General features: G+C 40.5%; 2 protein-coding genes across 4 annotated transcripts; both read left to right on the top strand.

Moving 5' to 3' along the window:
- The first annotated feature begins 10,063 nt into the window (after positions 1 to 10,063).
- On the top strand, positions 10,064 to 10,609 carry LOC124775047. The gene has a single exon (XM_047249832.1). It carries the CDS (start codon positions 10,064 to 10,066, stop codon positions 10,607 to 10,609), a length of 546 nt encoding a protein of 181 aa, XP_047105788.1.
- A 24,567-nt stretch (positions 10,610 to 35,176) lies between these two features.
- Positions 35,177 to 137,823, top strand: LOC124788910 (WD repeat-containing protein 74). Of its 3 annotated transcripts, none has more exons than XM_047256209.1 (8): positions 35,177 to 35,209; positions 35,551 to 35,631; positions 60,426 to 60,672; positions 60,908 to 61,115; positions 96,619 to 96,723; positions 96,819 to 96,958; positions 111,399 to 111,600; positions 137,412 to 137,823. In XM_047256209.1, the coding sequence occupies exons 2-8, from the start codon at positions 35,574 to 35,576 to the stop codon at positions 137,589 to 137,591; spliced, it is 1,140 nt and encodes a 379-aa protein (XP_047112165.1). In that variant the 5' UTR covers positions 35,177 to 35,209; positions 35,551 to 35,573; the 3' UTR covers positions 137,592 to 137,823. The 3 variants fall into 3 exon arrangements, with proteins under 3 accessions (XP_047112165.1, XP_047112158.1, XP_047112152.1); XM_047256202.1 differs by lacking the exon at positions 35,177 to 35,209 and adding an exon at positions 35,432 to 35,461; XM_047256196.1 differs by lacking the exons at positions 35,177 to 35,209; positions 35,551 to 35,631 and adding an exon at positions 57,022 to 57,186 and having other exon boundaries at positions 60,434 to 60,672.
- Positions 137,824 to 144,179: the final 6,356 nt, after the last annotated feature.

Here is a 144,179-nt window from a genome sequence, read left to right as displayed (position 1 = left end):
CCACAAAAACTCACAGGCTCAACACCTTTAGGTCCTTCGCAAAAATTTCATTTGAACTTATCTCCAGCTTTAGCCAGCTTTCAGTGTGCATAACACTTTTATCATCAGTGCCTTCTATTAGTGCTTGGATCTCTGGTACTTTCCCAACACAGCTATGACAGTTTAAAAATTTTATACCAATGGTTCCTAGATCCATGTTTTTCCTGTGTTCGGTCTGCACCCTTTAAGACTGAAGTCCTTTTTGTGTTTCCAAAGACACTCTAACCTAAAAAACCACCCATTCCATGCCACACAGCCTCTGCTACCTGTGTAATGATCTCATGCATGTAATGGATCTCTTATCTATTTAGCAGTACCTGAAACCCCAACACCCTGTTTCGCAAGTTGAGGAATTTACTGGCTACACGGTTGGTTCCACAATCGGTCCTGTCAATTATGCTGCAAATGGTGAACTGTGCTTTCATCTCAGGTGCATGACGGGCAACCTTTTCCACTTTAGATAGCCATCTCTTCTGATCCAAAGCGACACAGATCATTGATACCTGTGTGAGCCCCAAATGCAGTTGGCTGCACACTTTACTCATCAGGGCATCCGGGAGGACCCATTCCACATCTGGAATGACTACATCCAGTGTGGACACAGAGGGCACACTGGCTTTCTTCCTCTCCTTGGCTACTATGTTACTAAAAGGCCCCATAATGTGCACTGGAGCTCCGTATTACCGGTAAACCCCACCCTCTGTGACTGCCCAAATCCTGCAGGCTGAGCGGTTTCCTCTGAAGCAGGACAAGCAACTGCATCTGGCTGAGAGATACAGGCAGCCGTAAATAGCACCTGGAACCTGTTTGTTAGACTAAATGGGGAGGCCTCCCAGGAAGTCTTTCACCGCCTGCCACTCGACCATGGGTGAAGGGTCAACCTAAGTGCGAGCAGTAGCTCGGCTAGTCACTGACACAGACCAATTGGCAGGCTTTTGGGTCGTGCTGGATGTCTGTTGGAACTCCACGACCGGTCCACAACAATGATGCCCATCCACTGCAGCCTCAAGCTATGTAACCGAAGCCAGCACTGCCTGGAGCTGACAGCAAAATGTTACAAACTCTGAACGCATCTGCACACAGCAAACACAGTCCCAATCAATACTTAAGGCAGTGCAAAACTAAACTACACAACAAATAGCTATCAACATGCACTGCAAAACTTTTCTGTAGATGCTAACGAAAACACAAGAACTGCCAAAGAACAGAGGTGAGACTAAAAATTTGGCTTCTCATTAGGAACTTGTAAAATGTCAGAAAATTGATTACTTTATGACACAAAAGACAACACAAGAACTGTCTAGTAAATAGTAAATTAACATGCAGAAATTCAAAAACTAAACTACCAAAGCACATAGATGAAACTATAATTCGCTCCTGGTTAGAAATATGTAAAATGTCACATTATCAGTTACTTCCATGTTGCTTGGCCGGTGACAGCTGAAAGTTTGAAATGTTATATTTTCAGTATTTATTGAAATATGCATTTGTAATTTATATAGTTCATTGAATGACTGCTCTGTAGTGTTTCTTACAAAGTGTTAAAAAATTGGACTTATGTGTCTGTCTGAATGTCTCCTTTTAGGTTTCTTAGCATAACCCTCAAGTCATATTTTGAAGGTCAGAATGTAATGTGATACTGAGATCATATTTCGCTATATAACCTTGGAGCGGTTTCTTGTTGGTTAAGAGTTTTATGTAGCTGCTAGCTCGTTCCTTGCAGTTGAAGCTGTCAAAACACTTCATAAGTTCTGTCACCTGACATAATGTTTAATTATTTAGTTTTTAATCTGTTCTCCTTAGTTAATTCTCTTGAAGTAGAGGTCCTGCTAATCAGTGCTTCTGAAATCAAATGTGTAACCAAGGAAAGGCTTGACTTCTTCACGTTCTGCAGCTGTTATTGGAAGATAACTTCTACTGATATCACGAAAAAGCACATTCACTACTTTCCTTTTACAAACATATATTTCCTTGATTGGGTGTACAGACTTTTAAAGTGACTTGTGAATTAGAGTAGAGCACAACTTTTCATACGACATATGCCTTGGAGGCTCAACATGACAATCAAGGTTACAATACATTTTATTTGTCAGAAAAGCATCTTATTTTTTTGTTGCCATTCTTGGAGAGTATGGCAGCTCCTTGATGGTCAAGCCACTGCCAAGCTGCGACGCCAAAATGTAAAAGGTCTTGTCCACATCAGGTGAAGCCTTTTACTTGTCATCTCACCTTGCCATTTTCTGTTTAATGTCTACACATGCGAAAACAAACACTCACGCATGGTGCATGTTCTGTGACTCACTCCCTACTTAATATTACTCTGTCATGACCATATTTCCTTGTACTACACAAATATAGTGAAATGTTTGCCTAAATAGTATGTGACACTTCATATACCCCCACTCAAAGCAAAGGTGTCAGGACCTCTCACAATCTCAAAAAAAAGATTTCTCATTAACATACAACTATAAACAACCTAATTACTTAAAACACACGATATGTTTTCCTTATTTAAAAAGAAATAAAACTTCATTTTTAATAACAAGTCTTATTAGTTTTATTGTTTCATTTCAGGTAAATTGTGCTAAACAGTGTTAGCCTACTTTGTGCATCTTCACCTTATTTAATCCACATTCTGTGTGATGCAAGAAATTGTCCTGTAATGACCAGTCTTTCTATGTAGCAAGATCTTACTTTAATGTATATTTGTATCGTGATCCAACTTAAATAAACTTCTTCGACTTGCTTCAGGTTTATTTATTTAACAAGCCAGTATACTCGACAGTTCCTTGTTTACTTCTTGTATATGTACATAGTTAGCTTACCTCACTTGTTATTCCCTGAGGAGTGCTTGTCGGGTATATGCCTACTATTCAGTCTCTTAGAGCCAAATCCCAGTATAGGCTCTAGTCAACAAATGTGGAATATTCCTGCTCCACCATTTTCATCTCTACTATCAGGTAAGTCTATTCAGTTGTAGAACCATTTTGGAGAAAACTTTTACATGTGACTGCCAGTCACTATAAAACAACATACTTCTGTATTCACTGCACTTACACTCCTTCTAAGAACGGTCTACACCATTATAGATGTGGGTGTACCCTTATGTCCCTAAAGAAAATGGTACAGGTCATTCCCTCAATGGGTTCACCTGACCAGGGTATAAGACAATCCCTTCTATGAGTCCATCTCACCTTACCTCTCTCTCTTACCTGCACCAAATGGTAAAGGTTATTCTTCCCACAGATTCACCTGACCAAGATATGGGCCATTTCTACTATGGATCCGCCTACCCTTTACTTGTCCTACACCTCATCTGCTATTTACATACTCGACAATACCTATGTATTTTTTCAGGAGGGCAACGAACTACAGCTGGAATGCAGCAGCAAGCCACAGAGTATCTTCTAGATTTATCAGACCTGCAGTCTTTCTCCTGTTATACACACATATCAGAGCTTCCTCAAGTCGGCAAGTCTCAGTTATGTTGCGGAAGTGTACTGCTTTTCACCAACACATATAATGTGACTTAGTCTATTAAACGCGTCACTGTAGGTCGAGAACCTGACAGTGACTTTGGGATGGCTGTAGAAGTAGAAAAATTTGATGTATTTTTGGCATCAGAGGACTGTGTGTGTAGCATGAGGGAGTACACAAAGAAGTAGATGACAACTCAGTGTGGTGCATTTCAATCACGAACTGACATTAAAATGTGCCATCTTAACTTCATCAATAAATTTAATTAATAGCCCCCTTTCACTATCTTTTCTCACTCTAAATGATAAGTTTCTCTCAAACTGCTTTCTGCTGACATTACCTGATTGCTCTTTATCTAAACATCTTAACTCCTCCTCTCTTCTTTTTTTTACTTTTGTTTATAACACATATAGCATTGCTACATACACATACATCTCATACTTATGTATCTTGCTTCTACTTACTGATATGTATAGCTTATTCTTTATTTTCTTATAATTACTAGATTTAGACAATGCAAAAAATTTTATTCCAAGTATTACACTAGGATAACATTAGCATTTTGTCTCCTACTATTAATCTTTATTCCTCATAGGCCTACTCCTTGTTGAATACTGGCTATCAAACCTTCTCATTCTCTTCTTACCTGTTAAGATCTTGCTGCTTATTCAGCTATGTGTATGAGTGCGCCATTAGTTCCTCTTGCCTTCCATTGCCAACCTGAACTCTTCTCCCCTACAACGTGTAGCGTGACTAACACATGTCACTTACTTAAAGCTAAAAAAAAATCTCCTTTTACTCTACTGTCCTCATCATACGTGAAATAGCCACCAGTGCAATCCTACTATTCTACTATATAGTCTGTAAAAAGAAGAGATCCTGGGATAGAAACTTTGAAGATGGACAGAGGGAAGATAGATTTGGTGCTCCTAGTGGAGAAGCAAGAAAAGAAATAGACAGACAGATGTATTAGGATCAAAGAAGGAAAGAAGGCAGTACACCAAGATTGATTCCTTTAATACCCCCTCGCCCAGGGACCCCATCAGCTAAGGTACTTCACTGTGGCACTGGAGGTGGATGTTGCTGAGAATTTCCTACAGAATGGACTTGCCACAGCTTCACCGTTGGAAACATCCCAAAAATTGATCCTAACTAACCCCTATGAAATGCAATAGAATATGAAAGTATATTCATTTAATTTGTGGGGACATAGAGCCAATGGCCCTACATCCACCCCCCCCCCCCCCCCCCCCCAAAAAAAATATCGGTGCCCTACCGCAGCAAGAACCACTGTATCTTTGCCAGATGAGTTCTCTGTAGTATGCATTCTATGCTGCATGCATTGTGTATATGCTGTGAGAATAAAATTATTCATAGTAATTGACGGGTGAGCGTGTGATTATTTATCGTCATGATTACCATACCTGCTCCTCACTACCTACAATGGTGACCATGTTATTTTCTTTTTAACCGTGCTGCAAAATACCGAGTTACGCTCGTTCCAGCACGCTACTCATCACCATATGATACAATCTTCATGCCCTGAAGAATAAACCCCGTGATGGTGCTCCATAGCCTGGCATCACTACAGACGATGTATTTGTGCATCTACTTGGTGCCCTTGCCAATTCCCAGGCGATATAACCAGTGCAACTGTGGTTTTCGAACAGTTGACAATGTTTCCATTGTTTTATTAACCGCCAAACCAGGGCATCATTACCTCTCACCAAATGGACAAACACACAAAATCGCAAATCAAGTATGATGTTATCAGGAAAGAGGTGAGATGAAAGTTGCCACTCCCTTAATTAATTAACAGTGCTACGTCACAAGTGACCATACATCATGAACAATAGCTGCCTGCTGCCGTTCCCACCTCCCACCTAACCAGTGCTACTAATATACCGATCATTGAAAGTGTTAATGAAGTACACCAGACTCATTTTCAGTCTAATCACTCAGCAGGTATTGACATTCCGTGTGCAACATACCAAATTATGGACACCCTCCAGAGTACCACAGTTGCCGGCAAACAATCACCACCATACAAGACCGCCTTCCACTGCAGATAACCGACATTTACGGGTTATTGTAGAGAAATCCATCCTATAAGTGACCTTCCTGTGCCAGACCATGTTTTTCCATGGCCTATGCCTGAACTTTACATTCCGCATGATACCGTACATTACCCAGGTGACACACACTTCATACACCGATGATGTGACCTGTCTCACGTGATTACAACAATGCCACACCGACAACACCTGCACCACACTCTTGGCCACGCCTGCCATGTGACGTCACTCAAAAAAGCAGGCACACCATGTCTACCTGCAACTGTGCAGTGTTTTCACACTTTGCGACCACAACATACCAATACCATGAGCCTGACCGCAACTACGACCCACGCCCCGTAGGAACACGAGGAGTACCTACAATAGTCGCCACATTGCATGAGCTACACCGATGCGTCATCCACCACAATTGCCACCAACCAGGACCCATCCACTGTGCTGAGTTCCTTGGTACTCCCCTACGTCATCCTCCACGGCACCAATGCATCAGCCTAGACACCCGTGCCATGTCCAGTGATAATTAGTCACAGCACACTCATTAACGACACACCACAGCTGCCACCTGTATCAGCCCCACCAGATGGTTTTCACAGACCCGCACCATCTACTCCACACGACTGCAGCAAGCTCATACTGGTTCTGGCCCTATGCCACCATGAAGATTACCAATGGCCACATAGAAAGTTACATCTACTACCAATAAAAGTTGATTCTCTGCAAGTATGGCCCTGTGCCAGACCATGTTTTTCCACAGCAATGAGCTGGGACCACAGATGACGATGACAAATTTTTGGTGCTTTTGAACCACCTCCACACCAACACCAATCTTATCAGCGACTTCCTATTGCATGCACCAACCACTGGAAGATATGAGACAGTGAAGACTCATACTACAGCACCTGTCACGTTCACCTGAACAACAACTGCACCTACCCATCCTGAGAAGTTGCTGGACCAAGAAACTCCGTCAACACTCTGGCGCAGGTTATTGCCTCCAAATCGACACAAACCACTTACCAGATCGTGCTGTCTGGTGACTGGGGCTTCTCAAGCTGCCTGAAAACATACAGACAGCCATGCTAATGCACGAGAACAAACTGCTTTAAACCCAGTTATGTCTTGCTGACCAGATGCTTTCCCTCACGCAACATCACGTCTTGATAAACAGTCGCATCACCTCCAGCACTGACGTCAACATTGGTTGCATCTACAGCCAGCCTACACACCAGCTGTGCCCACAGGGACCACTGCAGAGTGCCCACTGTGCAGCGATGGCCAGCCGACAGTTGCCAAGCTGCCCCAACCTCAAGAGCCCTTCCATGCCATGCCTGCAGCAGCCTTGCAAGACTCCACTGCAGTGAGGCACCAACAATCAGATACCACGATGGACCCAGGCGCCACATTTGTAGTGGAATGTAAACCACCATCTGCCGCATTCACATCCAGCCATCGACCCACACCTAACCATAACTACTCACCCAGCCAGGACGCTGCAGCTACACGGCCGCACCACCCCTGCTGGTTCCAGGCATGCTTCTGTGCTGACACATGCCACTGTCATCCGCCCTGCAGCTATCCGAACTAGTACAGCAGCCTGCACAGGCACATCAGGTCACTCCCCTGCTTCAAGCCACCTTGCTGTGAAGCATGACAACATTCATCATATCCCACATCTATATTCTAATGGCTCTTTGTCTGTGACAACCATCTTAGAGCATACTTCCTAGTCGACACAGGTATCGACGTTAGTGCGCTGACACCTGGAAAACATACGCCATCCGCTATACAACTACATGTCATGAACGATTCAGTGACTCTCATGATAGGCATGGCCTCTATCACAGTTGAACTGGACAACCACACCCCTCGCCCATGGACGTTTTACGTGGCTGACACTGAAGAGCTTGTGTTGGGTGCAGATTTTTTTGAGTCATTATAATCTTGTTCGAGGAGCTTAAAACTGCAACTACTGCATACACCAACATCCGCCACACCAATGCAAGTTCATGAGCAGCTAATGAATACCTACACAACTGCTGCTCTGAGCTCACAGCAAAACTGCACACCATACAGCAACAGCTGTCATCACACCAGCAACAAGGAGAGCCGCTCGCCCGAGGTCCCACCAGGCCTTCAGAACCACAGGACAGCCCAGTGCCTCTTACTTTTTGTGATGACGCTCCCACGAGTGGGCCACACAGAAACGGTGACATTGCTCTAGTGAGTGGGTTGAGTGTAAACAGTGATATTGCTTCCTCGAGCAGATTGTGTGCCTCGTGCTACTCCACATCAGCCCCATAAAAAGATTAACATCGTACATGACAGTACTGTACACAGAATTTATACTACCCTAGTCCATCAGTCCTACTCTGGTCCCACAATCTTGCCCCTTATGAACTAAAGGCGGTCGTGGCTGTGATTGAGGAACTTTTACGCGAGGGCACCATCAGGTCATCAGACAGTGCGTGGGCCTCACTAATTACTATGAGAATGGAAAAAAGATAAAACGTGGCGCCTGTGTAGAGACTATAGACATTTGAATGCGTGCACCCCATTGTTAGCTACCCCATGCCCAATATTCAGGACTTCTCCCAGGAACTAGCGAGTGTAACCAGCTATAGCGTGGTCAACTGCAAAAGAGCTTATTTGCAGATCACAATGGCCACAGAGGACATCCCAAACACGACAATAATTACACTGTTTGGCCTATTTGAATTCCTCTTTATATCCTTCGGACTAAAGAATGGAGCTCAGACTTGGCGATGGTTCATTAACAGCTTGTTTTTTAACCATGCCCTTTTGCTATTGCTACTTGGATGCTGTAATTATCTTCTCACAAGCTGGTCAAGATCTTGAGAAACACCTCCAAGTGGCATTCAACAAACTAGCACAGCATGGTGGTGTTGTCAAAGAGAACAAATGCCAAGTCCAGCAAAAATGTGTTACATTTGTAGGCCACCTCGTTGACGCTTTGAGCATCTGTCCCACCCCAGAAAAGATAGACCAAATCCATAACCTACCACCCCACAACAGAGTATCAGTAAATGCACCGTTTTTAGAGGTAATTAATTTTTACTGACACCTCCCCCACACCGCAGGAACACTTCTGCCACTCAGTCACTCCATGGCAATAACACGTCAGGCAAATGTAAGCTCACTTGGACTCCTGATATGCAAGCAGCTTTTGAGAACATCAAAACCGAGCTTGCTCAAACCACCACCCTGGCACTCCCATCGCCAGATACCCATATGGTTGTAATGGCCAACACCAGCAACTGGACGATTGGGGTGGTGTTGCAATAGGGAATACCCAGAGCAACCCAACCCCTATGCTTTTTCTTGCAGGAACTTACTGACCCCAAGAAAGTGTGGTCAGCCTTCGACTGTGAGCTCTTGGTGATCTACGAGGCAGTTCTGTACTTCTGAGATGACATTGAGGGCTAGCCCCCTACTAACTACACAGACCACTGCCCTCTGGCTGATGCTATTAAAAATCCAGCAGCCAATAACTACCTCCAAGGATTCCGCTACCTGGACTTGATTTCACGATATACTACGGACATCTGCTATGTATGGGGAGCAGAAAACACGCTGGCTGACTATCTCTCATGACTCACCCCATCGGCACTCCTTGACTTTGACCAACTAGTGGAGGCACAAGCAACTAACACTGACCTTCAACACCCGCTATCTGGATACATAATGGGCCTCCAGCTCAAGCAGTGCACCTTTGCAGCACAATCAAACTAGTTTGGTGTGACATATCCCATGGTAGGCAACGACCAGTCATCCCATAGAACTTCAGGAAGACAGTTTTCGACCTCCTCCACAACTTGTCTCGCCCCAGAGTATGCCCGACACTGAAAATCACAACAAAACTTTTCGTGTGGCTAACATTAATCGGGAAGATGCTGCATGGACAAGAGCCTGCATCCAGTGCCAACGAGCCAAGACAGCATGTCATGCCCAACTGCCCTTTGGGAAACTCCCCATACTCAAGGGCCATTTCCAACATGACCACTCCCAGATGGATACATCTTGTCAGCCATAGACAGGACGCCTCGATGGTTGGAACCCACATCTCTAACTTATGTCTCATCCAATACCGTCGCCCGAGCTTTCATCACACTATAGATTTCGTGCTTCGGTTGCCTAGAGTCCCTAACAACTGACCAGGGCTGACAGTTCGACCAAGCCCTGTTCTCTGCTGCCTCTGTGGGTGCCACTGGTTCCACACAAGAGCTACCATCCTCAATCCAATGGACTTGTGGAACGGTGGCGCCGCACCCTCAAGACAGCATTCATATGCCACAACCACTCCCCTGAGTGCTGCTGGTCATACGAGCAGCCTACAAAGAAGATCTGGACACCTTGCTGGCAGAGGTGCTCTATGGGGAACTGATCACTCTCCTAGCAGAGTTCATATCACAAACCACCAACTAGTTGGATGCCAACCTGCTGGACCTATTAAAATGTGGCAGGCACCACATCTGCCACATCCGCACCCCACTGCCATCCCACCACGCCAAACCGACCATCTTTGTGCAAAAGACCTCCAGTCATGTATGCATGTCATGTTCACGACTGATGCTGTCAAACCCGCCCTCTACCCTATGTACAGTTGTCTGTACAAGGTGTTGAAAAGAGGACCAAACACCTTTGATATCTTGCAAGCTGGAAAAACAACAACAGTGTCACTGAACTGCCTAATACCGGCGTGGACTTTAGCAGACACATCCAGTGTTTACCCTCCATCAGCCCCAGCTCCAGGCCCATCAAGCCAATTTACAGTCAGCCTAGACCTGCGAGACCACCTCCCAGAAGACATTTCCATAACACTGCAGGACTCACTACCTGTGGTTATGGCCAAATTCGACAATAGGCAGTTTGGCTACAGCACAGTTTCGAGGTCATTAGAGCACTACACACCCCTTCCACCTACAATTGACACAGCAGGTCTGAAATCAACTCTTTCTTTGGATGGTTACCTGCTTGTTCAGCTCCAGAGCACTTTATAATGCTGACTGACGCCCCAAACACCACTGCCGGCAGACCAACAGCCTCACCAACACCAGACAATGCACCACCGCCCCATTGGCAGCACTGCTGACTTCACGGTCTGGCCGCCCTTTACGGCCTCCCAGGCACCTGTGGACTACAATATGTTGGCCCTTACCATCACCAATGGAATAACGCATCATGATGTACACCAGTCACCATGCTCTGCACTTGTGGCGGGGTCTCTGTGGGGATGTAGAACCACTGGCACTACCATGGAGGTAAGAATAAGGGGAGATGGCGCTGTGTATCCCAGTCGTACTACGTTTTGAAGCCATGGGGGTGTGGCTCGCTGCCATGACACACTGACCAAAACATTGCCAGTGTGCTATAGCGCTGTGTGTATTAAAGTCACTAATTGCACCATATACACATGTAACGTCATCAAATTGGTTGTTTCAAAGTTTTTGTTTAAAATAAAATCTCGTAAAGGCGAAATTCCGCATTTCTTCTGATTAAAAATATTTTTAATGTAATATTACAAATAGCTAGTCTTCAATGTAAACGATACAATTTTGTTAATTCAGTAATAAACGTGTATCACAAACTAGGGTTCTTTCTTTACTTATTCTTATGATCATCTGATACAACCATCTGATTGGACGAAGCAATGCCAGATTTACGAAAAGTGACGACGTCTTTTCCGATTTTCGTGACATACAAACCAAAACTTTTCAGTTGTTTGAGTTCAGAATGATGTATTGTAGCAGCTATTTACTAATGTGTAACAGACTGATTGCGGTTCTGACCACCACATATATCTGAAGAGGTAACCAAATGATCTGTCTTTGCTGTTAATTATTTAAACAATGAAGCAGCAGATAAATGTCTGATAAAATAACTCAATGTGAGTTACTGTTTAGCCAACAACCAGTCACATTGTGCACAACTTCATTCTGTTGTCAAGTGGAACAGAACTGCGGAGAATCCCAAGAAATATAAATTACACAAAACTCTTTGCCATACAGTTCATACACACTTCAATACATACCCACATTTCTTCTCTTAAGTGGCATGCAGCAGCTCTAGTATGAGACTAGGGCACTTTTTTTAGTGACTAACAAATCAACTGCGGCAGCAGCACTTAAATGACATGTCTGTTAGCCAAGGCAGTATAACAGTGTTCCAATTTTCATCTGTTATGGGAGTCATTTTAATATTAGCAAGGAGTTCTTCTTATTGCTTACTTTTGTTTATGTCATTCCCTATTTTATAATTTTCATTCTTTTAAATGCAAGCCTTTCTTGTCAAGCTGACAGGTATTTACAGTGGTACAAAATGAAATGATGAAGGGATTGAGACAGATCATGGAGCAAAACTTTACATCATAGTTTGAGAAGTGTGGAATGTGTCAATCAATAAGCAGAAGCTTCATTGCTTGCCAATGACAAAGTTTTACTAACATTGAAACTAGGATTTGCTTTTGAAATCATTGTCCTAATAAAAATATAGGCTATATATTCCTTATTCATTCATAAAAAGTATGGGAACTGGGAATGAAATAAAGCATAAATATTAGGTACTATATTCAGAATTTTATTCCAGCAAAAAAGCTTTTCTTGATCTGTTGTTATCCACTTTGTTGAACTGCTTGTTACAGGTATACAGAAAAATTATTACAATGTGGCTGTTTTCAGTTAACTGCCTTTTTCACAAGATCGTGGATTTAAAAATAACACAGTTCTATGTAGTAAAAAAAAATGTTATATTAAATTGTAACAAAGTCGACATCATTGCTTGTTGAGAATGAAAGAAATGTCTCAGTCTCCTAACTGATACAAATGTAATACTATTTACCATTCCACAAACATATGATTTATCACAGTGGTCTTGCATAAACCAGGAAAGTAGTCAAGCAAACAAACATAAGAAAATATGCAATCATTTATAAAATATGTCTTACTACAGATATAAATGTTGTGAGCTGTAGTTTCTGTACAACACATGGGTTACATTTCAATGGATTAGGGGAGAGACTACTAGAAAATTTAGTGCCCAATGAAGTAGTGAAAAACCAATAACGCTCACCTGCGAACACTACTATCTCTCATTTTTTGAGGGTAAAGCACTGTGGGACTAGATAAAAAAAAATATATAATTTGTAATGACACACAAGCAAAAACCACAACATACCACACAATGATGGGAATGTATTTCAATGTGCCAAAAATGAGGCAATTCTATTTCTCATTAACATGTTGTCACTCGTGAAAACTTAATTAACAACACTGGCTAGAACATACTACAGCATACTCTGCCAAACAATGGCTAAATATTTCAAAAAGAAATGTATGTCCCATTTGGAAGCACACAAATCACAAGCTATTGCAGAACTAGTACTGCATACTGGTATAGTGGAGTATCAATCACTTGGAAACACTCTACATATAATGTAGTTCCAAATTTTGGTTTGAGGAAGATATATTTGAAAGGTATTACACACACACATAAAATTATAATTGTCTGACTCCATCACACACCAGGAACAAATTTTCATAGATACAGTGAATATGCTAGTACTATTAGTTTTAAGATACAGACATCACAAACATTTTTTAGCTGGTTATAACAACATAGACATAACGGAAAAGGAAGAATGTGCATCATTTATTAATTACAATAAGGTTACATTCCCAGTTTGCCTCAATATAATGAGTGCTTTATACAAGATGCCTCACACACTAGACCCCTGTGTACAAATATCAGTTACTGACCTTTAGAGAGAACCAGATTCGTATAGGTTGTCCTGATTTTATTTTCATGCAATGCATCACTTATTCTCTTGGCTGCATGTTTTTGCCGTGTCAGGAGGTATCATGTGGCAATTGCTTTAATCAGAAGTATCATATGATTGTCCAAGGGATGCTGATTTTTCATGTGGTCTGCTAACTCCTTAAACACTGGCTTGAATATGAATTCACTAAGCACCTCAGACACACATTTGGAAAACTGATTTTTCAAAGGAACTTTTGAATTACCTGTACTATAGCACCTGAACACTTTTTCTGCACACACACAGATGTCAACAACATCATTCAATGATAAAACCAACCATCCCCTACTCTTTCTATGAATGACAGAGTAAGCAACATGGCTACCATCGCCTCTCAACACGGATAATGGTTCACATTTTAAGGTTTTCTCTAAGTGACGCACCACAAATCCAGCTATATATACTACAATATGGACTGCCACTTCAGAGAGATAAATTCCAGTAGCAAAGTAATCGTGGTCGTTGTCAGTTGTCGCTGCACTATTTTCCGTGCTTAGTAACTGCCACCGTTCCGAAGTGTTATTTATGTGATCAACATTGGAACTGCTAAAAGTAAGAATGGGAATATCTTCCAAAGTTATACAATTCCCTCTTTCTGATCCACAGATCTCACTATGAATTAGTAGCCTCTTGTATGCTGCAACAAACTGACGAGCAGTGGGGCTGTTATTCCAACCACCACGACTTCGGATGGCACTAAAAAACATTTCCAAGTGGTCCTGAAAACATTTGTAAACAGGCAGAAACTCCAATAGAGGAGCATGAGTTTGTGTCCCCACTACTCTGCTATACATGTGTAAAACACTGGACATACACACCAGGAATCCAATAAACCCTGTCTTTCTATTTGAGTCAACAACTCTCATTGCTTGAGGATTTGGACCAACAGTGAGTGCCTTGATGTACCTCTGTGCCTTTAAAAGGATTCCCTCTACAGCACTAAAATTTGCTGTATTTAATGCCTGCTTGAACCCACTTTGTAAAAGTGTTCTGGAATTGCAGACATCAAAGACACAGTTGAAAATGCGTATAAATTTTACTGTTGCAGATGCCTGTTCAAAACCTGGGAGTTTCATATCACAACAGTACTGTATGGCACCTGCCACGGAATTGCTAAGCAGCTGAGTAGCCAGTTTTACCTTCATTTTATTTAAAAAAAAAATTAAGGTGACTGGCAGTGATCTTGTTGCCTATGTGGAGCCCTTCCTTGGCCTGCAATTTATGTAACAGTTCCAAAAAGTGCCAAGAAATGACACCACCTTGCTCATCCCAAAGAAATTTTTTATCTCCTAAAGCGTTGCGCACTAGTTTCAACATATGTGGAGGGTCTAGGAAAAATGACATTTCATGATCATTCCCTTCAACTGAAAAAGTACTTTTCAAAGTGTCACAATTGAGATTGCAGCCTAAACATCTAGCCATTGACAAATTGCTAGCTAAACCATCACATGTGAGCGAAACAACTTTCACACCACTTGAATTGGCAAGATCAATGCACTGTTTAACTATCTCGGCTTTTTGCTCACCAGTTATACCAGCAGTCAGGAAATACCCAACTGCGAGCTTCCAAGAAGCATTAATAGCCACAAGCATGAGCACAAAGGCTTCTTTGGCAATGGGAAAATTGTGTCTACAGATGACCCCATGTCAACATAACCGTAATAGCATGTACCATCAAATTCTACATGTTGCCTGATGGCAATTTCATCAACTACCAAGCTACATAGAGTTGGAAACTTTGTTTCACGGTGACAAGCTTCTGCCGTAATTACCTTAAACGCCTCAGATGTGAAACCAGGTGCTCCACCCACACACTGGTACCACTTTGTTAATGTTCTAGGGTGTGGCAAACATGTATTAAAACAGCGCCTAACATAATTATACACCCTGTGGGAATAAAAATGCAGTGTTAAGGCAAAGGTGCACAGTTCTGGGCTGTATGACCTAGGTACAGCCTGTGCCCCAGCTTTCGCAGTTTGTCGCTGCAGCAAGTCTCTCTGCATTCCAGATATGCTTTCTAGTATATTTAGTGAACTTTCATCCACAAGATGCTTGTCTTTCAGTACCTTAATGATAGCACTCAAAGAAGCCACTTTCCTCTTAAGTCATCGCTTAGACTGCTGAAGAGTTTTATTTTATTTTTTTTACTGATCAGTTTTTCTTATGAGGTGTTCACACTTCGTCTTCAGTTCATCACTTTCAGAGGATGTCTGACTACGTTCTGGTGGTCCTGCAGTGTACTCAGGAACAAGAGCAGGAACTTCTTCATCCTGCACTCTGCTGACGGCAGCCAAAACTGAAGATGGAAAGGAAGAGCTCTCCTTCCGCAATGGTGGCTTTCTCTTCTTGTCTCCCTAAATGAATTAAACAGATGGAAAACATAAGAACAGCATCTTACAGCCCACTAATTACTCCTATTCTTAGTCCTTTCTAGAAATATAAATTCTATTTTTCCAGCAACTATTTATCTTGTTCAAAAAATACTCATTACTCTAACAAAAACCGTTGTTGTGTTCAGCAGACAACTTGAAAAGCCTCCCATGTGCGAAGCTACAATTAATACAAACTTATTGAAAAAATATAAACTTTGAACATGTAAAATATTTCTGCTGGGGTGTCTTGTTTAACTGTCACACTGTATCGCTATGGGTGCTGTCAGTTAACATGTTCTCAATACAACTGGTCCAACAGTTAATGATATAAAATTGTGTGTCATATCTAATTTTGCATTAGTGGTTGGTGCATATTCAATGTTCCACAGTAGTGAATAATGTTAACAAGAAGGTACTGCCAAAGCTTTTTAATCAATAATGATATCTTTCAATGGAGAATGTCAATGAATAGTGCATCAAACAAAAGAAATGTTCATTTGCTGTGCTTAACCCAAATACAGAGTTATGTTTAACACAGCCCAAGTGTTAATTTCTGTGACTTCACTACATAATTATACCAGACAAACTTGTTAGCTTCAGTAGTCTCATAATCTAAGCAGCGAAACTGAATTTTCTTCTCAAACATTCTCGTGTGTGCAGAGGCTGATGCTCATCAAAAAAAAGAGTTTCATAAATTTGTTTCTACATGACAATGTGGAGAACCAGATTATCTCTTTATAACATACTGTGTAGCTGCAGAAACACTTCAGTGTTCCAGCACCCCCCCCCCCCCCCCCTCTTAAATTCTGTTGGAATTGTGTGAACAATATATTTCGTGTGTGACGGCGCAAAGTGCACTGTGTAAAATAGACCTCTTTGGCATTGTCTAACACTCTTTGTGTGCGCTAATTATTCTGTTGTGTTCGCTGTAAATTTTTTTTTGTTCTTGAATGTGCAAATATAGTTATTAGTAAAATGTCCTTTTTTCTCCTTAATACTTATTCAGCTGCGCAAATTCCAATAGGTTATGGGCCCAGGCTACATTTGGAATAAGTATATCAATAAAATAGTAGGGAGAAAGTAATGGAAAAGTTCCAATTTACGTGAAGTGCGAGTTATCCTTACAAGACGATCGCAATTTTTTTTTCCGCATTATTTTTCGGTGTTCTTTACGGCAGTAAAAAGCAAGTTACCGTTAAGAATGAGTGCGGCACAAATTCCACAGATTGAAAGACTTATAGGTCGCGAAAACTATGCAACCTGGAAGTTCGCAGTAGAAGCGTATTTACGTTTAGACGGCCTATGGGACATGGTAGATGGGACAATGAAATCCACAGATCAGAATTATTCAAGGAAGGATAGGAAAGCAAAATCAAAATTAATATTACTGATTGATTCAGTGAATTATGGTCACGTTGAAAAAGATGCTACAGCGAAAGAAGTCTGGGACAATTTACGAAGTGCATTCGAGAATGGTGGCCTTACGAGAAAAGTAGGATTATTAAGTGAGTTATTACCACTCGTCTGGACAAATGTAAGAGTGTAGACGAATACGTTAACAAAATAATAACCACGTCGAACCGACTGAGAAACATCAGATTCGAGATCGCTGACGAATGGATAGGAACACTGCTGTTGGCAGGACTGCCCGAAAGGTATGCACCTATGATTATGGGACTTGAAAGCTCGGGTATACCAATCACAGGCGACAGTGTTAAGGTGAAAATCCTGCAGGACGTAAAGAGTGCTCCAAGCTGTTGTACATTGGAGAAGGAAGGTGTGTCTGCTCTCTACTCAAAAAACAAAAAGAAGAAATTGGTGAAGTGCTATAAATGTCAGAAGATGGGACATATTGCGTCTCAGTGCAAAGAAAAAGTAAGCCCAAGATCAGACACTCAGCAAAAGAGGTATGTTACTGATAGCCCAGAGAGAAGGACCAATAACAAAGGTAAGGCACTCTCATGTTTTTATTCTTTTGGTGGGATGAGTAATCGTGATATGGAATGGATTTTAGACTCAGGTGCATCTGTGCATATTGTTAAAGATAAATCACTTCTTTATGACATCAAAGATAAGACTCATATGGGAATATCTACTGTTGATGGCAACAAGCTCCACTGTCACCTGGCTGGGAAACTAGATCTGCATGTAAGTGTAAATGGTGAATCAGATATGGTTACAGCACACAATGTTCATTATGTGAAAAATGTGGCAACTAACCTGCTGTATGTAGGGGAAATTGTCAAGAAAGGAAATACAGTCACTTTTGACATGCAGGGTGCAAGAGTAACCAGTGAAAGTGGTGAAGTTATAGCTACAGCAAGTAACGAAAGGGGCATTTTTAAGTTGGATACCATTGACAGTAAACATAAAAATGTTAGTGATTCAGTATATTCAGCAGAAGGTTTTTTATGGCACCGGAGGCTTGGACATCTAAATAGAAAGAGTATGTCTATAATAAAGGATATGGTAAAGGGAATACAGAATTTTAGTGTGTCCAAGGATCCTTGTGAGACATGTATAAAGGGAAAACAAGCAAGGTTACCTTTCAAGACTAGTAAGAGTAAATCCACAGAAGTCTTACAGTTAATCCACACAGATGTATGTGGCCCGATGGAGTGTCAATCCATAGGTGGGAGTAATTATTTTCTTACGTTTATTGATGATTACTCACGGTATACTCATGTTTATTTTCTTAGTTCTAAAGACCAAGTGAGAGATATCTTTGAGGAATATTGCAATATGGTTGAAAGGTGGACGGGAAAGAAGATCATCAGGTCTGGTAATGGGAGAGAATATATTAACCAGAAATTGAAGAAACTTCTGGCAGAAAAGGGAATCAGGCATCAAACTACCATAAGGTACAGCCCATCTCAAAATGGGGTTGCTGAGAGGGCTAATAGGACCATTGTTGAGAAAGCAAGGAGCATGATGACTGACACTGAATCATCCAAAGATTTTTGGGCAGAGGCAGTGTCAACAGCTGTATTTTTTGAACAATAGAACACCTACAAAAGCATTAAAGAATAGAACCCCTTATGAGATATGGATAGGAAAGAAACCTGATCTAAGCAATATAAGGGTTTTTGGGTGTGATGCAATGTCACATATTCCAAAACAGCTAAGAGGAAAATGGGATCCGAAAGCTAAAAAGTATATTTTTGTAGGCTATTGTGAAAATTCGAAGGGCTACCGATTAATGGATCCATTGACTAAAAAGATTGTCACAAGTAGAGATGTAATATTCTTTGAAAATAGAAAGGACTCAAAAGAGAGCAAAACCACTAAGTCAACTGCATCTAGTTCAGAAGGTGAAACCTTGTGTGAGGAAATAGAAAGTGAAGAAGAGGAAGATGACAGCCAAGGACAAATGGATACAATTTATGATGACAATGAGTTAGAGGATGAAAAAAATGAAGAAAACAATGTAAGGCGTTCTTCTCGTGTACCAAAACTGAAGGAATATCCGGATTTTGAGATGTATACAGCACAGTCTTTTAATGATGAGCCAAGAACAGCAGAAGAAGCAATGAGTGGCCCAAACTCTCAAGAATGGAAAGAAGCAATGAAGAGAGAATTAGAATCTTTATATCAGAACGAAACCTTTGAATGGGTAGATATGCCAGGCAATAAGAAACCACTGCAGGCAAGATGGGTATTCAATTTGAAGAACCCTGAAAGCTCATCACCAAAATACAAAGCAAGACTTGTGGTAAAAGGATATCCACAAAAACAAGGGGTAGATTACGAAGAAACTTTTTCACCTGTAGTCAAGTATGCATCATTGAGATATCTTTTAGCCTTGGCAGTAAAACGAAATTTAATAATTCATCATATGGATGTTAAAACGGCATATTTAAATGGGAAATTGGAGGAGGAGATATATGTCATTCCACCAAGGGAAGCCATAAAAACCAGATCAGAAAGTAAAAATGGCTCAAATGGCTCTGAGCACTATGGGACTTAACATCTATGGTCATCAGTCCAGAAAGCAAAAAGATTTGGCGTTTGAGAAAAAGTATTTATGGACTTAAACAAAGTGGACGTTGCTGGAATCGATGTCTACATGAAACTCTAATAAATATGAATATGAAGCAATCCAAGGCAGATCCCAGCATTTACTATAAAGGGAGAAAAGAAGAAATAATAATAATGGCGATATGGGTGGACGATTTCTTTGTCCTGACTGAAAGTGAAGGCCAAATGAGAATTTTCAAGAAACAGCTGCAAACCAAGTTTAAGGTGCATGATTTGGGAGAAGTCAAACATTATTTAGGTATGCAAATTACTAAGGATGAAGAAAGACAAGAATTGAGCATAAGTCAATCATCATACACGGAAAAAAATATTAAAGAAATTTGGCATGAGCAATTGCAAACCCATAAGTACTCCAATGGAAGTAGGGGTGAAGTTAAGTGTAAATGAGACTGATGTGGAATATGACAAGAATGTTCCTTATTTAGAAGCAGCAGGGAGTCTGTTATATTTGTCTCAAACGTCACATCCCGACATTGCTTTTGCCACCAATGCAGTGAGCAGATATTGCAGAGACCCAAAGGAAAAGCACTGGAAAGCTGTAAAGAGGATATTCCAATACCTAAGAGGAACCTCAAACTATGAGTTAAAATACCATAGACATGGTAACGCAAAACTAGAGGGATATAGCGATGCGGACTGGGGGAGTGAATTGGGAGACAGATACCCCACCACTGGCTGCTGTTTTAAATTAATGGGGGGGCCTCACATCATTGTCCTGTCAAAAGCAAAAAGCTGTTGCATTGAGCACCGTAGAGGCCGGGTATATGGCACTATCTTACACCACACAGCGCCGACATGGAAGTTCTGGCTGTAGAGAAGCACTATCACACGCGCTTGTTTAGAGAAGCTGTAGAAATCCAAAAACACGGGGACAGTTTCAACAAGAAAGAGGAAAACCTTAAGGTAAACGGATCCTGGCTTCCCGTACTGCAGCAAACGACCGTCGCAGGTAGCAAGAGGAGAACCGCACCGGAAATGACCGCTGAGAAGCCCTCGGATGTTGGCGCGCCAGGTACATATAGTCTGCGGCCGCGAGCTCGCCTCCAGTTCACCACCGGCAATGGAGGGTGAAGCTTTGACAATGCCAACCTCTCGTGCTGGCGAAACGTCAGAAAAATCATTAGATGAACGTTGGCCGAAGAACCTGAGACAGAAGCCAATAGGCATTTTGTCAACAAGTGGCCATGAAAGCCTTAACAATTTTGTACTTCGATTATCAAGGATATGTATGTATTATACTGAAACGTAAACTTGAAAACTAAGAATTTAATTCTCTGAATTAACATACCTTTTGCAAATGTTTTGGGTGTGTAGGGAAAACTGATGGTACAGTATTTTCTCGGAGCCTTACTGTTGAAAGGGAAGTTCGGTCTATGTCCTCTTCTCGGAAATGCTGAGAACATATAGTGCTCCATTTAGACACACGCCACTTCTTCCTCCTCACGGCATTCTCCCACAGAGCTTTCCGACTTTCATTTTTAGGAAATCTAAAATCATACAGGAGAAAAACACGCTATAGTACAAGTACAGATGTAGCACCCGTTCGTTCACAATGAAGTTGTAAAATCACACTTAACGAGACAACTTACACATGAAATGTTATTCCCTTCGATTTCGCATCACAATCAGAACGATTCGTACATCCGAACACCACACAAGTCACCATAATAGCGCAAAATCCCTCGGCTTCACATAGCTTCGCAGCTGTGACGTCACAGCGTCTCCCTCTATTCTTACCTCCATGGGAGAAGCGTCTCGCGGGCCCCGAGGAATCATGACATCATATCATGGCATGACGTCGTCTCTCATGCAAGCCAATATCGCTGGTAGTTTTCGAAACGCGGATATTCTTTGAACATGGCATGCTGATGCCTTGTGGATTTGTGTGCGTTAAAGCTTTTCAATCACGGAAAAAAATTGATAATACTTGCTGCAAAAGCACATGTTTGCAGAGGAGAAAGGATAGTTTATATTCCAAACAATGGACGGTAAGTAACTTCCATTAGTAATCTTATCATGCGCAAGAAAAGTAAAATGTATGGTAAATCTACAGAAATTTCATTCTTTGTGCCTATAGTATTTTGATGCATTATGTTACTCAGTAAAGTTTCTTTCAATGCATCTATGTGGATTACTTGTGGTAACGGCGTATTCTCATAACAAATGGCTTCGGTATTTAAGTTGCAATCATCGTAACTTTTTCCTGATCAAAAATTGTGTAGTAACTGTATTCTAACAGTAACCTGCATATTTGAAAACTTTTGAATGTTCACAATTAATCATTGATCATAATCAGTATTTTTGACAGTAAAATAGATATGAATTGCAGTGACTGAATCCAGATTTGTGAGTGGTGTAATGTGTTTTTGTAATGGATGTTTCAGAGTTTCTGAAGTGAAAGTCCAAGGAAGAGAAGAAAACAAGAAGTAGCTTTTTTGTCTGTTTCATGGTTTATAGGCCTACTGGGGAAACTCGCCATGTAAAAAAACGAGTAACCGCAATGGTGATGTGGAAATCTGAGCATTGTTAATAAAGAAATTAATTCTGTGTGTGTCTTTCTTTTGATTCCTTTATCATGTTGCTTATAGTAGACCAAATTTAATTAAAATACCCAGGTGATAATTTCAACATAAATTGGACTATGTGCATAGCTGCTTCTCACAGGCAAAGTACAAATATTCACCATACTCTGGCATGCGTGTTCACTAGTCAGTTATGGCAAAAGAAATCACTGACTCAAAGCATAATTTGCTTGGTAGACATAATTGGAAATGGCCTTTTTAGCTATAAGTTTACATTATTAGATTATAGTACTCCCTGAGAGATTATCTACTCCCTGAGAGATTATCTTCTGCATTTCTTGGCCCTGGCATGATTAGGTCTGGAATACAGCATTAAGTGTGCTGCTCTGCTGTTAGCAGCATGGTAGTCAATGTGTTAAGCAGTTGTTTAGGAACTAGTGTGAAGTATATGCATCTGTACAACCTTGGCTAAAAAGATACAGCTAGAATGCTAATTACTGTTTCAGGAATTATGCTTTACACAGTTAAATATATTATGTTAAATATGTATCTAAAACTGAACTCATAAATAACTTTGTAGTCGTTTAAATAAAAATACCGCAAACCGAAAAATCGTCTTGAAATGGTAAGGGATATCAAATATAAGTAAATATTTTTTCTCGGTAAGATGAAAGCGTAAAATTGCTGATACCTGGTTGTTACCATGAGATCAGTGCTGGCCCCAGCAGAGCAATCTGCTGTGACCACCGGCACCTTCATGCCAGCCAATGGGTTAATACACAAAACAGGGCAGTGCAAGACTTGGTCCATAATTGTCATTGGTTGAAGCAACTAAAATTAAATTTCTGAGGTATGCTGGAACTGTGTCATTGGTATATTCCCCAGCATGATTTAAAATCTTTGCATTGAAATGGCACTGACAGTGTGTAATATATTTTGCAACCAAGAATAGATACTTAAAAATTTATGTGGGAATATATTTCAAGAAACCCTTTCAAACCAAACCTGATAATTATATTGACACACCAGTAAACCCACCTGAATGGCACACTGGGTTACACAAGCATTAGCTGTAGGTGTAGAATAGGTAATTTACACAGAAAACTTTTCATACAAATTTTATTGTAAAGCACACCGAAGTTAAGGGAAAGATGCAATGCCTAGATGAGATAAACATGGACACACAATAACTCGTTTTGCTCAGATATATGGAAAATTAACTGTAGTATTATATGATGTATAACATATATATGACATAACACATCTGAGGTGCAAATTTGTGCAGAGGAGAGATTGTATTGAACCTGTTGTGTGTGCTGCATATTTTGTTGCAGTGCTGGGATGTCATCCAGATTTCAAAATTAGGGGTCTTGTAATGAAACTCTCATCAGTTTTAATATTTAAAAATAAACACGCCTGAAAAAGGAAGCTGAATAGGACTTTAAATTAAATTGCAAAAATTTTCTTGTTTTGCACATTCACTGCAGCTGACACTTAAAAGCTCGTGGCTAGTAGCTCTTATTGACCTTTGTGTCAGCCACAGTGAACATGTTGAAGATTTTAAAGTAACAAAGTAGTTGTTGACATTCTGGTATTAATGGATGGCGGCAGGAAACACAGCAATGAAATAATGTGAATGACTTAAACCAGGAATTAAACAAGTCTACATAGCTCTGAACACAGTCATTTCACACTTCTTAGTCACTGCATATTTGTGTGCTATAACTAATACAGCAACCTTTCATTTTCTCATCTTTGATCTGGGACACATGACACATCTTACTTATTTTCCTAGAGCAACTCTAGGTTTACTAGATCCACACTTCGGAATTCTGGTAATTGTAGTCCTACTTCATGCTGAAAGTGTGGGTTGATAGCTGTCCCTTCAGATATGATCTCATCAACTGCCATTTCAGAAACTTGAAGCAAAAATGTGATTATTAAATTTTCTGTCAGTGATGAATATATCACTAATGTATATACCACACAAGTATTCATGATGCTATAGAATAGTGCAGGGCCATCTTCTGGACCACCTGCTGGGTAGACTAAACAGTGCACTTCCCATCCAGTGCATCAATTTCTTCATAGGTAGGTATCATAGTACACTACTATCTCAGGCTTAATTGTTGCGATGCTCAATGAAACAGCATTATGCCTTGAAGACACTAAACTAACAGCCTTCTTAAGTTTTTCGGATGAAGGATATAAGTAAGTAATATATTCAAAAACAATTAAGTTTTACATTTTGCTGTAAGAAACTCGTTTGGAATCTTTCCTTTTATTATTATTTTGTACATGTGTGACCTTTTTGTGTCCTCATCCCAGTTTGACAAGTACATCTGATTTACTTAATGAGGATATTTATGGTTACAAGCAAAAAAAGAAAAAAACATGTGGTGACAATGCAACCTGCGAACAAAGATCATCCTCCAAAACTTTACGAACCTAGGAAGTAAGCACAATGATTTGGACATAATAGCATGTTTTAATAAACCAGATGTTTCAGTTATTACTGAGCACTGGTATACCAAAAAAGAACCTTATTATGCACCAATTAACAAGAAATTTCTGCTTGTCTTTCAGTAGTGATATCAAACCTTATGGTGATGTTGCAAAAAGTGCCAATAGTTGGTGCTCAATTCCTTATGTGTTGAAGGAGTTACTGAACTTCCTGCGATAAGCTATAGATGGGAAAGATAATCTCTATCAATTGCTTGTACAGAGAGATAGTAAATACTCTGGGAAAACGGCTGGGTAATAGTGCTGATAATTGTTCACAGTTTAATAAAACCTTATCTAACACAAATCAGTTTTCACTCTTAAGAATGGCGAGTGGTACACACTGATCTAACATTACTGATATGTAATACAGGGTACCCAGGACTTAGTACTGGGACACTTTCTTTTGTCGATTTATGTAAATGACAAAATACTGCTCCCCAAATTCAAGGATAGTTCTGTATGCTGATGCTACATCCATTGCATGCAAGTGTAAAGGTCATGAGCAACTACAAAAACTATGAAACTGTATTACAAATGAAATAATTCAGTATTTCTATGAAAGTCATCTCATTGTCAGCACAAGATAGCAGCAGTAATGGATTTTCATCCCACAAGACAGATTTTGAAATTCAGTTGTGCACTGGAACTGATATTGTCATCAAAGAAAACTACTGCTTGGTTACAGATAAACTTTCTATATTTAACATGTTATAACATGGAAACTAATTACTGTACAAGAGCATAACTCGGTAGCATTAATGTCAAGGGCATGGGGAAGAGAAATAATGCAGAATCAATTCAATTGAAATACTTTTAATGTTTCCAGAATGAGAAACATCCCCCAGGCTGTGGCTAAGCCATGTCTCCGCTATATGCTTTCTTTCAGGAGTGCTAGTTCTGCTAGGTTCGCAGGAGAGCTTTTGTTAAGTTTGGAAGGTAGGAGACGAGATACTGGCAGAAGTAAAGCTGTGAGTACCGAGCGTGAGTCATGCTTCGGTAGTTCAGATGGTAGAGCACTTGCTCGCGAAAGGCAAAGGTCCAGAGTTCGCTATTACTGGTGACGGTGATGGAGGCTGCTATGAAAAGCTTGCGATTTTATTCAAATCTGATGTGGCAAGTTAACAAAACTTTTTATCCATGTGAGTAAAATTATTGTGTAAAATTGATAGCGCAGTGAGTCTTTTCAGAGCCCTTCGGAGTCTTTCACTTACATGTCAACATATTTACTCCCTAATAGTATTTGTTGTTCATAATAGGGGTAATTTTACTCTGTTGAGTGAAATGAACTTGCAAAATACTGGAAGTAAAAACAATGTCCATGTAGACTATACATCCCTGCCTACGATTCAGAAAGGAATATCACATTCTGATCGAAAGTCTTTAACAGGTTGCTGCTAGACATCAGGCAGAAAACTGAAAATCCTAAGGTATTAAAAAAATAAAAAGTAAAAAAAAAATTTCATTAGCTTCTCCTTCCATAAATATAATTAAACATAATGTTTCGACTCACGAATGCAATTGCTAGTTAATGTTAACACTAAGGTTCAAATTAACAGGATTTTAATGTTACCATTATATGTACAGCTGACAGTACTCATTGTAAATTTATGAAATGACTTGTACAAAGTATGAGAGAAAAACAGCACTTGAATTAAAAAAAAACACAACCTTTCTAGTTTTCAGGGTTGTTACTTCCTTCCTCTGGGAAGATGAATATCGTTTGTGACTGGAAATGAGGGGAAGATCACTTTCACCACCCGTATAGAACAATTATGTGACACATTCATGAGTACTGCTCCAACGTTTGAGATCCAGATCAGATTTAAGCAACACATTGAAGCAACTCAGAGTCTGGATGCTATATAGGTTACCAGTAGTTTAAAACTATGTGCGAGTATAATGAAGATGCTTGGCAAACACATGTGAGAATCCCTGGAGGGAAAATAATGTTCTTTTTGTACAACACTATTGAGAAAATTTAGATGGCATGAGAAATCTGGGCTTGGATGGTTGGTAGCCTTTCTTCCCTCTCTCTGTTTGCGAGTGGAACACGAAAGAAAATGATTTGTAGTGGTACAAGGTACCCTCCACCAGGTACCATTTGGTTGCTTGTGTAGTATGTATGTACATCAAAATACGGAAGAAAATTGTGACTGCCTACTACATTAAGAAGTAATAGTTGAACTAACCTAAGCTTTGTGATTTACTTCAAATGTTTTGTCCCACTGATACACTCTGACAATCAGTGACTTGCATCTATGGCAGTCTTACAATTTGGAGATGTCAGTAGGCTTACTGCTTGGATCTATTAGTATTCCCTCATTGAGCTCTTTTTATCTTAAGATCACATAAACTGGATTTTTGAGAAACTACATACAGGGAGATGTGATTGGCATATAGCTGTTTGTTTACAGAAAAACAGCGATCAAAATTTAAGCATATCGGTAACACACACTGGGCAAGAGCACATATCTGGGCTAGAGCACTATACTGGATTTCGCCCCCTTCCCTAGAAACCTTGGCTCGAGTAATAACTATTTGTAGCATAGTCTGAGGTCTACATTAGGTTGAAAAGCGATAATTTCGTCGACAGTTGTGGAACACAGCGAATGAGAAATAACGGTTGTGATAACAGACAGATGTGTGGCTTTGCCTAATATTTGTTTGCGGCGTATTTAAATGCACTTTCCACATTTAATGCATTTCTCATAATAAAAAAATAAAACTACTGGGTCATCCTCAAAAACAGATATTAGAAAATGAACAATCATCCAACGTGTTTTGATGCATATTACTTACAGATATCGTACACAAACTGGAAAAATGCAATGGGCGTTCCACTACGTATCCTTTACCATATTTGATTTGCTTTTCCACATCTGCTACTGCTGGTATGGGTTCAAAGACAAATTCGTGCTGCAAACGTCTCAGTGGTAGTTAGCCTACATTGGTAAGCTGCAGTTAATGCGTTAAAAACATTTATACACATTGTCCTCAATGCGTAATATGTGTTATGCTATAAATCACTCTGCCTTTCGACCAATAATTTGTCATCAGTTGGCTTCAATCAATCACGTAAGATTCTAATGTGTAACTTTGACTACGCTGCGTATTATTATGTCATCATAATCCAGATTATTCGCATTCAAACCTTCTTTCTACATTTAATTCTGTTAATGGAAGCTTCATTCAAACAATCTGGATTGATTTGACATTCCAAAACAATAGCTGATGGCATGTCTGTATAAACGCTGTGGCCAACGTGTGACGTCACTTACGTCAACAGAGTTGTTTACAGGTCTAGTCACCAGGCAGCGCTGTCACGCTTTCAACCTTACTGATGACGTCATCAAGCGATTCCTCGTGGCCCGCGAGACGCACGTCCCTACCACAACAAGAACAATTGTATCTTTGCCAGATCAGTACTCTGTAGTACGCACTCTACACTACACGCATTGTGTATGCGCAGCGAGAATTTGTATCGATAATAAGTGATGGGAGTGCATGTGATTATTTATCATCTTGATTATCACGCCACTTTCCACTACCTACAGAGTCATTTAATCGATTCATCGGTCAATACTCGACAGAGGTGAAATCACTCCCACGATTAACCTCTCCTAAAAAATAAATTCAAGTAGAAACCCAACTATTATTTACTTCTTTCTTTATGTTTAAAAAATGTAGAAAATCAATAACTTCTTATTCTGAATTCCAGTATATTGAGCTTACTATATTTGTAGCTTTTGCAAAGTCCTCGAAAGTAAAAGCATTTCTCTGTAAGTGTCTTACATTATGTTTATATGTTACATATGTCGTGTTTACATGTTACGGTCTGAAGCGGATTTACTAGCTCAATTAAATATGGCGCCTGGGAAACAGCTGTTACTGTTTGTGATTTAGTCAGCACAACTGCTATTTATCATCAGTTAGACGAGATGTAAACAGATATAGTATAATATTGCTACTTAACCTTCATTGTACAAAAAACCACTCCACCTATATTAGCCAAAAATTTGTAAAAACACGACGAAACCTGACAGTCAAAACATATGTCAAAAGTGGATGCGGTTACATGGGAGCGAAAAATCGATTGCGGAGTTGGACAACCAGCAACCAGAAGCGTATTTCCAGAATCAATTTTGAAGTGTTTACATGACCATCCAGAAGCGGTATTGGCAACTTCCTTCACTTTTATTACTATGATACGATAATAGAGCTAAAATCGTTTTTATTCTTGGCTTTTCGTGTGCTACATATACATCATACATCTTCTAATTTTCAGATGTCAATTTGTAGCTAAGTTTATTAACTAAGGTCATTGCTATTTCGTAAACGTACTAATGCAACGTTTATTGTATAAATACTATAGTTCTAAAATCTGGAGAACTGCTAGTGGAAGTATAGTGTTAATAATAAGCAGTCAAAGAAGACAGAAAGTGTCCCTGAGGAAACTAAGATAGAAATATGGAAACAATCTAACTTGAACAGCTGGTGGTTGTCAATCCATCGAATTTGCAAAGTGCCCAAACTCTCCTGGGTCTTCAATCTTTTAATCATATCTGTGTTGTTAATCCTTTACCTCAGGGTCTATTTCTTGTAAACAATGCATTACTGTATTGGTATTTGCTTGTTAACTCAGATAAGGCTTAAGATACTTTGACCAGCATTTGACCAACACCAATATATAATTTACTCCTGCCCTACCTGTGAGTATTTGGGCAAAGAAGTTGTAGTGATTCGAGAATTTCTGAGTAAATACTAGAACCACTCAGCCTTCTACCATCTCGAACACCGATATTGTAGATATGAATGTGGGATGGTAAAATTCTACCTACTGCACGTCACATGTTTGTGTGTGCAGGTTTAAAATCAGTCGTGGGAAGAAAGTAGGTGCGGCGGTCGAACGGCATCGACATGTACCTGTTGGGAAATCCATAGATGTGTTAGTGAGTGTGTGTGGAAGAACCATGGAATCCATATGCAGCTTTGTGTCACTGACTATTGTTATGTGAAACAAGAACAGTTGAAAAAGTACTCATATAGATTCTTGACTCAGCCTTGTTAGATGCAAGACGTTTTGTCAGTCTCCTTTCCTGAAAGTGATGCTGTCCAAGCAGACTTTCTTTCCAATATAAATCAATTTGTTTCTAACATATGATTGTACTAGAGACTTGCTGAAGATCCATATTATGTTGAAAGTGAGAATTTTAATTGTGCTTGAAAGTCAAATACATCGTTCACTGACGAAATGTAAAGTATGTCTGGCCACTTATTTCACTAGTAGGAAGAGGCTTGAAAGTTCCTGTACCTAGCGTTATTCGACAGAGAAGCGAAGATAGTTTCTAGCAACCGGCTACCCAAAAAGAAGAGTGGCTGCAAACCACAAGTAAGTCATCTTGTAAAGAAATGGAAAGTGGTATGTGGAAATAAACCAGTATAACCCAGACCCACACTCACACTTTAAGTCGTCAAAACGTTAGAACGGGGCGACCTGTGTGAAAGGACCGAAAGATCAGGAATTTTCAGTCAAAACAGGGAAAAGAAGCTGTTGTGTTTTGCCATAGCAACCAAACATAGTACTACAAGCGATTTACTCAGGGACATTGGAATATGTTCAAGTATCTAATGGAGCAAAATTTGAATGTAAAATAGTGAAGATATGAAAAATTCACAACAATAAAACAGCAAAGAAGATTTCGACGTATTTGCCTAAGAAGAAATACGCATAGAACCCTTCAACCAAGAAGATCCAGTGCGGGGAATATACAGGTCTCATATACATCGCGGGGATGCAGACGCAGAAACTGAAGTACATCTGACGCCACCGGCACCAGCTGCTGTTCACCAGTGCTGACCTGCCTCCACATCCGCTCACCTACGCAACGAGAATTCTATGCTGGGTGAGCGTGAAACAAAATGTCATTACTTTGGTACGAAGTGGCACAAGATACTGTTGAGTGAAATTTATTTGTGTAGTTATTATATTTAAAGGTAGTTTTAAGTGCTTACAAGAGCTAAAGCATACAAGACTATGCAAAATACAACAGGTTGGGGAAACTGAAGGCCCAGCTATGGCCATGAAAATTAGCAACGAAGTGCCTGACTGGGCTGAGTTGGTAAATTTAATCAAAGTTCAAAGTGCAACTCTAAGTAAAGAACTAGGCTTAGTAAAGTCTCAGTTAAATACACAGAGTGAAGATTTAAGTGCTCAGAGGGAAACTCTAAATATTCAAACGCTAAATTTAGGTTTGTTAAGTGCCAAGGTCGACTCTCAAAGTGAAGAATTTAGTAATCTGCCAAAGGCATGGGCGCTTTGAAAACTGAGTTCGACACTATAAGTACTAAAGTAGAGAATTTAAAAGTAGATCTAAAGAATGAGTTGACAAACTCTTTGATGACTCACATATATCATACATGTGTTTACCAATCTTAGTCAGAAACAGAATGATACCTTTCAGGATTTGTCAAAAAGGTCAGAACTGAACAATGAGAACAAATGTAATAGTGTAGAATCGGAACTTATTGAAAAGTTAGGATCCTTTGAAAAAGTGTATAGTATTAAGTATAATAATGTAAGGCATGGGTTTTATACTTTGCAAGAGAGTGTAGATAAGCAGAATGAGTTAATGCCAGCCATTCAATCGCAAATTAGAGGTGTCAATACACAGGTAGATGATGTAGAAAGAAATTTCAAAGAGAAAGTAGCTAACTCTGATATTATAAATGTAATTAGTTTGGAGGAACAATTTGGGGAACTTGTAGATCGAAAAGTTACCAAGAGAATAACATCCGGAAATGTATCGCATATTCCTTCTTCTGAACATAATGGTACCAGGAAGGGTATGGTCGACCTGTGGAAAGAGATTAAGCTTATCCAAGATAAAGTAGAAAAAAGGGTATCTTCACTTAACGTTGTATTAACTAGTGAAGCTGTAACTGATTTACAATGGGGAGCCAATTCAGGGTTATCCAGACAATTCCCTAGATTTAAGCTGGATGGAGATGTACATCCAACTCATTTCCTAAAAAGGTTTAACGAAGCATTACCAAAAGATTGGAAAGATTCTAAGAAGATCGAATTTGCTGTGGGGTACCTTCTAGGGGAAGTCTCAGGATGGGGTACAGTAAATATTGCGAATTTTTCCTCTTGGGAGAGAGAAATACTGGTCTGCGAGTGCTCAAGAAAAGTTGATATCAGATCTATGGGACCCAAAGTGTTACAATAATACTTGGGGTAGTAGTGGAAATATTTCGATTGGCATTTAACACGAGCAAAATATTTAGATAAGCCAATGGAAGAAGAGGGTTTGGTACATTTTTTAATTAGACGATTGCCGATCTGTGTGAGAAAAGATATCTTATGTAGTGGTTGGAAAAAGGTAGAAGAGTTGTTGTCTTATGCTGATGCACTTAATGCAATAAATAAGGACCTCAACGAAATTTTACACCAGATTGAAAGTTCGAACTATAAAAAGAATAGCGGGAATAATTTTAAAAGGCATGAGGCAAACTTAACAGAAGTATCCCAGTGTAATAAGAAAAGTTGTAATGGTAATTACCAAAATTTACATTCAAATTTAGATCCAGTAACTTCTCAGGAATTTGTACCAAGTAACCAAAACACACAAAATAGGAATGTAGTACTTCATTATGGTAACCAACCCATAATTAGCACTAATGAGGAAAACGTTCTACCTGGATCCAGGGTTGGGGCCCAGGTCGTGGAAACACATTAGGAGGCTGTATTCCATATAAGTATGTTAACTTTATGCACAAAATTCCCACAAAGGGATGGTTGTTGCTTGAAGAACCAAGCTTAGCTACTAATAACCCATAACCTATAATAGCAGGGACAGGGGAAAATTCCGAGTTTAACATATTTATAGATTCTGGAAGTGAGGCATCACTCAAATCAAACGCATTTTTTAACTCGATACAGAATAAACAGCACTTACTGTTATTACCAGTGACTGGAGTATACATAATTGGGATAACGGGAACAAAAAGTAAACTTGTAAAATATGAAACTCAGGTGAACTGCAATATTGGAAATATGTTATTTCGTCAAACGCTGTTGATAGTACACAATATTAATGGAAACATACTGTTTCGTTTAGATAGTTTGTTAGAATTTAAACTTTGAAGAACATCATCTTTGTTTTGGTAAAGGGGGCAGTAGATGCTGGACACCTTTTGTGACAAATAGTCACTTTGAAGAACAAACGCCGGCCGAAGTGGCCGAGCGGTTCTAGGCGCTACAGTCTGGAGCCGCGCGACTGCTACGGTCGCAGGTTCGAATCCTACCTCGCGCTTGGATGTGTGTGATGTCCTTAGGTTAGTTAGGTTTAAGTAGTTCTAAGTTCTAGGGAACTGATGACCTCAGCAGTTAAGTCCCATAGTGCTCAGAGCCATTTGAACCATTTTTTGAAGAACAAACAACAGAGCGCCAGTATCTGCGATTAACAGCTACAGCACAATTATCACTAATAATCGATAATGTTGATCAAGGAACCCATCGAACTGCTATACAAGACAAAATTAATGAATCCCTACTATTAACCGATCAACAAAGACGAGATTTGTATAAAATTTTAATGGAGTATGTAGTGGTATTTTCCGATTGTTCAGGCAACATCAGCGACTATATTTGTAAGTTCAGAATCAAAGATGACACTGCATTCTTTTGCAAATTGTATCCAATACCAGTGAGTTTTAAGGGAACAGTTCAGGATGAGATTAACAAAATGATTGATAGTAATATTATAGAACGTAGTTCCAGTGTAATGAATAATCCTCTGGTAGTGGTGAAGAAAGCTACAGGCAGGGTACGATTAGTCTTAAGCGCTCGTACATTGAACCGACATATAGATATAGAGATGGAAAGGGACTGGCCGATTAATATCGACGAATTGTTATCCAAATTTGAAAAGGTAAGATTCTTTAGCATGATGGATTTGACCAAGGGATATTGGCAGATAAAATTACACCTAGAATCGAAAAATTATGCAACCTTTTTGTTTGATGGAAAATCATATCATTTCAGTGTATTGCCATTTGGACTTAATATCTCTGTGTCCTTATTTATATGTGCGTTAGACGAAGCACTAGGGAGAGACTTTTTGAAGGATTTGATAATGCAAAATGAAATGATCGTATGGCATCGGTGGCCGGGAGGCCCCTATTCAGGGAAGTTTGGCCACCAAGTGCAAGTCATATTTCATTTGACGCCAGTTTGGGCGACTTTTCTAAGGAGGCAGACAGGATTTCATACTATATGCAGACGATATCCTAATAATATCAGCTACTTGGGAGGAACATTGTCTATCTTTGTGCAAGACTCTGAAAAAAATTTAAAGAGCAAGGTATTATGGTGAAGCTGTCAAAATCGTTTTCTGTGTGCTAAGAACTTTAGTTCTTAGGACATATTTTGGCGGTAGAGGGAATTAGACCAGACCCTGAACGCATAAAAGCTAACAAAGAACGTCTGCACCCCAGAAATGTAAGACAATTAAAAGGATATATAGGTATGGTCGGATACTATCGACGGTACATACGAGGGCAGGAGTTAAATGACCCGAGAATTTTACGTTTATTAAAAAAGGGAGTACCATGGACTTGGGCTCAAGGAGCAAATGATGCATTTGAAAACGTTAAAAGAGCGCTTGTTGAGGCACCCATATTACATCATCCAGTTGTGGGCGAAACGTTTAAATTGTCGACAGATGTATCTGATTACGGTATTGCTGCCGAAGTTTTCCAAGGAGAATTGGATCCGAGTAATGTAGAACACAGTACCATAGCTTTTGCTAGCCATAGCCTAAATAAGCACGAACTAAATTACACAGCTACCGAAAAAGAACTATTGGCGATTGTGTGGAGTATTCAAAGATTTCAAACACTAGTATGGCGATCAGAAATCCATATTGATACAGATCGTCAAGCTTTATCCTTTCTGATGAGTAGACGTTTACTACACAGTAGGTTGATGCACTGGATGCTATTCCTACAGGAATACGATATCAAGATACGATACGTAAAAGGTTCCAAAATATAAAGAGCTTCTGACTTAATTCTTCTTCTAGTATGGCTGCCGGAGTTACGACGATACCTTGACAACACAGACATTTATTGATGCCTTCGAGAAAGCCTAAGTATAACTCGGAAAGGAACGCAGCAACAGTACCTCTCCTGACGTATATACAAATACAGACATGTCATTCCATTTAATGACAACCACAACGTTACCTTTCGGTGCTACGTTAAATTAAGAGAAATGAGGTATTGACGTTCTGTCTGGTGTGCACGTACCTCTCTTTGACGGCGACGCTTTCCGTTCCGTTAACTCTGGTACGGAGAACGAGCTGGCTGAAAATAAAATCTAATGTCTGAGTTTGAAAAAGTAACGAAGAAACTAAATATTTTTCCCATGAAAATAACATAATGACGCTTTTCAGGCCATATACGTAAAGATGTCTCGCCTTTAGTCAAACTATGCAGCATATTGTGACGATTACAATTGTTCTGCTAACATCTATGCTCAGAAATTAGTTCAAGTAGACTAACGTCTTGTTATCTTTGCTCTTGCTTGTAAGGCAGAATGTAAATATTTTGATTTGAACACGTGCTCTAGTGCGTGTTTATTGTTTGACGGTGTGTTACAGTGCGTGTGTAACTGTGTGTTGTTGCAGATGTAGTCGAGAGGTTGTCCACCATGTCTTACAAGCGAGATTCGAATATATTTGCCGGTTGTCTTTTAGGAACTTTTAAAGGTAAGTCTACCCTTTGCTTAAAAGTTAAACGCCGGTGACTGCGGCTTAGAAATTGTTTTTCCGATAAATATGTTTTATAAAATAGTGATAACTAATTACCTTTCCAGTTCCATGTGGTTCATCTTTCATGACATTAGATGAGTGACAACAGGTTGTGAAGATTCTCCCCTCATTAACTGTATGTGGACCTCCCCCCCCCCCCCCCCCCCCCCCCCATAAGCATCAAGTATCCCCCTCCTGCTGGCGATTTCTTGCGACACGGACACACGTGTAATAGTGAGAAATAAGACCAATTAAATTCAATGACTCATAATATGGTGGCTTCGGCACCACAAATCTAATGATGTGTTTGTGTTGAATAAAAGGATGTTTCCGTTCTAGCCTAATTGTCTAAATCTATGACCTGTTACAACATCTTACTGACAAAGTTTTTTACCATTACTGAGCTATATAGGCCACGTGGTCTGCCACACTATGTTAATGATATTACAGCAAAATCTCGTATATCCGTAATCTATTTCTAGAGAGTCCTTTGTCAACCAGGCCTTATAGAGACCCCTTTGTCAACCAGTCCTTATACAGTTTACCCGAGTATAGCCCTCTAAACTTAGCAATGTAAATTTCGGTTATTACGTATGTTCATTGTTCACTACTTATGTTCATTGTTTTGCAGATGTAATCTGTATTGGCCATTTCTGCCTGTTATCTCCATTTTAACTCGATCCACGTGCCTCCTCTCCCAGAGTTACTTTGATGTTCCATGGATCATTTGTGCAATTAAATGTGATGGTGTGCAATGACTCAGTTTACATTCAGCTTACACTTTCGTATGTTATTATGGCTACAAGCTGGTTATTTACCAGTATTTTGTGTTAACACATACTTGAATTGTAACCGTATTTGTACTACAGACAAGTGTTGGATTGAGAATGAGATTTTCACTCTGCAGCGGAGTGTGCGCTTATATGAAACTTCCTGGCAGATTAAAACTGTGTGCCGGATCGAGACTCGAACTCGGGACCTTTGCCTTTTGCGGGCAAGTGCTCTACCAACTGAGCTACTGGAACGTAGGGGACGAGATACTGGCAGAAGTAAAGCCGGGAGGACGGTGCGTGAGTCGTGCTTGGGTAGCTCAGTTAGTAGAGCACTTGCCCGCAAAAGGCAAAGGTCCCGAGTTAGAGTCTCGGTCCGGCACACAGTTTTAATCTGCCAGGAAGTTTCAACTGTTGGATTCTTTGTTTTGTCCAATGAAATGATGTGGAAAATTTGAAAAATTGTTTAGGGACAAAGTAAAACTTATATTTAATTAACACATGAACTCATTTTACATACAGGCTATGCACACAGTATCATTGCCAATCAACAACCATAGAATATCATTTCACAGAGGTCTAATACACTCACCACCAAATGTCCTATGCCAGCTATACACACTGGAAAAATACTTTGTTCACATTTCTCCAACACTCTCGCTTGAACAAATGTTTCTCAGATAGGGAACACTACACATCACAGATTAGATCATAATGGTTCACCATCTTCTGAAACTTATCTTTATTGAGAGTCCTGTTCAGGAGATCTGATAACATTTCTTCTGTGCACAGATAATTGATGGTTATATTTTCCTGCTCCAGATGATCTCTGGTAAAGTGTCTGTTTATGTCAGTATGGTAGGTTCTCACACTGGTGACATTATTGTTGGCAAGCTTAACAGCTCCCACATTATCACAAAATATCAGAGTTGGTTTTATATATGTAAGAGATTTATTTCACCAATCAGTATTCTGATCCACAGAGCTTCTTGGCTAGTGGACAATAAAGCCATATATTCAGCTTCCACAATGCTCAAAGCAGCTTTTCTCTGTCTCTTGCATTACCTGAATATCAAGCCTCGCATTATTTAAAGCAGTTTCCAGTGATAGTGTCTGCTTTCCAGGTTACTTCTCCAGTCTGCATCACTGTACCCTTCTAAATTTGTGTGTCCCTTTTTTAGAATATTTCAGCTAGTAATCATTAGTTGCCCTTAAATATCTGAATATCCCATTGAGTGCCAGCCAGTGTTTTTTTCTTGTAACATTGCAAAACTTGCTTACAGCATTTGTGGCAAGTGGAATGTTTGGTCTGGAAGTGTGTGCTAAGTACAGTAGACTTCCTACAGCTTCCAGATAGAGTACACTTTCTTTACATTTCTTGCCCTCATCAGTTATTAACAGTTTAGCACCCTTTACCATTGAGGCTTACAATGTCCCACACCAAACTTTTGTAAGATTTTTCTAGTTGGTTGGTTGATATGGGGGAGAGCACCAGACTATGTCATCAGCCCAATTGCTCTAAAGAGGAAATGCCGCTTGGCCTGATGGGGTATTTTTACACAGAATAAGCAAAGGAAATTGCTCCCCTTCTTGCAGCAGTGTATCGTGTGTCTCTAGAAGAGCGTAGCATTCTAAAATATTGGAAAAGGGCACAGGTCATTTCCGTTTTCAAGAAGGGACAATGGACAGATGTGCAGAACTATAGACCTATATCTCTAACGTTGATCAGTTGTAGAATTTTGGAACAAGTATTATGTTAGAGTATAATGACTTTCTGGAGACTAGAAATCTACTCTGTAGGAATCAGCATGGGTTTCGAAAAAGATGATCGTGTGAAACCCAGCTCATGCTATTCGTCCACAAGACTCAAGACAACCATAGACGCGGGTTCCCAGGTAGATGCCATGTTTCTTGACTTCCACAAGGCATTTGATACAGTTCCCCACAGGTGTTTAATGAACAAAAGAAGAGCATATGGACTATCAGACAAATTGTGTGATTGGATTGAAGAGTTCCTAGATAACAGAAAGCAGCATGTCATTTTCAATGGAGAGAAGTCTTCTGAAGTAAGAGTGATTTCAGGTGTACCACAGGGGAGTGTCACAGGACTGTTGCTATTAACAATATATATAAACCAATTTAGTACTGGAGGGCAGTGTGGAGGGTAAAAATCGTAGAGGGAGACCAAGAGATGAATACACCAAGCAGATTCAGAAGGATGTAGGTTGCAGTAGGTACTGGGAGATGAAGCAGCTTGCACAGGATAGAGTAGCATGGAGAGAAGACCACAACAACATAAATGACTATGTGGATAACATCGGAAGTTCACTGAGACTATTTGCAAATGGTGATGTAGTATATGGAGAGGTTGTAACAATGGAAAATTGTACTGAAATGCAGGAGGATCTGCAACGAATTGATGCATGGTGCAGGGATTGGCAATTGAATCTCAATGTAGACAAGTGTAATGTGCTGCGAATACATAGAAAGAAAGATCCTTTATATCACTTAGCTACAATGTAGCAGGTCAGCAACTGGAAGCAGTTAATTCCATAAATTATCTGGGAGTAGGCATTAGGAGTGATTTAAAATGGAATGACCATATGAAATTAATCTTCGGTAAAGCAGATGCCAGGCTGAGATTCATTGGAAGAATCCTAATGAAATGCAGTCCAAAAACAAAGGAAGTAGGTTACAGTTCACTTGTTCGCCCACTGCTTGTATACTGCTCACCGGTGTGGGATTTGTACCAGATAGGGTTGATAGAAGAGATAGAGAAGATCCAACGGAGAGCAGCGCGCTTCATTACAGGTTCATGTAGTAATCGCGAAAGATGATAGATAAACTCCAGTAGAAGACTCTGCAAGAGAGACGCTCAGTAGTTTGGTACGGGCTTTTGCTAAAGTTACGAGAACATACCTTCACCGAGGAGTCCAGCAGTACATTGCTTCCTCCTATGTATATCTCACGAAGAGACTATGAGAATAAAATCAGAGAGATTAGAGCCTACACAGCGGCATACCGTCAATCATTCTTTCCACGAACAATACGAGACTGGAATAGAAGGGAGAATTGATAGAGGTATTCAAGGTACCCTCTGCCACACACCGTCAGGTGGCTTGTGGAGTATGGATGCGGATATAGATGGGGAAGGAAGTCGGCTGTGCCCTTTCAAAGGAACCATTTGCCGTAAGCAATTTAGGCAAATCATGGAAAGCTTGAATCAGGATGACTGGATGCGGGTTTGAACTGTCATCCTCGCGAATACGAGTTGATTGTGCTAACCACTGTTGTACCTAACTCGGTCAGTTTTCTTGTATACAGAGATTGATCAATCCATTATTCTTCCATGTTGATACTTCTTAGAATCTTGATGCCTAAGTATTGTCTAATTTCATCTAAGTCATGCATATTAAATTCTGACTGTAACCATTTTTTAAGGGTCCATTTTATTTTCGCTGTTGGCCACAAAAAAAAGAAAAAGAAAAAAAAAAAACATCTGCCCATATGGCCATGCTTGTAATATCTTCCTTGCATCTTTTATAATTTATACTTTGATCTGATTATGACTGTGGCAGGCCCAGTTTTACCAAAGTTTTATAGAAACATTTATTCCAGCAGTGGCCACTCTGCTTTAACCTGTACATGCCGTTTTCAAACACCAAACTTCCTTTTTCCCTTGATAAGGTCTTTTAACTTCATCAGGTGGGATCACATGTATTTCCTCTTCCAGCTTTCCATTCAGATGGGCTGTTTACACATCCATTTGATGAATTAATAGATTTTCTCTTACTGCAAGAGCTAAAACGCTTGTTAATGGTGAATATTTCACTACTGTGAGAAAGTCTCATGATAATGTATTCCTTTTCTCTGATAATATCTTGTAACTACCAATCTGGCCTCGAATTTTTGTGTTGCACTCTCAGGATTTTTGATATTCAGTTCCCATCCTGTTCTTAGTGGCTTTTTATCTTCAGGCATGTCAACCTATTCATATGTATCATTATCCAAAAATGACTGTAATTCCTTTTCCATTGCCTCTTTCCAACTTCGAGCATTGGCACTTGCCTGAAAGTTTCGGCAGCATACGTTTCATACTCTGGATGTCATTTTGGTTTTATTATGTGTGTAAAACACCTTAAACTGACTTCCACTATTGAATCTTCATCCTCAGTTTCACTCTCAGGTAGCATATCAGTTTGCTCTTCATCCTTATCTTCCTCTGTTTCAGTTTTCATCTCTTTTTAAACATTATCACACCTTATATTTGGTTGAATTTCTGTATTATTTTGACTGTTTTTCTTTATTTAATGTTCAGAATCCTCTAAAAATACTACATCTCTACTACTTATTATCTTCATATTCACAGGATTATGAAATCTGTATCCTTTGGAATTCTCACAGTATCCAACAAAAATATCTTTCTGCGATTTTGCACCCCGTTTACCTCTTAATGGTTTTGTAATTTGAGTCTTGGCTTCACATCGAAAGATTTTCAAGTGCCTTAGGTCCAATTTTTTCCAACTCCATACTGCATAAGGTGTCTGGTTTCTCACAGCTTTGGTAGATGATCTGTTAATTAAGTACTCTGCTGTTAATATGCCTCTGCCCAGAAACACATAGGTAGCTCAACATCACTTAGCATAATTCTTACCTTTTCTGCAATAATTCTATTTGCACATTCTGCAACTCCATTTTGAGAGGGACTGTAGTGAATGGTAGTCTCATGCCTGATACAAATATCATTCAGCTGTACCTTAAACTATCTGTTTATATATTCTGATCCATTGTCTGATTTAATAATTTTAATTTTTCCTTCCCATCTTTCTTTTGACCAGTTTGCAATAAACAGCAAATACATCACTCACTTGATCCTTAGTGCTTACAAAGTAAACATGAATGTATCTAGAACAATCGTCTGTGAATGTCAGGAAATAGTATTACCTCCTAAGGATTTATTCTCCGTATGTCCACAGAGATCTGTATGAATGAGTTGCAAGACTTGAGTAGATCTGATTTGACTACCCTGCTTCCCTTGCAAACATGCCTCACATTGTATGTTATTCTTTCCACAGTTTGGCATTTCAGTTGCCATATTCTCCAATAATGCCATACTTTGTCTATTCAGATGTCCAAATCTCCTATGCCACAAGAAACATTATACAGCATAAACAGGGTGATTTCCAGTTTCAGCTATATCTTGAACTGTATTTAATGTGTAAGTACAGTTTACATTAGTTACAGTAGCTACAATATCGTCACATGAGTCAATTATTTTGGCGCCTGCTATATCGAAGATAACCTTGTTACCCTTCTTTACTATTTCGCTTACTGACACCAAATTAGTTGCAATATTCTTCACATAATGTACATCATGAGCAGTAACAATTTGTTTTTCCCCATTCAGTAGTAAATTAAAGTCAACTTTTCCTGCAAGTTCACACTTTAACTTAGACCCCCTCAACTGTGGAAATTCTAATGTCAATCCTTGAATTGTACCATACAAAACTTGTGGAGTTTTAATAATATGCACAGATGCTCCTGAATTTAGAAATCATTCTACATGATTGTCGCTTGCTTCACTGAAAGAATAAAAAGCAGAAAGTGCCTTACTTGTATGGGTAGTTTTCCTCTCAGGACTATTAGAATTAAAATGCTTCTTTTCATTAATACTCAACCTTTTGTTACACTGTGAAGGAAAAGTTCCAATCTTCTGCCATCTGAAACATTGTATTGGTTTATTCTTCTTGTATTTAGAGTGTAAAGTTGACACTGTTTCTACCTTTGGATCATAAGAAACTGGCTCATTTTTCACATCTGCTGAATCTTTACCTTCACACTGTCTGCTGTAATGGGTATTCCTGAACTTTCCAAACCCATAATCATTGGTGAATATTTCTCTGGTAGTCCAGCTAACAATGAAGTGCCAAATCATTCTTTGCGGTTTCACAACCAGTGTTCCTCAGGTGATGTGAGATTGAAATTATTTTAGTCACATATTCATCCGCATTTTTGTACTTGTTTAATCTTGTAGTTATCAGCTCAGAAAGTAATCCTACTTTACTCGTTAAACTTCCATCGTCAAATGTATTTTTCAGTTTGTCCCAGTCCTCCTTTGCTGACATAGTCTTTTCTATGTGAACATAATTTACTGGCTCAATCAAAAGGATTAGTTTTGATTTCGCATTCCATTTCTTAGCAGAAAAACTTGATTTCATAGGTTTCAGTGTACCAATTACGACATTCCAAAGGTCATCCAATTGCAAATACGCCTCAACAGCAAATTTCCAAGTTGCATAATTCTCACGATCTATGAGCCACTCTATTTGCGGTGTTTGTGTTGTACTCATATTAACAGTCACTTTTATTCACTGTGCAGTCAATGGAACTTTTATATGAACTTCTGCACACTTTAGTGCAAAAACATGTCACCGTGAAATTTATTAACTCACTTTAATTCAGAGCTGGACCCATAACATGTTAGATTCTTTGTTTAGTGCAGCAAAGTGACGTGGAAAAAATGTTTAGGAACAAAATAACATTTATGTTTTATTAACACATGAACACATTTTACATATATGCTATGCATATGATCTCGTTGCCAGTCAGCAACCATATAACATCATTTCACAGAGGTCTAATGCACTGAGCACAAAGTGTCTTATGCTCAACTATACACACTGGAAAAAATAGTTTGTTCACATTTCTCCAAGAATAACTAATATTGAGTGTCGGCTGTTGATGATTGATGTCTATTGTCTATGTGTAATTGCAGTTGGTTGAAAGCTACAGTTAACATGAAGTGTCACTGCTTGTTATAACTTTTCAAACTCCAGAATGCTGTTTATTAATACATATAGTTACTTTGATGATACACTTTGTCCACAGTTTAAACAACACTCCCTCATTCTGACTTAAATGCATTGTTTAATAATAAGCAAGTGGTTTTATGTATGGTAGCATGATTCCAATAAATACATTAGGTTTATAAAACAAATCATACTTGAGTTTATTGATCAGTGATATATATGCTTAACGTTGATGTAATTTTGACAGATGATTTACAGGAATAAGGTAACATAGTGGAAACATTAAATAAGGGATTTTAGTGCCCTGCACGAGCTCCATAGGGGATGTTTGCCATCCTGTTGTCCCAAGATGTAAAGTTCATATGGCATGTGACGTCATACATGACAAACAGGAAGAGACTTTGTAATTAATGTCACACAAGTAGGAATTGTGGAATTTTGAGTTGTGGCAAATGAAAAATATGACACACCTCTTGTCGGTCTGGCTTCATTGATTACATGACATTGGGCTATTGCCTGGTTCTGGTGTTTGCAGTCTTATGACACCGGAGCTGACCACACATCTCAGTGACCAGCATCTGCTGTCTTGCTGTGACCTCAATGCAGTTATGGGCTCTGACTTCTGCTTCAAGGTCTCCTAAATTTTTTTCCCTGTTACAATCTCCTCTCTCCTGTGGAAAAAAAATTCACCCCCGAATTTTACTGGTATCACACTGTACATTATTTGACGGACTTCACTAGCAGTTATCTGCATTTTCTCACATTCACTTTTTACACTTTTTACTTTCAGTCCTGATAGCAGCAGTGTTATTTCACCGCATGGACTAGGAATAGCATCCTGTCAGCTAGTCGACCTTATATTTTCCCCACAAAGATTCACATCTCCCATATTCTCAGTTACTTTCATCATGTTACTCTAACTAAATCAAATATAATTCTCCAATACTGCACTAAGATGTTCCCCACATGTATACAAACAATATGACATGCTATCCGGCACTAACATTAAAACAAAAGGCATCCCTTGACCTCACAATTCTCTTTTCATTAATCTATATGCATACTACCCGGTTACTTTTAACACCATGATGTAGCAAATAATGAAATATATCTATAAGTTTACACTAGTATCCAAGAACTAAACAGCTTATCGTAATACATTAAAAAGGAGAATACATGTGCTGTGGGCTACATTTTACCTTAACTGAGGGGGAACAGGACTGACCTATGCAAACAGAATGGTTTGTGTACTGCCATATTGTGTAGTGATACTAGCCTGTATGAACTCTGTGGTTTGTGCACTGTTCTTTTGCTCCATATTCTTATACCTTAGTTATCCAGAATATTTTACTTGACAACAGTAAGAGATCTATGGTAACCTAGCTTTGGTCACAATTTCAAGACATCATGACTTGGGAATCTGTCTGAACTTTCTTCCGCTTTTCACCCTTTATTGATTCCTTAATTAATTCCTTTTGCTCTGAGAGATTTATCCAGTGGCTCTGCTTCAAGAACTCACTGATACCACTGACCCAGCCCTAGGAGCTGCAGCAGTTTCACCTGTGCTGTGCAAAAACCCCAACATTTTCCCAGCCACAGGCACTGTATCAGACGCACCTGTGCTGTACTTAATTCTTCCCTGATCAAAGGCTCTGTAACAGCCCCACATGTGTCATATACTAAAAAATCTCCTTAATTTCTTTACTGTCACCTCTCTTCCAACTTCTGATAGATTTTCACACTATGTCATTCCTTTATCTCTGTCAGCTATTGCTTGTAGATCTACCACTATTATGAGCATTGCTTCTTGAGGCACCTGCAGTGATTTAATTGACAACATTACAGCTTATGATGCATCTAGCATCCATGTGATACTTTAGCACTTTGGCTGTTTTCAAACAATGCCGCATGATGTGAAGACAATAAAAACCTAATCTAACAATACTATTGTGATGCATGATGTGAAGACAATAAAACCTAATCTAACAATACCATTGTGACTCTTTATTCCAGTTCTAACTAATTGACATTTTACCAAGGCTTAGACCTATCTTAACAACCTCGGAAGTACCTGTTAACTATTTGTTGTGGGTGTCACATTCTCCAGATTACATTTTCTGACATTCCTACCTTAGCCATGATCTTAAATCCTATGTTATGCCTATCTCTAATTACTGATATACTCTTATTGTCCTTTCTCATCCTAAAACCTCTACTTTATACAATTCCTTATTTACAGCAAAAATCCTTATGCCTCCTCTCGCTTATCCATATGAAATTACCGAAGTTTATGGGTACCCAAAGTTTTCCATGCCCGAGCCAGGCACACTGTCTTCACTGGTTGTTGTAGTGCCATATTTTATAGCAAACCCAAGATACTATGGGATATGCATAGGGCAGAGTGTCCAGGTAAATTGCGCTGAGTGCATGTAGCTGGATTTAATGATTCGACCCTCAGTTCCGTACTGAACTCTAAAGCATTTTCTAGCCCTGAAATCACATAAAAAGGTAAGGAAATGTCAAACCAGAGAATGTAGGGAACCCCACGAGGGAAAGTAAAAAGGTTCGTGTTGCTGCTTACATATCTTGCTGTCCCTGTTGAATCACTACTTGTAGTCTTCTGCCATCAGTATGCTGCATATTTTCTTGTTTGTTGTTGGTTCATCAGACTCCAAACCATCTCAGTTTTGACATCAAATATAGATGGTAGAATACAGAATTGTCCATATTGGACAACAAAATGTACCAGGGCAGGGATAGCTGCAACAAGTAAACTGAAGTTAACATGAGCAGTTCTTACTTGTCAGGATGGGCGCAAGTCTTCCTGTGGCCATAGATGGTTTCGGAGACATGGGAGATGTTTGAGGAAAGTGGCAGACAGCTCACTGGTGGACACATGCAGTCTTTTACCCAATCATTCAACTTGAGTCGTCCATGAACATGAACAAGTCTTTAATGATTCAGTCCGGCTTGTACAGCCACTCAAGCGCATTTCCATCTTCGTGTAATATTCCATGCTGAGCGGCAGGAGTAGTAAGACCAGTGGCACAGAGAGGTGAGCTACTTACCGAGTGGAGTATCAGCTTGGTGTGCTGTGTCAGTGACAGTGATGCAGATACCGCACGAGTCTTCATGTGGCTGCAGTGCAGAGCTAAGCCAGCCAGCAGCATCATCATCTGTCTTTAAAGCAGGCCACAATGTCCGAGGGGGATGGCGATGGTGTTGGCCAAGGTTGATATGTGGACTCACAACTGGAGAGCAGGGCACTGATGACCTTAGGAGTTAAGTCCCATAAGATTTCACACACATTTGAACAAATTTGAACTGGAGAGCAGGAGCAGGTGGCTGGTGGAGTGTTGGCCATCCAGGCTGGGCAGACAGGTGGCGGTTAATGGTTTGCAACCTTAATGTGATTGAGTTACAGCGATGGCACTGACAGAGGCAGACTTTGCGTCACTTACGGCCCAGCTGGCTGGACATTGATGAGCTGGTTCAGCCGTGGGTAAATACTGTTCCTTCTTACTGATTCCACGGCAGTCCGGAGTTCCCTTGTAATATTCTATTGTCTTAGCTGTACGTGTATACATGTTGAAAACTTTGTGCAATTGTCTGGAATTAAAAAAAAAACCAAATTGGGCCAAGTAGTCAATAAATTAAAAATTTTATGAAATTACGTCTTTGTTTCTCTGGATGTTCTTGAAAACTACTGCAGATACATGTCTGGGACATGTTTTATTAGATTCACCAGACCAATAACAACAAAATAAATGGACATCGTGCTTTACTTTAACCTCGTGCAGTTTTGCGATGGCTTCATATTAGCGAAGTTGTTAAATTTCAGGCAAAATCTTTTATTAGCTGTAACTCCGTAACTAAACATTTGCAGACCTATGTTAGTATGAATTTTTTTCTTTGGTTTTACTTTTAGAATAACATATTAAAATATTTGCGTATCTTCATGAATCACCTTGTATGTGTCTCCACATGTTGTCCTCATGTCACCATATCTGTGATGAAGAAATCTTCATCACTTCCATTGCTTTTTGCAATTTAGTCTGCCAAAACACTTTAATTTCACAGAAAACTGATCATACATGGTGTATTGACCATCACCTGCCTCCACACATGATGTCTATGTTTTAAAGTCTCATGCAAGGTGTCATACCCCACAAAGTGAACTTTTAAATCAAACAATGGAAAATCTAGGATGGACTGTAACAACATTCTGAAAAGGAAAGTTGCTACTTACCATATAGTGGAGATGCTGAGTTGCAGGTAGGCACAACAATTGCCTACCTGCAACTCAGCATCTCTGCTACATGGTGAGTAGCAACTTTCCTTTTCATAAAATGAACTTTTACAAGTAACACAAACACTTTCCTCACATTGATATTCAACAGTAGAGAGTTCCACCACAAGCAACACATTTGCTTCAAAATGCCGTCCTGTTACATGTTACATTTTGGATCTGCCACATCATATAAGATGTTACATGCCACATCATTATTATGTTAAGGATCAAAACCAACACCAAGTACTGAATGTTCAGGTGACCTGAACAAATGATTTATTGACAGTATGCCATAAGAGGTATACCAGACTGTAGAAATTCTACAAGTATGTATAACTATGAAAGGAAGAAAAGACACTCAAGATGCAAAATCAGGATGAAAACAAGGAGAAGAGAAGTATTCAAGGGTTATTGATAGTAACATTAAAGAATACAGCTAAATAATGAGTTGTTGGCAAACAACAGCCTGGAGATGGCAGATAAAATTAAAAATAAAAAACGAAATATTACCAGATACCAATGAAAATCAGAAATAAACGAAGGAAAAAACAGAAGCAATTGGTGCGAAAATAAAATAGGTGGATGCTAAGTGATGGAATGATAATGAAAAATATAAACAGATTGGTCATATAATTAATTTATTCACCAAGGTATCCTTATAGAACTTTGGGCTGCTGTACGTATTCTAAGGAATGGAAGAGAGCAACAAACTTGGAACCAAACTGCAAACTTTAAAGTATTGATACTAAAACCAAACTGCTTGTTTTCTCATGTTTCAATGACCACATAAAACAATCCTTCCCTTATCTGTGTGAATTTGACACTTTGCCAACATGCATAATGTGCATACAGTGAAAGAAAAGTTCCTTGATCTGCATATGCCCTGTTTTTTACAGTAACTACTTGGTCCACTTAGCTAGACATATCGATGATAAATAAAACTCAAAGGGGAGGTGTTCTGCATTTAGTTGGAGCTCAGTGCTTCAATGAGATTGAAGGTGTAATGTCTTCACAACATCTCTTACCATAATTTGCGATATGGCCAATTACTATAGTGGTTGAGATTTGTCAGTCAAAACAAATGCCATTAGTAGTCTCTGTGAATACATAATTTCACAACTGCGAGTGCCCCAGGCCACCAATTTCACAAAGGCCACCACTTGATGCCACAGCATGGCTGCTGTCCATCTCAGGCACCTTAAGAAAGTGCTGACTCAAATAACTTTACCTGGCAGTAACTGTTGGGACACTGCTTCTTTGCAGGTGCAGACAGCAAAGTACATGATTCCCAGGCATAGCGGATCTCCAACAGACTTCTGTCATTTCTCAGTATGCTCTTGTAGGAGTTTAAAAATAATGTTAGTGCTGCATTAACGAATGTGGACGCGGGCAGTATAGTAATCATTGGGTTTGGAAAGTACTTTACCGAGCAAGGTGGCACAGTGGTTAATGCATTCAAGAGGATGATGGTTCAAACATTCATTTGACTATCCTGATTTAGATTTTCAGTGATTTCCCTAAATTTCTGCAGGCAAATGCCAGGATGGTTCCGTTGAAAGGGCATGTCCGAATTCCTTCCCTGTCCTTCTATAATCCGATGGGACTGATGCCCTCACTGTTTGGTCCCTTCCCCCCAAATTCACCAACCAACCAAAGTGCTTGTTTTGAGTATGAAGAGGTGCTAATGTTAAGTGAATTATTCTAGTCTGTTGGCAAAGCTGGTTAAATATTTGTGTATGAGAATTGAGGTCCATTGTCTGAATTTAATATCTGTTCTAATCCTTCATTTGCAAAGATGGTGGACTATCTGGTAATGGTCGTGACCTGTGTGACTGCCCACTCACCATGTTTGAAAAATCTAACTGATTCAACTGCAGTCAGATACATGGACTTGAGGAGTGCTCTCACAAAATTAATGGTGACATGATCCCATGACTCAGGGGATGTGAGCCGTGGGGTGAACATAAAGAAAAGTGTTGAGAAATTTTTAGCATATGAGCAGCTTGTGTGAGTCTGTTCTTTTTTTCCATGCGGTGAGAGACTGGGCCAGTACACGTGTAGGCAACAAGGCTCTTGATTTGTGTGACCCTCAATGATCCAATGCAGAAAGTCCAAGATATGCAGTATTAAAGAGTCTGCGACAACAACATATTTATCATCCTTTGTGTCATTAATAAATAGAACTCCTTCATCAGTGACAATGCGAGAAATAAGCTCCTAATATTGAATTCATTGGGGCATGTATTTCTCAAGTACATCAGTACCTGTGCTAATATTGTTTCACAATTGGTGACATACTTCCTTAACTAATTTGAAACATACTTCGTCTTTTCTGCCATTTGATGGCTGCAGCTGTCAGCATCCAAGAGAGTTCATCAATGTATGTATATTTTGATGTGGATTTGTAATAAAACCGAATAAGGTGTAGTACTGTGAGTGTTTTACTTTCTGGTCAGGAATGCTATTACCGGTGCTGAGCATTGTCAGTGATGGTTTGTGGCCCATGATCCCAATGGAAATTCATGTCTTGGATCTTTTGGTCTGAAAATGCAATAGCCAATGCCTCTTTTTTTCTATTTGCAAATAGTTTACTTTGCCTTGGTTCCGCATCTTAGGTGTATGCATTACAAGTTGTTCACTACCATCAGAACTTTATGGGTGCAAATGGCACCAGTACTGTACTGAGATGCATTGATGCCCACAAGCACTTTTTTCTCCACTGTAAATGTTGCTAGGCACAAAGTTGACTTAAATTTCTGTTTTAATGTACCAGTATGGAATACATTTTAATATTTTGATGAACATATGCATGTAATGGTTTTGCCTTTAAATGTTCAGCTGGTGCATTGTTTGGGTTGCATTTGTAAAAAACTTGAAATAATAATTTGTTTTGTTTAGGAAACCTGTAATTGTGTTTAATTCTGTTTTGTGGTAAGGCAACTATGGCAGCAGGATCTCATCAAGAAGCGGGTGTGCATTGTGGGCAGAAGATATTCAGCATTCCCTTGAAGAAAAAAATCAACACTACATTTATTAAGATTACATTTTAAACTTGCCATTCACAGCCTTATGGAAATTATTTGTATGTTTTTAATATGATCTTACTAATCTGTCCCTGTGCTGATATCTTGTAGATAATTTAAACATTTTAGTATAAGCTGTATCCTCTGTTCCGGAAAACATTGAAAATAATGGAGCACTGGCCTTTAAAGTTCTATGTGAAATGCTATATCTGTGTGTAGTAATTGCTCCTCCATCTCTGATCATGGATAAATTCTAAAATATGTCATATGAACAATGAAGTCCTCCTTGCCTGATGTTTGACTTTACCATTACGACCCAGTATGCAGACCTGCTGATTGTTTTAATTTAAAGTTTGACATCGGATTACAAATGACAGTTAAGAAATTTTTTTTTATGAAATGTAATTACAAATTAACAGTTTTCATAATTTTCTCTTTGCTTGTACTGTGAAACCTTGCTTCTTGCCAAATTTTGTGGTTCTAGGCCCTATAAGTTTGTGAGTATTAAAATATGTGCTAAAATGTGGTATCTTTTGATTGCAGTGACTTTGAAGCTTCAAATTTTTTACACTGAAAAGGCACCATAGATCTCAGCGACACAAATTTCATCTTGATACATCTGTTCCTCAGAAAATGGGTTTTTAACAGTCAGATGGACAGGTGGACAACAAAGTGATCCTATAAGGGTTCCGTTTTTACCGACTGAGGCACGGAACACTAAAAATAGAGAAACTACACTGAAGTTAGGCACTTGGATATAATTTAAGTGGCACAGATATGTATACTGCCATAAAAATATAATTAGCTGAAGCATTTCTAGGCACTCCCAATTAGTATTTGATTGCTTTGAATTATTCTCTGTGGGAAGGAATGTACAATATAGACATCTGCCTGTCAGATAAGACTACTACTTTGAACCAGCATCATTATATAAATCTTCATTTTGCAGCACACAAATAAGATACATATTGTAAAAAAATCTTTTAGTGGTATTAACTGAGGTTCAGGGTCCTTAAAAGTTGTTTCTAACAGTGTTTATAAGAAGTTTGCGACTGTTTACTTGTATTTGTTGTGTTTTGGTCTCTTTTATATTCTTTCCAGTAGTATGTAAAAGATTGTGGAATGTTAGCATGTTGTAAGCAGGGTATTGAATTGTGTGATTAATGATCCAAACAATGCCGCCCTGTTACTGCTTGGTTAAGGATTGAAGTCAGGAGCTAATACAGTATTTTTTTTAAAAAAAGGACATGGGAAAAAATTAACATTTAAATATTTCTGTGCAATCTCTAAATTCTCTTATGTCATGATGGCCATATCTTTCTATGCAGATAGGAGTCTACAAAATGGTTTGGCATTCAGAGGAGAAAGCTGGTGATTATAATTTTGTGAAAAGCTCTAGGTGCAGTGAAAAAATCGTATGTTTTAATGATTGCCACCCCAACTCGCTTATAGTATTCATGACAATTGCTCTGCTATTTTTGTGATAAATCAAAACTTGCTGCCATTCTTCGAAATTTTTCGATTTTGTCTGTCTTTCCAACCTGTTAAGAATCGTGTACCACACAACTCTACTCCAAAAGGAGCAGTTTCATTAGTGGATTTGTTGCACTGTTCTGCTAATAAAATGCATTTTTTGTTCTGTCTTCCCCACAACATTTTATATGTGACAGTTCCAATAAAACTGTTCGTAAAGTTGTTTATAACTGAAATCTTTATACTGGAGATTAGGTGAGTAAATCAAATAAATGACAAGAATGTACAAAATCAAATTGGGGAACAAAGAACTTTATGGCACAATGTGATTAAAAGGAGATGTCAGCTGATGGGACATATACTGAGATATCAAAGAATTTTCAATTCGTTGGAAGTGGGATTGGGGGAATATTGCAGTGGGAGACCAAGGCTTGAATACCATAAGCAGGTTCGAATTAATGTAGCTTGCAATAGTTATGCAGAGGTCTTACACAGGATACACTAGCAGGGAGAGTTGTGACATGTGACAAATCAGTCTTCGACTGAAGACGACAATAACAGAACAATTTCTGTAACCAAAATTTAACATTTTTTTTTTAATTGACATATTGCCAAATGGAAGTATTAATATATGTAAGTATAATAATTTATTACATCATAATCACTTTAAAATTTGTAATATTCCCATTACTGATGTGATTAATCCATTAGAAAGCATCATCATCATTTATAAGTTACACTTCGGCATTTTGAACACCATGTAGTCTGAAATATGTCAATGAATGTACATCATATCAACACATGCCAAAAAAAGAACTGAAATTAAAGTATTGCCTTGTGCTCTTTATATCTTAATTATGGGAGAGAAGGGGGTACAGGAAGTGGGGGAAGAGAAAGGCCAAAGGTGAAGTGGGGTGATTAACAACAATCTCTATTTCTGTTTGTGTTTCCTATGAGCAGTCTTTAAAATTGATATCTTAGAAGCACAAGCAAGAGTGCAAATGATTAAAGCTATAAAACTTTTTGAAAAATATGAAAAATTTAAATACTTATGCACAAGCCAGTGACTGTCATATCCTAAAAAAGTACTCATATTAAAACACTTACATGTTTATAAATAACAAATGATTAATGAAAAATTTAAATACTTATGCACAAGCCAGTGACTGTCATATCCTAAAAAAGTGCTGATATTAAAACACTTATATGTTTATAAATAACAAATTATTAACAAAACCATAATCAGTTTACAATAGTCAGTTTTAGTCCCTGATGATGATGATGATGATGATGATGATGACAGATGCTATCACCAAAAGCTTGGAAATTTATCTGAATTTGATTCAGAAAGTGAACTGAGAACTTTTTTATGCAAGGACTCCATTGTGAGAAACTTCGTAGTGATAATCACTTACATTTTGTAAAAAAGTGTCATTAATGGAAACGTACAGCACAAGGAAGTTAATACTAAAAAGTAGTTGCAAACGTTATCTCAGTGATAAAATACATAAAAAATATTTGGTTTTTTAAAAGTTTTGTAATTTTAATTATTTTTTAGATAGTTGTGCAACTTTAGTTATTTATTATAATCTTGTCAGTGCTTTTAAGTCTGCTTAGAACATAGTAAGTTATTATACAAAATTTTTTTTGGTACTCATGTGAAGGATCTCACAGTTTTTATAATTCAGGGTCAATTGCCACTGCAGATATCTTGTCTAAATCTTTTGTAATTCATTTTAATCCTCTGATAAGTTGATTAGACTGTAAACAATAGCATCAGCTGCAAAAACTCTTAAGAGAGTTGCTCAGATTGTCTCCTAAGTTATTTATAGAAATTAATGTACCAGAGGACATATAATGCTTAATTGGGTAACTCCAGATAAAATTTCATTTACACTAGGTGTCCCTCCCCCCCACCCCCCCTCCAATTGCTACCAACTGTGACTTTTTGGTCAGGAAGTCACAAATCCGGTTGCACAGCTGAGGTGCGCAATTCAATTAGAATCCTTTTGTGAGGAACAGTGTCAGAAACCTTCTGGAAATCTAGAAATAGATAATCAGCTTGAAATCCCCTTCAGATAGCATTCATTATTTTCTGTGGATTTTTTTTGAATCCATGCTGGTTATGTGTCAATAGACCATTTTCTTCATGATATTTCACACTGTTGGGGCACAGTATATTTTCCAGAATGCTAATACTAATCAGTATCAGTGATTTGGATGTATAATTCAACGGATTACTGCTATTTTCTTTCATCTGCTGTGGAGTGACCTATGCTGCATTTCGTTCTTCAGGTATGCATCTTTCATTGAGCAAGTGGTTGTATATGATTGCTAAAAAAGGAGATATTTTGTTAGAATACTTGAAAAGACACCTAATTGGTATACAGTCTGCACCAGAAAACTTTCCTTTATTAAGTGACTTAAGATACTTCACTACTTCCAAGTGACTCATGTTGGCTAGTGTTCTTGATTTGAATTCTGTAATATTTATTGCGTGAAAGATTTTTGGTAACTCTGCTGTGGTCCACTGTTGTCAATAACATTACCTTGACTGTCATGCAGTAAAGATATTGAAAGTATCTGGCTACTGCTACACTTCACGTATGACTCAAACCTATTTGAATTTTCTACCAAATTTCTAGACTGACTCTGTTGTGGTGCTATTAAAAGCATCTCGCATTAAAGTCCACACTAAGTTTCTGGCATTTATAAACAATCACCAATTTTGGATTCCTTTAGATCTGGCATTCTTTTTTCATTGTTTCTGCAGCAGTGTTGTGACCTATGTGGTATAACATGGGATATCTGCTCCATCTTCTATTAATTTAAATGGTATAAAACTTTCATTTGACATCAACACTAACTTTAGATTTGGACCACATTTTGTCAGTGGTTAAACAGTTAGTATGGAAGAAAAGAGACTGTGTCTTAGGAAAGTGTCACATGAATGTTGATCTTCTTATGAAATAGATATATGTAGCGTTTTGTTTGATTTGGAAGATATGCTATGCAGTCAAGCTAAAATGACCTCATAGAAGGATTGAAGGGGAAGGAAGAGGGACAAAGGAAAAAGACTGGAGAAGTCTATGAAAAGGGGTAAATTTCAGGAAAAGTCACCCAGAAAAGCAGGTCAGGGGAGACTTACTGGACGGAATGAGAAGGAAAGACCGATTGTTGGGGCTGCATCGAATAAGGTTTGAAAACCTGAGAGCTTAAAGGTGAAAGACGGGGTAATATGCAAGACAGAGATTACTGCTTAAATGTCATACATGAGTTAATAAAGAGTGAAAAGCTAAGTACACTGTATGTAGCAGAGGTGGGAGGGGGCAGTGACAAAAAAGGTGAGTAAGACAATGAAAGATGTATAAAACTAAATTGGAGTGAAGATAAGAATAGTTACTGTGAAGAAATGCTGAGATGGAAGAAATTAATGTAAATTAAGGCCAAGTGGGTGGTGAGAACCAAGGACATGTTGTAGTGCTAATTCCACCTGTGGAGTTCTTAGAAACTGATGTCTGGGGGAAGAATCCAGATGGTGCATGTGGTGAAACAGGCACCGAGGTCATGACTGTCACTTTGTAGAGCATGCTGTGCAACAGGATATCACATGTTGCCAGTATACACCATCTGCCTATGCCCATTCATCCAATTGATAATTCGTTGGTAGTCACACCAATGTAAAAGGCTGAACAGTGTGTTCTGCCACTACTTGGTGAATAGATTTTTTTATCTATCCAATTAAAGTATGTTGTGAAGTTTGTTTTTCAACTGCCATGTATGGCACATAAAGGATGGTGTGGTTTGTATAAGACAGGTGTCTACCAAGTCACCTGCAGTTGTGGCATGTCAGACCATCAAGACCACACGGGACTTGAGTAGAGAGCATAAATGTCACGTACACCTACAATAGTTGAGCAAATCTGAGATTGAGCAATGTTGCCTTGGTGTCAGTCATCCGATGGAGTATAATGACATGGAGATTGTGGTGTGCATATCAAGTTACTGGGCTAGTGATTTTAAGACTGAACAAATTGAACTATCAAGTGACGTTATAAATAGAGATGGAGATTTCTGGTTGAATTCTGCCTTGCATCTTGCTCTCTCACTGATCAAAGAACAAAGGCACAGAGATAATGCTACTTGCTCAACCATTGGTAATTAATATTTTCAATGTAAGTAACATCTGATGGTCATCTTTGGTTATGTATGGAAGTAGTTCTTCACAGTGTGTGTGTTTTCTTTTCCGTAAATACCATCTTATGGATCTTGGTTAGAGTAGCCATGTATATTAAAGTTTTAAGCTGCCATGCACAGCAATTTGTCTTTTAATTATGTGCTGTAAACATTATGGATAGTTCACTTTTGAAATGCCAGCAGTTGTCAAGGGAGTTACCTGCCTGCAGTCTTGAAGTTATTTGGACTTTAGTGAGTCAGGATGGCTCGTCTATGACAATTTGTGTCTGTTGGTATGTTAATTAGGCCTGTAGCATATGATAATGAGCACTCTTCTGATTCAGATTTGTCATCTTGCATGCTACTGCTTTATTTGTTCTACTTCACATACCTAGAATTTTCACTTCTCGGGCTGTTATTGCTGAGCTACTGGTATTATGCTTTCTCTGCAGAATATGATAAGCATCTTGAACTGTTTTGGTATGTTCATGGGTGACTTGCTTGTCTCTTTCCACACATTCTGGGCTCATCGAGGCTTGGCCATGTAATACTTGATTTCCAGATTCTTACTCCAGTGGAATCTTCATGTGTGATGGGGTCAAGTTTGTGGTGGCCACAAATCCAGACTCAAGTCTTGTAAGACTGACGCTTAATATTTGTCGTGTTGTTATCTTTGTTCATTTTGTGACAGTTGTGGACACCTCATACTGTTGAAATTGTTTTGTAGATGTTCATTGCAGTTGCAAACAGAGCATGATTTTAGGTATCCATTGCAGGAAATGAAACTTTTATGTTTGTCTGTCCTTACAGAAAAATGAATAATGACAAGTCAGTGTGTTTCATATCCAACAAACTCAAGTGATATTAAGAGCTGCTGTCTGTTCTGGCATTCATACACCAACTGTAGTGTTAAAAAATATGAGACGATTTGGCTGCAGATAGGACGAATATATTCAGTTGTGTCATCAGTTGTATGTAATAATATCTGTATGTATTACATTTATATTGCACTTAATAATAATAATAATAATAATAATAATACACTACTGGCCATTACAATTGCTACAGACACGAAATTTAACCGACAGGAAGAAGATGCTGTGATATGAAAATGATTAGCTTTTCAGAGCATTCACACGAGGTTGTCGCCAGTGGCGACACCTGCAACCTGCTGACATGAGGAAAGTTTCCAACTGATTTCTTATACACAAATAGCAGTTGACCGGTGTTGCCTGGTGAAATGTTGTTGTGATGCCTCGTGTAAGGAGGAGAAATGCTTACCATCATGTTTCCGACTTTGATAAAGGTCGGATTGTAGCCTATCGCGTTTGCGGTTTATCGTATAGCGACATTGCTGCTCGCGTTGGTCGAGATCCAATGACTGTTAGCAGAATATGGAATCGGTGGGTTCAGGAGGGTAATACGGAATGCCGTGCTGGATCCCAACAGCCTCGTATCACTAGCAGTCGAGATGACAGGCATCTTATCCGCATGGCTGTAATGGATCATGCAGCCACGTCTCGATACCTGAGTCAACAGATGGGGACTTTTGCAAGACAACAACCATCTGCACGAACAGTTCGACGATGTTTGCAGCAGCGTGGACTATCGGTTCAGAGACCATGGCTGCGGTTACCTTTGACTATGCATCACAGACAGGAGCGCGTGCGATGGTGTACTCAACGATGAACCTGGGTGCACAAATGGCAAAACGTCATTTTTTCAGATGAATCCAGGTTCTGTTTACAGCATCATGATGGTTGCATCTGTGTTTGGTGACATCGCAGTGAACGCACATTGGAAGCATGTATTTGTCATCACCATACTGGCGTATCACCTGGCATGATGGTATGTGGTGCCATTGGTTACACGTCACGGTCACCTCTTGTTCGCATTGACGGCACTTTGAACAGTGTACGTTACATTTCAGATGTGTTACGACCCGTGGCTCTACCCTTCATTTGATCCCTGCAAAACCCTACATTTCAGTAGGATAATACACGACCGCATGTTGCAGGTCCTGTACGGGCCTTTCTGGATACAGAAAATGTTCGACTTCTGCCTGGCCAGCACATTCTCCAGATCTCTCACCAATTGAAAATGTCTGGTCAATGGTGGTCGAGCAACTGGCTTGTCACAATACTCCAGGCACTATTCTTGATGAGCTGTGGTATCACGTTGAAGCTGCATGGGCAGCTGTACCTGTACACGCCATCCAAGCTCTGTTAGACTCAATGTCCAGGTGTATCAAGGCCGTTATTATGGCCAGAGGTGGTTGTTCTAGGTACTGATTTCTCAGAACCTATGCACCCAAACTGCGTGTGAACGTAATCACATGTCAGTTCTAGTATAATATATTTGTCCAATGAATACCTGTTTATCATCTGCATTTCTTCTTGGTGTAGCAATTTTAATGGCCAGTAGTGTAATAGTAGTGGAAGCCCCAAGTGTAAACAATGTAAAAAATGAGGACATGTACGAGGGCAGTTCAATAAGTAATGCAACACATTTTTTTTCTCACCCAATTTTGGTTGAAAAAACCGAAAATTTCTTGTGGAATATTTTCAAACATTCCCGCTTCGTCTCGTATAGTTTCATTGACTTCCGACAGGTGGCAGCACTGTACGGAGCTGTTAAAATGGCGTCTGTAACGGATGTGCGTTGCAAACAACGAACAGTGATTGAGTTTCTTTTGGCGGAAAACCAGGGCATCTCAGATATTCATAGGCGCTTGCAGAATGTCTACGGTGATCTGGCAGTGGACAAAAGCATGGTGAGTCGTTGGGCAAAGCGTGTGTCATCATCGCCGCAAGGTCAAGCAAGACTGTCTGATCTCCTGCGTGCGGGCCGGCCGTGCACAGCTGTGACTCCTGCAATGGCGGAGTGTGCGAACACACTCGTTCGAGATGATCGACGGATCACCATCAAACAACTCAGTGCTCAACTTGACATCTCTGTTGGTAGTGCTGTCACAATTGTTCACCAGTTGGGATATTCAAAGGTTTGTTCCTGCTGGGTCCCTCGTTGTCTAACCGAACACCATAAAGAGCAAAGGAGAACCATCTGTGCGGAAATGCTTGCTCGTCATGTGGCTGAAGGTGACAATTTCTTGTCATAGATTGTTACAGGCGATGAAACATGGGTTCATCACTTCGAACCTGAAACAAAACGGCAATCAATGGAGTGGCGCCACACCCACTCCCCTACCAAGAAAAAGTTTAAAGCCATACCCTCAGCCGGTAAAGTCATGGTTCCAGTCTTCTGGGACGCTGAAGGGGTTATTCTGTTTGATGTCCTTCCCCATGGTCAAACGATCAACTCTGAAGTGTATTGTGCTACTCTTCAGAAATTGAAGAAATGACTTCAGCGTGTTCGTAGGCACAAAAATCTGAACGAACTTCTCCTTCTTCATGACAACGCAAGACCTCACACAAGTCTTCACACCCGAGAGGAGCTCACAAAACTTCAGTGGACTGTTCTTCCTCATGCACCCTACAGCCCCGATCTCGCACCGTCGGATTTTCATATGTTTGGCCCAATGAAGGACGCAATCCGTGGGAGGCACTACGCGGATGATGAAGAAGTTATTGATGCAGTACGACGTTGGCTCCGACATCGACCAGTGGAATGGTACCGTGCAGGCATACAGGCCCTCATTTCAAGGTGGCGTAAGACCGTAGCATTGAATGGAGATTACGTTGAAAAATAGTGTTGTGTAGCTAAAAGATTGGGGAATAACCTGGTGTATTTCAATGCTGAATAAAACAACCCCTGTTTCAGAAAAAAAATGTGTTGCATTACTTATTGAACTGCCCTCGTAATAACTCACCTGCATATTAATGGTGGAAGGAGTTTAGGCACACTTTAAAATCAGATGTACTCACTAGTTCCCAACTAACTTCAGTACAAACTTTCCCTCTTACCCTCTCAAACCTACCTCACCCCCCTCCCTCCCTCCCTCCCTCTCTCTCTCTCTCTCTCTCTCTCTCTCTCTCTCTCTCTCTCTCTCTGACTCTGTGTGTGTGTGTGTGTGTGTGTGTGTGTGTGTGTGTGTGTGTTTTTCCTCTCCCCCCTTTTTATGGCCGAATATCTTGCCTGCACAATCAGGCTTACACTTCAGTGTAATGTTCCCTCAGGAGTGTCATAATAATATAATATTTCTTCAGGAGTGGCTTATTTGTGCTTTTGCCCATCACTGTCATTTTTTTAGGACTGCAGTTCCATGGAAATGAAAGTGAATGGAAAGTATTTGCAAAAAACTTGCAGAAAGTTGGGTCTCTGCAAAAAGATAATGGAATCACACATTTGAGCTGGGGTGATGACGATGAAGTGGACATTCTAATAGGGCTGAAGAACAAAACTGTAAAGACATACGACACTGATTACAAGGCTTTCACAAGTTCTGTTAATGTTGAATATGGGGAAGGTCAGATTTGTGGTCTAAGCAAATATGATAGGTATGTACATATTTACTATACTTGTAAACAATACAAACATCCTAGTCTCTGTAATTGAAAGAAGTTGTCTGGCCTGGTAAGCTGAAAACTGGTTAATTACAAAAATTAATTTTGTAAGGCATACCTAGTTGTGTTTTTTATTCATAAAAATAAAATTATCCCATCAACCTGTGATGAAAGAATCCATTAATGGGGAGTTTTAATTGTTTAGATGTTAATGCTTTATTTCTTTCAGATGTCTCTTAACTGCTGTTGAATCAGGACATATAAGAGTATGGAGATTTAAGGAAAAAGAAGGTGATGTGTTTAATTCTGGACGCCCAATTCAGAAAATGAAACACAGTAAAGTAAATAAAAATATAGTGGCATTTGGCAGCAAAAATCATGCAGATTTGAAACTGCTTGATTTAAATACAAAGCAGTATACTTTCATATCAAAAAATGTAAGTATTCAAAATTATTATGCCTCTAATTTAAAGAAACTGAACAAGAACAAAAGGTGTGACTAACTTGATTACACTAAAATCCAGACTAATGCATTTTGTTAACGTAACAAAATTTAAACAATAGAAAAAAATAAAAATAAAATAATAGGTTGACTTTGCTCTTAGGGACAGTTAAATTACACTACCTGACAAAAACCTTTGCTCTTAGGGACAGTTAAATTACACTACCTGACAAAAACCTGAAGCAGACAGGAGGAGAGGAGGATATAAAATGAAACTTCACACAATGAAAGGGCTTGTGACATTATTTGATTTGGAAGGGTGTCATAAAGCCTGGTATCCTCTCCTAAAACTAGCTGGTCCACTGCTGGTTGTTGTAACTGTTCATTGATATCGATACCGGCACTGGGCTGGAGTTGACATCTGAACTGATCTCACACATTCTATCATGGACAGATCTGGGGACCTTTTTGTTCACAGGAGAATCCCAATGTAATGCAGACAGTTAACAGAGACATGTGCAATGTTTGGACATGGATTGTCTTGTGTAAAAATAACACTACAATATCATTGGATGGGATGTAACATGTTAGGATGCAAGATGTCTGTGACATACTGTTGTGTTGTCAGAGTGCCCTCTTTCATTACCAGCCATGACTCGAAGTCATACCCAATGGCTCACCACACCGTGATACCAAGAGTAACATCGGAAGGATGGGACCTCTCCCCAGTTCGCAGCCGTACTCACCAAAAATGGTCATCCAGTGTAGCGCAGAACTGCAATTCATTGCTGAACACAATGTGATGCTATTCATTAGCAGTCTATGCTTTGTGGCCAGAACACCACTCCAAACACAGCTGTACGTGTTCCTTTAATGGCAGGCTGTGTGTGGGATGGAAATTCTGTAATCTGCCTTCTGCTAGTCTCTGATCATTGGCACTGGATGACACAGAATGCTGCAGAAAGCCAATTACTTGCTCTTGGGTGGCAGGCATAGTTCTGAAGGGGTTACTTGTGATTGGTGCACAGTATGGCAATTCTCCCTTGTGGTGATTCAGATGTAGTTGACCGGAAACTTGGCAAGTGTACTTGCCATCACTCTCCTATGCAATCCAACATCAGGCCACTGTCATATCCAAACACCCCACAAATCTGATATTGCAAAATTCGACTAGCCAGCCAAAAGAAGAGTTACAGTGAGGCCCCTTTCATACTCTTGTCAGGTGCTGATAGTGCTGTCTCCCACAAATACGTGACATCTCTGTGTCGTTCACAGTGATCACTCAATTTATTATGCTATTCACAGCCTTATTTTTATGTGCTGTAGCAAGTCTTGGTGACAGTTTTAATTTTTTACTTCTAGAGGAGGTTGAGTGAATGCTACAACATAATGTAATGAATGTTAGATCAGTTTCAGTAAAATTCTTTATTACAGAATTCTTAACATCAGAAGAAATCCATGTACATATGAGTAATTGTATACATTTAAAACAAGAACAGAACACAATGATAACAGTTTAGTTCTTGCACTGCATAATAGTCTAATAACACTTGGCAGTTACCTTTAAACTTTAGTATACTGATCTGACTAATTAAATTCTGGCAATAACTGTGTTTAGCTTGTGGTTCCATAGTGAGGTATCAACTTTACTGTAGGACCTCACACTTCGGATGGCACCACACTTGTACACTGTATCACAGCTGGTAACAACAGTAACAAAATTAATGCATTCTGGTGGCTGTTCTGCATCTCACAGAGAATTAAAACAAATGATTTACATACCCAGCAATAGTATGGACATTGTAACATCCCCTTCTTGTTCCCAATATGTAGACCACTTTCAGACAGTGCCACAGCAAGATGATTTTTAGTATCTGTCACTTTAATTTTGAGGAGCTATCAGTTAATTAACGACAAAAACACAGTGATCAGCTAAGATTTCTTATTAATACTTTTTCATCACTATTTGTATATCATATGCCACTAAGCAACTGCTTAAGAGAAAGCAATTTTACTACAAGTATTTACTAGGAGCACACTGCAGAGAGTGATTATAATGTCATATCAAGATAACAGTTGCCAAAGTTTGCTCAAGTGAACTCTAACAGAAGTGAAGTTGATGTGCAGCACTAGCTGCCTCCTGTATACTCTTGCATTGTTGAACTTCAAATTACTTCCTACATTGTTGATATGAATGAATATGCTTTTCTGTGCTATGATTAAGGAAATTGAGCTTCATATCTTATATCTAAGAATTCGACTGGCCACTGGGGCCTTTAGAATCAGCCACACACTGACCCTTTGTGCTGAGAAAAGTGGGTGGCTGCCTCATATCATACGATGACTCCTCATTTTGTGACAGGCCTATAAAAGACTATACACACTATACACAGCTGCATACCATACTGTTGCATGGACACCAGTGGAAAGGCTCTTTCGTACTCGACACCAAGCAACGGGGCCCTGTAGGAATTTTGTGGAGGATTGTCTGTTAGAGATGGGTGTGTCTGGTTTTACACCATGGTTGGAGCAGATCTCCATTGGCTCCACCAGAGGCTCAGAATTATTTTAGACTTGACCAATTATAAGGAAGATTGCACTCCAAATGTTTTTTAACTTTTACATAGGTGTCGTTTTAAAACTGTGTACCCTGATGTCTCAAACAAGTGGACTCCCTTGGTTGAACAACCCTGACTGCATTTCCAGGATGTGCTTTTCCATAACTATACTGTCTTTTTTGCAGAGCTCAGAATGGTCCTGAAGGCAATGGAGCAGATGGGGCAAACAGTTTCTCATCTGCTCCAGTTTTCTTAGTGCTGTATTATCTTTGCAGCCCATGTAACCAGCAGACAAAATGGTTCAGTGGATCCATGATCAACTGTACATCCTACAGTGGCGGGAAAAGCAGGTGTCATTCTGCTGAGTACCAAGGCACATACATTATGTGATCAAAAGTATCCGGACACCTGGCTGAAAAAGACTTACAAATTTGTGGCGCCGTCCATCAGTAATGCTGGAATTCAATATGGTGCTGGCCCATGCATAGCATTGATGACAGCTTCCACTCTTGCAGGCATACATTCAATCAGGTGCTGGAAGGTTTCTTGGGGAATGGCCGCCCATTCTTCATGGAGTGCTGCACTGAGGAGCAGTATCAATGTCGGTAGGTGAGGCCTGGTGCGAAGTTGGCATTCCAAAACATCCCAAAGGTGTTCTATAGGATTCAGGTCAGGACTCTGTGCAGGCCAGTCCATTACTGGGATGTTATTGTCATGTAACCACTCTGCCACAGGCCATGCATTATGAACAGGTGCTCAATCATGTTGAAAGATGCAATCGCCATCCCTGAATTGCTCTTCAACAGTGGGAAGCAAGAAGGTGCTTAAAACATCAATGTAGGCATATACTGTGTACAAGGGGTGCAAGCCCCCTCCATGAAAAACACGACCATACCATAACACCACCGCCTCGGAATTTTACTGTTGGCACTACACACTGGCAGATGATATTCACTGGGCATTTGTCATACCCAAACCCAGCCATCGGATCGCCACATTGTATACCGTGATTCATTGCTCCACACAATGTTTTTCTACTGTTCAACCGTCCAAGGTTTACTATCTTTACACCAAGTGAAGCATTGTTTGGCATTTACCTGCGTGATGTGTGGCTTATGAGCAGGCACTCAACCATGAAAATCAAGTTTTCTCACTCCCACCTAACTGTCATAGTACTTGCAGTGGATCCTGATGCAGTTTGGAATTTCTGTGTGATGGTCTGGATAATAGAAGCCTGCCTGTTACACATTAGAACCATTTCAACTGTTGGTGGTCTCTGTCAGTCTGAGGTCAGCCTGTACGCTTTTGTGCTGTACGTGTCCCTTCACATTTCCACTTCACTATCATATTGGAAACGGTGGACCAGGGGATGTTTAGGAGTGTGGAAATCTCGCATACAGACATATGACACAAGTGACACCCAACCACCTGACCGTGTTTGAAGTCCGTGAGTTCTGCGGGGCGCCCCATTCTGATCTCTCATGATGTCTAATGACTACTGAGGTTGCTGATACGGAGTACCTGGCAGTAGGTGGCAGCACAATGCACCTAATATCAAAAACTTATATTTTGGGGGTTTCCAGATACTTATCACATAATGTAGGAGGCATGCAGGAAATATGACATTACACAATGAGTCATTCCCTGCAAGCACTGGTGAGTCAGAGATCCGTACAGTTGAGGGAGGGGGAGTGGCTGCAGTGGACAATTAACTGTAGTTGTTGAAGCTGACTACTTGGCCATGGCAGTCCTGAAGTAGGTCACTCCAGTGGGATGAAGTAGTCCTGAACCACCACCTAATTGGGCACCGTCCCCTAAAGAGTGGTATTTTACTCTGGGGAGAGGACCCCCCCTCCCCCAGTCTCTGATGCCTGTGGCATGGAAAATACTGTATGCCATATTTTAACTGGACACATTTTCTGTTGGGATGAGAGTGCAGATGCAAATTTTGGTTGGAATCTGTCCTGTATTTTAGCTGATGCTGAGACAAGTGTGGCAATGATTTTAAAGTTTGTGAAGTGTCTGGATACCAGCCTAAAGTTTTGGGCTGGAGATTTTAGTGTGTTGCAGAGTCCGTAGCTCATTCTTTTTATGCCATTGATCAGCCAGCCATACTGTTTTAATTCTTTCCAGCACTTTTTTCCTTTAGTCTAATATTTAGACCTGACACACTACATAATTTTCATCTCAATCTCTCTCTCTCTCTCTCTCTCTCTCTCTCTCTCTCTCTTTCTCTCTCTCTTTCTCTCTCTCTTTCTCTTTCTCTTTCTTTCTTTCTTACGCTCTCTCCCCCTCTGTGCATGTGTGTGTTGTTGCACATGTACCAGTGTGTATACAGATGTTTTGCTGACTTTTTATTACTTTCAATTGTTTTTTGAATGATTTCTTGAAGCCTTCAGCTGCTATTTTCTTTATTTCCTGTACGATTGTACAATTTCGGCCTTCGGCCAGTTTCAAGCAAACACCTCGAACTAATTTATGAGCATAACATGATGTCATTGGAGCAGTGATGTATATGACGTAATCTATTACCAAAAATTCATCCATAAAATACTTGAAAATTGTACAGGAAATAAAGAAAATGCCATCTGAAGGCTTCAAGAAATCATTCAAAAAAATTCATCACAGCTGTGGACCCTATCGCATTGAAAACTATACTTTCAATTGTAGTTGAGGTTTTTTGATTCTGTGAATTCTATTTTATCGGCACTACATTTTTGTATGAGCACTAAAGATCTTGCTGTTGTGTGCACTAAAGATCTTGCTGTTGTGTGACCGCACCATCATATCACCACAACAACAACAATAATCATAATAATCAAATCCTTCATCTCCCCTCAGCAGAAAATGTAATTTTTTGGGGTAAAAAGTAGAAAAGCAAAACATTCTTCTAGAACTGGAGGATAGTTGAACTGATAAATTGTTCCCAAAATCTTTGGAGAGATTACTGTTCATACTCAAGAAACAAAGCAAAATACCATATTTAAAATATACCATGCAAAATACTAATTCAGTAAATGCAGCCTACAAACAAATGAGGAATTAAGAACTACTTTCTCTACATGCATTTCATCCAATGTAGGTCAAGTTTCTGAAATAGTCAAAGGTATGTACAGTACTTAAGCTAACATTTTTGTGTGCTCAGGTATACACAAATGCACTCCCTTAAAAATGTTTGTATACCTTAGGGAAATAACGTAACCAAAATGCGAAAGTTATGTTTCTCTCAGGGGCTGGGATAGCAGGTGCGATTATTCACCCCATTACACGTTGGGATGATGTGAGTTGATTAGCAGGGCAGCAGATACTTGGAGCCAGGTGAATGTCTGAAGAAAAATCATAGAGGCAATAAAGGCATTAGTTCATTTATTTTGTGCACCATGTTCCAAGGTCAGCAACTGCTGACTCAGGAGACAGCACACATTAGCATCAGTGGGCATTAATGTCATGTTGGTGTCAGCGAAGCTGCTGCTGATGTGTGTCAGGTGCAGCTCTTGGCTGCCCGACTACTTCATGCTCGCTGCACACCACATGGGAAGGGTAGTGTTTAAACTTCTGTATCACATTGCTGTGTTAGAACATAGGACTCATATTTTGAAGATGGTGGTTCAAATCCCCATTTGGCCATGTGGGTTAAGTTTCTCTTGATTTTCCTCCATTGCGTAATAGAGATGGCAGGATGGTTCTTTTGAAAGGTCACAGCCAGCATCTGGTATCCAGCCCAGCAACTTTCAAAACTTGCCACAGAACTTGGAACTCGACCTAGGCTGCTAGGCAGAGCAGTAGATTGTCAGTGCTATTGTCATCTGCCACACAGCCACACACCATTATACTGACCAATTAGATCTCGTAACCGATGTATAAATTCCACTGCACACCAACACGAGACTCAGTGGTGTATTCACTATCATCTTGTTGTCATAATGCTCTGCTCTTGCTAGTTCTCAGGTTTTCTCTTTTTAGCTTACTCATCTGACTGTTTATCTGTCATGCTGTCTTCCCATGTCCATTTCCTTGCGGTTTGTATTTTATGTTCAAACATAATGATTCACTGTTTCCTGACCTCAGACTGATCTGCCCAGTCTCATCAGGTTTCTTTTTTGTTGTAATTAGGTATAAGTACAACACAGCCAGTAGCCTGAACACAACTTTATTCCACAGAAGTGTTAACAATTTGAACACAATATTTAAGTAACATTCAGCAGGAACCAATTATGTACACAAAGATGTGTAGCAATACACACAGAGAACTGAGTCAAGCATAGCTCAGGTAGAATTAAATAGACTGTGGCCCTTGGCAGGCTCTAATGGTGGTCACACACACACACACACACACACACACACACACACACACACTGTCTGAGGCAGCTTCTGCGGATGACATAGCCCTGCCACATGCATGGCCTTTTGAAAGTATGTGCACGTGTCACTGCATTCCTCTACTCTTAGGGAGATAACAGATTCTTGAGACATCCATACTGCCCTCATCGTCCACTGAGCTCTGGATAAGGTGACCTACTGCAGTGGGAGCGAGCGTACTGTCTGAAGTGCTTCGGATGTGGAAACATTCTGCACCGATGCTCCCATGTCAAACCATATGGCGACACGTGGGCTGTTTCCGTTTCGACCTCAGGCATTGGTCCTGGTGATGGTGCTCACAATGCTGATGATACTTCTATCAGTGGTTGCTCAGCAACAGGTGACAGAATCCGTGACAATGCTGTTGGAAGCAATAGAGAAACTGCTGATTCAGCCACCAAGGATGGATGCCCTTGCCCTTGCAGCAGTGGAGAGCTGGCAGCAGCAGGTGATGTGACACCCAATGGAATGGACTCGGAGGTGATGGTGTGATGTCAGGAGGTGCCCTGCCATCAATTCAAAGATGAAGCTGACCATGGTGCCTCGAGCAAAAGCCGTCTTCTGTGCGGATGTCGCAGAGACGCCGCCTGTGGCATCTGGCGGTGACAACTGGAATCCACTTAGGGTGATATCTGAAATCACATGCCCAGACAGCCACACCTGGCCAGAAGAGGCATGGCAGCTGCACATGATGTCCAGGTGGATGATACAGAAGATGTAGCAGTGTCCTCAGCTTGTGCCCATGGAGTAGCTCCACTGGTCTCTTCTCGGTGAATTGGTGAAACGATATAAGAAGAGAAACCAATCTAAGGCAACATCAGACGAAGAGTTGGCAACGTACTTTTTCATCTAAGTTTTCAATGCTTGCATTAGGCATTGCGCCTCACCATTAGATTGTGGATGGAATGATGCGAGGGTATAATAGATACCACGGGAATAGCAAAATGCCACAAACTCTTGCAATGAAAATTGTGGACCATTACCGGACATTAACATTGTGGGCAAGCTTTTGAACGAAAAAATTTTGGGCAAGGTTGTGATGGCGGCAGTTTTGGATGTGGAAACACAATGAATGACACACCGAAAATGAGAATATGTGTAAACAACCAACAACAAATAAGTCCTGAGAAAGGGGCCAGTGAAATCCAGATGTAAATGTTCCCACGCATGCAACGGCATTGCCCAAGGAGACTACGATGTCTGCGGACGTGCTTGGTGCATCACACACTGTGAACTGGAGACAACCAGACAGTTAATGTCACCATCCGAGCCGGGCTAAAACACTTTTTGATGAGCCAAATCTTTTGTGTTTGATAAACCCCAATGCTCTGCATGTAATAAATGGAGAACCTCCGAACGAAGCACTGAGGGGATCACTACCTGAGGAGCCATGTGATCTGTGTCTAAAAGCAGAACACTATCCACAACAGGGAATCAATTTCAAAAGATGTGATAATTATGGAGGGGGTCGGAGGCATGATAAGGTGATGAATCTGGCCAACAACGGTGTACAGATGTTATGACCTTCCACAAAATGGGTTCCAAGGCTACAGCCTTTGCAATCCATGTGCTAGTTACAGGAAAACCATCAACCATCTGCTGTGTGGTGACATCAGTGTGGAAACAAAGCAATTCCTCTGGATCAAATTCTAGATCTGGACCAGCCGGCAGGTGGGGTAAAGCATTGGCATTTCATAGGGCGAAAATGAATATTGTAGTTGTTACTTGAAAGGAAATGAGCCCAGTGTTGAATGCGATGTGCCGCTTTATCTGGTAACGATGTAGAAGGACTGAATAATGAAACCAGTGGTCTGTGATCAGTGACCAGGTGAAGTTTGGTACCAAAGAGAAAAACATGGAATTTTTTCGCAGGATATACAATGGCCAAAGCTTTCTTTTCTATGTGACAGCACCTAGTTTGATCAGGAGTTGGCATTTTTGAGACATAAGCAATAGGCTGCCCAGAGCCATTGGGATATCTATGAGCCAGTACTGTCCCCAACCCGTACTGTGAGGTGTCAGTCGTAAGGACCAGGTGGAGGCCTGGTTGGTACATCACTAAGCAGGGCACAGACTGCAATGTGGTCTTGCTGTTGTTGTTGTTGTTGTTGTTGCGGTGGCGGGCCGCGGTAGTCTTCAGTCCAAAGACTGATTTGATGCAGCTCTCCCTACTACTGTATCTTGTGCAAGTCACTTCATCTCCAAGTAACTACTGCAACCTGCATCCTTCTGAATCTGCTTATTGTATTCATCTCTTGGCATCCCCGTACAATTTTTACCCCCTGCACTTCCCTTCAGTACTAAATTGGTGATCCCTTGATGCCTCAGAATGTGTCCTACCAACCAATCCCTTCTTCTAGTCAGGTTGTGACACAAATTTCTCTTCTCCCCAATTGTGTTCAGTACCTCCTCATTAGTGACGTGATCTACCCGTCTAATCTTCAGCATTCTTCTGTAGCACCACATTTCAAAAGCCTCTCTTCTCTTCTTGTCTGAACTGTATGTGGTCCATGTTTCACTTCCATACATGGCTACACTCAATACAAATACTTTCAGAAAGGACTTTCTGATGCATAAATCTGTACTCGATGTTAGCAAATTTCTCGTCTTCAGAAATGTTTTTCTTGCCATTGCCAGACTGCATTTTATATGCTCCCTACTTCAACCATCATCAGTTATTTTTTATTTTGATCCCAAATAGCAAAATATCATTTACTACTTTAAGTGTCTCATTTCCTAATCTAATTCCCTCAGAATCACCTGATTTAATTCGGCTACATTCCAATACCCTCGTTTTGCTTTTGTTGATGTTCATCTTGTATCCTCCTTTCAAGATACTGTCCATTCTGTTCAACTGCTCTTCCACGTCCTTTGTTGTCTCAGCCAACATTACAGTGTCATCAGCAAAACTCGTAGTTTTTATTTCTTCTCCCTGGACCTTAATTACTACTCCAAATTTTTCTTTTGTTTCCTTTACTGCTTGCTCAGTATACAGATTGAATAACATCGGGGGTAGACTACAACCCTGTCTCACTCCCTCCTCAACCACTGTTTTCCTTTTGTGCCCCCAACTCTTATAATTGCCCTCTGATTTCTGTGCAAATTGTAAATAGCCTTTTGGTCCCAGTGTTTTATCCCTGTCACCTTTAGAATTTGAAAGAGAGTATTCCAGTCAATATTGTCAAAAGCTTTCTCTAAGGCCACAAATGCTATAAACATAGATTTGCCTTCTTGAAGCTATCATCTATGAGAATGCGTAGGGTCAGTATTGCGTTGCGTTTTCCTACATTTCTCCTTAATCCAAACTGATCTTTCCCGAGATCAGCTTCTACCAGTTTTTCCATTCTTCTGTAAATGATACAGGTATTTTGCAACCTTGACTCATTAAACTGATAGTTTGGTCATTTTCACATCAGTCACCACATGCTTTCTTTGGAACTGGAATTCTTATATCCTCCTTGTAGTCTAAGGGTATTTTGCACGTCTCACACATCTTGCTCACCAGATGGAAGAGTTTTGTCATGGCTGGCTCTCCCAAGGCTATCAGTAGCTCTAATGTAATGTTGTCTACTCCTGGGGCCTTGTTTCGACTTACATCTTTCAGTGCTTTGTCAAATTCTTCACTCTGTATCATATTCTCTTCTCATCTTCATCTACAACCTCTTTGATTTCCATAATATTGGCCTCAAGTGCATCTCTCTTGTATAGACCATCTGTACACTCCTTCCACCTTTTTGCTTTCCCTTGTTTTCTTAGGACTGGTTTTCCAACTGAGCTCTTGATATTCACACAGACAGTTCTCTTTTCTCCAAAGAAATCTTTAATTTTCCTGAGGGCAGCATATTTCTTACCCCCTAGTGATGTATGCTTTTACATCCTTACATTTGTCCTCTAGCCATTTCTGCTTAGCCATTTTGCACTTTCTGTTGGTCTCATTTTTTAGATGTTTGTATTTCGTTACACCTGCTTCATTTATTGCATTTTTTATATTTTCTCCTTTCATTGATTAAATTCAGTACCTTGTGTGTTACCCAAGGATTTCTACTAGTCCTCGCCTTTTTGGCTACTTGATCCCCTGCTGCCTTCAGTATTTCATCTTTCAAAGCTACCCGTTCTTCTTCTGCTGTATTCCTTTCCCCTGTTCTTGTTAATCATTCTCTAAAGCTCCCTTTGAAGCTCTCTACAACCTCTGGTTCTTTCAGTTTATCCAGGTCCCATCTCCTTAAATTCCTACCCCTTTGCAGTTTCTTCAGTTTTAATCTGCAGTTCATAACCAATAAATTGTGGTCAGAGTCCACATTTGCCCCTAGATATGTCTTACAATTTAAAACCTGATTCCAAAATCTCTGTCTAACCATTATACTATCAGTCTGAAACCTTACAGTGTCTCCAGCTCTCTTCCATGTATACAACCTTCTTTCATGATTCTTAAACCAAGTGTTAGTTATGATTAAATTATGTTCTGTGCAAAATTCTGCCAGGCAGCTTCTTCTTTCATTCCTTTCCCCCAGTCCATATTCATCTACTAACTATTCCTTCTCTACCTTTTCCTACTGTCAAATTCCAGCCCCCATGCCTGTTAAATTTCCATCTGCTTTAATTATCTGAATAATTTCTGTTGTCATGATACATTTCCTCAGTCTCCTCCTCATCTGTGGAGCTAGTTGGCATATAAACTTCTGCTATTGTGTCGGGTGTCATGTCTGTCTTGGCTACAATAATGTGTTCACTATGCTGTTCATCTTAGTTTATCTGCATTCCTATTTTTTATTCATTATTAAACCTACTCCTGCATTACCCCTTTTTGATTTTGTATTTGTAGCTCTATATTCACCTGACCAGAAGTCGTGTTCCTTCTGCCACCGAACTTCACAAATTCTTACTGTATCTAGCTTTAACTGATCCATTTTCGTTTTTTAAAATTTTCTAACCTCCCTGTGCAATTAAGGGATCTGACATTCCATGCTCCAGTCCGTAGAACGCCAGTTTTGTTTCTCATGATAACGACGTCCTCCTGAATATTCCCTGCCTGGAGATCCGAATGGAGGACTATTTTATCACCAGAATATTTCACCAAGGAGTATGCCATCATCATTTGACCATACAGTAGAGCTGCATGTCCTTGGGAAAAATTATGGCCGTAGTTTCCCACTGCTTCCCAGTACCAGCACAGCAAGGCCGTTTTGGTTGATGTTACAAGACCAAATCAGTCAACCATCCAGACTGTTGCCCCCTGCAACTACTGAAAATGCTGCTGCCCCTCTTTAGGAACCACACGTTTGTCTGGCATCTCAACAGATACCCCTCCATTGTAGTTGCGCCTATGGTACAGCTATCTGTATTGCTGAGGCATACAAGCCTCCCCACCAATGGCAAGATCCCATGGTTGGAAAAGGGTGGAAAATGTGGTTTCACAAGCTGGCGACCACCGAAACTGAGTCCCTTTGTGCAGCAATGCATGTTACGGCTAAGCATTTGTCACTGCCCTAGGCAAAAATTTCTGCTAGTAGGCAGCTTTGCTGAGCAATACCTGAAGTTGTTTGACTGGCATAGGGCATGGAAGTGACACAATAGTAGAAACATGTTGATGCAGGGGTTTTAAAGTGTCGTGAGAAACTTCAAACACAAGATAAGCAATAGAAGCTTGAAAAAATTGACATTTTTCTAAATTACAGTTCAACCCAACCACTTGGAGGATAGAAAAAAGAGCACAGATATTTTGTAAATGTTCCACAGTGAAGGTGCTGAAAAATACAAAGTTATCTAAATAGTTTGCACAACCCGGCACAGACGCTGTAAGTTGTTCCAAAAACACTGAAAAATAGTGGGAGTCCTGGTGACTCCAAAAGGCAACCACAAGTATTGGTACAGTCCAAAAGTACTACTGACAACTAACATATGTTGTGACTCTGTATCTAAAGGGGGTTGTAATAGGCATCCGACAAGTCAATTTTTGAGAAATATTGACCACCTGATTTTGCAAAGAGGTCATCAGGTATGCATCTATTATAAATGGTGCATTCACAGAAACTTTTAAATCACTGCAGAGGTTTAACCGATGAGACAGTTTCTTTATTATAACTAAGAGGGTAGACCATCCACATGATGCAATAGGCTGAACAGTGCTGGATTCTGTGAGGCAACATGATTCATCTTCGACTTGTTCCCTGAGTACGATTGGAACCAGACAGTCCCGGAAAAAGTGACACTGAGCTGAAGATTTCATGGTAATGAGCACTTGAAAAGGATTGGGACACCCCAATCCAGTAGGGAACGAAGAGGAAAAATTCACACCATAATGCATCTAACTGTGTATATGGCACTTGTTCAGACACTAAATTCACATCATCTGAAATGGTAAAACCAAAACATTTAAAAGGATCTTATCCAAAAAATTCTCCGTATGTGTGTTATCTACAACAAGAAATGTAAGTGACTGGACTACTGACTTTTATGTCAGTGGAGCAGAGAATTGGCAGAGAATATGAATGAATGAATGATCGTATGGCATTGTTAGCCAGGAGGCCCCATCTGGGGAAGTTCGGGCGCCGTGTTACAAGTCTTATTGCATGTGACGCCACATTGGGCGACTTGGGCGTTGATGTGGATGAGATGATGATGATAAGGACAACACAACACCCAGTCCACGAGCGGAAAAAATCTTCAACCCGGCTGGGAATCGAACCTGGGCCCGCTGCATGGGAGACAAGCACATTACCACTAAGCTAAGCAGGCATACAGAGAATAGGAATACTCTATTTATTGCTGTTTACTAACTTTTGTAACACAGGGAGAAGTGAAGGGGAGCCCAAATCCATGTAAGTTTGTGGCAACGTTACCGCAGCTCTTGCACCCACTTGCCAATGCTGAACTTAATGAAAAACCATAACATAAATGAAAAGCTTGTTTGGTGTGGCAGAAATAGTTGATACAATGTTTAGTCCATATCTGCATCAGGATTGGTGTGCTGAATTTTTGCATTACAAACAGGAGCAATGTGATCTTTTTTGTTTCGATTATGACATGTAGCGCAGTGTTTTGGAGAGTCTGGGTGTGCATGCTTAATGAAACAGTAATGGGAGGAAAGGAGTGTGCAATGTGTATGTTGCTGTTTACTTTATCAGTACAGCTGTTGCTGGGAGTGAGGCCAGCCGCCTTGACGCTGTGATCCTGTGCGGGCCGCTGCGACCATATTTTGCCCCTGCAAACTATATGAAGCGTGGTGTGGAGGAGAGGGTTGGATTGCTGGTACCTCACACCATGACTCAGTTTGCTTGCCCACAGCTTGTGACATCTCAAATGACTGTGCAATAGCTAAAACTTTGGAAGGGATGGGTTTTCACACTATACGGTTCTTTATTCACATCGGACGTAATATGAAGACGGCGATGTAAGCCATGGAGTTCAGCCACCCGTGCTCGATAGAATTGACATGGTTGGTTCCTACAGTGGTAAAACTCAACCCGGGATGCAATATCATGGGTGTGCTTACAGCAGCATTTTGAAAGAAGTTCGCATATTTGTTCAAACGTTACAGAAGATGGATGATTCTGCAAAAGGGCGAATTGACATAGAAATTGATACATTCTTGGCAATAGTTTGATTTTACAGTGCCTGTGATTGATAGTGCTACACTGTCTCAAATGATTCTTGCTTTTCGACAAGTTGAAGTAAAATGCCCTTTGTAACACCACCAGCCAGTGTGAGAATAAAAGGAGTACCAACCAGAGTAGAAATTCGCATGGAGGACAGGACCACACTTGTCGCCAATCATGTTGTAATTTGGTATAAGTACAACATGGCCAGTAGACTGAACATAGATTTATTCCAGGGAAGCATTAACAACTTGAACACAGAGCTTAAGTAACACTCGGCAAGAACCAGTTAGAGCTATAGCAATACACATAGAGAACTGACTGCACTTTTAGCTTGTGCCCAAAATTCATTGTAATGTTGGTCAGGATACGATATCCTTCCATGCCCTTCCCTAATCCAACATTGTGCTCTGTTGCTAATGGCCTCCTTGTCGATGGTACATTAGACCCTAATATTCCTTTCTATTATATTCCAAAATTTTTCCTTGGCTGCTAAAGGATAGGAACCTAAAACTTTGTTCCCACACAGCATCTGTTTTAGTTCCATATTTTGCTATTGTTCTTTCAGGCATATCCTTAAATATTTTGAGCAATAAACTGTTTTGAAACAAATAATGGTCAAAAATATATTTGCAGAAGAGTGAGATAACCCATGGAAAATACTGTATATTAAAGTGTTATCATCAAGAAAACAAAGATGGTTTGTATGCTTTCCTCGAACATCTCACAAATGATATTCTGCTGTTGGCAGGCAGTGGGTAAATAGAATCTTTGCAGTCATGTTGTGTGAAGCTAGCTTCCAAGAGTAAATTGCTGTAGTCGTATCAAGCCTTTGTGCAATAAAGGTAACAGATAGGTGTGGGAGCAATCATTACTCTTTGCAAGATATTTTCTAGACATGAAAATTACTTGTTATCCAGCTAGTGTGAAACTGCTAATCGTAGGGCTCATAGTTCAGTGTTTTCAGACATTGGATCTAACTTGTCACCTTCTGCAATTACAAGGGTTGTAATTTTAATAGTGGCAACTACTTATTTACAGCTCGTACAAAATAGATACGTGTTTCAAAGTTTTACTGACCTTCAAAGTTGTCACCAGCATTGTGTATAACCCATTGCCAGCGATGCGGAAGTCGTAGGATACTCTTAGCAGTGCCAGTTGTGGTCACAGTTCGAGTGCCACAGTCTGTTGCTCGACAAATTTGTAGCAGTTCTGAAGCGAATGCCATGAAGTGTTTCCTTCAGTTTAGAAATCGAGTTGAACTCACGAGGGCTTAAGTCAGGGCAGTGTAGTAGGTGGTATAGCACTTAGCAGCCCCATCAGTCAAACAAATCAGTAACAGCTTGCACTGTACATGCTTGAGCATTGTCCTACAAAATGATGGTCAGGTCCTGCAGAAAGTGTCATCACTTCTGTCTCTAAGCTTGTCGTAGGTTGTGTTCCAAAAATGAACAGCATAGAGAAAGAAGTGGTCACACTTTCTGCAGGATCTGAACATCATTTTACGGGACAGTGTGTGGATGCAAGCTGTTACTGATTTGTTTGACTGATGGGGCTGCTAAGTGCTATATCACCTACTGCACTCCCCTGACTTAAGACCTCGTGAGTTCAATTCAATTTCTAAACTGAAGGAAACACTTCATGGTATTCACTTCAGAACTGCTACAAAGTCGTTGGGCAATAGACCGCGCCGCTTGAACTGAACACAACTGGCACTGCTAAGAGTATCCTACGACTTCCACATCACTGGCAATGAGTTATACACAGTGCTGGTGACTACTTTGAAGGTAAGTAAAACTTTGAAACACACATCTATTTTCTACAAGCTGTAAATAAATAGTTGCCACTATTAAAGTTCCAATCCTCGTATTTATATACTGACTAATTACAGAGATTGCTCAGTTACTTAATTATACCAATCTAATTTAAAGCAAACAGGAAGTCATGGGTGCACCATGTTTTGTAGAAATTGTTCCAAATCTTCCAGAGTTTTGCTTTACACATCACCCCTTCTTACTGCCGCCTCCACCTCTAGGGGTTATGTCATCAGGAGTGTAGCCAATGAGTCCCACAATCCTGAAAACTATGGATTCAACACTAATGAAATCAGTTTTTGATTTGATTAACCTGAAAGGGGCTAAGGATAAGAAAGGAATAGAAAACCAGCATAGCCATATAAGTGTACGGAAGCTGAAAGATGAAGGAAGCGGAATAGAGTAAATCCCAATTGATGAACAAAAAACCATGAAAGTGGAATGGGGTAGATTCAAGAGAACATTAATAAATGTGGCAGAAGTAGTTGGAGAGAGGACAAGCAACAAAAAGAAATGGAAGGAAACACCAAGCTGGAGTGAAGAAATGAAGGTATAGTGCAGTAGAAGAATAGAGCCTTTAGAGTATGGTTCCAGAATAGGGCAGTAAAGACAATAGAAGAATACCAGACAAGAAAGAAAGAGCAGTGGAGAGAAGACTATTGTGGGAAAATGGACTAGAATGGTGGAGGAAGACAGTGAATGTTCAAGAAAGGTCCTGTATGGGATGGTTAAAAATAAGAGACAGAATGATACACAGACAATGTTTGAATGGTGAGTGAAGGTGACAAAGAGGTAGAAAATGAGAAGGAACTGAAGATGAGGAGGCAGTATTCTTGAAGGACTCTCGAACACGAAAGGAGACTGGGCTGAGGAGGAAGGGAGAGGAACTGCTATTAGAAAAGGATGTGACAAGAAGAGAAGTGGAAGATGAAATAAGGGAGATGAAAGGAGGGAAGGTACCAGATTTTGATGAGCTGAGTGTGGAGATGATAACAGCAGGAGAGGCTCTATTGTGTGATGAAAATTGATTGGGAAGAGAAGAGGATCCCAAAAAAGTGGAAGAAGGGGAATAATTATCCTGATCTTCAAGAAAGGTAATAGAAAAGAGTGCAATAACTGTAGGGGAATCACATTGATGAACCATTGTGCAAAGATATTTTAGAAAATTTTGGAAACGTGGAATCGGGCAAAAATATAGGAAGAATGGCAGAACAACAACATGGGTTCAGAACAGGGATGTTCACAATAGCTTTTATTTTTGCTGTAAGGCAGCTACCAGAACACCAATATGAATATAAAAAGGTCTACTGATGGCCTTCCTGGACAGTGGAAAAGCTTATGGTAGTTTATGTAGAAACAAGGTATGGAAGTCCCTGGAGAACAGAGGAGTAGAAAAGCAGATTATATGGAGTCTTTCATTCTTATCCCAAATGTTAAGTCTCCCCTAACCCTGGGGTTTTGGGCGACTTTTCTGTAACTCTCCTCATTTCATAAACCTCACCAATCCTTTTCCTTCATCCCTCTTCCTTTGCCTTCAATCATTCTGCCAGAAAAAGGAGCCACTGGCTCTGAAGGCCTGTGTATTTCCATTTTTTTCCTCTTGCTGCTGCTTGGCTAGTAGATTTTTTATTTATGCCGTTATATTAGACTATATGAAGGATACAAGAAATTTATGATGGTAGAGTAACTGTTTGAAAGTGGGAGGCACTGGTAACCTTATCATTTAACTCCCAGCGAGATCAGATTGGGTGGAACAAAAGAATTACTTTAGGCAGGAATGTGCACTTTCACTATTGCTCGTCATTGTGGTGATGTATGAGATAATAACCAGAGTGGTGCAAGTAATAGGTGAAGGGAACATGAAAGTGGTGGTGTTTGCAGATGAGTTGATGATCTGGGGAAACAAGGAGGAAATATAGGAGCAGTTGTACATATGGCAATAAATAGTAGAAGGATATGAGATGAAATTTATCATAAGTAAATATGAAATAATAACTAGAACTAGGAAGAAGGAGAGTCACAACTGGAATAACAATTGGTGGAGAACAACTGAGAAACCCCCCTGCGGGTTCGGGGGTAAGAATAGGCCCGCGGTATTCCTGCCTGTCGTAAGAGGCGACTAAAAGGAGTCTCAAATGTTTCGGCCTTAATATGATGGTCCCCTAAGGGGTTTGACCACTACATTTCAAAATTTTCTGTTAGTGCGTACCATTTGGGGAAGGACGCCTTACGTGGTGTATTATATATCTATCTTGCCCTAAGACCTGGCACACCCGATATTGTCATGGAGTTGGACTTCCATCGAACTTCTGGCCACATCGGCTGCAGTGTGTTCCAGATAGCATACATTCCCTCCATTGTGCACTTACATCTTTGCCCTCGTGATGTACATGGATATTTCGACACCCGACATCCAGCACGGTAGCCAGTCCGTTGTGGTGGGGTTGTCATGTACCCTCTTGGTGGTATCCCCCTGACTACACAGGGATCGCACTGCTGATGCCTGAGCTGCTACCTCCCCACGTATGCCGAGGAGTAGATGCCTATCCCTCTGGGGCATCGGGACTCCCAGCAAAGGCTATCCTGCCAGGTGGTCTATGCTGCGGCTGGGTGGCACCCGTGGGGAGAGCCCCTGGTCGGAGTGGGTGGCATCAGGGCGGATGACCCGCAGTGAAGCGTGGTACATCATCTCTCGCTGGTGGGCCTCCACCAGCAGTCTCTAAGCGATCGAGGTCTAACCTCAATGGGAAGAAATACGATCCGAGATCATTTCCCTCCCTGGCCACTCCATGGGAGGAACACATGGCACAAGACAGCAGTGGAGATTATTCACCCCAGTACCTTGTCTGTACGCGGGTTGATGGTGAATCTTTTATGCCAACCAAGCCTCAGTTTTTTGTGGAGCATTTAGAGGACAAGTTCGGGGAGGTGGAGGGTTTGTCCAAAATGCGCTCTGGGTCAGTTCTCATCAAAACAGCATCCTCTGCCCAGTCACGGAGGTTGCTCACTTGTGACAAGTTGGGGTATGTTTCTGTAACCATCACTCCCCATAAAGGTTTAAACATGGTCCAGGGTATTATCTTCCACAGGGATCTTTTTCTACAGTCCGACGATGAACTATGCGCCAACCTAGAATGACAAGGTGTTCACTTCGTCCGGCGCGTCCATCGGGGTCTGAGGGATAATCAGGTGGCCACCGGTGCCTTCATCTTGGCCTTTGAAGGTGATGTCTTACCCGAAAAGGTCAAGGTGATGGTTTACCGCTGTGATGTGAAACCCTATATCCCTCCTCCGATGCGGTGTTTTAAATGCTGGAAGTTCAGACACATGTCATCCCGCTGTACTTCCAGCATCACGTGTAGAGATTGTGGACGTCCTTCGCATCCCAATACTCCATGTGCCCCGCCTCCTATCTGTGTTAACTGCGGAGAACACCATTCCCCCTGGTCGCCGGACTGTAGGATATTCCAGAAAAAAAGGAAGATAATGGAATATAAGACCCTGGACCGCCTGACCTACCCTGAGGCTAGGCGGAAATATGAGCGGTTACATCCTGTGCCAATGACATCCACCTATGCCACGGCTGCAACACCTGTTCGAACCTCTGCCATGTTGTCCCCTACAGTTCGACCTCAGCTCTGTCAGAATTCACAGGCCCCCTTGGTTGTGGGGGGCACTTCTCTCCCTGTTGCTCCTGCTCCATCTACTTCAGGAGCAACACCCCCCAAACCATCGGGGACATCAGTTCCCCCTTCCCAGCCGGAGAAGCGTAAGACTTCTTCAGCTTCTCTCACCAGGAAGGGGTCCCTTGGGGACCTCCCTTCGCAAGTTCCGACCGGTTTAAAAGCGGACACCCGCAAATGGCTCAAACAACCACCGGTCGCTGGTCGTAGGGCCTCACGGTCGTTGTCCGTCCTTGAGACTGACCCAGTGAAGCCCATGAAGCCTGAACCACTGAAGGCACAGCGTGACAAGCAGAAAAAGAAGAAAGTCCCCAAGACCAACGACATTGCGGTGGCACCTGTCCCACTGATTCCTACAAGCTCTGCGTCTGAGGACGAGGTGGAGATTCTGGCGTCCGCTGAGGAACTCGATCTCGCCGGTTCCTCAGATGCCATGGATAGCTCTAGCACCGATGCTCAATTGGAGGCAGCAGGTGACCCAGCGGCGTAATCTGCCTTCCAAGTCCCTTCACGCCTTTCTCAGACATGGATAATACCATCCTCCAGTGGAACTGCAGCGGTTTCTTCCACCATCTAGCTGAGCTCCGACAACTCATCAGCCGTCACCCTTTCTTCTGCATTGCTATTCAGGAAACTTGGTTTCCAGCAATGCGAACCCCCACCCTCCGTGGCTATCGGGGTTTTTACAAGAACCGGGCAGCTTATGAAAGGGTGTCTGGTGGCGTCTGCATCTGTGTCCTTAACTCTCTTCACAGCGAGTCTGTACCTCTACAAACAGCTTTAGAGGCTGTCGCTGTTTGGGTGTGGACGCCACAGGCTGTTACTGTCTGCAGTCTTTACCTTCCACTGGATGGTGCTGTCGCACAGCATATCCTGGCTGCTCTGATAGGCCAATTGCCGCCACCCTTCTTGTTACTGGGCGACTTCAATGCCCATAACCCTCTGTGGGGTGGGTCAGTAGCGACAGGTCGAGACGCCACCATTGAGCATTTATTGGCACAGCTCGATCTTTTGCTTTTAAATGATGGTTCCTTCACACACTTCAGCGTGGTGCATGGCACGTACTCCGCCATTGACCTTTCGATCTGCAGCCCTAGCCTCTTACCGTCTGTCCAACGGAGAGTGCATGACGACCTGTGTGATAGTGACCACTTTCCGATCTTTCTGTCACTGCCACAGCGTCAGTCTTCTGTGCGCCCTTGCAGGTGGGCTATGAATAAGGCTGGCTGGGACTTGTTTTCCTTCACTGCCGCTATTGCGCCTCTCTCTAGTGATGACATTGATGCGGTGGTTCAATCGGTCACCACTGGCATCGTTACTGCCGCCGAATCTGCCATTCCCCATTCTTCTGGGTCCCCTCGGCGGCGGACTGTGCCTTGGTGGTTGCCTGAGATCGCTGAAGCGATTAAAGATCGCCGGCAGGCGCTCCAGTGTCACAGGCGACATCCCTCCATCGACCACCTTATCGCCTTCAAACGGCTGCGTGCGCGGCCCGCCTCCTTATCCGCCAAGGCAAGCAGGAGTGCTGGGAGCAGTATGTGTCCACCATTGGCTTCCATGTCTCTCCATCGCAGGTCTGGGCGAAGATCCGACGCCTCTATGGCTATCGGACCCCTGTCAGCGTCCCTGCGCTCTCACTGAATGGAGCAGTTTGTACAGACTCCGACGAAATTGCCAACAGCTTGGCAGAGCATTTTGCTCTTAGTTCCGCTTCTTCCAATTACCCACTGGCCTTCCGCTCCATTAAAGAGCGGATGGAACGTTGGAGCCTTTCTTTTCGCACCCACCATTCTAAATCCTACAATGCTCCATTCAGTGAGTGGGAATTTCGCAGTGCTCTTGCCGCTTGCCCTGATACCGCTCCTGGGCCAGATCGCATCCACTGTCAGATGCTGAAACACCTTTCAGTGGACTGCAAGTGACGCCTCCTCGGCCTTTACAACCGTCTCTGGGTCGAGGATGAGTTTCCGGGGCAATGGCGGGAAAGCATTGTCATCCCCGTTTTGAAACCGGGCAAGAGCCCTTTGGAGGTGGACAGCTACCGCCCCATTAGCCTCACCAACGTTCTTTGCAAGCTTCTCGAACAGATGGTGAGCCAGCGCTTGAATTGGGTACTGGAGTCTCGGGGCCTTCTGGCTCCCTCTCAGGGTGGGTTCTGTAAAGGCCGCTCCGCCACTGACAATCTGGTGAGTCTGGAGTCGGCCATCCGTACTGCCTTTGCCCACCGTCAGCACCTGGTCACTGTCTTTTTCGACATGCGGAAGGTGTTCGATACGACATGGCGTCATCACATACTTTCTACGCTTCATGGGTGGGGTCTTCGGGGCCCTCTGCCGATCTTTATTCGAAATTTTCTGTCGTATCGTACCTTCTGCGTGCAAGTCGCGGCCTCTCATAGTTCCTCCCGAGTCCAGGAGAACGGTGCGCCACAGGGCTCTGTCCTCAGTGTCTGCCTGTTTTTAATCGCAATAAACGGCCTCGCCGCAGCGGTCGGAAATTCTGTCTCCGCTTCCCTGTATGCTGATGACTTCTGCCTTTACTACAGCTCTACTGGCATTGCAGCTGTTGAACGTCAGCTACAGGGCGCTATCCGCAAGGTGCAGTCTTGGGCTGTAGCGCATGGTTTTCAGTTCTCGGCTGCCAAGACCCGCATTATGCATTTCTGCCGGCGCCTAACAGTCCATCCTGAGCTGCAGCTTTATCTTGCCGACGAACTCCTTGCTGTGGTGGAGACCCACAGGTTTTTGGGTGTAGTTTTTGATGCCCGATTGACTTGGCTGCCTCATATTCGGCAGCTTAAACAGGCATGTTGGCGCCACCTAAATGCTCTGAGATGCTTGAGCCACACCCGCTGGGGCGCCGACCGATCTACCCTGTTACGGCTCTACCAGGCGTTAATCCAGTCCCGTCTGGATTATGGGAGCCTGCGTTGCGGGTGCTGGACCCAATCCTCCACAGCAGGATACGCCTTGCCACAGGTGCTTTCCGTACCAGCCCTGTGGACAGCACACTAGTGGAGGCAGGTGTCCCTCCACTGCGGTTATGGCACCAACGTTTGCTGGCCGCTTATGCTGCCCATGTTTTCAGCTTGCCCGGGCATCCTAACTATCGGCTACTATTCCCACAGTCGCACGTCCTTCTTCCGGAACGCAGGCCCAGGGCTGGATGTATGACCGCGGTCCGTGTCCAAGAGCTTCTCTCCAGGCTTGGGGCTTTACCTCTTCCGCCTCCTTTCCGGGCACCTTTGCATACACCCCCGTGGTGTGTGCCTCGCCCTTGCCTCCAGCTGGAATTGGCACAAGGCCCGAAGGACTCAGTCCCTGCCCGTTCTGGTCGTTCGGCGGTCTTGGTTTGGACGCCAGGTCATGTTGGCATCCCGGGGAACGAACGTGTTGACAGGCTGGCCAAAGGGGCGCTCGACGCCCCAGCTTTGGAGATCGGCCTCACAGCTCCCGATCAGCAGCTGGTGTTGCGCCGTAAGGTGCTTGGGATGTGGTCTGCTGAGTGGCGAGGCATGACAGTGCCTAATAAACTGCGGGCTGTCAAGGAGACGACCGATGTGTGGCGCTCCTCCCTGCGGTCTTCTCGCAGGGACTCTGTTATCCTGTGTCGGCTCCGCATCGGCCATACATACCTGACGCACGGCCATCTTTTGCGTCAGGAGGATCCCCCCCTGTGTCGGTGTGGGTCCCGGCTGACGGTCGCCCACATTTTATTGGAGTGTCCCCGACTGCGCACCCTTCGGCAGTCTTTTAATCTCCCGGGCACCTTGCCTTTGATTTTATGCGACGATGCCTCCATGGCTGACAATGTTTTACGTTTTATCCGTGCTAGTCCTTTTTATGGATCCATTTAGGGGGGGTTCTGCACCTTTCCGTTTCTGTGTCTTTTGTCCTCGCGTCTCTCCATATTTGTTGCTGTTTTGATGTGTCGTCGGATGGTTGACTCTTTCCCTTTTTTTTGTTCTGGTGGTCAGTCAACCAGTCTCCGGCCATCTTCTTTTCTTCTATTTCTTTCTGTCTGGTGTTCGTCTGTACTCTTCTTTTCTGTAGTGTTCGTTGCCTAATTTGTGTTCTTTAGCACCTGGGGGGGGGAGTCTCCTTCCCCTTGGGGTTTTATCTGCTCTGCGACTTTGTCTCGCCTGTTTTTGGAATGGGGGACTGATGACCTTAGCTGTTTAGTCCCCCTTAAACATCCCAACAACCACCACCACTCAGTCCCTCCGGAGGCCTTCCGCCGCCGCTTTCTTTCTCTCCTTGCAATGTATCAGGGCTCTGGCATTGCGTACACAGACGGCTCGATGGTTGCTGGTCGGGTCGGTTATGCGCTTACTCTAGGGGACCATTCCGAACAACACTCATTGCCGGCTGGCTGCAGCTTTTACACTGCTGAACTGGTCGCCATCGTTCATACCCTAGAGTATATCCGCTCCTGCTCAGGTGAGTCCTTCGTGATCTGTAGCGATTCCCTGAGCGGTTTACGAGCTCTTGACCAGTGTTACCCTCGTTCTCGTCTGGTGATGGCTATCCAGGAGTCCCTGTATACTCTTGCCCGTTGCGGCCGCTCTGTGGTCTTTGTTGTGGAACCCTGGTCATGTCGGTATCCCGGGCAATGAATATGTTGACCGCCTGGTGAAAGAGGCCATCAGTCAACCATCTATGGACATTGGCCTCCCAGAGACTGATTTGCGAGCAGTTCTCCGCCAACAAGTTTTTGCGCTTTGGGACGCTGAATGGCGCGATCGGATCACGCCCAATAAACTCCGTGCCATTAAGGAGACAACGACTGTGTGGCGGTCATCCATGCGAGCCAACCGCAGGGACTCAGTTGTCCTTTGTCGGCTCCGCATTGGCCACTCCTGGCTGACACACAGTTACTTACTGCGTCGAGAGGACCCTCCTCTGTGTCACTGCTGGGCGGCTTTGACAGTGGCCCACATTTTGTTGGATTGCCTCCTTTTAGCTGTGGTCAGGCAGACATTTGCGCTGCCTGATACGCTCCCTGCCCTTTTAACTGATGACCCTGCTATGGCTGGCTTAGTTTTACGTTTTATTCGGGCAGGGGGTTTTTATCGTTTAATATGAGTGTTTATCTGTTATTTTATTGTTTTGTGTTGATTCTGGCCTTTGGCCTACGGTTTTAAACTGAGTTTTTAATGTGTTCTTGGTGGTTGGCTTTTCTTTTTTCTTCTATGGTCGGCCAACCATGGCCACACTTCGTGTGATTTTAATTTGTTACGTCTGTTCTTTGTCTGAGTTTTTCTTGTCCTGTGTTGTCTGTTGTCTCTATTATCCGTTTTTACTCTGTGTGGTAGTATTTAAGCTTTGGAACAAGGGACCGATGACCGTAGCAGTCTGGTCCCTTTAATCCCCACAAACCAAACCAACAACTGAGAAAAGTGGAGAGTTTCAAGTACATGGCAAGCTTAGTTTAGAAAAATGGAAGAAATGACAGAGAAATAAATGAGCATTGCAGACAAGCAGACACATTTTATAGGAGTATATGTGGATCAAGGATGATCCGCAAAACAGCAAAAGGGTTATATGTCGGACATACTATTTTCCAGTCCTGATGTGTGCATCAGAGACCTGGGTGATGAAAAGAAGAGAGAGTGAAGCAAAATACAAGCTAATGAGATGAAATTCTTGAGAAATAGTATTGGAAAGACAAAGAGGGATAGGTTAAGGAATGAGAGTATCAAGGAATTAGTAAAGAAGGAACCATCATAGGAGGGGATTGAGGAATCAAATCTTTGATGACCTGGAGATGTTAAGTGAATGGAGCAGAAGAGGATACCCAGAAAGATAAGAGAGATGAAAAGGAAAGGGAAAATATCAAGAGGAATACCAAGAGACAGACAGCTGGAAGGAGTGAAGGACTGTGTTAAAAAGAAAGGTGAAAACTGGATTAGGCTGTAGATGGGAAGACGGTAGGCAACAGAAAGGCTTAGGTTCCAAGCAGATTCAGCCAGTGGCTGGAAACTATGTAAGATGATGATGAATATTTTATGTAGTTTTGTGAAGCTCTCTGCTGGCATTAACAAAATAATTTTATAGTGGTTCAATTCTTATGTAAAGAATTCGTTTATGCTTGTGCAAAGTTCTGAATTATCTATCTGCTTTTTAAAAAGTGTTGTTGCAATGCTTGTTTGGTATTGCTAGTGGCTAAATGCTAATGATGTTATGATATCTGGTTTCTGGTATGAAGACAAGACTGAATAAATGTCTGATAAGATGTCATTAATGCCACAACATTTTGATTTCCCAAGTAAACTGTTTTAGAGTCATCAGGTTGGATTCCATTGTAACCATTGTGCACAGTGAATGTGATGTAATTCAAACAGGAAGGAACTCAGCAGTCAGTCACAATTCAGTCTGTACTTCATTGCAGATCCAAATTTCAGCTACAGTATAACTATCAATCAGTGCATATGAGCTGAGTCATGAGCCTCAATATGCTTGTAAATGCACATGTTATTACATAACCTTAGCATGTACATAGCTGTTTCGAGTAGATGCAAGCTAAGATACAAGCTAGTACTGCTGACAGACACTTTACTTTTGTAAGCGTCTGTCAGTGGTACTACACGATTTGCGAAGGAAGATACAAAAGCCTTCTACTTACTAAGGTGCAGCAAAGTCACACCTACAAGGCCACTAGACAACAGCATGAAGCATCTACTTCATGTGAGTTTTTCTTAGGCACCATTCTTCTTTCATCTTTGCACTGTGCATTTTCTTCCTTTCTACCAATCAAGTTTTTCCTGTCTTGAATCTCTTGCTCTTTTGGCTTAGTTTCCACTTGAGAAGTTTCTGGTTGAATCTTTGTCTGTCTTCCATATTTCTGAGTGTGTTATACCAGGACATTTTTGACTTCGGTGATCCACTTTATGTTCTTAATGCTTTCTGTGTACTCCAAGGTCTGTTTAGTTTGTTGGGTGTCTGGCATTCTTTCGATATGCCCGTAAAATTTCAATTGATGTTTCTTCACGTTACATAGTATGTTAGATACCTGATCGGTCTCCTGTCTTCTCTGCAGTCTGTACCCTTGTTCTCTCTTATTGGGCTGTAGTATTTTGACTGATTCTTATTTCGAGTTTCTTGATATTTTGTAATGCATATTTCCAATCCATGACCAGCATTTCTGATGCTGTAAGGTTAATGGCTTGATGAAGTGTTGTAATGCCTCACTTTTACATTACATTCTAAGCATGATTTATTGTAAATGTTGCCATTCTTCTACAATGCTCTAGTCATCGTTTGATTTCTCTATTAGTGCGCTTCTTTATCTATCCCATTTGCCTGTATCATTTGTGAACTCTCCCGGTCTCTCAACATTTTGTCATGATCTTTTTAGTTTGACACGTGTTCTGTTTTACTGAAGGTGATCTATATTCTGACCTTTTCAGTCTTCTCTTGTAGGACCTGGATTTGTTTTATTCTAGTTTCTCTGTTATCTGTGAGTATTACCAGATCATAAGCCAGTCTCAGACAGCCAACATCTAGGTCCTTTGTTTTCCTTCCTAGCCTGATTGATTTGTAAAGTCCCTGTATCGTCAGTTCTTTTTCCCATTCCCTGACAGCTTTATGTAATAATATATTGAACAGTAATGGTTAAATACTATCACCCTGTCTCACTCTAGTCCTAACCTTGAAGGACTCTGATAACTCTAACGTAAATTAAATTTTGGATGTGGCATTTGTTAGTGTCTGCCTGATAATGTCTCTATTTTCTAATCAAGTCCCCTCTCTTCTAGTTCCTGGATAAGTGATGGTCTATCTATAGAGCTGTATGCCTTTCAAAAATCTGCAGTGGTGCACATGGTCTCTGCTGATATTATTATTATTATTATTTAAATATGGCAGCAGAAAAGAGAGAATGAGACAATTCAAGAATTCAGTATTTCAGTACTCAGGACCTTAGATTATGTAGGACACATTTGGAGAAAACAGCAACATTGAAAAGTTTGCGAAGTTTTACATTGAATTAACTCTTCATAAAGATTTAATCTGCAATAAAAAACTCGTATATTTCTAAGAAAGCGCAGAAAGATATGTATATAGCTTCTTTTCCATGTTTACTTTGTAGATTCTTACTTAAATTGTGTGTGAGTTTCGTATAGGAAGTGTAATTTCGAGTTTTAGTTACTGTAATCGTAAATTCAGGCAGATTGTAGTGCAGTCATTAGGCATTTGTACAAGTTAGTTCATACATTCTTTGCATGTTTCCCTTGCGTTATCTAGGCACAGACTCGTGTTTCAGTAACTGTTGTTCAACATCGATTAGAATGGACAGGGACTGTGATTGCTGTGTTTGGATGAGGGCTGAGTTGGCATCCCTTCACTCACAGCTGCAGGCGGCACTGACTTCGGTCGCACAGCTTGAGGCTGTTGCCAATGGGCACCACTGTGAGGAGCCGGACTTGGGTATCACGGGGATGTCAACCTCGGCCCGTCTGTCCCCAGATCGGTCTGCCGCTGTGGTTGCCCCAGTTGCTGCCCGCAGTGGGGCTGAGCCCTCGCCTGTGGTTGATTGGGAGGTCGTTCCAAGGCATGGCAGGCAGCGAAAGACGTCCCCGGAGGCTGATTAGAAAGCCTCCCTGGTGCGTCTGACAAACAGGTTTCAGGTAATATCTCTGGCTGAGCCAGATGCAGCTGCCTGCCCTGTTTCAGAGGATGATTCTCAGCCTTCAAGGTCCGGGCAATCGCAGAGGGTGGGCTTATTGGTAGTTGGGAGCTCCAATTTTAGGTGCGTAATGGGGCCCCTTAGGGATATGTCGGCTAAGGAGGGGAAGAAATCCAGTGTGCACTCTGTGTGCATTCCAGGTGGAGTCATTCCTGATGTAGTCATTCCTGATGTGGAAAAGGTCCTTCCAGATGCCATGAAGAGCACAGGGTGCAGCCAGCTGCAGGTGGTGGCACATGTCGGTATTAATGTCGTGTGTCACTTTGGATCTGAGGAAATTCTCTCTGGATTCCAGCGGCTATCTGATTTGGTGAAGGCTGCCAGTCTTGCTTAACGAGATGAAGGCAGAGCTCACCATCTGCAGCATCGTTGACAGAACTGACTGCGGACCTTTGGTGCAGAGCCGGGTGGAGGGTCTGAATCAGAGGCTGACGGTTTTGCGACCGTGTTGGCTGCAGATTCCTTGACTTGCGCCATAGGGTGGTGGGGTTTCGGGTTCCGCTGAATAGGTCAGGAGTTCACTACACTCAGCTGGCGGCTACACGGGTAGCGGAGGCTGTGTGGCGTGGACTGAGTGGTTTTTTGGGTTAGAAGGCCTCGGGAAAGTAAAGGGTGGGCTGCAATCTCAAAGGGTGCATGGCAAATACAGGACATGCTTGGATCAAGGAACAGTCAGAATTGTAGTTGTGCTGGGAAAGTCCCTGAGCTTCGAGCACTAATAGAAAGCACAGAAGCTGAAATCGTTATAGATGCAGAAAGCTGCCTAAAGCCTGAAATAAGTTCTGCAGAAATTTTTCCGAAGTCTCAGACGGTGTTCAGGAAAGATAGATTAGGCAGAATTGGTGGTGGAGAGTTTGTGTCTGTCAGTAGTGGTTTATCTTGTAGTGAAGTCGAAGTAGATACTCCGTGCGAAATGGTATGGGTGGTGGTTATACTTAACAGCCGAACTAAGTTAATAATTGGCTCCTTCTACCGACCCCCAGACTCCGATGATATAGTTGCTGAACAGTTCAGAGAAAATTTGAGTCTCGTAACAAATAAATACCCCACTCATACTGCTATAGTTGGTGGGGACTTCAACCTTCCCTCGATATGTTGGCAAAAATACTTGTTCAAAACCGGTGGTAGGCAGAAAACATCTTCCGAGATTGTCCTAAATGCTTTCTTTGAAAATCATTTCGAGCAGTTAGTCCACGAACCCACGCGAATTGTAAGTGGTTGCGAAAACACACTTGACCTCTTAGCCCCAAACAATCCAGAGCTAATAGAGAGCATCATGACTGATACAGGGATTAGTGATCACAAGGTCGTTGTAGCTAGGCTCAATACCGTTTCTTCCAAATCCACCAGAAACAAACGCAAAATAATTTTATTTAAAAAAGCAGATAAAGTGTCACTAGAAGCCTTCCTAAGAGACAATCTCCATTCCTTCCGAACTGACTATGCAAATGTAGACGAGATGTGGCTCAAAATCAAAGATATAGTAGCAACAGCAATTGAGAGATTCATACCTCATAAATTGGTAAGAGATGGAACTGATCCCCCATGGTACACAAAACAGATCCGAACGCTGTTGCAGAGGCAATGGAAAAAGCATGCGAAGTTCAGAAGAACGCGAAATCCCGAAGATTGGCTAAAATTTACAGACGCGCGAAATTTGGCACGGACTTCAATGCGAGATGTCTTTAATAGGTTCCACAACGAAACATTGTCTCGAAATTTAGTAGAAAATCCGAAGAAATTCTGGTCGTATGTAAAATACACAAGTGGCAAGACGCAGTCAATACCTTCGCTGCGCAGTGCCGATGGTACTGTTACCGACGACTGTGCCGCTAAAGCGGAGTTATTGAACGCAGTTTTCTGAAATTCCTTCACCAGGGAAGATGAATGGAATATTCCAGAATTTGAAACACGAACAGCTGCTAGCATGAGTTTCTTAGAAGTAGATACCTTAGGGGTTGCGAAGTAACTCAAATCGCTTGATACGGGCAAGTCTTCAGGTCTAGATTGTATACCGATTTGGTTCCTTTCAGATTACGTTGATACAATAGCTCCCTACTTAGCAATCATATACAGCCGCTCGCTCACCGATAGATCTGTACATACAGATTGGAAAATTGCGCAGGTCGCACCAGTGTTTAAGAAGGGTAGTAGGAGTAATCCATCGAACTACAGACCTATATCATTGACGTCGGTTTGCAGTAGGGTTTTGTTGCGTATACTGTATTCAAACATTATGAATCACCTCGAAGGGAACGATCTATTGATACGTAATCAGCATGGTTTCAGAAAACATCGTTCTTGTGCAACGCAGCTGGCTCTTTATTCGCACGAAGTAATGGCTGCTATTGACAGGGGATCTCAAGTTGATTCCGTATTTCCAGAAAGCTTTTGACACCGTTCCTCGCAAGCGACTTCTAATCAAGCTGCGGGCCTATGGGGTATCGTCTCAGTTGTGCGACTGGATTCGTGATTTCCTGTCAGGAACGTCGCAGTTCGTAGTAATAGATGGCAAATCATCGAGTAAAACTGAAGTGATATGAGGTGTTCCCCAGGGAAGCGTCCTGGGACCTCTGCTGTTCCTGATCTATATAAATGACCTGGGTGACAATCTGAGTAGTTCTCTTAGGTTGTTCACAGATGATGCTGTAATTTACCATCTAGTAAGGTCATCCGAAGACCAGTATCAGTTGCAAAGCGATTTAGAAAAGATTGCTGTATGGTGTGGCAGGTGGCAGTTGATGCTAAATAACGAAAAGTGTGAGGTGATCCACATGAGTTCCAAAAGAAATTTGTTGGAATTCAATTACTCGATAAATAGTACAATTCTCAAGGCTGTCAATTTAACTATGTACCTGGGTGTTAAAATTACGAACAACTTCAGTTGGAAAGACCACACAGATAATATTGTGGGGAAGGCAAGCCAAAGGTTACGTTTCATTGGCAGGACACTTATAAGATGCAACGAGTCCACTAAAGAGACAGCTTACACTACACTCGTTCGTCCTCTGTTAGAATATTGCTGCACGGTGTGGGATCCTTACCAGGTGAGATTGGCGGAGGACATCGAAAGGGTGCAAAAAAGGGCAGCTCGTTTCGTATTATCACGTAACAGGGGAGACAGTGTGGCAGATATGATACGCGAGTTGGGATGGAAGTCATTAAAGCAAAGACGTTTTTCATCACGGCGAGATCTATTTACGAAATTTCAGTCACCAACTTTCTCTTCCAAATGTGAAAATATTTTGTTGAGCCCAACCTACATAGGTAGTAATGATCATCAAAATAAAATAACAGAAATCAGAGCTCGAACAGAAAGGTTTAGATGTTCATTTTTCCCGCGCGCTTTTCGGGAATGGAATGGTAGAGAGATAGTATGATTGTGGATCGATGAACCCTCTGCCAAGCACTTAAATGTGAATTGCAGAGTAATCATATAGATGTAGATGTAGATATAAGATGAACATCAACAAAAGCAAAACGAGGATAATGGAATGTAGTCGAATTAAATTGGGTGATGCTGAGGGAATTCGATTAGGAAATGAGACCCTTAAAGTAGTAAATGAGTTCTGCTATTTTTTGGAGCAAAATAACTGATGATGGTCGAAGTAGAGAGGATATAAAATGTAGACTGGTAATGGCAAGGAAAGTGTTTCTGAAGAAGAGAAATTTGTTAATATCTAGTATAGATTTAAGTGTCAGGAAGTCGTTTCTGAAAGTATTTGTATGGAATGTAGCCATGTATGTAAGTGAAATGTGGATGATAAATAGTTTAGACAAGAAGAGAATAGAAGCTTTCGAAATGTGGTGCTACAGAAGAATGCTGAAGATTAGATGGGTAGATCATATAACTAATGAGGAGGTATTGAATAGAATTGGGGAGAAGAGAAATTTGTGGCACAACTTGACTAGAAGAAGGAATCGCTTGATAGGACATATTCTGACGCATCGAGGGATCACCAATTTAGTATTGGAGGGCAGTGTGGAGGGTAAAAATCGTAGAGGGAGACCAAGAGATGAATACACTAAACAGATTGAGAAGGATGTAGTTTGCAGTAGGTACTGGGAGATGAAGAAGCTTGCACAGGTTAGCGTAGCAGGGAGAGCTGCATCAAACCAGTCTCTGGACTGAAGACAACAACAACAACATTTCTAAGAATCTCTCAGTTAATAAAGTGTGATGAATAAAGATCACATTTGACTTCCCTACAGACAGAAGAGAGAGAGAGAGAGAGAGAGAGAGAGAGAGAGAGAGAGAGAGAGAGAGACAATCAGCTGTTGCTGTTGAGCTTATGTTTGTTATAACATAATTGATAATAAGGACAAAGGGAAATGTTCTCAGCATGGACTAGAGATGACTTTGATATCCAATAATTTTTATTAAATGTTGCTATATGTTATGCAATCACGCAAGTCAAGTGTCACCACAGTCTGTGGAGTATATTTGTTTATACTGCTTATTAAGGTAGTCATGTTGCGTGAGTTTTGTTCATATTGATAGCCCGAAATACCATGCTGTCATCATATTCTCTGTATTGGAAAGTTTAAGAGAAGTTACTAAAGGTTTATAAGGAGTTTGGTCCTTCATTCACAAAATGTAATGTGACTGTACTTCTCTTCAAGATAATCCACAGTGAATAATGTCCCAAAGAGGAAGTTTCCACAAAAAAAAGTTCACTTCCCAGAATAATGGATCTGCCCATAGTACAAGTGAGGCCTTTTGAACATAGTGTTGGAATATCAACCTTATTCACCTGATTTGGTAACCTCTGACGCTCATCTCTCCCACAAAATTTTTCTGTAAAACCCATAACCTTTCCTACTAATTATTTGCTGCACTTTTATTTAATCTGTACAATATTTTCTTAGTGGACAATATGAAAAAGTAAATGTTTCATCTTTCGTATGAATTTAAGCAATGATTTAAGGTCATCCAATAATATAACTATTTTTTCATCACTGATGTACGTAAGAAAGACATCAGTGTGTGAATCTCTGTTTTATTTTGCTGACTTTTGACAGTTGTGTTTAAGCAGGTGTGAAATCATAAATCTCCCTCTCATGTTTCCTCTCTCAAATATTCTGAAAGTAATATTATTGTTATTGTTGTGGTCCTTATTCTGAAACTGGCTTCATGCAACTCTCCATGCTAGTCTGTCTTGCGTAAGTCTCTTCATCTCTGCATAACTACTGCAGCTGACATGAATTTGAACCTCTTTACTATATTCAAACGTTGGACTCTCTCTACAATTTTTAGCCCACACACTTCCTTCCATTACCAAATTAATTATTCATTATGATTTTAATGACACAAATTTTTGCCCACAGTTACCATTGTTATCCATCAAAAGTGGTATTTCCTTTTTGAACACCATTTGATGCAATGTTTCCAGTGCCATCATTAATTAGTACAAGGTACAACTTTCTCACTGTTTGGTAATATACTGAGTTTGTAATACAGACTCTTCATGGTTCTTGTTTAACGAGGCATTTTTTCTGAAAACTTCATTTGCTCCAGGTCTACATTGTTGCCACTGTGGGCATTTTTTTTCTTTCTTACCTTTGCAGACTCTGTTGTATGTTGACTTCTGCATTGGTCTTTTTACTTAAAGAACTTATGACCTTGGAAAATGGAAATGAGCATTTGGCGTCATTGGCCGCCTTTGTGCAGATCTTATTACATTCGACGCCACATTGGGCGACATGTGCGTTGGATGGTGATGAAATGATGATGAAGACAACACAACACCCAGACCCTGAACAGAGAAAATCTCCGACCCAGCCGTGAATCGAACCCGGGCCCTTAGGACGGCAATCTGTCACGCTGACCACTCAGCTATCGGGGCGGACATGTAGGGACTTATGTCAGTCTTACCATTTAATACTCAGTCTATCATTGTAATATAGGTTATGGAAAGTTTTGGCAGAATGTAAATAATTTAGGAATAAAGGTAAGTGAACAGGAGAGAAGGGGAGCACCTCCCACATCACCCAAACTCATCCCAGATTAGAGCCAACACTTTGACTATCTATCATCATGCCCAGAAATTAAGAAATCATATGCACAAACCTCTCTGCCCCTCCTAAAATGATGATCTGATGCTCACTCAACCTACACAATACTCTGGTCCATCCTATGCCGATCCCATGCCACATGGTTCATATCACTGTCGAGACCAAGCTGCATGACCTACCTGGTTCCCTCACCCAGCACATCCTACTCTAACCCATCACAGGCTTATCCTATTGTGTCAGATGCAAGGCCAACTGTTAAAGAGGCCATGACATACTCGTATATCAGCCCTGCTGCAACTTCTGGATAGCATTTTTGTGGGCATGGCCACCAACCAACTATCCACTCAAATAAATGGCCAATGCTAAACTGTGGCCAAGAGCAGACAACATGCCCTTGAGCTCAACATGCTTGAATTCAATGGCTGCTTCAAAACCTGTTATCTGTCTACTTCCCCTCAGCACTAACTTTTGTGAACTACTTAGCTGGGATTTATCCATACAACATATCCTTCATTCCCGTAATCTTCCTGGTCTCAGTCTCCAATGTGTGGTTGAGCATTTGAGGGGGAGGGGTGGGAGCTGTCACCCTTGCACGTGACGCAACACTTTTACAGTTTAGTGAGTTGTTACCTTTACTCCTCAATTATTTACTATATGTGATGTGACATACATTTACTCAAGAGGATAGCAGACTGTAACTCACTACACTATCTTTTGTCTGTCTGTTCTTAGTAGATTCACCTTTTGCAATCCTAACAATTACAGTGTAATATACTTATTGCTTTTTAGGTAAGAAAGAATGAGCTTGAGCTGCAAGTTCCAATTTGGCCATCTGATCTTGTTTTTCTACCAGATGGTGACCGCAGTGTGGCTGTTTGTACAAAATATGGACAGGTAAACAATTAAGCTCTTGTTATACTTCTTTAAAAACTGCAATTCTGTTTGTGTTGCACTTCATCAAATTCACTATTACTATGTATGATTTGCAGGTACGTCTTTATGACACAAAAGGGCCAGCAAAACGACCAGTACTCAGTGTTGATATTCCACTGGGAAGTCTTCCGTCTAAGTCCTCTATTGGGAGAGAAATGTGCAGCCTTACATGCATGTCATCTACCATGAAGGACAGGTAGGAAGAATAACAACTTAATATATGTCACTTTACTACATAGAAATCTTTAGGTTACTGTTAGTTGGTGTCTTTATCATTTTTAATTCTACATCGTATTGGAATAGAACATGTGCTAAGAACAAAAAAAAATCAAAACAGTTAATGAAAAGAGTGATGTCGTAAGTCCTAATTTCAACCATGATTTCCCTAAAGTCAGCAGTACTAATCAGTACTCAATATATATTATAAAAATAAGTGTACAGTTTGTGTGCTGCGAAAACTCAGAAACTAGTCCTGGTATGATCAGGGGAGTTATATGGTGTGGTAGCCCTCTATCCTCCATCCATGAAGAAGATTTCCATTTTTATCTGAAGGTCTTGCTTTTGAAGATATAAGGGCTGGAAGTTTCACCCTGTAGAAATTTCTAGATCATTCAGCAGCATTCCACAACATTCCAGAATGTTCCAAAATGATCTGGAGTGTTTAGGAATACTCTGGAACATTCGGGAAGATTCCAGAATGTTTGGGAACATCCCAAATCATTGTGGAACATTCCAGAACACTTTCAAATGTTTTGGAATGGTGTGAAACAGTGTGGACCATTCAAAGCCGTTTTGGTATGTTCTGGAATTTGCCGCTGGTGGTGCTACCACCCATTGGTAGTGGTATATAGAGCAAGACCCATCATGGGTTCAACATCAGTTTCTTATCAATGATGAAGGAAGGAACCAAAAAAGTAGTGCAGTGAGTGAATAAAAACAAACAACGAAGTGTGAGTAGTCAAAGTGACACAGTGACTGAATATAAATCGAAAATGAAGTGTGAAAAATGTATAAAGTGTACTTATTAATAAAAAGTTGATTTGATTTATATTTTAGACAATACACAAATGTAAAAGAGGAGGAGATCTTGCTAGTTCTGAAGCAAAGTGGCAGTAACTAAAAGAACAGAGAAAAATGAGGCAGATGAAGAGTGTGAAGCACATTTAGCAAAAAAATGAAACGGATGCTCATTTACATTCCCAATAAGCGACAATGACCACCATGAGAAGCAGAGAAACTAAAGAACGACAAAATGAATGGTTTGAAAAACCAAGAATTGTGACACAATCTTACAATAAACAATAGCGAACTCAAGCCAGCCATGAAAATATCACCCTACAAGAGACAAGCAAACAGTACAACCTAACAAATGAAGCATTCCACTACAGGCCGACAAAAGAATGTAACAAACACAAACACATCGTAATCGGAAAAACGGATGACATCTGCCAGTTTTGCAATGCGAAAAAAAATCAGTAGAGAAACACAAGGACTCTGTTGCAAGAAAGGAAAAATTCAATTACCACCACTAGAAGCACCTTCACAGGAAGTTTTACATTACATGACCAGGGAAACTGTAGAATCAAAACACTAGCTTCAGAATATAAAAGCTTACAACATCTGCTTCCAAATGAGTTCTTTTGGTGTCACTTCGATCATCATTAATAAATATGATTTTTTCTGTCCAAGGACAAATCTGTCACAACGTATCATTACTACCACTATCCTATCCAACGAAGACCATAAATTTCTGCAAGCATATTTCATCAGAAATGAAGAAACAGCAGTTGATCAACGATGCACAAATATGAGTGGACTGATAAGAGTAGTAAACCAAAATCTACAGAGGATCTTACACAGATACAATAAGCTGATTCACATTTTCAAAACAGCACTAGCCCGAATGATTTCTGATGACTATAAAGTTATAAGTTGAGCCAACAAAAGACCACTTGGAGAACATGAACATTAATTTAATGCTCCTCAGATAGACGAAGTCACCACCATAATTGTGGACAATGAAAACACAAGCCATGACATAATTGTACAGTGAAAAAGAGGAGGACTACAACACATTGCAGAGACATGCGGTTTGTATGGTGCCCTCCAATATCCATTAGTATTTCTGCATGGAGAGGATGGATGTCATTGTAATGTGAAATAAATCCAACCTGTAACATGTGTAGAAACAAACAAAAAAGTCACTTCCAAGGAGTTCTATGCTTACTGCTTAATGATCAGAGGCAATGAAACATACAATCACATTCTCAACACTTGCCATTTATTCCAATAATTCCTGGAAGATATGTATGCAAAAATAGAAGTTGAATGGATACTTTAGACAAGACTGGATCACAAGAAACTACACATGGAAGAATACATCTACCTTCGAGGTGCAATCGTAAGTGACGGAAGCATTGATGACATTGGAACAATGGTAATCTTACTCTCATCATACATAGGAAGTCCAAGACATGCACAAATACATTCAATATGCCATGACATACATAAGAAAATATGGACGACATGACTTCTTCATAACATTTACATGCAACTCTTTGTGGGCAGAAATCAAAGTACATGTAAGATACAGACAAGCCCCTGTGCATTGACACGGCATAATATCCCAAGTTTTCCGACAAAAACAAATAAGATTTATTGATGTCACCATGAAATACTACAGCTTTGGAGCTGTTAGATGCTGGATGTAAACAGTCAAATGGCACAAACGAGGACTGGCTCACTCATCTCGTATGGCTGCATCACAGAATTCATCCCACAGATATCTACAAAATAATCCAAGCTGAATTTCCCAATTCACTAGAAGATCCAGAACTATATGACATAGTAGTAAATAACATGAGTCATGGACCATGCAGGCCATTAAAACCCCATCTCACAATGTATGAGTGATATCGAATGTACAAAAAAATATGCCACACCACTCCTGGATGAGACAAAAATCGGAGTTAATGGCTATGCCAAATACAGAAGATAATTACCTGAAAACAGTGGCTTCACAGCAAAAATATGAATACAAGGCAGCGATGAACTGGAAATAGCTATCGTTGGGTAGTACCATATAACACAACACTTTCCAAAACATTCCAAACACAGATAAACATAGAATCTGCAGTTCAGTGAAATCCATCAAATATTTCTGTATATGAACAAAGGCAGTGACATAGCAGTGTTTCAAATGGCCAAAGACAGTGAAGAACAAAATAGAAATTATGAGATCCTCTTGTACCAAATAGGAAGATACATCACCAGTAATGAAGCAGCTTGGCCGATTTTCGGTTTTCTCATATATGAATGTGAACCAGCTGTGCAACATCGAGCAGTAAATTTGGACAATGGACAGAGAATTTACTTCATAAAAGACATTGTCAGAAAAATTACAATTGAACAACCCCAAAACACAACATTAAAAGCTTTTTACCAATGTGCCAAATGGATCCATTCGCGAAAACATTATAGTAATGTCAACATCCCTACTATTATACATGGAACACAACAAGAAGAATCTTTCAACAATAAAAACAAGGAATTTCAGTAGAACGTCATCCAGTAATATTGATAGCCAGCACACGTAAGCCAAGTATACACTGTACATCTGAACAATGCAAAATTTTTTACCTCCAGACATTGCCGCATGAAATACAGGAACCAACAAGTTTCACAGATCTCAAGACTGTCGATGGTTACCTAAGCCAGACATACAGAGAAGCATGCCAACACTTAGGACTACTGGAAAACAACCACCACTGGGTATTAACACTACAGGAAGCCTCACTCATAGCCTCAGCAGAACAAATGAGAAACTTATTCACCATAATTCGAACTACGTGTAACCCATCAAAACCAAAACATCTGTGGGACTCCTTCAAAGAAAATATGAGTGATGCCATACTGTACCAAATCCAACAAGCTCATGCTGAACTGGCCATCGAACTCAGTGGCGGCATCTTCAATGAAACACTCATTTGCCTAGAAGATAAATGTTTTATAACTAAGCAACCAGAATGTAGTACAACTTTTGGGATGCAAGCACCACAAAAAGGTGAATAAGTGTGCTAAACTTCAAAATTACAAAAGAAAAAAGCTACATCATCAATGAACTACTTCAGACAATAAAAATGAAATTTGCAACATTATCATGGATTGAATTGACAACAACACTGACGGGATTATTTCCTTGGTTGCACCAGGCGGTACTGGGAAAAAAGTTTTAATAAATCTTAAATCTATTGCTGATGGAAATACACGGTAAACAGCATATCGCAGTTGCACTGGCATCATCCAGCATTGCAGCCACACTTACGGAAGGAGGACAAACTGTCCATTCCACCCTACAACTGCCATGGAATATAGCTGAAGAACAATTCCCGGTATGTAAAATCTCAAGAGCATCTGGATTGAGTGAACTTTTATAGCAAGCTAATATTATCTCCTGGGACAAATGCACAATGGCGCACAAAAAATCTGTCGAAGTCATGGACAGATTTTTATAAGACTTGTGAGGAAATTCTGAATTTATGGGAGGAGCTCTACTCATACTCTCAGGAGATTTTTGACAAACATTTCCACTTATCACCAAATCAACACCAGCAGACGAGATCAATTCGTGCTTTTTTAAAAAAAAAAAAAAAAACCACACATCTCTGGCCACATGTACAAGTACTGCAACTAACGAAAAATATGAGAGCTGAACTATTAACAGACGAAACAACTGCACATATTTTGCTCAACAAATTTTACAAATAGATGAAGGCACATATCTTACTGACCAGATGGCCGGCCTGATTAAACTCAACAGTGATTTCTGCTACATAACCACTCCTGAAAACAAACTCATCGACCAAGTTTATCCAAACATTGTTCACAGCTATGCCAATCTGGACTGACTATTTGAAAGGGCAATTTTGGCAACTAAAAATATTCAAAAGAAAATTCCCAGTGAAGAGAGAACATGCAGATTGATTGACATGATGGTAAACGTTGAAGAAAGTGTGAACTTCCCTACAGAATTTCTAAACTCTTTGCAAGTACCAGGAATGCCATTATACTGCCTTCGACTTAGAACTGAACCTCCAATAAAACTTCTCAGAAATATCAACTCATCAAAACTGTGTAATGGAACAAGGATAATCTCTCACTTCTCTCACGGTCAACTAACGTAGCTTGTTCTCTAGTGGGAAATTCGAAAAATTTGTACATACATAACCCGGATAACAAAACAAAAAATTTTGTTTATAAACAAGTATTGTAAATAGTTTGAATATGCTTTCAATAAAATCTCTATATCTCTTATACACTCCTGGAAATTGAAATAAGAACACCGTGAATTCATTGTCCCAGGAAGGGGAAACTTTATTGACACATTCCTGGGGTCAGGTACATCACATGATCACACTGACAGAACCACAGGCACATAGACACAGGCAACAGAGCATGCACAATGTCGGCACTAGTACAGTGTATATCCACCTTTCGCAGCAATGCAGGCTGCTATTCTCCCATGGAGACGATCGTAGAGATGCTGGATGTAGTCCTGTGGAACGGCTTGCCATGCCGTTTCCACCTGGCGCCTCAGTTGGACCAGCGTTCATGCTGGACGTGCAGACCGCGTGAGACGACGCTTCATCCAGTCCCAAACATGCTCAATGGGGGACAGATCCGGAGATCTTGCTGGCCAGGGTAGTTGACTTACACCTTCTAGAGCACGTTGGGTGGCACGGGATACATGCGGACGTGCATTGTCCTGTTGGAACAGCAAGTTCCCTTGCCGGTCTAGGAATGGTAGAACGATGGGTTCGATGACGGTTTGGATGTACCGTGCACTATTCAGTGTCCCCTCGACGATCACCAGTGGTGTACGGCCAGTGTAGGAGATCGCTCCCCACACCATGATGCCGGGTGTTGGCCCTGTGTGCCTCGGTCGTATGCAGTCCTGATTGTGGCGCTCACCTGCACGGCGCCAAACACACATACGACCATCATTGGCACCAAGGCAGAAGCGACTCTCATCGCTGAAGACGACACGTCTCCATTCGTCCCTCCATTCACGCCTGTCGCGACACCACTGGAGGCGGGCTGCACAATGTTGGGGCGTGAGCGGAAGACGGCCTAACGGTGTGCGGGACCGTAGCCCAGCTTCATGGAGACGGTTGCGAATGGTCCTCGCCGATACCCCAGGAGCAACAGTGTCCCTAATTTACTGGGAAGTGGCGGTGCGGTCCCCTACGGCACTGTGTAGGATCCTACGGTCTTGGCGTGCATCCGTGCGTCGCTGCGGTCCGGTCCCAGGTCGACGGGCACGTGCACCTTCCGCCGACCACTGGCGACAACATCGATGTACTGTGGAGACCTCACGCCCCACGTGTTGAGCAATTCGGCGGTACATCCACCCGGCCTCCCGCATGCCCACTATACGCCCTCGCTCAAAGTCCGTCAACTGCACATACGGTTCACGTCCACGCTGTCGTGGCATGCTACCAGTGTTAAAGACTGCGATGGAGCTCCGTATGCCACGGCAAACTGGCTGACACTGACGGCGGCGGTGCACAAATGCTGCGCAGCTAGCGCCATTCGACGGCCAACACCGCGGTTCCTGGTGTGTCCGCTGTGCCGTGCGTGTGATCATTGCTTGTACAGCCCTCTCGCAGTGTCCGGAGCAAGTATGGTGGGTCTGACACACCGGTGTCAATGTGTTCTTTTTTCCATTTCCAGGAGTGTACTTTAAAGTTTATCCCGTTATTCCAATTACCACACAATTTCATATCAACTCCCCGAGTGAAGCCGGGTACCCCTGCTAGTTAAATAATATATACAGAGCATTACTTATTGTTGCAGTGATTGTGTTTTAAAGTTTAATGATAGGAGGCATGATACTTGAATAACAGTAAATTCAAAATTGTATACGAAGTATATTATGAATGAAGACAGCCACATGGAAGAGGTGTCGAGTGGTGGAAAAGCACTATTAAGAGATGATGTGTGATACCTTAGCTTTCAGACTTAATTTTTTAGATGAAGACATACATACAAACACTAGTTAGGACACAGCATCAGTAGAAAGTGTATTTTTCATTGTTACTTTCTTTCTGTCTTTCTCCCCATACTGTTTTCCTCTCTTTTCCATCCCCTGTCCCTGCTTCCCTCTCAGCCCCTCCCTCCCATCCTCCATCTATCTTACTTAGTCCCACCCCCTTTTTATTCATATACAGCAGTTCAGTTGCTGCAAGTTAAAGTGCTCAACACGTTGTTTAGTGCATAGCTGATGATCAGTACCTCTTTTGTTTCTGAATTACATGTGTTGTCTTTAATCTGACCATCACATGGTAGTAAATGAACCAGTTTTGTTGTCACTTTTGAGTTCATAATTCAACTGTTGGGATCTCAGCAAAGAATACATGTCTAATGTTGATAAGCTCATGCTCCTACAGCTGGAAGAGCACACTCTAGGTAAGAGTAGATGGCATTGTATGTACCAGGTCTGTTCAGAAAATTCTGAAACTTTGTCCACAAAATTGTTCTGCACTTACCTTTTAATTATTGTACATATCTCCTTTGAAATACTCTGTCAAAATTGATACACTGCTCCCAACATCGTTTCCACTTTTGGAAGCAGTCTTCGTACACCTCTTGCTGGATTGTGCAAAGTACCATTTACAAATTTTCTTTTATCTCATCTGATGTTGCAAATCTTCATCTTTTCAACATGGTTTTCAACTCTGGAAATAAAAAATGGTCTGCAGGGGCCAGATCTGGAGAGTAAAGAGGATGAAGCAGCACAATGATTTCATTTCTTGTGCAGTATTCACGCACCAACAATGATGAATGTGCAGGTGTATTATTGCAATGCAAGAACCATGAACTGTCTCGCCATATTTCAGGCTGTTTCCTTCTCATAGACATAACAATGTGTCCTGATAGTACCACAGATTAACAGTTTGTCCCTGTGGCATCAATGATGAACTAATCCTTCAAAATCAAAGAAAACCATCAGGACGGCTTCGACATTTGACCTGACCTGATGTGCTTTTCTTGGCCTTGGACAACCTTCCCTAACCTGATGTGAAGAGTGAACTTTGGTTTCAGCATCATAAGTGTAGACCCACGTCTCATCACCAGTTATGATTCTCTTAAGGAACATCTCACTCTCATTTGCATGATCCAAAAGCTTGTCACAGATTCTGAGGCAGAAGTCTTTCTTTTCTTGACTCATGAGCCGTTGGGTGAACTTGGTAGCAACACGATGTGTTCCAAGAAGCTGTATTAAGTTTCATGACATGATCCAATTGAAATGTTACATTCTTCTGCAATCTCTTGGACAGTCAGTCTTCGATTGGCGTGGAAATTTTGTTGACGTTCCTGACACGAGTGTCATTGGTAGATGTCTAAGGGCCTCCTGAATGAATGTCATCTTTAAATTCCGTCCAGCCATTTTAAACCGTGTGAACCATTCGTGAAACCGAGTAGGCTTAAGCACTCATCATCATAAGCTTCCTACATCATTTGATGTGTTTCTGTAAAGGTTTCCTTGAGTTTTACACTAAACTTAGGGCAGACGCATTGCTTCTCTAACTCTGAAACTCGATGTTCGCAAACTATATGACACAACGTTCTACTCAATGCACCACTGAACAATACCTAACAGACATACAACAATGAGACTTCTGACAGTTACACATTAAACACAGGCATGTGCAGGGGTATCAACTGCATTTCGCTCCAACACACCATTGGCGTGAATTTACGAATATTGTGGAATGTTTTAAACAGACCTCATATTTTCCCTGCAATACCTTATTGGTTGTGGTAATTCTCCGTCTGAGCGTTTTATTTAACATGCCAGTAACTTCTTATACACCTGAATTTTTCTTAGATTTTAGATACTACAGTCAATTGATCCATATCTCATTTGGACATAGCACATTGATGTTAAACAATCAATTTACACTCTGTTTTACATAATCTTCATCCACATTTGTACACTGTGGAACACCGTATGCTTTCAGGCAATGAAATATCATCTCTGTAGGACACACCCTTCAGGATGCAACATAATTCATGTTAATGAGTCCACATACAACTTAAACATTGGTATTGTTGTACAGCTTGCATCAGCCCTGATTACAGAACTGCTCTAGTAATGAAACATTTATAGATTTTTTTGTTGTATTCAGAATCTTCTGCATGAGATTCATGTCACAGAACACAAATAATAAAATGCCATTTCACAAACATAAAAAGTAAAAGAAGGTATATTGTATGGCACCAGTATACAATCCCACAATTTCCATGTCTCTTGTCAAGGTATACACTGACGCGCCAAAGAAACTGGTATGGGCATGCGTAATCAAACAGGCAGAATATGGTGCTGCGATCGGCAGTGCCTATGTAAGACAACAACTGTCTGGTGCAGCTGTTAGATCCGTTACTGTTCCTGCATGGCAGGTTATCAAGATTTAAGTGAGTTTGAACGTGGAGTTATAGCCGACATATGAGTGATGGGACACAGCATTTTTGAGGTAGTGATGAATATCAGGAATCCGGTAAAAGTCAGCTCTCCGACATTGCTGCGGCCAGAAAAAGATCCTGCAAGAACAGGACCAACTCTGACTGACAAATTTCTGCAGATTTCAATGCTGGGCCACCAGCAAGTGTCAGCGTGCGAACCGTTCTACGTAACCTCATCAATATGGGCTTTCGGAGCCGAAGGCCCACTCTTGTACCCTTGACGACGGCACGACTCATAGCTTTATGCTTCACCTGAAACTGTAAACACCAACGTTGGACTGTCAATGACTATAAACATATTGCCTGGTTGGATGAGTCTCATTTCAAATTGTATCAAGCGGATGTACGTGTACGGGTGTGGAGACAACCTTATGAATCCATGGACCCAGTCCATGGACCCTGCATGTCAGCAGGGAACTGTTCAAGCTGGTTGAGACTCTGTAATGGTTTGATGCATGTGCCGTTGGAGTGATACGGGACCCCTGATACGTCTAGATATGACTCTCGACAGGTGATATGTATGTAAACATCCTGTCTGGTCACCTGCATCCATTCATGTCCACTGTGCATTTGGACGGACTTGGGCAATTCCAACAGGACAATGTGACTCCCACACATCCAGAATTGCTACAGAGTGGCGTCAGGTACACTCTTCTGAATTTAAACCCTTCCGCTGGCCACCAAACTCCCCAGAGATCTCCACCTCCTCCCCCCCCCCCCCTCCCCCCTACTCTTATGGATTTATGGGCAGCCCTGCAGGATTTGTGGTTTCAATTCTCCCCAGCACTACTTCAGACATTAGTTGAGTTCATGCCACATTGTGTTGCAGCACTTCTTTGTGCTCGCAAGGGCCTTACACAATATTAGGCAGGTGTGCCAGTTTCTTTGGTTCCAGTGTTGATACCAAACATTACGATATTCTGTATTGTACCATCTTTTTTTTACACCTTTGTTATGGTTTCATGATACCATATACTCTTTCATTGCATGCTGTTTCATTTATTTTCTATTACTTCTTCTACATTGCACTGTTTGCTTATGAACCATGCACTTTGTTGCAATGGGGTAGTCATACGGCCGTATTGTAGGTGCAACTAAGTCAGGGAATAGAGAGGAGGGACCAGACTGACATGATTGCACTGACCTGATAAGAAATCCTGTTCTTTCTGCCACTCCACTTTATTAACTCCTGCTATATCTAACCTCAAATTATCCATTTTCATTTTAAGTTCTTTAATGTACATGTCCAATTAAAGGATCTAACATTCCACATTCCGACCCATAGAATACCAGTTTTATTTCTCCTAGTGTCAACATCCTCTTGAGTAGTCCCCACTCAGCTATCCAAGTTTACTATTATATCTCTGGAATATTTTACCATTGAGGATGCCATCATCATTAAGCCATACAGTAGAGCCGCATATCCTTGGGAAATATGACAGTTGTGGTTTCCCCTTGCTTTCAGCCATTCGCAGTACCAATCTAGGATGGACATGTTGGGTAATGTTACAAGGCCAGGTCAGTCAATCATACAGACAAGGTTGCTGCCCCTCTTCAGGATCCACATCTTTGTCTCACCTCTACACAGTAACACCTTTGATGTGGTTGTACCTACATTATGGCTATCTGGAGGCAGTGATAGAAATTGTACAGAAACCAGGCTGCAACTATAAGGGTTGAAGAACATGAAAGGGAGGCAGTGGTCGAGAAGGGAGTGAGGGAGGGATGGTGCTTATCCCCCATGTTATTGAGTCTGTACATTGAGAAGCGACTAAAGAAACCAAGGAGAAATCTGGAAAGATTATAGTTTAGGAAGAATAGAGAAAAATATTAAAGTTTTGCTGATGATATTGTAATTCTGCTAGGGACAGCAAATGACTTGCAAAATCACTTGAGCAGAGTGAATAGTGTCTTGAAAAGAGGCTGCAAGATGAAGATTTTAAAAAAATAACAAAACAATAATAATGGAATGTATTCTAATTAAATCAGATGATGATGAAGGCATTAGATTAGGAAATGAGACATTAAAGAAGTAGAGGACTTTTGCTGTTTGGGGAGTAAAATTATTAATGATGGTAGAAATAAAGAGGAAGTAAAATCAGGTTTGCAGTAACAAGGAAAGCTTTCTGAAAAATAGAAATTTATTAGTATCTAATGTAAATCTTAAGTGTTACGAAGTGAAACTTGGAGGGTAAACACTACAGACAAGAAGAAAAGAGGACTTTTGCTGTAGAAGAATGCTCAATATTAAATTGGTAGATCAAATAATTGGTGAATAGGCACTGAATCTAATAATAGAAAAGTAAAAGCACTGTTGAACTTGAGTACAATGCACAATCAGGTGACAGGGCTGATCTTGAGGCATCGTGGGATGGTTAATTTGATAATGGTTGTGAAAGAGTGAGTGGTAAAAATTGTAGGAGGAGACCAAGGCGTGACTACAGTGAACAAGTTCAAGTGGATGTAGGTTGCCATAGTTATGCAGACGTGAAGAGACTTGTCCAGGATAGACTAGCATGGAGGGCTTAAATGTTGGCTTATTCATAAAATGACATGTCTCAAATAGAATTTCTATGGTCGCCGGACAAGGGAACATCAGCCTTCGATATTTAAAAGATACAAGTTGCTGGTCTGAAAGGACATACACTATATGATCAAAAGTATCCGGACACCTGGCTGAAAATGACTTACAAGTTCATGGCACTCTCCATTGGTAATGCTGGAATTCAATATGGTGTTGGCCCACCCTTAGCCTTGATGACAACTTCCACTCTCACAGGCATGTGTTCAGTCAGGTACTGGAAGGTTTCTTGGGGATTGGCAGTCCATTCTTCATGGAGTGGTGCACTGAGGAGAAGTATCGATGTCAATCGGTGAGACCTGGCACGAAGTTGGCATTCCAATTCATCCCAAAGGTGTTCTATAGGATTCAGGTCAGGACTCTGTGCAGGCCAGTCAATTACAGGGATGTTATTGTCATGTAACCACTCTGCCACAGGCCATGTATTATGAACAGATGTTTGATCGTGTTGAAAGATGCGATCACCATTCCCGAATTGCTTTTCAATGGTAGGAAGCAAGAAGTTGCTTAAAATATCAATGTAGGCCTGTGCTTTGATAGTGCCATGCAAAATAACAAGGGGTGCAAGCCCCCACCATGAAAAATATGACCACACCATAAACCACCGCTTCCGAATTTTACTGTTGACACTACACACACTGGCAGATGACATTCACTGGGCATTTGCCACACACTGCCATTGGATCACCACATTGTGTACCGTGATTCGTCACTCCACACAATGCTTTTCCACTGTTCAATCGTCAAATGTTTACGCTCCTTATACCAATCGAGGTGTCATTTGGCATATACTGGCGTGATGTGTGGGTTATGAGCAGCCGCTCAACCATGAAATCCAAGTTTTCTCATCTCCCGCCTAACTGTCATAGTACTTGCAGTGGATCCTGATGCAGTTTGAAATTCCTGTGTCATGGTCTGGATAGATGTCTGCCTATTTCACATTACGACCCTCTTCAACTGTCAGCAGTCTCTGTCAGTCAACAGACGAGGTCGGCCTGTACGCTTTTGTGCTGTACGTGTCCCTTTGCGTTTCCATTTCACTATCACATCAGAAACAGTGAACTTAGGGATGTTTAGGAGTGTGGAAATGAGTCATACAGATGTATGACTCAAGTTACACCCAATCACCTGACCACATTCGAAGTCCGTGAGTTCTGTAGAGTGTCCCATTCTGCTGTCTCAAGATGTCTAATGACTAATGAGGTCGCTGATATGGAGTACCTGACAGTAGGTGGTAGCAAAATGCACCTAATATGCGAAACATATGTTTTTAGGGGTGTCCGGATACTTTCGAGCAAATAGTGTATTATGATGCAAGACTACTAATGAAATGATAGTTAATGGCCATTATGGTTCATCAGTTATCTTTGCACTGATTGCTGCAAAATATTACTACTCAAATACAAATTGTTTATGACACAAGGAATTAGGTTTGTTATATTGTTGTTTTAAATAAAACACCAATATTTTTGATGACTTACTTTATCAGCTAAGTAATTGTACAGCATCTGGTAGATTACACTAGGAGGTTCCTCTTCAAATTCTAATGGACAGAGAAGAAGAAGAAGAAGAAGAAGAAGAATTGTAAGTTTTTGTCCTTTGTTTTAGAAATAAAATTATCTGAGACATTATAAATTATTTATTTGGTGCTACTAGGTGTATTTATTCCATATAGAATTTTTCTTTCCCTTGAAAGATCTATTACAAACTGCATCAAACTAGTCATTGTACTGAAGATGACAACAACTACTTCTACTCTCTTGTCATTTCATTGTTACTGAGTTTATAATGTCAGATGGAAGGGGGGGGGGGGGGTGGAAGGTATAGGGTGAGACAGTTGGAAATTTTAATGTGAAATGACTGAAAATGTCCTAAAACATAAAAGAACAAGTTTGAAATGTGTAGTAGAAAAAGCATTTTGTGGTTAAGCAATAGAAATAGGTTCATGTGCAAGCGAATCAACAATTATTATAATTGTCTGTAATGGGTTTCCTTCTTGTTAATGAGGAACATATATATATATTTGTAAAATTACATGGAGACAGAATGGCTGGCCAATACTTCCCTTCAAGAGGCGAAATTTAAGTACTGCCAATAAACAGCACATTGAAATGTGAAAAACTAATCCTCCTCAGAGCGAAAATAGGAAGAATTTGGGGATGATTACAATGGAAGGGTAGGTTACTCAGACCCTGTTATGCGAGGGACCCTCCTATTGTGAGGACAAGGGGACACGAAGTCTGTACTTACTAGTTGTTGTTTGTAGTTCATGGTTCCAGTTCTTAGACTCTGCACTATATCCTTAAGATGAAAGGAATTATCTCTTTAGGTAGAGACATGCCAAATATATTATTTAGCAAGTGATTATCTCTATATTAGTAATGTGATTAAAACTTCATATGTTCATTGAGATGCCTTAGTAGTTCATGTCAACTATGTTATTAACATCTGAATTGTTATTAATATTTCTTCCTTCACTAGTTTTACAAAGACAGTTTTGTCAATATCTGAGCTTTTAAATGTCTTACAGGTGTGTGGTTGTTGGCAGCGGGAGGGGACAGATGAAACTGATTGACTTCCGTGGCAAAAGTCATATTGCAAAGTCTTATAAAGGGCCAGTTGGGGGCATAAGATCCATTGCTTGCAGTGCTACTGAACCGTATGTAGTCAGTGTGAGTTTAGACAGATACTTGCGTATACATCACCTGGACGAAGCTAAGCCTCTTTATCAGGTATTTATTTCCAGATGTTACCATTCATTTTAGTGTTATGATTCCTTCCTTTTCTATCTTATGTTTTAACAAAGTGATATTGTCAGAAAAACAAATCTGTGACAGGAAATTCTAATATTATACAGGGCGCTGAACAACAATTGTAGTCCTTCAAGTTTCTTGAAGAATTTGTGGCAACAATTTGTTTCCACCAGTTTGTAACTTGTGGTTTAAGAATCCCAGTCACCTAGACATTTGCATGTCTAGAAAGCAGCCTTTGATAATTAGTTTTAAATGTTACTGGAAAGTTTGCAAGTGATATGTCTTACAAATCAATAGTTACGGCAAAAAAGCAAGCTTGAAGGCTTATTTTGTACCTTTTATTTCAAGACTCTGGTTAATCACAGTTTTAAAAATAATGCAGAAATAAAGCACAAGGTAAGAAATGTGTTTGAAGTTATTGAGTACTTTTACAGATACTTGGCTTTGTTTTACAACAGTTTGAAACAGAGAGGTATATAGTCGGGGCAACAACAACTTTGTTTATTCCTACTTGCATTCCTGCAAGGTTCTCTCCTCTTTTCCATAAATGCTTTTCTTGCTATTGCCAGGCTGCATTTTATCTCTTCCCTACTTCGGCCATCATGTTATAATGCTGCCCAAATAAAAAAGGTCATCTGCTACTTTTCACGTTTCATCTCCTAATCCAATTCCCTCAGCAGTGACTGATTTAATTTAATTACATTCCATTACTCTTATTTACTTTTGTTGTTGTCTTTTCAAGACACTATCTATTGCCGGCCGGTGTGGCAGAGCGGTTCTAGGCGCTACAGTCTGGAACCGCACGACCACTACGGTCGCAAGTTCGAATCCTGCCTCGGGCATGGATGTGTGTGATGTCCTTAGGTTAGTTAGGTTTAAGTAGTTCTAAGTTCTAGGGGACTGATGACCTTAGAAGTTAAGTCCCATAGTGCTCAGAGCCACTATCTATTCCGTTCATTGCTCTTCCAAACCCTTTTCTGTCTATGACAGAATTACAGTGTCATCAACAAACCTTAAAGTTTATATATGTATTTAGTTTTCTGTTATAGTTGCATATAATCTTTAATGATGTCTGGTTTCGAATAATTGTGTTCATTTTCAAGCCGTTGACCACATCAAGACTTGCAATATTAATCTGAAATATCTGTGTGTGTGTGTGTGTGTGTGTGTGTGTGTAGCAGACCTGAACAGTATCAGTCAGTCCTGTGGTGTTTATAACAGGCTAGGTCTAAGAGGAGCAGAGATACAGGCAAAAGCATGGTTCTCCAGCCCGAGAAGTGCAGGCTGTCCTACAAAGGTATGTTGTGTGGAAGCAGTATCGGCCTCCCAAATCAACCTGCTCTGCCAGACAGCCTACATGTCAGTGGCAAGCAACAGTTTTCTGGATCCTAACATGTAGGCTGCCCTACATGATAGATGTGTTGTTTTGGAGTAGCATCGACCTGCTTTATCGATGAGCTTTACATGGAGGCCTGTATGTGAGGGGTGCATAAATGATTTTCAAGCCACTGATGTGTAGCCTCCTCTGCATGACAGGCATGTTGTGGGAGTAGTATGAACCTGCTTTATTGAATTGTATTGCAAGAGCTACATGTGTCAATGAGCTTGGCCGCAGACAAGTTGAGATGGATGGAGGAGGGGATGGACAGAGCGAACAGGAGGAGGAAGTGGACAGAGAGAGGGGAGGGAGGAGAGATGCATGAGGCAGGTGGTAAGTGTGGAGGAATTCTGGGCAGGTGGAAAAGAGAGAGCAGGAAGCAGAAATGGAAAGAGAGGGGGAGGAAGTCATGGTCAGAGGGAGGGGGAGAAGATACGGCCAGAGAGAGGGGAGTGTAGGAAATGGCCAAAGGGAGAGTGGGGACTATGGGATAGACAGATAAAGGTGGCAGGATGAGGTGGACAGAGGGGGAGAAAGAGATGGGTACAAATAGGGGGAGGAGGAGATGTGTCCAATACATGTGTCAAACACATACATGGATGAAAAGCTGTGTGTGTGGGGGGGGGGGGGGGGGGGGAGGGAAGCTAGTAAAAATTAAAAGTACAGTAAGTTAAACTACATAAATCAGGGGTGGACAGATGCGCTAATTCGGGCACAGACATCCATGAGTGCCCACAGGCACTGTCAGCCAGCAGTTGCCCCTCCACCTCTCTGCTAATGTTGCTTATTCGTTATTGACACACACACAAGACGGACCTGTTTACTTTGTGTCATTAGTGTTTTCAGTATCGAAGTATCTTAGGCATTTTTTGTAGGACAAAGTTAGTGTGAGGGAAAATAGCTGAGGAGGAATTAAGATCGTGAAAACAAAAATCGGTTAAATCCCTACACTTCAGCGCACAGTGGGGAAAAGATTACTTTTTATTAAAACACAAACTGGGCCACAGTGTTTGTTTTGTAATGCTGTTTTATCGGCGTGAAGGAAGTACAGTGTGAAGTGATATTTTCAACTACTTTGTGAGAAATTTGTGATCACTTTGGTTAGTGAAGAAAGGAAGGCCAGACTTCTTGAGCTAAAACAGAAGAGAAAGAAGAAAGAAAGTTCATATAGATTTATGTGATATCTTGAAAATGTTACTATTATTTATAAAGCATTATGTGGCTTTGCCCTCTATTCTATGTACTGGAAGAGAAATGTGTCACCCACAGTGATGGTGCAGCGTGAGTGAGCTATCACATAACTCTTAAAATAGCCAAATCGGTGCATCCTTTCAGCCCTGGGGAATTTGTTAAATAGTATTTTGTTGCTGCCACAACAATCTTGTGTCTAGGATCTCAAGCAGTTTTCAAAACGGTCCCTCTTTCACAGAGGGCAGTTCGCAGATGCATCAAAGAAAGGGCAAACAAGTTGAAAATGCAACTGAAAGATAAGATGAAAGATATGGATTTTTTTTATGTCTATGGCTTTGGTTGCATGCATGTATGTACCAGATGTTGCTCAGCTTGCTGTGTTTGTGAGAGGTGTTGACACTGAATTCAAGTTGATGAAGGAACTTCTTGCCAATGCATGATACAGCGACAATCGATAACTTATTTTCTTGCTTATGAAACATCATGACAAATATGAACTTTTTGGGAAAAACTTTTGCTGGCTGCAAGAGATGGAGTTCCAGCAACTATTGGTCGAAAGTCTGGTATTGCTGCTTTGATAACAAGTAAGATAAAAGAAACTGGCATCCAGCAGGAAATATCAGTGATACACTATGTCCCACATTGTGTTAATGTGCTGGCAAAATGTGGCAAAATAAGTGGCATTGTGGATGATGATGTGAAAACAGATAATAACCTGAGATCACATGATTTGGGACATTGGCAGTTTAAATCCGTCCTGGCAGATCCGGGGTGTGATTATGACAATGTAGCATGTTTTTGTGAAGTACACTGGTTGTGTTGAGGTGTCATCATAGAAGGTATTTCAACTTGGGTTAAGAGATACCATTATTCCTAGACATGAAAGGAATGCCAGTGAAAGAGTTTGGTGACTCCTACATCTATACTCTGCAAACCACCACGAGGTGCATGGCAGAGGGTACGTACCAGTTATTAGGGTTTCTTCCTGTTCCATTCATGTTTGGATTGTGGGAAGCCTCTAGGTATGCAGTAATTATTCTGATCTTATCCTCACGATCCCTGTGTGAGCAATACATGGGGGGGGGATTGTAGTATATCCAAAGAGTAATCATTTAAACCCAATTCGTGAAAGTTTGCTAATAGACTTTCTGGGGATAGTTTATGTCTGTCTTCAAGAGCCTGCAATTTCAGTTCCTTCATTATCTCTGTGTCACTCTCTCATGGATTAAATAAACATGTGACCATTCGTTCTGATCTTCTCTGTACGCCTTCAATATCCCCTGTTAGTCCAATCTAGTACAGGTCACACACACCTCAGCAATATTCCAGAACTGGTCTTATGAGTTATTTGTAAGCAATCTCTTTAGTAGACTGATTGCAGCTCCGCAGTTTTCTACCAATAAACCGAAGTCTACCACCTCCTTTACCCACAACTGAATGTATGTGATCATTCCATTTCATATCCCTACAAAGCATTACAGCCAGGTATTTGTACGAATTGGCCAATTTCAGCGGTGACTTATTGACATTATAGACATAAGATACTACATTTTTTCGTTTTCTGAAGTGCACAGTTTTACATTCCCGAACAATTAGAGCAAGTCACCAATCTGTGCACCATGTTGAAATCTTATCAAGATCTGACTGAATATTTATGCAGCTTCTCTCAGATAGTACTTCATTGTAGGTAACAGTGTCATCTGCAAAAAGCCTGGTTTTACTATTAATATTGTCTGCCAGGTCATTAATATACAACATAAACAGCAAAGGTACCAACACCCATCCCTTGGACACACCTGAAGCTACTACTACATCTGACAATGACTCTCCATTGAAGATAACATGCTGTGTCCGCCCTACCAAAAAGTCCTCAATCCAGTCACAAATTTCACTTGATACCCCATATTGTCGTACTTTTGACAATAAACATAGGTGCGGTACCGAGTCAAATGCTGTTTGGAAATCAAGAAACACTGCATCTACTTGGCTGCCCTTGATCCAAAGCTTTCAGAGTGTCATGTGAGAAAAGTGTGAGTTGGGTTTCAAATGATTTATGTTTTTGAAAACCATGCTGGGTGGCATTGATGAGGTCATTCTGTTCAAGATACCTAATTCTGTTTGAGCTCAGAATATATTCTAAGATTCAGTGACAACGATACTGGATGGTTGATTTGTGGATCACTTCTACTGCCCTTCTTGTAGACGGGTGTGACCTGTGCCTTTTTCCAAGAACTGGACAAGGTTTTTTGTTCGAGGAATCTATTATAGATTATAGTGAGAAAAGGGGCAACTCAGCCGCAAATTCAGTATAGTATCTGACAGGGATTCCATCAGGGCCTGGAGCTTTGTTCAGTTCCAACGATTTCAGTTGTTTCTCAACTCCACTAACACTAATACTTATTTCATTCATTTTTTTTCAGTGGTACGAGGATTAAAATGGGGCAATTTTCCTAGTGTGTATTAGATCTTTCATTTCTAAATGACCTTACAAAGCTCCTGAATGCCTTAATTACGACTTTGCAGGGTATTTAATAAACTAATTACCGATGTTTGTGGCATCAGGTAAGAGTTTTAAAAGAAAATTGCTATTGTGGATAAAGCAACTTTCAGAAAGGTCATTTGTGCACTTTTCTAATGTTGCACAATGTATAACTGAAATAAATCTTGAAAATGAGACACTGAGCGGGCATGTTGATGAATTTGTTACGGTGTTACAGGCTTAGTTTCAAAACTTTGATAGTACATTAAGTAGTTTAAATCAATGTGAATTTGATTTTGCTGTCGTAGCAACTCCTTTTGCAGTGGACATTCAAAGTGCACCTCCTGAAACTTAGTTGAAGCTCATTGACTTTCATTATAGTGTTGTAGTCATGGAGAGGTTTCGCACTGCATGAAATATTGAAATGTTTTACAAGAACATCTTAGCAGAACAGTTTCTGCAATGGTTTTTAATATCTGCTCGAGTCATCAGTTTGTTCAGGACCATATATTTGTGTGAAAGTGATTTTTCAACAGTGAAATTAACAAAATCGAATTTTAGTAGTAGTTTTACTGTCATTCATGTGACTGAAGAATTCTTTTTATGACACGTCATCTCATTCCAAACAACTAGAGGCTACTAGTGAAACATTTAAATACAACAGTAGAGTGATGAAAATAGATGTTCCATTCTTTTTCACAAGTACTAGGCTAGCTCCATACTTAACATTTCTCAGGGAGGCTGCATGTATCATATTAACTGAAGTTTAACAAAAAATCATGTCGTCTTTGATTATTACTTAGTCTGTGTTGTATTTGTGACCAGGAAATTAAGTCGATGACAATGGTATTTTATGCTCTTTTTGTTGATCCCCTCTTTTTCTCTTTTTCCTGATCCCACTGACCCCACCCCCCCCCCCCCCCCTCCCTCCCCTCTGTACAAAATGACAGAGCTTGGAATGTTTTGTACTGCTTGTAATTGCTGTCAACATATGCAATGTGTTTGTTTGCAGCACTGCAGTACTCATTACAGAATTATGTAGTGAAAGGATAATTTTTCATTTTTTTGTCGCTGTGTTGTGCCTCTACCAAACTGCAGTTGGTCAACCACTTTTCTGTCATCTGCTGTTGTCATCAGAATGTGTGTACCTGCCTTCAGTTTTTCGAACGAAGATGGAACAATACATTCACACTCAGAAGAAAGTGGAATGTGAAGTACAAGCTGGTTGCACAGAGAAAAAATTAAAAAATATAAAATTGCACTCACTGTCCAAAATAGGAAAAATGTTAGCATTTTACAAGGTAATAATTGACATACAAATCCTTATGTGATGATATTTCACTTTTATGTAACTCTAGATTGGTCTCTAAGGCTACATTTTCACCTGCATTGTGGTACTGTAACAAATATGACAAGCAAAGAATACTAATAGGACTGCAAACTTAAGTGTCTGCTGTCATTCTTGTGTTATCAGTAGCCTTCAGTGCTTTTTGCCTGAACAGAATGCGAACTGCGTTTGGATCATGCCCACATGGCAGTACACAATGCCCACACTGCCCTTGAGTAGCCTCACTGGCAGCTCATGGCCCAGCTCTGATGTAAATAGTTTTCAAACATTCTGTATGCACAGATCACAATAGTGCAATACATCAGTTATGACATAACTACCTATCTGATATTTGACTGTAACATAATTCCAGTTGAACATTCTAAAGACTTGTTGATATACCATCAAAACATAAAAAATGTGGTTGGGGGAACTTGACAAGCACCCTCAGTTAAGTACTGTGTGTTCATCTGCACTGTCGTCATTCATCAGTGCCAGTATGTCTATGATTATAGAAAATAGTTTCATTGTATTACCATGAAACATTAGACATATATTTTTAATTTTTAACCAAATATGTAATGTCACAATCACATTTGATGAAAACTGGAATAGTTTTAGAGGAAAACTTGTAAAAAAATGTCAACTTTATTTGGGAATGTAAATAGAAACCCGAGGGCACCAACCACATTCTCCTAATTACATTTGTTATGTTGACCTGGTGTGAGAACAAATCTTTTAAGTGCTTCCCTGAAATTATGTTACAGTCAAATATTGGAGACACAGGTGTGTCATAACCGATGTATATGCTATTGTGATCTGTGGATACGGAGTCCTTGGAAACTATTAATGTATTTTAACGTACAGTATTTCAAACAATGGAAAGTCCAGGATGGAATAACATCAATATTATGAAAAGGATATACCATTACTCTCCATATACAGGAGACATTGAGTCGCAGACAGCTACAACAAAAGGTTGCTATACACATGAATTCCTGGCCAAAAGGCCTTCCAAGCACAACTCGCACACACATCATCACTGCAGAGGCCGATAGCATACAGCAACTGTGCCACTGTGCCTGATGGGGAAAGCAATATGTGGGTGGTGGGAGTGGGTAGGGGGAGGGACAGCAGGGTAGGGATGAGGGAAGAAGTAGTGTTGCTTGTGGGAGCCTGCAGGGACATGTTGGGGTCAGCAGAGGGCCGTTAGGTGCAGTCGGGAGGCTTGACGGCGGGGGGAGGGGGGGGGGTGCAGAGGAGGAAAAAAGACTGGGGACTGCTTTGGTGCAATAAAACGCTGTGTAGTGCTGGCATGGGATCAGAGGAGAGGATAAGTGGATGGACGACAGGGACCAGCAAATGTTAAGATCGGGAAAGGGGACGGCTTAGTGAACGTGGGAATTTAGGATATATTGCATGGAGAGTTCCCACCTGTGCAGTTCAGAAAAGCTGGTGTTGGTGGAAAGGATCCAGATGACGCAGGCTGTGAAGCATGCTGTGTTGGGTAGCATGTTCAGCAGCTGGTTGATCCAGCTGTCACTTGGCCATTATTTGTTGATGTTCGTTTGTGTGGACAGCAACTTGTTTGTCGTGCCCACATAGAAAGCAGCACAATGGTTGCAACTTAGTTTGTAGGTCACATGACTGCTTTCCCAGGTAGCCCTGCCTTTGATGGGGTGTTGATGCCTGTGAACAGACTCGAGTAGATGGTGGTGGGAGGATGTATGGGACAGGCCTTGCATCTAGAGTTTGCGGGATACGAGCCAGGAGGCAAGAGTTTGGGAGCAGGGCTGGAATGATGAGAGATAGTCGAAACCCTGGCGGTGAATGGCCTCAGCCTTTGCTAGTCCCTGTCCTTCACCCACCTACCCCCTGTCGTGCTCCCACTCCAGCACCACACAACTTTCTGTTCCACCGACATACATACTAGTTTCTTTCCCCTACTCTACTTCTGTCCTTTACCAACCCCTTCTCCCCTCTCCCCCCTCCCAACCCTCAAATCACCCAATTGCACCTAGCAGAACTACCTTGTCTTCACCATATCTCTACACACTCCCACAAACGGCCCTACACCTCCCCCACCCCTAACCTGCTTGCCTTCCCCATCCCCTCCCCTCCCCAGCCTACTCCTTACACCCACCATCCAAAATTGTTTTTTCCATCAGCCGCAGTTGTTGTGCACAGTCTGGTGTCAGCAGCCTGAGAGAATGGTCATGTGTTTGGGAGTTGTGTTTGTCTGAATGTGTGTTTTCTACTTTAGAAGAAGGCTTTTTGATTGTGAGCTCAGATGTATAGCAGTCATTTTGTTGTGGCTGTCTGTGACTCAATTTCTCCTGTATAAGGAGATTAGCAATCTATGCTTCTCAAAAGGTAGATGAAGGTAATGGTATGAAAATGTCACCATTAAAGTTTATACACAACTGTGACAGAAAATGGAATCAGTAATAAATAAATTCAGTTGCTGGTCCTTCATGGTAACACACTGCTGGAAATGCACTTAAAGCTTTTATTTCTTCCCCTTGATCTTCATTTGCTTTTCCAATGTTCTCCGTGGTTTCCTTCACATCATGCTTAATTGACATACTGAATAACGTCGTCAATAGGCTACAAGCCTTTCTCACTCTGTTCTCAGCTGTTGCCTCCCTTTCATACCCCTCTACTCATAATTACAGTCTGATTTCTGTGCGAACTGTAAATAACATTTTGATCCCTGTATTTTATCTATTTTATCCCTGCAACCTACAGGATTTCAAAGAGTGTTGTCCAGTCAGCACTGTCAAAAGCTACAAATACTGTGAACATTTGCTGCACCTTTCTTTAACCTATCTTCTAAGGTAAGTCATAGGGTCAGTATTGCCTTGTTCTCTACATTTCTTTGGAACCCACACTGATCTTCCCTGAGCTCAGCTTCTACTAGTTTTTCCATTCTTCTATAAACAGTTGTGTCAATATTTTGCAACAATGACTTATTAAACTGATGCTTCTGTAGTATTCATAGCTGCCAGTGTATCCTTCTTTGGAACTGAAATTATTATATTCTTCCTTAAATCTGGCAGTATTTTGCCCATCTCATATATTTGTGCAACAGGTGGAATAATTTTGTCATGTCTAGCTCTCTAAATGCTCTCAATAATTCTGAGAAAATGTCACTTACTCCTGGGACCTTATTTTAACCTATCTCTTTCAGTGCTCTGTCAAAATACTTCTCATAGTATCATATCTCCTGCCTCATCTTCACCTGTTGCCTCTTCTCTTTCTATAAGAGGTTCCGCTTACAAAGCCCTTCTATATAATCATTCCATCTTTCATCTTTCCTACGTTGTTAGTAATGGCTTGCTGTCTGAGATCTTGATATTCATGCATCAGTTCTCTTTTCTCCAAAGGACTCTTTAATTTTGCTACAAGCAGCGACTATCTTTCTTGTAGTTATGCATGCTTCTGCAGGCTTGCATTTGGCCTCTAGCTGTTGCTGCTTAGCCATTTTACGATTTTTGTCAGCCTCATTGTTTAGACATCTATTTCCTTTTGCCTGCTTGTTTAACTGCATTTAATTTAACAATCCAAGAATTTCTACAAAGCCTTTTCTTTTTGCCTTCACTGTTTCATCTCTCAGGGTTACCCAACTCTTCCTGTGTTGTGTTCCTTTCCCCTGCATGAGTCAATTGTTGCCTATAGCTCATTTTGAAACTGTCAACAATATCTGGTCTTTCCATTTATCTTGGTCCCATCTCCCTAATTTTCTACCTTTTTGCCATTTCTTTGGTATTAGTTTGCATTTCATAAGCAAAGAATTATGGTCAGAGCCCACATCTATGCCTGGAAATGTCTTACAGTTTGAAATGTAGTTTCAAAGTCTTAGCGTTACCATTATATAATCAGTCTGAAACCTTCCAGCTCCCCATCTCTGTTATATATCTACAATAGTCTTTTACAGTTCTTAAACCAAATGTTATTGATGATTAAATTATGCTCTGTCAGGGTGTATACGACCCAGGACAACCGGAAGATCCGGGAAAAACCCCGGGAATTTTTTCATCTGGGAGAAAACCAGGAAAAACCCGGGAATTGTTTAGAGGAATTTCTTATTGTTTTAGTTTTCAGTTAAATTTTTCTGATTTTGACTGGTAAGAACCAATACTCTAACAAAGGATATTACTGTATCCCGCTACTACAGAATAATAATGCAGCAACAAAACACGAACAAGAGAGCAAAAATAAAAATAAAACTTAAGTTGTGAAGGAAAAGCGCCACACACAACAACAAAACACAGTGCTAATATAAGCGTCTGCCAACAGCAAAGTATGTCCAAGGCTTTATGAAGACTATGCAATGCTTCGTAACAACAAATTGTCTCCGATGAGCGTGACATGACAACTGTTTAAATTAGATTCGTGTGAGCAGTTGTGGGTGGGCTCTTGCGCATGCGTAGTTGAGTCGCGTATGAGTAGTACTTCTCCCACTTCTGGTTACAGAAGTGTGGCTGGGCACCACTATCTAATATTGCCCCGGTTCTGAAATGTAGTTAATCTGGGCCTGTTGCATATAGCAGTCTGAGTTGTGGTGGGGAGGGGTTTGTTGTCCCGACATGACCTGTGTATATGGTCAGTGATTTTATTGTTTCCTCTTGATTTATTGCTCTCACTTTAAATGAAAACAAAACTGATTTTTGTGACCAGGAGCTATCAAATGCATGAAAATACGTTCGAATAATTACGGAAGGCTAAAATATGTTAGTAGTTTCATGTTTTATTTCCACCTTTCTGACAGTCAAGCATTAATTACCTTGCAGACCAATGAAGTTACTTTTGAAGGTTCACTAAAGAGATATGGCTTTTATTGATCTTTTCCACTGAGGCAGTCAATTTATCTGAAATGAAGTGTTTAATTTCACACTATGCCTAGTTTCGACTGTTCGCTGCATTTCAAGTACTCTTATGGCATTATGCCATAATAAAGAACCAAACATGAGGCAATACGGTACTGGTGCTCCAAGAAAATTTACATCCGAATCTGGACATACGAATGTTCACTTTAAGCCGAATTCTGCATTTTAGTGTGGTGCACGAAATTCCGATACTCTTGAAGACATCTTCTGATGTCTTGTTTTTTTTATGACATAATATAAGATCTTCTAGTGTTTTACACATACGAACATAAGGGCTTCCTGCGTGATCGTAGCTGCGCAAGCATACTGATGCCTTTTTCCTGGCGCTCTCTTTCAGTTGCTGAAATGAACCTATTTCTAACAGGTTGCGGGAAAATATTGCGAATGGTGATTTGAAAAGCATTACATTCGAAGCAAATTTCCTTTTACTCAAGATGAACTGTGTGCGAGAATGTACAATGAATTTATTAAGCCACAAAGCATTTGACTCTCATTTAAAAATAAACTCTTTGAGGAGGACCGTTTAGAAGAATTTCGAGCCCAAAAGATTAGGCATTTAGGTCATTATTAAAAAATTTTACCGGCACATTTGTGTGATGTGTCTTAAAGTGTAACACGCGCAAAGAAGATCAACATTATATGTGCAAGCTTAGCTTCTTTTACAGCTTATTAATCTTAGAGACCAATATTATATGTGAACACTATGTATATTAATTTAAACCATTAACTTTTCTTATTTGTGTGTTCGCACTACTTAAGAGTGATGTTGCTGTTGGCTGACTACATCACGTGTCGTGTGCTGTCATCAGCTGGCGAGATCACGTGACAGAAGCTATGACTGGCTTACAAAAGCACATTGCAATCTTTATTTCAATGCTTCAGAAAGTAACATGCGGTGTTTGGTGGAATCCGAATTTATACCTTGATAATACGAACATATGCAGCGTACATGTTGCTGCACATCAAATATCTTTCAAAACAACAACAAAGTTTGTGCAGTGCATGATGGCATTGATGTGTAGGAGTGAATTTTGAGAGTGCAGTGGGTTAGTGGAGATTGAGGCCAGGAAGATTAAGGGAATGAAGGATGTCTTCCAAGGATAACTCTCATATGCATAGTTAAGAAAAGCTGGTTTTCTGGGGAATGATCTGGATGGTACAGTTTGCGCAGCAGCCATTGAACTTGAGCATGCTATGCGCAGCAGCAAGTTCTATCTCTGGCTAGTCAACTCTGTGCCTTTCATTTTGGTGGACATCTGGTTGGTTGTCATATTAAATTTTGTACAGAAATTGCAGTAGAGCTGATGTATGACATGGCTGTTTTCACACAGCCCTCCCACTGATGGAATAGGATAAGCCTGTGACAGGACTAGTGTAAGACATGCTGAGTGGGTTAATCATGTAGGTTTTGCAGCCGGGTTTTCCACAGGGATACGACCGCTTTGCCAAGGGCTCAGGAGTGGGAATTATATAGGGATGGACCAGGATATTGTTTAGGTTGTGTGGGTGCCGGAATACCACTTCAGGAAGTATGGGAAGTATCATGAGGAAGATGTCACTAATTTCCTTACCATAGTTATGAAACTAATGTACTCTATGACTATGCCATACCTAGAATCTTACAATCAAACACATTTACAAATTGCTTGGGTTTACATTTCATTTTGCATTCTAACTTCTGCAGTTAGCATGTCAACAATAATTCCCTTCTGTAAAATATCTTGGAATACCATAGAACATGAATTGTTATATTTGCAGCCGCAAAGCAGGTTAACAATTGACTTCGTCCACTGACTTCACTGCCTACTGGAATGAGAGTTGCCAGCCGTGTTCTGTTGGTAGCTCTTATTACGTACATCACCAATCTGAAGTGGCCAGGAAAATAAAGTTGTGTACTCCTGTCTACTATTTGAGGTCTGAAAAATGACGACCTTATTAAAATTAAATATAAGATTGTATGTCTGTTTTCATCAAAATGTCAGTTATCATCATTTATTTCTGCCTCTCTCGTGTCCCTTAATAGCTGATTTAACTTGAGGTGATAATTACTTGAAGGAATTGGTGCAAGGAAGAAAAGTAGTCATTAGTGAGAAAAATCATAACATCAGTCGAAATGAAATAAAAGTACAGGGAAATAAATCGTGATCTGCCTTTTAGCGTTTTCCATTAATTTTGTGAACTGTAATACTCTTGTTTGAAATACCCTTTTCGTTTTTTTAGATTTCTATTTTTTTTTGTCACTTTTGGCAGACACCTGTACCCACAAGTATAGGCAACAAGCAGTTTGTCAGTATTTCATGCTTTAGCGATAAATATTAAACACGAAACAGAAGAGACCTAAATATTTTTTCATGTTAAATGATGCACGAAAAAAGAAATATTGAATTTTTTGTTTTATCAAATTTTAATGCATTACAACAATTTGAGTTCTTGCTAAAATTTACTATTGTAGTGACTTACAATACACTAAAAGCTCATATACAGTTTTTTTGTGGGGGGGGGGGGGATCTTCGCTGAGCTTTTTTCTGCATTAAACTTTACAACAAATTGTTGTATATTCATTACCCCATTCAAACGCACATCTATACAATATCTGCATGTACTTTTAATTACATTTCATAATTTTGATGTAGTGTGGACACGAACTGCAATGTGCTTTTTAGGTTTTGACCTCTGTATGGACTCCAAAAGTCTCCATCAGTCATAATTAGCACTGTGCACACGTCATTATGGACTGCAACAAATTCATCTTGTGAGGCTGTAGGAGGGTTTAATGATGTAAAAACTTTCCCAGACATTTCAATGAAAGTCAGCTCAGTGTCAGTGTCTGCTGATCATCGAGATGCCAGTGAATCTGATACTTTGAACCCCCATAACGAAAGCCAGTGTCAATCTTCTTTGGTATCACTGCATTCCAGGCAGCCTGTCACATATGCAGTGCATCTAATAAACTGCTGGTGAAATATTCTTTTTCTTTAAATTTGAGTAAATAATTTTGGAGTAATTGCTTTCAGTCTTGCAATTTCAGATTTTATTTACTGCCTTGACTCATGGTTGTAAAACAGTTGTCTTGTTCATATGATTTGCATATGAACAAGACAACTGTTTTGCCGTGCAACTTCAATTTTATGTTCTCCGATTTTTCATTTTCCGCAGCTCTACACCATAAATTCTCAGCCTCTGTGAAAAACACATAAAGATAATGTTAAAAATTCCATGATTCTTCCTAGTAAGGTTTACCTCAATACTAAGTTCTTACTCGGCATCTTGCTTGACTTCATACCGTTTCTGTCCTACTGACATTTAATGTGACTGAATGAGTTATAAGTGGCACAAAAGACAAATGAATTGCAATACGGATGACAGCAGAGTTAAGGGGGTATTTTATGCCGTTGTGGAGAGGGGAGATGTGAGAGAGGAAATGCTGGCGTAATCCACGATCAGTGTTACCAACACAACTTGCATATTTAGCTTCATTGCGCGATTATGATACAACAACGCTAGGTTGCAGCAGTAATGGAAAAACAAGACAGTCAATGCCAAGTGTTCCAGACCGAGCCAATATGTGATGGAGGGGACCAGCCACTACGTTTCCTTGTGCATGTATATCTCTGTCTCATCTTGCACATATTTCCAATGTTCTGTATTCAGCACCAGTGTCAATCAACAACCTTTTACGTTTGAACACTGAGTCTCAAAGAATGTGCTCGTCATATTCAAGGAAACATTGCCCATTTCTGGCTAGTGAACTCTTATTGGCTGGCGACTTGTTAAGTCACCCAATAGCCAGTGCAGCCATCACACCACACTAACACACTAAAATGAGTTCACCTACTGGATGTGTGGAGAGGGGAGTGACCCTTCAACAACCAGAGTGCAGGTAGAGGTGAAAGCATTTTGTGAAGTGATGAAAATATACTGTTTGTGCAGATGATGTACTATGTCAGAGATGTCACATGGAAATAGAACAAGAGTTTTGCGACAGCACATTTTAGAGATTTCCGTGTTCAAATCTGACACGATACAGTTGCAACAACTACATACACTAAGCACGTATATACTTTGGACCACACACACTGCGCATCATTGATAGAGGGCATGAAGCAAAACTGTAGCACCTGAGTTTTCTTTCAAATTTACGTTTTACACTGTGTACGGAAATTCACCGAACCAACTTGTAATAAGCTTGTAACGTCAATTGCGGAAGTAAACTCATTTTCTCACATCTGTGTTTCTCTCTCAGCAAGTCTAAAATAACACTTTAACAGTGCTGAGCATATGAAGTGCGGCTTGTAAAAAATGTGTTGAACAATAACAGAAATAGTGCCAAAATTTATCATTAAGCAGAGCACATGTATGCTTATGGTTTAACCACGTAGCTGCTGTGATGTTTTTGGTTTAACTCAACACATTCTTCAATTTTTGCTTTTTTCTGGGTTAGCACAAAGAATCATATCTCAAAAACGCATGTTTTGAACAAACAACTTATGAGTATTGGAGAGGATTGTGATTTTTAATCAATCAGTGATCATAGCTGCTACCATCCACTGTTTTTTGTCTACCATATATTCAGCTTGTATTGTTCTTACATTTTTTTTTTAACATTATGTTTGTAAACTTAATTGTACCGATACTGTAATTATTTCCTTGTTGTTTTTCCCCTGGGAAAGATTGTTCGTCAAATTATAGTCTTTCTGGGTACACCTTAGTAAAGTACGCCAGGCTGATCAGAGTTGAAGACATATTTCTCGTTGTATTGTTCAAATATTGAAAGCAATGTAGAATGTACATAACTCATAGCCAGAGCCAATAAATTGTTTTTAACTCTGTCATTTCTTTTCATGAAATGCTCCAGCTCGTCTGTATTTTCAGAAAATTCATTACACATTCGTGTTAAAGTTCATTAGTTCCTCCCAACATAAAGGGGACATTCTGAGAGTTAGCTTATTTGAATCAAATGAGCAAAGCAGTCTTTGCATTGATCTCTCTCATTCTCATTCATTTTCTCTCTGGCTCAAATATAGGGTTCACTCAAATGTTGCTACAATTTTTTCCCTATGTTTAAACATTATCAACAGTGTAGAATTAGCAGTGCCTAAATATTTACAAATTTCTCTGTTTAATTAAAAAACTGCAACCATTGTTTACTTTGTTCCTTCTAATAGAAGTAAAAAAGAAGTCATTGAATCTGGATGATACTTCAACTGCAGAATGCTAGTATATTTAGTACTGGTTACATACAGTCTTGTATGCAATTTTAATTATTTATTTTTCAACTATGCGTTTTGCCTAATTTAGGCATCTTCAGGTTATCTACATAGAAAACAGAGAACAAATACATCTTCATTTGGTATTTCTTTGAAGGACCCTTTAGTCAGTGTAGCCAAAGGGCATCGTTGAATACGCATTTCGCCTTATTCAGGCATGTTCAGGTTATCTTCATTTGGTATTTCTTAGAAGGATCCTTTAGTCAGTGTAGCCAAAGGGCATTGTCAAATATATCAGGCCAACATCGCCTTCGTTAAACTCAGTAAAAACTTTTCTAGATGGACGCGAGTGACACCAAAATCTGCGTAACGCGTTCCCGTTCACAGGAGCGAGTAACAGAATAATATGGGGGCTCAGGTAGTAAGCATAATGCTGTGGTGCATTATGTATCATGCGGGATGAGTGCCATCTCTTATTAATTTATTTGGTATATATCTCTCAATCGCCATTCAGAGGCAGGCTGCTAAATTTGTTACTGGTGGGCTCTAAACAGCACATAAGTGTCATGGAGATGCTTTGTGAAGTCAAATGGGAATCCCTGGTGGGAAGGTGAAGTTCTTTTCGAGAAACACCATTGAGAAAATTTTGAGAACCAGCATTTGGAGCTGACTGCCACACGATTCTACTGCCCCCAACATACATTGCTCATAAGGACCACAAAGATAAGATATGAGAAATTAGGGCTTAGACAGAGGCATATAGACTGTCATTTTTGCCTCACTCTTTTTGTGAGTGGAACAGGAAAGGAAATAACTAGTATGGAACAGGGTACCTTCCACCATGTACCATACAATGGCTTGTGGAATATCTGTGTAGATGTAGAAGTATGCTTACATTGTCAGATTGGAAGGAATGGAAGTTATCTCTTAAGCGAATTTTTATTTATTTATTTTTTTTTAATAGATATATTGTGCATTTATTTTTGGTGGATTTGGGTGTTACATTGTTCAGTCATGCTATAGGTTAGGGCAAATAAAAGTGGTCTGGAGAACAGAGTTCCAGGGTACAAAGAAGCACAGCAGAAGGAAGGAAATACAGTACTAACCTGACTGTAGTATATGTTGAAATTGACCACCATTCATCTGTTAGCCCTTTTGGGTCCTGGTCAGCAAGTTATTGAAAGCAAATCAAAGTTGCTGGAATTGCTGCAATTTCATCCAAAAAGTTCTGCGGCAGTTCTTGGAGGCTACAAGGATTGTTGCGACACATCTTACACTTGAAGGCTCCCCCACAAAGTAATTGGATGCTGACAGATCAGGTGACCTGGGTGACCAGCTAGGGCTGTGACCAGACTGACCTCAATTAACAACTGAGAAGATTGTGTAAATGTGTTTCCAGGTTTGGCCGGCTGTGTGGGCAGTTGCTCCATCCTGTTGGAAGTAAGTGTAGGTCTTTTCCTCCTCCATTAATGCTGCCAAAGTGGTATCCACTCATCTGGGCCACTTTGATTTGCCCCTCCCAGTACAACTATATTTTGGTCACTAATACTCAGTTATTCTGGTTGTCAGAACCCATACTGACTCACAGAATTGTCTACGTCAAAATCACTAGAAGGTAAAATACTTGTGACAGCAATAAACACTCCATCATCAGCTGTATGTATTTAATCTGTCCTTTTTTAACACCTTAGATCCTATGTTAACATTTTGGCCAGCTTTCGGTACCTATAATGATCTGAGCTCCAGTGCTTGGAGCTGTGTTATTTCCCAACACTGCTATGACAGTTTAAACTGCAATACCAGTTGTTGTTAGGTCTACCCTCTCCACGTATTTGCCCTTCATACTTTTATACTACTGCCCTTCCTATAGTTTTCCAAGACCCGCTGACCTAAAAAGAAAGCCACCCAGTCCCTTCCACATAGCCTCTGCTACCCGTGTAGGCACTCCATGTGTTTAGTGGGTCCCTGATGTATTAAGTGGAATCAGAAAACCCACCACTGTATGGCGCAAGTCGAGGAATCTGCAGCCCACACAGTTGCAGCAACATTTGAGCCTCTCATTTAGACCCTCCACTCAGCTCAGTACCAAAGGTCTGCAGTTAATCCTTTCGACAATACTACAGATGTTGAGCTCTGCCTTCATCTCGCCAACAAGACTGGCCTTCTATACCCTTCAAATAGCAGCCCAAAACCAGAGAGAATCACTTTCATTCAGAACCAACACATATCATTGGTACCGACATTACAAAATGATCTAGAGAGAATTTCTGTATGGTGCGAAAAGTGGCAATTAGTACTGAACAAAGAAAAGTGCGAGGTCATCCACATGGGTACTAAAAGAAACCCGATAAATTTTGGTTATACGAAAAATCGCACAAATCTAAGGGCTGTCAATTCGACTAAATACCTAGGAATTACAATTACAAGCTACTTAAATTGGAAAGGCTACATAGATGATATTGTGGGAAAAGAAAACAAAGACTGTGCTTTGTTGGCAGAACACTTAGAAGATGCGACAGACCCACTAAAGAGACAGCCTACATTACATTTGTCCGTCCTCTGCTGGAATATTGCTGTGCGGTATGGGATCCTTACCAGGGAGGATTGACGGAGGACATCAAGAAAGTGCAGAGAAGGGCAGCTCATTTCGTGTTATCGCGCAATAGGCGTGAGAGTGTCACTGATACGATATGCGAGTTGTGGTAGCAGTCACTGAAACAAAGGCGGTTTTCTTTGCGGCGAGATCTATTTACAAAATTTCAATCACCAACTTTCTCATCCGAATGCGTAAGTATTTTGTTGACACCCATCAATGTAGGAAGAAATGATCATCATAATAAAATAAGAGAAATCAGAGCTCGAACGGAAAGATTTAGGTGTTCCTTTTTCCCACACGCCATTCAAGAGTGGAATGGTAGAGAAGTAGTATGAAAATGGTTTGATGAACCCTCTGCCAGGCACTTAAGTGTGAATTGTGGAGTAATCATGTAGATGTAGAGCCGCCACCTGCAGCTGGCTGCACTCTGTGTGCTTCAAGGCATCCAGAAGCACCTATTCTACATCTGGGATGTCTCCTCCCCGTATGCACTCAGAGTGCACTCTGGATTTTTTCCTCCTTGACAGCCTATCCCTAAGAGGCCTTTTTAAGCACCTAATGTTAGAACTCCCTAATCTCACCTTCTGGGACTACCTAGATCATGTAGGCTGAGAGGCTTCCACTGAAATAGGGTAAGAAATTGCATTAGGCTTGGGATTTTTATCAAACACAGGCAGCGCCTGAAACCTGCTCATGAGATGAAACTGAGAGGCCTCTAATTGGCCCCTCAGAAACTTTAGTCCAAGCAATATGGAGACGTAACAAGCAATATATGTGTAAATAAATAAAATATTTTAAACTAATCCTGATATGTTGCATTTATTTAATTTTTTTTCTAAAAGTAATTAAATACGGAAGTAATGAAGTAAGTTCTAAAGAAACCAGCAACAAGTATATCATAAGTATCATTAATTAAGCAAAACATTTAATTTATTACATGAAAACTATAGATACAAAATTGTTAAAAAGATGATAAAAATAGACAAAATGTAAATTAAATAAAAATTAAATATTTCTTGAGCTATTTTGCTTCTGTAACATTCATGTTTATCTTGTTCAAGCTACCAAAGAGTAAGTACTAAAGAATTTTTCTAAATTGTCCAGAAACCAAGATATGAAAGATTAAGTAAGCATGTGCTAGTTGCCCCCACACCACTGCCTGCTGCAGCTGACGCATTCCACACTTACATGCTTCACTTTATTACTCAATTAATGCTAAAAATTAGTGAAACATATCCTAGTATTTTTTCTTGAAAATGTAGGTGTTCAACATTAACCTCCATCAAGGGCATTGCTGTAAAATGTTAATGCCATTCACTAGACTTTTTTATATCTAGTTGTTAGCAATTTCTTTTTTTTTTAAGTTATTTTGTATAGTTAATAATAACATTACCAACAAAAGTGCAAGGTTTTCAAAGTCATTTTTTAATAATTGCAATTGATAAAGCACAACTCTTTGCAAAGAAAATAAGCCGAAACTGTTATTGTATGGCCATCCCCTGAGCAGATCTAGCCAATCATCAGGAGCACATGCATCTCTCTCTCTCTCTCTCTCTCTCTCTCTCTCTCTCTCTCTCTCTCACTCACTCACTCACGCGCATGCTACTTAACAGCAAATAGGTAGTATGAGAACACGGATATTAACAAGTTATAGTGAGCCAGATTTTTAACTTCTTTTTATGTATATTGAAACACAAGAAAGCAACTGTTAGTTACAAAAAAGCAATCGATAGAATTTTTTAAAGCCTACAACTTTCTTGTTTAACATTTTTTTCACTCAAAGTCATAGTTTTTACTTATTTAAGAAAAACTATTTTTTGCCAATTTGAGGATTTGTTTGGGCCATGTTCACCACCTCTGATCAGGTTTCATGAAAAAGAAATTTTATGCTGTGTTTTCAGGTATATATACTTTCTTTTCAGGTAATAATTTTTTTGAATTTAACATTAGACCATAGAATGCTTGGATTACTTGGATCCCCATGTCCCGTGCCCAAGGCCCCACTTCCCCGCTGTGATGCCAATTGGCCACAGCCTCAAGCTGTAATTATAGATTATTATAGCATACTTGATAACTGATTGTGTAGTATAACTTTGGAACTATAAATTAAGTAGAAAATTCAAGTCTTTGTAATTATTGCTATCATGAAATTATGTTGCCTGTGATTGTATACAAGAATTTGTAAAGGAGTATGAAATATCTTAAATACTCTGTTTCAGTCTAGTGTTTGAAATCAAGAGCTCTTTCTCAACAGCAGAAACAAATATTAGAACAATTACGTTTATCTGACCATGCCCATGTGCCCCTCTTTTCAAAAATAAATTATTAAGGAGAGTTGGAATGACCTATCCCAACAGTGTTAAATTTAGTGACTTGGCTTCCCTGTATTTCAGGAACCACTGTAGCCATTGACATGAAACTTTTACAGGACATTAATCTAGATGTTCTGAGTCTACCCAACTACAATAATTGCATTTCAGCCACTGATTTTGGAAATACAATTTTTTAATTACACACTTAAAATTTTGTGTTCTTTGTTTTGTTCTATAATAACAACAATTGATAATAATTAAATATATAATTAATTAAAAGGAAACCTACAAAATGAAAAGTAAAAGGAACCTAAATATTTCACACGCACACACACACACACACCACTTTCTTAGTCTCCATAATGAAAATTATTTTTTTGCGCATATTTTAGAACTACATAAAAAAAATCACTTCACTCCTTAGTTAATTCTACTCTTTTTTACAATTTTTATTGTCTGAAGTGAAGGTCGGTAGACTCGTGGCGTACTGAAAAATGTTTAATTTGGGTTTCTATAATCTCAGGGAAATTACTGTCTGTCTTCTCGCCTCGCGAGAAAATTCAGAATACTGTAGTTTAATTTAATCTCATGGGTATTGTGTTGGCAACTTAAGAAAAAATGTAGTAAAGCAAAATCTGTAACATTTATAAATTGTGTATTGATGATCGTTACTATGAAATGAAAGCAGAAATGCCAAATTAAATGATTATTATTTAATGAAAGAAGTTTTTTATACTGACATCTGACATCTCACAGTTTTGAACGTAACAAAGAATTTTTGTCGTACTCCGGCCAAATACGTTGAAATAACAATAATCTTAGCCTGACTCTGTAGCGAAAGAAAAAAGTATTCATAGTAAAGTCATATCAGTAATTGCAATTGGCGGTAATAATGGCACAATTAAACAAATTCCTAACAGGAATACAATTTCAATTCATTTGAAAAAAATAAGAGTCTGATAGAGTAAGATGCTGTCGGAAAGGTGCACGACTAAAGAAGAGAAAGAAAAGACAAGCACGCATACTTATATAGAACAAAATACAGATGGTAATGCTGTGCCACTCTCATTATCCTAGGCGTACATATTCGCTGACTTGCAGCGCAGTTCATTGACTCAGTGGTTAAATTACATCTTTAACTCTTGATATTTCAATAGGAAAGGAAAACAGTATGTTATTATGTCACGGGCAGAGCACAATATTACAGTACATTATCCTAAATAATTTTAATTATACATAACATTATGTTCTTCTTTTAGTTCAGTAGACTCAGGATATGTATGTTATTACTCCCTGAAAATTTGAATACTTTACTCGAAGTGGTTTCTGAGAGTTGGAGGAAAAATGCAGCAGAAAATGTAAATTTTCAGGAATGACTTCTAAAGTTTCAAAAGACTGTAACTCAGTATATGCTTAATTTTTTATTTTTAGTCACTCAGAAGCACCCTGCACAATACTCTATGTCATCCTCGTGATCTTTTTCCAAGATTTTTATTCTTTTCTTCTTTCTGGGCTCCTTAGTGGCCAACTGTGCTGCATTTTCTGCTTTATCAATGCGAACTTTGTCCATCCGTTAAAGTTCTCTGATGCAGTTTGCTCCAGGATTAATTCCCGTATGCTGTAGCACTTTCACCCTACCAGTGTTGCTGTCATTAAAAGCAATAACAGCATCACTGACCCCCCACTTTAGTGTCTTCATTCCAACAACAAAAATTTTTTGATAAGGAAGTCTGTATAAGATTATTGAACAACTCACTGGGATTTTGAGTCTGACCATGCAGACACTTCTTCATTAATTCAGGATTGGTCAGGTCTCTGTAAATTGGTTTTATGATATCCATGACTGCTGCTGGGATGGAATGTTTATGGCTGTATGAACTGTTTGAGTGCTTAGCATTGCGGTAATTGCACCATTAATCAGGTCCAGGAGGGCAAAGGTGGTTACTGGTTTTTCATCAGGTGACAGTCTGTGGAAGAAGGTAGCCCATACTGCCTGCTTCATTTTCAACAAATCTTCAGTATTATTTCTAATGGCCATCCCATAATACTGCTGTAGTTCATCAATCATTTTGTCTGTCAGCCTGCCTCTAATGGGTTTACCATCAGAAAGTTTCTTCTCTCTCAAACTTTGTTTCATCTTCCTCAACCTGGTGCCCATCTTGTTCTGGACATGACCAACACATTCCAGTTTTGTGATAATCTTCTCACAATAAGGCTGAGCAACTACTACACTGTTATATGCTTTTGAGTCTCCATCGTGTAAGAACTTAGTGTAACACACTCCCCCTTCCTTCACAGATCGACTAAAAATTTCAGTAGCTGCAGAGGCCTCCATACCACCACTTGTTCCTTCATAATTTCTGTCACAGATATGCCCTTCTTCATTCCCTGATTTACAATTATAGCAATGTTTGGTTAAAATCTGGAAATCTATTACCTTTCCAGTATCCACACTGGTCACTGTAGCAACAGAATTCTTAGAACTGTAGCCGCGCTTCTGCCATTGCCATCAAAAGCTACTGGTATGTCAGTCACATCATCATTTATTTCAACAGCTTGGTTTGCAGCACCCTTCATTGACTCACATGCGACAGATTCCACAGCAGCTCCAATAAATCCTGCAAGGTGGGCGTGGCATATTCATCACAGCAAACATTGTTTCTGCTGCAGTGTGTCCTTTACCGATAGCTCTCAATCCATAAAACCACCTAACATTTACTTCAGAATAATTATCTTTACACTTAACAGAATTCCAAAATGAATAAGTATATTTACAACTGGCACAATTAATGATAAGTTTCCTGGCTAGTCCATTTGATACCTCACTGTATTTATGTAAACTACTGGCCCTCCCTATTTTACAACACACACATCTGCCTAACACTCTTGTTAGGATGTGTAAATCTATCGGAACATAACCTAACCTAACATTTACATCACTTTCATTTTGAGAAAACTGTGTATCAGAATGTTTTATTTTAATCTTTGAAGCACTAGTGGATGTTTCTCCAGATACTGACAACTTTGCCTGTATTTCATTGCCTGTAACTTCGCATGCCACATGTTGAACACAGTGTTTCCCTTTATTCGAAAATCTATTACCGTGAAACCCATGTTTCTTAAAAACACTTCGTATTGGCGTCATACTTTACTTTTTGAGAGATTTACCAATCTTTTTGTCACTTTTCCTTGGCAAAACATTAGCACGTTGACATACAACGCATGTTTATACTACGAAATAATAAGATACTGTTTGTGACAGTGCTACCAATACAAACACAGTATTTAACCTTTATAACACTTTAGTCCACAGCCTTCTATATAGAAAATTATAAATTTTATTTGATCTTGAAGCAATGTGCGTAAAAATTTACTATTTTCAGACGGTGTAGATTATGTTTAAAAAAAAATAAAATAAACTACTTCCCATGTGAGTTTATAAGTTATATATATATAATAGAGGGAAACATTCAACGTGGGGAAAAATATATCTAAAAACAAAGATGATGTTACTTACCAAACGAAAGCACTGGCAGGTCGATAGAAACACAAACAGACACATACATACACACAAAATTCAAGCTTTCACAACAAACTGTTGCCTCATCAGGAAAGAGGGAAGGAGAGGGAAAGACGAAAGGAAGTGGGTTTTAAGGGAGAGGGTAAGGAGTCATTCCAATCCCGGGAGCGGAAAGACTTACCTTAGGGGGAAAAAAGGACGGGTATACACTCACACACACACACACACACACACACACACACACACACACACACACACACACACACACACACACACACATCCATCCACACATATACAGACACAAGCAGACATATTTAAAGGTCTTTAAATATGTCTGCTTGTGTCTGTATATGTGTGAATGGATATGTGTGTGTGTGCGCGAGTGTATACCCGTCCTTTTTTCCCCCTAAAGTAAGTCTTTCCGTTCCCGGGATTGGAATGACTCCTTACCCTCTCCCTTAAAACCCACTTCCTTTCGTCTTTCCCTCTCCTTCCCTCTTTCCTGATGAGGCAACAGTTTGTTGCGAAAGCTTGAATTTTGTGTGTATGTGTGTGTCTGTTTGTGTTTCTATCGACCTGCCAGCGCTTTCGTATGGTAAGTAACGTCATCTTTGTTTTTAAATATATTTTTCCCACGTGGAATGTTTCCCTCTATTATATATATATATTCGTAAAATTGCAAATTTTATAATGAGGTAAAAATCCGAAAATGTGAAAAAAAAAAAAAAAAATTTCCGTTCTAGCTCCCTTTTATATGGACAGTAAATTAACCATTAAACCGTAAGATTCTTCATGTGATTGAAGTACAGTTGCAGTGAATGAAACATATGATGAGACATGTTTAGTATTTTAAATGAATCTGGCATAATACTTACATTACTTTCGTTGCAGGGGTACCAAAAAATGAAACTTAATTGTGTCCTGGTGAGGTCTCAGATGATACTCCCAGACATTAAAGAAGAAGAAGAAGAAAAACAAAATGATCAAAAAGTGGATAGTGATGATGATATTCAAATTGTCGCTGAATATGACAGTCTCTTTGATGACATGGCTGTTCTTGAGGAAACTTGATATGTTGTGTCTATAATATTTACATGTGTGTTGGACGTTCTGTGCATCTCTGTGTTTCCTTATTAGGAGAAAACTAAGTCAGGTGACTTATTTATGTTTCAAATGTGTAATTTAGAATGTTTGTAATTAAACATTTAACACATTTGTTGTAATAATTATAACTGTGATGGTTGTTTGACCAACTGATATTTGTATCATATATGTGTAATAAATTGTGAAACTGCTGTAAGAAATATATAGTCTCTAAAAATTATTAAAAAGTTCAGCTTAAGATTATTAAATCTTTCCAGGCCCATGATTATGATCATAAATATGACTTATGGGATATGATTGTTAAGTGTATGTGGCTGTGACTACACGATAAAAAGAACATCTAGGCAAGTAAAATTATCAAAGAGCAAGTTTTGCAATTAATTGCTATTTTTTTGCAGTAATTTTTGTAATCTAGTAAGTTAGTTTCATGTACGCTTGAGAATTATTCACTGACAATTGTTCTTTTGTTATGGTAATGAAATCAAGAATTTCCTCAATGTGAATGATTTCCGCTCATGTTAATTTGTTGGTATACACTGACACTGAGAGAAGACACCAAAAAAGACATAAAGTCGATGAAGGTAATGGCACAAATGACTGATATTTCTTGCAATTACTTCTGATAAACAGGAGTAACTTACTATAACTGGGGAAGCAGCAACTTTTTTCTTAAGTAGTAGCTTCTGTCAAAAGGTGTCCAATGTGATTATGACCGCACAACAGGAATTAACAAACTCTGAATGCGAAATGGTAGTCGGATAGTTGGTGTTAGATACATAGGACATTCCATTATGAAAATCAGTAGGGAATTCGATACTCCGAGATCCAAAATGTAAAGAATGTGACGCGAAAACCAAATTTCAGACATTACCTTTCTCCATGGAAGACACAGTGGCCAAAGGTATTCACTTAATGACTGAGAGCAGTGACATTTGCGTAGAGGTGTGCCCTAACAGACAAGCAACACTGCATGAAATAACTGCAGAAATCAGTGTGGGACGTGTATGTATCCATCAAGACAGTGTGGTGAAATCTGATGTTAGTGGGCTATAGCAACAGGTGACCTAGGCGAGTGCCTTTGCTAACAGCATGACATCACTTGCAGCACCTCTCGGGCTCGTGATCATATCAGTTGGACCCTAGACAACTGGAAAACCATGGCCTGGTCAGATGAATCCTGATTTCAGTTAGTAAGGCTGTTGGTAGGCTTTGAGTGTGGTGCAGACTCCATGTAGCCTGTGACAAAGCAAGCTGGGGTATTTTTACTTCTCCTCTTGTTTTGCCATCTGCCTCCTTAAATTTGTTCTCTTTTAACTAATTACCATTAACATATGTGAGTATAATCTGCATTTCCATAAGAGAGAAAGGTTGGCCCTCAGTTTTAAAGAATATAACACCAGATCTATTTTCGTGCTTAGTTTTATGTATGTAATTGATTTTCTAATTTATTTCCATTATGACTAGTTAGTATCTTTTGTTATAGGATAAAATCAGTAATTGTGTACTAATTACAAACATTTGAAGGAACAACACTTTTGCAATTATGGATGGCTATACAGGCAGCATAGCTCAATATTTCTGCAGGGGACTTCCAACGACTTGTTGAGTCAATGCTATGTCGAGTTGCTGCTCTATGCCGGACAAAAGGTGGTCTAACACAATATTAGGAGTTATCCCATGACTGTTGTCATCTCAGTTTATATATATAAAAAGGAAAAAGTTTTAAGCAAAAATTTTGGAAAGTTCTTGACGGATTTACTTCAGATTTTTACACGATAGTTTAATAAACATTAGGACAGACATTGGCTTCACACACACACACACACACACACACACACAAACTTTTGTATGAAGACAAGTCATACTTATAACATTGTTAACAAAAATCACTAAAAGTTTGTGCCCGATTTGCTTGAAATTTTTAGACGGTTCTCTAGTAAATGCCGACATGATAGTCTGATAAACCTTTGGACAGACATAGGCCACATATTTTTTAAAATAAATACATTATTTTATTTTATTTATATAAAGACAACTCATTGTTAAAGTTATCAAAATTCCCTATTTTGATCGATTTACTACAGATTTTTACACGGTGCTCTAATAAATATTAAACACACACACACACACACACACACACACACACACACACACACACACACACACACGTGCACGCGCGCGCGCTTACTGCACAAAGACAAGTCATTAATTAACATTGTTACCAAAAATCTTGAAAACTACGTGGCGTATTTACTTCAAATTTTTTACAGTGCTCTAGTAAACATTCAGACACATTGGCTAGATATTTTTTGGTATATAAGGTGTATAAATATACAGGGTGAAGCGAAATTCATGCATTTGGGCTTCGCAGCGCTACTCCTCACACGTCAGCGATAAAAAAATGTCTGTCACAGAATTTTGTCTGGCCAGTACATCCGGTAGAAAAAGGACATTAAAGAGTTGCAATCTGGCAACACTGTAACCCACTTTAACCACATGTATGGTAAGTACCTCTGTCAGCACATATTAGTTGTGCTGTACAGTTGGTGCAGTGGATACAGTTTTTGGTTAGCATGTAGGAGGTCAAGGGTTCGATCCTGGGTTGGGGCGCATTTTTTTTAAATTGCTAATTTTATTCCGACATTTCATACTGTAATATGCACCGTTTCTTAGGTCACATCTATCCTAGATTTACAACATTTTGTAACGCTGAACATAACAAATACATGGTTAGACAAATAAGAAATAGACAATTGAAACAAATGACCTGTCATAGGACAGAATAACTACAAAAACAATATCAATTTCGAAATACTAAAGCTGAGAGCACAATACAATAACACATCTACTTTTCATTTATATACATTTAATATGAGCGCTCAGATGTTGCACATTAGCAAACAGTGACAATAATAATGTCCATATTAATGACCACATGACCTTCACAACAGAATATGTTGTCCTCAGAACAACAGATGCTCAAAGTGCCCTCCCTGCAGATCCAAACATTGCGCAACCCACTGGATCATACAGCTCTGGACCCTTCGCAGCAAAGCTGTGTCCACAGTAACAAAAGCAGCATAACACGCACTACCACTTTTTGCACATTCATCAGCGGACTAAAGTACACTTGCTCCTTCAGGTGTCCCCACAGGTGGATATCCAGGGGATTTAGGTCAGGTAAACACGTGGTCATACAACTGGACCTCCACGTCTGAGCCGTTTCCCTTGAAATGGTTTGTCCAAATATTGTCGCACATTAATTCCAGAGTGTGGAGGTGCACCATCATGTTGGAACCATGTCCTCTGCCGAACATGTAATAGAACGTCTTACAGCACATTAGGCATATAGTTTGAGAGTAATGCATGATACCCTCATGCAGGCAACCTCTAGGGCCCAAACATCTGTCACCCAATATTCCAGCCCAAACATTAATACCAAAGCAAACTTGATACCCACGATTGCAGGTGACGTGCAGGTTATCCTCACACCAATGGTGGGCATTTTGCATATTGGAGACACCCTTACAAGTGAATGCGGCTTCATCCGGCCATATTACAGTGTTCATGAAGTCATCATATGCTTCCTGTTGTTGTTGGAACCATTCACAGAATGGCATCCACCGATGGCAATCTGTATGATGCAGGTGTTGCATGAAAGCATAATGATAGGAGTGTAGCCCACGCTCGTGCAGCACGTTATCGACTGTTTGTTGCAAGACACGCAGCTGCCTTGGTAAGCTACGCGTACTTCGCTGAGGTTCTTGGTGTATGACCTCCAAAATAGCTTCCTCGGTAATTGGAGTACGGCGAGTCTGTGGATGATCTCTGTCACGCGATGGTGGAAGGAGATAACCTGACTCCTGAAGGTGCAGCTCTAGATGAGGAAACACATTTTTACCTGAAGGGCGTCACTGAGGATATCTAACAGCATATTCATGAACAGCAACACCAACCCAGTTTTCAAATGCAACAAGAACTAGAAGCATGTCCACATATTCATCGTTTATGCATGCCATATGTCTGCCACACTGGTTTAAATGTTTACAATGAGAAAATTCGATATGTGTACGCATGTACATTGGAGTCTGTCACGGGTGCGTTACTCCACTCGCAACTAGTCCCTGTCTGGTGGACAACGCATACAGTATAAACACGCCATCAGTCCTGTGCACTGTTACACCTAACACGCATTACCCCTCTGACAGATATTGTTCTTCATGATTTGTCCTGACACTGCTAATTGTGAAATGTTCGCTATTAGATGTCATGTTTCCACAGTCCCATCGATAGAATAATAGTAGTAGTAGTAGTAGTAGTAGTAGTAATAATGCATTGAGATACATGCTAAACAGCATGCGGTTACCAGACTCAGTGTTGAACACACACAAATAGTAACCTAAGTTTGGACATTATTTGCAAAGCATGTTTGCTAGTCCTACTGGTAACGTACGGCCCTAACAAAATGTAAAGGACTCGAATGAGACAAGAATAACAGTTGGTACTAATTTGTGGGACCATTGGAGGAGGGTACAAAGAAAACAGGTTTCGCACCTAGTAGATGAAGTGGTGTCAATAAATTCACGCCCATGATGTGGAAAGAGCTTCTTTGAAAGCTAACCAATCTTCCATTTCTACGACTGTAGTATGTAAATACAAATGTTTTCTAGAGGACTGCTGCAATCTCTGTTGACTATTAAGATGTCAGATGCTGCACCTTCTGGGCTACATTTACCAAATAAAAAACATAATTAAGGAGAAAAAGTAGTTAGAAAATATGTCGAAAAGTTCTTAACCAATTTCGTTCAAAATTATACATGATACTTTTATACACTTTTGCATAGACATATGTTACGTATTTCTAAGTTCTTGGGCAATAAAGTTTCTGTTTTTACATGATACTCGTATAAAGTTGCAGGTGGCCCTAGGCAACATGTTTTTTAAATATATGTGGTAAATAAATATACATCTAATATTAATGAAGGAGAAATGTTCACAGAAATCTCTGAACGTTTGTCAGCAATTTATTTCAGATTTTTACTTGATGCTCTAATAAACATTAGGACAGGCATTGGCTGCATATTTTTTTAAATATATGTAGTCTAATATATAAATACATATTTAATATACGAGGGTAAGTCTATTATTATCTGCAGTTAAGTTATATTTTTGTTTATTTTGATACTACTGTCGTTTTATGTTGTTGACGCATGCTTTGTTTATTTGTTGTTATATCTTTGCAGTTTTCAAGGTATTAGATTAGTTTTGTTATCGCTGCTCCGCTGTCTATTTGCACCAAACAAGAGCAACGTTCACTGATCCATTTTTGGTGGTTGGAAGGAGTATTAGGGGACGAAATTCACTGAAGACTTTCGGAAACAGTGTTTTTGCCATAACGGACTGTCTACAAATGGATTGAAAAATTCCAAAATGGTCACACAAGTGTTACACATGATGAAGGAGCCGGACAACCATTTACCGCCACAAATGAAGAAACCATTGAGCGTTCATGTGAAATGATTCTCTTGGACAGATGATTAACTGTTGACAAAGTGGCACATCTGCAAATTAGTCATGGTTCTCCCTACGAAATCATCCACAACAGACTTGGGTTTCATAAAGTTTGTGCAAGATGGGTCCCAAAACAACTCGCACAGTTGCATGAACAAATGCGCTTGGACATCTGCAAAAACATTTGGATCACTATGGTAATGAAGGGGACAACTTCTTAGACAGGATCACTACTGGATCCGTCATTATGAGCCGGAGAGTAAACGGCAGAGTATGGAATGGAAACATCCAATTTTGCCATGCAAGAAAAAGTTAAAGACCCAACCATCTGCAGGAAAGCTGATGCTTACAGTTTTTTGGGACGCACAAGGTCCAGTACTCGAACATTATGGGGAAAGGGGCACACAATAAACAGTGTATGTTACCGTGAGATGCTTACTGCCGGGCTAAAGCCTGCAATTCGAAGCAAACGCCCAGGATTGCTGTGAAAAGGTGTTGTGTTGTTGCACAACAATGCCCGTCTGCATACAGCAACCCACACAGCTGAAACGCTCCAGAAACTCAAATTTGAAATACTGGATCGGCCTCCATATAGTCTCGATCTTGCCTCTTCTATCACTTCTTTGGACCACTCAAACAGGCATTAAGGAGCCGTCGATTTGCCTCGGATGAAGCAGTACATTCCTGGCTTGTAGCTCAGCTAAGAACCTTCTTTTATGAGGAAGCTTGTATGGTGATGGACCAAGTGCATTGAAATGCAAAATTCGAAGCAAACGCCCAGGATTGCTGTGAAAAGGTGTTGTGTTGTTGCACAACAATGCCCGTCTGCATACTGCAACCCACACAGCTGAAACGCTCCAGAAACTCAAATTTGAAGTACTGGATCGTCCTCCATATTGTCCCGATCTTGCCTCTTCTGACTATCGCTTGTTTGGTCCACTCAAACAGGCATTAAGGGGCCGTCAATTTGCCTCGGATGAAGCAGTGAAAGAAGCAGTGCATTCTTGGCTTGTAGCTCAGCCAAGAACCTTCTTTTATGAGGGC

Source organism: Schistocerca piceifrons, chromosome 1 (genome assembly GCF_021461385.2).
Source record: "Schistocerca piceifrons isolate TAMUIC-IGC-003096 chromosome 1, iqSchPice1.1, whole genome shotgun sequence".
In the NCBI taxonomy this organism is placed as follows: Eukaryota; Metazoa; Arthropoda; class Insecta; order Orthoptera; family Acrididae; genus Schistocerca; species Schistocerca piceifrons.
The sequence above is the reverse complement of the archived record's forward strand: the minus strand, read 5'-3'. Positions and strand labels throughout refer to the sequence as shown.

What these genes read in the sequence shown, in the direction of transcription:
- LOC124775047 (XM_047249832.1), top strand. Translation starts at nt 10,064, where the DNA reads ATGTGGCAGGCACCACATCTGCCACATCCGCACCCCACTGCCATCCCA.
- LOC124788910 (XM_047256196.1), top strand. Translation starts at nt 57,037, where the DNA reads ATGACAAGTCAGTGTGTTTCATATCCAACAAACTCAAGTGATATTAAG. An exon ending in ATTCAGTTGTGTCATCAGTT is followed by an intron (nt 57,187 to 60,433) that starts GTATGTAATAAT and finishes TTAGGACTGCAG; the next exon opens with TTCCATGGAAATGAAAGTGA. An exon ending in TCATCTACCATGAAGGACAG is followed by an intron (nt 96,959 to 111,398) that starts GTAGGAAGAATA and finishes AATGTCTTACAG; the next exon opens with GTGTGTGGTTGTTGGCAGCG.